This window comes from Odocoileus virginianus, chromosome 26, assembly GCF_023699985.2.
Source record: "Odocoileus virginianus isolate 20LAN1187 ecotype Illinois chromosome 26, Ovbor_1.2, whole genome shotgun sequence".
Lineage (NCBI taxonomy): Eukaryota > Metazoa > Chordata > Mammalia > Artiodactyla > Cervidae > Odocoileus > Odocoileus virginianus.
Genome location: NC_069699.1, coordinates 44083850 through 44225381, shown reverse-complemented (window position 1 = coordinate 44225381; position 141532 = coordinate 44083850). Strand labels below are relative to the sequence as shown.

The window sequence follows — 141532 nt, the reverse complement described above, 5'->3', positions numbered from 1 at the left end:
GACTAGGTGTTTTGTCACCACACTCCCCTCCATGTGTTGGGATGTGTGCCCATGTGCCTGGAGGGTCCTGTGTTGCACACTGGGTATGTCATGGTGACCCACTAACCATGAATACATACAGCCTTCAGTGTTAGTGTCAGCCCCCCAGGCTCATGGGTGTGGGGGTGTGTGTGCACGCACACTTATATGCTCTTCTTCTCTGTGCTGAGCCACTGTGACCAGGCTGACCTGGTCACTGAGAGAGGTGACTGGTCCCTTGGGTTTCCTTGTTCCTGCTGTGGACTGAGCTGGGGTGTGGTGGACAAGCCAATAAAGGGCAGTTGTGCTTGTGTGTATGTGTGCGTGTGTGTGTGTGAGATGTGGAGGTGTTTGGACAGTTGTACTTGACTGTAGGGTGGTATGAGGGATCTGGCGTATGACAGGAGTTTGGCTGGGGGCGAGGCTAAGCGAATGACTGGTGGGAGACTCACACTGTGACTATATGAAATTGTGCGGATGTGTGCTTGGGGAGTCACTGTGATTGTGGGGAACCGAGAGTGCCTGGGCGTGGGTGTCAGTTGCAGAAGGAGGTGCAACAAGGTGTGTTTTGCCTGTGCCCTGAGGTGGCAGTGCTGGGAGGGAAGGTAAGAGCCCTTGTGTGCGTGCATGCACGTGTGTATGTACATGTGGGAGGTCATGAGGTTGTGGATGTGCATGAGACACACTCAAGCCCAGCGCTGACTCCTGGGAAGATGGGGAAAACCCTCCATCTCTCACCTTCCTCCACTCTCTCAAGTTCACAGACACCCCAGGTCACAGTGTTGTGAACAAGACCTTGGGCTTGACCCAAGAAAGATTTAACCTCAAATACCGTGCCTTTTAAGAACAAGAGCCAGGAACTAGGCCTCTCTAAGGCGGTTTCCTTATCTGCAGAGTGGACAAAGTTGTGAGGACCAGAGGTCCTTTAGCCTTGATCCATAGTGAAAGCTCAGCAGATGCTAAGTCTTGTTTGGTGAACGCTCTCCTCCCCTCAAATGTTGTTGTCGTCGTCATCATCATCATTGTTGTTGTTTAGTCACTAAGTCATGTCCGACTCTTGCGACCCCATAAACTGTAGCCCGCCAGTCTCCTCTGTCCATGTGATTTCCCAAGCAAGAATACTGGAGTGGGCTGCCATTTCCTTCTCCAGAAGATCTTCCCCCACCCAGGGATCGAAACTGTGTCTCCTGCATTAGTAGGTCGATTCTTTACAACTGAGCCGCCAGGGAAGCCCCTCCGAACTGTATAGTCCCCATTCTCCTGGGAGCTGGAGCTGCTAAAAGCCAAGGTAGCCCCAACCCAACTTCCTGCCTGTGATGTAGCTCTTGCCCCCTCCCATCCGCTTGGAGGGAAGATGGCTGACAGAGACCCTACCTGCATCCAGCCCTGTTGAGGCCAGCCCAGATGATACCCTCCACCAGTCTCAGCAGCTGCAGTGGTGCTGGTGGAGGTGATTCGGAGCTGTGACCGCAGGGCACTGACACCGTTTAACTGGCACAGCTAATTGGAGTTTAAAATTAGAAATAAAGTGCAGACAAAAAGATAAAGCTCGAGGATGCCTCGGCCCGGAGGGAGTGGTGATGGGGGTCTTCAGTGGGAGGAGGGGCTTGCATCTGGGAAGGAGAATCTTTTGTGGAGACCTGGCCTTGCCTGCAGAGAAAGTGCTTAGGCCTTTCAGCCAGGAGACCTAGGGTATCCTGCTGCCTTTGCTGTTCCTTCCTTCTAGGATCTCTCTGGGCCTCTGTTTTTAAAGCTGTATAATGGGCACAACAGTAATGAGAGAATCATCTGAACTAGAAGGTACAAAACAAAAAATGAAAGTGTCATTGTTCGTTTGGCACTCCAGTGAGTTCAGTACAGCAGCCGGCATACCACATCATTGGAACTTTGCAACCACTTGAGACATCTCCCCACTTCAGAGATGAGACAAACTGAGGCTCAGAGGAATTGCCCCAGGCCACAAAGCAGTGGTCCCTGATTGCACCGTAGGCCTCCAAGCCCACAGGGCAGGCTCTTGAAGACGAGAGGATTGGGGACAGTTTTTTTGCTGTGTCTGTAACCTGGAAATGCTCCAAGGGCTAAGACACAGTCTTCTGACCCCTAGCATGGAGTAGACACATAGCTGGTGCCCTGGAAAAGATGGCCCCAATGCCCCACTTCACAGAAGAGACCGCCAGGCCCAAAGAGGCCAAGGTCTCAGAACCAGATGAGGCTGACCCAGGCCTGTGTCGGCCATGCTGGGGCTGACAGATGGGGAGAGCCTGTTTGGTGGCACCTATCAGCTCAGCTGTTTTCTCTTGTTCTTGCAGGTCTGCCGGGAACTGGCCCAGGTGAGGGCACAGGCCTGCTTCTGGTGGTGGTTGTGTGGCAGTGGTGGCAGCAGCAGCCAGGACTAGAGGCCAAGGGGATCTGGGAGCCTCAGGTAAGACTGGGTCCTTTTAGGCAGGTGGACAGATGGACAGGGATGGCCTTCCGCTTTGGGCTTCTCCCCTTCTGCCCTGGGCCTAGAGTCGGTATGAGGTTGGGGAGGTGGTGCATACAGAGTCCTTAGTCTGGGTGTGGGGTGTGGGGTGTGGGTGCCCAGGGAGGGTAGCAGTTTGCTCTCCCTGTGAAAGCTCCCTGCCTGAAAGTGGTTTCTGGCCCAGGGAAGGCTTTGGCCTTGGAGCTCAGAGACCTGGGGCCCACTAGTGGTTGGGTGCCAAGAGTGGTGACGCTGTGCTGGTCAGAGAGGAGGTGGTGTTTGAGCCAGGAGTGAGAGTGGATATCAGCTTTTCCATGGCCCCTTTCTCTGCCTCAGGCTGTCCTTATCATCACACAGGGAAACTGACGTTTGCCCTGGGCTTTCTAGGGGTTGGACACAAGGTCTCCCAGCTCCTGGGAGACCAAACTCTCTTCCACATCCCCAGTTCCTCCTGTTTCTGTGGCCTTCCTGGAGCCAGAGGAGAGACCTGAAATCCCCAGTTTCAGGGTGCGCTGGGAGGCTGTACGCTTTCAGGTGCCTTATAAAGCTCAAAGTTCCCTCCTTCAGGTCACACTTGCCTCCTTCCACCTGCATGACAGTAAGAAATGAAAGTTACCCTTTGGGTGTCCAGAGTCCACTGAACAGGATCCTGGGGGACACTGGGGGCTGCTGAGGGTGGCAAAGATGTTCTTTCCGCCAAAAGTCCTTCCAGATCAACCCCTCAGTCCCACCCTTCCTGGCTCTCAGGCACCTACAGATCTTGAGGGTGAAGAGATGGTGGGGGCTGGGGTCCCCCTTGGAGGGAGGGCAGGACATCAGGGCCCTGGCTCTTGGAGTGGGAGTGGGGGCTGAACAAGGGCAGGGTCTATGCTGGGTTTTCTGTTTATTCTGTCTCTCCCCAAACTTGGTGGGCAGGGAGTGATGTGTCCTTGGTTGGCTGGGGAACTCTGCTCTGTGAGGTCAGGGGTCCATTCCTTCCCACCACTGAGCCTCATTTCTTAAAAGTCCAATTAATTAACCTTGAAGCCAGCCTACTTTCTGCTCTCAAAGGTCACCTACCTTGCCGGCATAGGCATATAATCACACACAGGGATACAGAAGCTGAGCTGCACTCTGCCCCCATACCCACAAACCCACGAGTGCCTGCACACGCACCACACATGCGCACACACGTACACAGGTGTTCACATGCACTCACTCGCAGGCACGCTCAAACACGCACACAGACGCTCACCCGCTCACCCAGTCATCCGTGCACTCAGACGCCTGCCCACACATACCACACTGTGCCCATTCTGGGTCAGGAAGGGGCGGGGGGTCCTTGGTCAGGGTCACAGCTCAGCCTGCATCTGGCACTGAGGGTGAGGTTTGAGGTGTAACCGTGACCACAGGCACTCCAGGGGACAGCGCCACCCTGGGAGGTGAGCTTTGCCCGGACATTTACCAGCTATCCCACCTGGGCCAGGCCCCCAGGCTGACCGGGCTGGGCATTGAGGGGGAGGGGGAATGAGTGCGGGGGAGGAGCCGTGTCAGCTGTGCCGTTTGTGGCTGCTGCCACAGAGGAGGAAGTGGGCTGTCTGTGGTCGTGGGCCCAAGGTGCTCACAGGCCGGTGGGCGGTTCTGTCAGCTTGTCTGTCCCCTGCAGCGTCCACGCCTGGTACACGCGGAGTTGCTGGGCCCCAGGGACTGGGAGGCAGGCAGGAGACTTCTCCCGGGGCAGTCTGTGCACTTTCCAAGGCCTGGGCCCAAGGAGAAACCGTCTGAGGTGTTTCCGGAGGCCCACTTCCTCTGGGCTGCCCAGGAAGTGGTTTTAAAGTGGGACTGACCAGCTCTCCATCTGCGGCTCGCTCCGCCCCAGCCTGGCCCCCGAGGGGAGCAGTGTCTGGACAGTGGATTAGGTCGACCGATCGGGCTTTCCACGGCCAGGGTTGGCCAGCCCAGGATGGAGACACAAGGAGGGGAGTGGGGATGCTGAGGCCACTGAGTCCCCCACAGCCCCCATGACCCCAGCTCCTCCTTTCCTCCAAGCTGTAAGCTGAGGCTCAGGGCACAAGCTCTGGCAGGAAGGGCACCTTGTGTGTGAGAGATGCTGGCCTGCATCTTTGGGATTAGGCAGCTCTAAGCGGCTGTATGAATGGACCTGGGCAAGTGGCTTTGACTCCCAGTGCCTCAGTGTCCCCCCTCTGACACCTCAGACCACGACAGCATCCACCTTTACTGGGTTGTGCTGGAAACAACAGATGATTTATGCAAAGTAGCCAGCACTGTGCCTGGCACGCTGTTCATGTTTAAGGAGTAGCAGTGGTTTAGTTGCCAAGTCATATCTGAGTCTTTGCAACCCCATGGACAGTAGCCCGCCAGGCTCCTCTGTCCATGGGATTTCCCAGGCAAGAATACTGGAGTGGGTGGTCATTTCCTTCTCCATGAAGAAGTAGAAACTGTAGTTATATAAAGCATGCAGCTCCCGGTTTGTGGTAACTGTTTGAAGAACAGCAAGTGGTACTGATGATGGGATTATTATCGGCTGATGGCCTGGGCACGGGCCCGGTGTCACAGGGCCAAGTAGCTGTGGAGCCTGACTGAGAAGCCAGATCTCGATTCTGCCTCCGGTGGCAACGCTGCAGGGTGGGGAGAGTTCTGTTGTTTCCATCTATTCTGGATCCTCCAAGGAGAAGAACTCCAGGATGGAGCAGCTGTGCCCACTCAACGGCCCAGCCCTCTCCTGCTCTTCTCCCCCTCACTCCCTTTCAAAAGGAGAAAAACAGATCTCCTGACAAATGGATGCAGGGAAGGGAAAGGCAGGCGCAGCTGCCTGCTGCCCCCACAGGCCTCCCCCAGACCCCTCCCCTGCTCTGGCCCCCTGCGGGACATGGGGCTTGGAAAAGCTGAGGCTGTGGTGTGGGAGTGGCTGCTGAACCCTCCTGCCAGCCTGCCTCCACTTGGGACCCTTGTCGGTCTTTGGGCTCGGGAAGGAGGCGGACATGGGGGCTGATGGAGCCTGGAGGGGTGGGGAGAGCTGGAGATCCTCTCATACACATTCATGCACACATCCTCACCAGGTGGCAGCTGGTGGCAGGACCCTGCCTGTCCCAGGGACACGCAAAAGTTCAGCCCTGTGAGGGGGTTACTGAGCTTCAGCTTTTGCTAACCAGGGCCAAGGGGCTAGGGGCCTCAGGTGTTGGGGGTAATGATGACATTGTAGTAGGCAGTGGCCAGAAGCCTAGAGGGTGGGAAGGGGCAAGGGCCTGGGCTGGGTGTGTAAGTAAAGGTCTCCTTAAGGTTTAGGAGCAAGACTTCTGCAGGTGTCGAGAAATCTGATTTCAAATCTTTGCTTGATATTTACACTGGCTGTGTACTGAAGCTAGGGACTAGGCTGCTTGAAGGCTCAGTCATCCCATCTGTGAAATGGGCAGATCTAGGAGTGTGCATCAGAGATCTGAATGATGAGAAAGAGCCAGTGTGTGTTTTGGGAGAGGAGCAGGGAGACGAAACAGTGAGTTTGGAGGCTCCTGAGCAGAAAGGAACGTGGTTGTTTAGGGAACCAAAAGTGGTTTGCTGGGGTTGGGGCTGAGGAGCAGGGTGGGGTATGGCCAGGAGGTCAGGGAGAGGGGTCTGGGAAAAACCGGGGCCTTGAACAAGGGGTGACAAGATCTGCTGTACTATCTTAGGAGATCTCTCTAGTCACTGGGGCAGAGGGACCTTGGGGGTTAGAGCAGAGGCTGGAGGGCAGTGAGCAGGCTGGTGCAGGCCTGGGGAAGGCGATGGTGCTGGGATGGGGTGGTGATGGAGAGAAGAGAGGACTTTGGGACAGATAGGAGGCAAAAGTGAGAGCCTTGCTGTGGGGGGAGGAAGGGGAGGGTGGAAACGACCCCCAGGTGTCTGACCTGAGTGCTGTTGCTGCTAGAAGACCAGGGCACTTGTATGGGGAAGGTGTTTGGATGTATTTGAGAACTTCCAGAGCATGGTGGAGTTGGGGATATTACAGTTCAGGAGGGTCTGGGCTGAAAGTGGAGACTTGAGAGTCGAGATGTAGCACATAAAGCCGGGACTGAGGAGAGGAGAGAGTTCAGCAGGCCTTCGGTTGGGCAAGCCCAAGAGGCCCTGGTTATAGGACTGGGATGCCGGTCCCTCGAAGGTCCCTGCCAAGGTGCCCATGAGGGCAGGCTTGTGGTGGCTGAGCCACTGTTTTCACAACAGCCCCGGAAGCTTTGGATCATGTCTGTGGCTGTGTTGGGTAAACAGGCACCCTGGAGTAGCCAGTCGCCAAGGCCCGAGGCTGGAGCAAACGTCTGCTAGAGGCAGGCTGTTGGGCTGGGATCGGGGTGGGGGAGACAGGAGGAGAATTGCAGGGTCGTTCATTGTCAGAGCTGGAGAAAGCTGAGAGGTGTCCATTGTCAAGACAGGGAGACTGAGGTCCTGAGAGAGAGAGTAGCTGGTCTGTGGTCTGCCAGTGGACTCAGCCAACTTTGCCCAGCCTGGTCTCTTCTCAGAGCAGCAGAGCAGGGCATCATGGGGCTGTGTGGCTCTACAGAGCCCCTTTCTCCTCTGATCCAAGGAAGTTTGGAGGCCCCTGAGACCATAGGACAGCTGGAAAGGGGCGGTGGGGCAGGTGGGGAGGGGACATGGTGTGCGGATGACGGTGCTGACAAGGATGCTGCTGCAGCCCATGCTGAACCATGGGCAGGCCAGGATTACCCCCTTCACAGATAATGCCAGAGCGCCTTGACCAAGGTCACAGGGCACTCAGGGCAGACACGTCCTGAACTAGACTTGCCCAGCCTAACCCAGCCCACACCCAGCCCCTGCTCTCTACTTCCTCTGTTCACTGCCCACCATGGGATGGCACACCACAGTCCTGCCTCCTTCCAGCTTGCTCCCCATCACTAAAGTGGGGAGGCATCCTCGGGGCCCTGCTTGCCTCCTGGTGCTCTGCTGTGCTTAGCCGCTCAGTCATGTCCAACTCTTTAGGACCCCATGGACTGCAGCCCACCAGGCTCCTTTGTCTATGGAATTCTCCAGGCGAGAATACTGGAGTGGGTTGCCATGCCCTTCTCCAGGGGATCTTCCCAACCCAGGGATGGAACTCAGGTCTCCCACATTGCAGGCGGATTCTTTACCATCTGAGCCACCAGGGAAGAGATGGAGGCAAAAGCCTTAGATGGCCATCTCTCCTTCTCCCAAACACAAAGGCTATAGTTGACAACCAGGAAAACCACAGGGACTCTAGGAAAAGGTACACGGAGAGAGGGCTGGGGAGTGGTCTCTGGGGACTGGCAGAGGAGCCATTCCCTCCATTTAGCACTGGCCCTTGTCTCCCTCAAAGCCAGACTCGCAGTTCTGGGGCTGGAAAGAGTCCCCTCTCCGTTCCCCCTGGGGACCACCCTGTTGAGTTCATGGCTTTGGGTGAATTACCCACTGTATCCTTGTCAGTTTCTTCCCAGTGAGTCTGGAGGTCCTGGATGGGGTGCCCGCACAGCTGCTCCACCTACAAAGGAGCACCGGCCCCTCCTTCTGTGCACCACCCCTGTATCTGCCCCTGTGACCCCCACCTGTTCCCAGCCTCCAAGGACCTCCCCTCTTAGAAGGAGGAAGGCTACCCAGGGAGGAGCCTGACCGGCCCACTCCTTCCTCTGTGCACTTTGTACTTCGCCTGGGGCCGGAGGGACTTTCTCCACCTCCCTCAGTGGGGGAAACCCAGCCCGCCTGACGTCCAGCGGCCCTTCCCTCCCCTGTCCCCTGCCACTGGGCCCCAGCGGCTGCAGTAGAAAAAGCTGCGTTGGGACTTTCTGGTGGCAGCCCGTCGTCAGGCACGTGTGGGTCCTTCCCAGCTTGTGAGTTGATCTCTGCCTGCCTGGAGTGTCTCCGTTCCCGTGTGTACCTGTGTGTGCGCAGATCTCTCGGTGCTGGTGAATGAGGGTGTGAACGTCCCGTGTGACCTGTGTGGGCCTGGACGTCTGTCAGCACGTGAGAGCCGCTGCACGGGGGTGTGTTTCTCAGTGTTTGTGCTACTCGGCTGTCACAGGAGTGTGTGAGTGCCTATGGTTACAGCTGTGCTTGTGTGAGGGTGAGGGTGTGTTCAGCTGCAAGCAGGGCTCCCCACATGTAACAGTGTGTTTGCTTTGGTGGGTGTGCCCATGTGTGCACATGTGACGCTATTCCGAGAAAGGCCCAGACATACCCCCACCCCGGCTCTGCACAGAGGCCCCCTTGTTCTCAGTCTGGCTGTGAAGGGGCTCTTGTTCCTCCCTCAGGGGTACCTGGGGCCCTCCCTATGGCTGAACCCAGGGCTTCCCCAATCCTAGGGCCAGTTGAATGATTCAGGCCTGTACCACACAGATCCTACAAGCCATACGTGCCGGCAGGGGTGAGTGTGAGCCGGTAACAGCCAGTGTCCCGAGACCTGCCCCTCTAAGCCTTCCAGACCCTCTGGCTAGGTGGCCCCGTGGCACGCTGGGCGTCTTTCCCGTTGAAGCCCTCCCTGAGACGTCCTCCTACCAGCAGGCCCCTCTGGCCCCCGTTCCAGCCCAGCCCCTCTCCCTGCCTGGGTGGTGATCACGTCCTTCTCTAGAATGTGTGTCTGCATGTCCTCTGTCAGGCTGTGAGTTCCATGAGTCTGGTGCGTCTTGTCTCTGTGGAGCCCACTGGCTGGGTCTAAGGAGAGCTGAGGGTGACCTGGGGCCAGGCTGGGCATTGGAGCCCTAGAGCCAGCGCGCTATCATGTGCAGAATCTTGTGTCCCCAGGCATGGGTTTTCCTGCCGGGGAAAGCCAGGTCTTTCATTGGTTCTGAGGGAACAACAATGGCAAAAGGTTGAGTTGTGCTGCCCCGGCCCCTCCTCTGATTCTTGTCCTCGGGCCAGGTTGGCCAGCAGTGGGAGGGGTTTAGTGTCCCCAGGACAGTCAGATGTGTGGCCGGAGCTGGGAAGGCTGAGCTCCAGGCAGACGCCCAGGTCCTCCGCTGAGTGTGATCCCAGACACCTGCCCAGGGAACCTCCCGGGGCCCGTGAGGTGGAGGAGCTGCTGGCCTCCTCGAAAGCGGGGAAGAAAGGACTGGACTTCAGAGCAATCTGTAAAGATACATAGGAATTCAGGGGGACATTCTGGCTGAGGGAACAGTGTGTGCAAAAACACATGTTCACAGAGCAGCCAGGGCCAGGCTGGGAGGTGGTCCTTCTCCAGGAGGTTCCGAGCTGCGAGAAGAATGGAACAGGGAGGGACCGGGAATGGTGACAGGCAGGAAGGTCACTGGGGAAGAGGAGGACAGTCCACAGTGATTGGGGTCTCAGCTGGGGGATAAGGTGCTAGTCCTGACCCGCGGTAGGGGAGCATGTCTCCTGCTCTGGGACTGAGCAGAGCCCATGACCTGAGACTGTGGCTCGTCCTCCTTCCAGGATGTGGGGGCTGGGGGCACAGGCCCAAGGGGAAGGCCCTTGGAAGAGCTTTGCTAGCCCTTCCCTCCCCCACCTCCTTTTCTTGCTGAGCCCATTTCCTGGGTTGTGAAACCCCTGTGGCCTCTCAAACTTGCTTCCGTCTGGGAAGGCCATCTGGGGAAGCCAGCCTCCCAGCTGAACTGCTGCCTGCCTGCCCTGCCTGCCTGCCTGCCTGCCTGCCCACCCGCCCGCCTGCCTGCCTGCCTGCCCGCCCGCCTGCCTGCCTGCCTGCCCGCCCGGCAGCTTCTGCCACGCCCAGCCCCGTTGATCTGTTGCAACCCTACCAGGGCCAGCCCTGCTCCCTGCTGCCATCACACTGCCTCTCTCATTCCTTCCCTTCCACCACCTGGGCTTCCTGGGTCCTCCTCTCTCTGGTCACCCCTCAGGACTGATGTGGCCTGGACTCTGAGCTCCCCCCCAGGCAGGGCTTGCATCCCCAGAGGTCCTAGGCCGACACTGCCCCACTTTGCTTTGCTGCAGCCACCACCGGCCTTGACTGTCAGCAGGTGGTGCCTTTCATGGGAAGGTGGCAGGGGCCTTCTGGAGCTGGGCAGGTGTGTGAGGGGAGGGAGGGTGGCATGGGAGGGGAGTATTCCTTACTCCTCAGGGGTCTGTTCAAGGGAGCCAGAGCCTAGACTCACCAGAGCCTCATCTGATCCTGCTCACCCTGGCTTTGCTTGACCTCAGCCTGCCTCCTCTTGTTCCCCTGGCTGACTTGGAGAGGGACCCTCCCATTATGTTCTCACACTATCCCCCAAAAGTCTGCCCGAGGCCTCTCTTCTCAGGCTCTGCTTTGCTCCTCGGTCCAGCAGGCATCCCCCTGTGGCCTGTGAGGCAGAACCAAATGCCAGGGAAGGACTAGGGTGGAAGGGAACCAGCCCAATCTAGGGACCAGGGAACCTTTATGGCAGGACCCCATCCTCAGCCCTGTGTACAATGAGGAGATGGACAGGTCAGTTTCTGAAAGCCCATCTCTTGGGAGATATTTTGGCTTGATGGGTTTTATTTTTTACCTCTAACAAAATGGTTACACGTCATTGTTGTAGAAAAATGAGAAAGCTCATCCTTGTTCCTGAGAATGCCCTTCGGGCCATGTTCCCATTCGCCCCCTTTGCTTACTGGAACACACTCACACTCACACAGACACACACACAGGGATGTACAATGTGCACGATCGTCCTCCATGCACCAGTAACTTCGGCTGGCATAGTTACTCTGGTTACCTTGAGGTCAGCCTTGCCCACTGCCCCTGACTGGCTGGGAGCAGATTTCCACTGCCCTGGAGTGGAGTAGGCGGGCTGCCTGCTCTGGCCTGGCCCAGTACCACCTTTCCTTACCTGTGGGCAGCAGTCTAGGGCAGGGTGGGGAGCAGGACCCGCAAACCCTCATCCCCTGAGGCTGGGATCCAGTTAGGTCCCCAGGTTTTGAGAACTGGAGTTTGGGCCACGTGTCTGGGACAGGAGAAGCAGTATCAGTTCAGGAGTCTGTACCCACCTTTTTTGTACAGTAATGGGAGGGTCCCCAAGGTAAGGCCTCGAGGGGGTTGGGTGGTCAAGCGTAGGAGACTTGTCTTCTGGTCCCCTCACCCCCGTATTTACTCTATCCTCACGGATGTGTTTCTCTACACTGCTCCCAGCACATTTATCTATCTCTACTTTTGTCCCCTCTTGCCCTTCATCTCCTCTTCCTGACATGGCAGACCAGGAAGAACATGGGCTGCAACATCAGATAGGCCTGGATTCAGATCCTCCTCCTAGCACTTACTAGCAGTGTGATCTTGGGCAAATCACTTAACCTCTCTGAGCCTGTTTCTTCATCAGTAAATTACCCACCTCTGGGATCTACACAAGGATAAAATGAGTTAATTCCATTAGAAGCTTGATCTGGTGTGCGTTGGCCTCAGAGAAGGATGATTTTTTTTTTAATTCTAATTTATCTTTTTTTAGATCCTTTTTAAAAAATTCTTAATTGGAGAATAATCGCTTTACAGTGCTGTGTTGGTTTCCTCCATACGTTAACATCAATCAGCCGTGCATATATCCCCTCCCTCTTGAATCGTCCCTCCCACCTCCCACCCCATCCTATTCCAGGCCACCCCTCTTGGTTGTCACAGAGCACCAGGTTGAGCTCCCTGTGTTATATACCAGATTCCCACTGGCTATCTACTTTACATGTGGTAATGTGTATGTTTCAATGCTACTTTCTCAATTCGTCCCATTCTCCTTTTCCCACTGTGTCCACAAGTCTGTTCTCTATGTTTGTGTCTCTATTGCTGCTGTACAAATAGGTTCATCAGTACCACTTTTCTAGATTCGGTATATATGCGTTAATATACAATATTTGTTTTTCTCTTTCTGTATTATTTCACTCTGTTAAACAGGCTCTGGGTTCATCCACCTCACTAGATCTGACTCAGATTCATTCCTTCTTATGGCTGAGTAATATTCCATTGTATATATGTATACAACTTCTTTATCCATTCACCTGTCAATGGGCATCTAGGTTGCCTCCACATCCTGACTGTTGTAAGTAGTGCTGCAGTGAACATTGTGGTACATGTGTCTTTTAGAATGGTTTTCTCAGGATACATGCTCATTTGTGGAGTTGGGTCACATGGTAGTTTTATTCCTAGTTTTTAAAGAAATCTCCATATTGTTTTCCATAATGATTTTATCAATTTATATTCCCACCAACAGTATAAGGGGGTTCCCTTTTCTCCACACCCTGCCCAGCATTTGTGGATTTTTTGATGATGGCCGTTCTGACCAGTGTGGGGTGGTACCTCATTGTAGTTTTGATTTGCGTTTCTCTAATAATATATGATATTGAGCATTTTTTCATGTGTTTATTAGCCATCTGTATGAAAGGATGATCTTTTTTTTTCTAAGTGAGGGCACTGATTCACACCCAGACCCCAAGTCCAGTGCTCTCTGCTTCATAGGGCTGCCTCTGTTGTGGGCTAGAGAAGCAGGAGAGTAGAGACAGGTGGTCGGGAAGGGCCTGGCTGGCTTCTGCTGGCTCCAAGGAGCTGGTCCCCATGGAGGCCTGTGTGGAGTCCACCCCCTGCTGCTTCCGGGGGCCTGCAGACTAGGGATGAGGTTGAGCCAGAGGCCTTCCTCTGGGGCCTGTGGACCTGAGCCAATTTGCATGGGGGCTATAAATAGTTGGCTCACCTTGTTTTTTGTGCCATCACTCCACCGCCTGGCCTTCCCACCAGTGTTCAGATGCTTTGCAAGGTAGGTGATGACTCTAGCTCCGCTGTGCAAGGAGCCCCATGTGCCAGGGCCCAAGACCTCTCCTTAGGGTCTCATGGTGATCGATGGAAAGTGATGTCTGCTTACATTGTCTCTCTTCCTCTGGGGATCCACACAGTGCAGTTGAGGTGGAGATGGTGTTGGAACCTGGCTGGGGCCTGTGCTCTAGTTTTAGTCCTAGTTAGTTGGGGCTAGGTGACATCACCCTGGGTTACTGCCAGGTAGCCCCAGGGCAGCCCGTGGTCCTCTTCCTCATGATGCTGCGGTCAGGCTGTGCAGGTTTGGGGCCAGGACAGGGCCCACTGTGGTTGTGGTTTTCCCTCCAGTGGCTTCTAACTGACTGCAAGCACCAGTTGTTCTGAGTGCTGCAGAGATGGAGGGCAGGCTGATAACTGTCTCTGCCGTGGTCCTGTGGACGGCTGGCTCCTGCTAGGGGACCCAGAGCCCATGGGCCACCTGGACTGGGCCCTGAGGGGAGTGGGGTGTGGGTGAGGGAGAGGAGGAGCCAGCCTGCGGGCGCTGAGCCCACTGGCCCCTTCAGGATGAGCAGCTCCATTCTTGGAGACTTGAGTTTTCCTCTCTGAGAGGTAGGGTCAGTTATCAGGACTGTCTTCCCAGGCTACTAGGAGCCTGGAGACCTGGATGTGGTAAGGATGTTAGTGTACTTTGTAAGCTGTGAAGGACGGTGCGCAGAGGAAAGAGGGCTGCTATTAGCAAGAAGGGCTGACAGTGGCAAGAGGCCCCTACCCTGAGTCTTGTGGGGTTGGTGTTGGCTGTACAAGTTCGCATCAATGCAGCAGCCCTCCGGCAAGGCACTGTGCCTCATCTGGGGGATGGGGGTGACCGAGACTCGGGCCAGGTGACTCTCAGAGTGCCACCGCCAGGACTGTTGGGAAGCCTGAGGCTGAGCCATGTCTGCTGAGGGTCAGGCCCTGGAATGTGGTTGCAGACACGAGGCAAGTGTGTGCTGTGTAGAGGTCATGCTGATCCTTCCGGAACCCCAGACCACACAGGGTGACAGGAGGAGCGCAATAGCCTTTTGCTTGGAAATTTGAGACCCTCACCCGGGCTCCGACATGCACTCCCAGCCAGGCCTGTGCAGCTCACCGTCCACTGCAACACTGACTGTGTACCCACCGCCTGCCACCCACTCACACGTCCTCACAGGCACACACATCTCCATGGCTGTGGAGTCACACCCACATATATGGCCGCCCCCCCTTCCCCTAACACCAGCTTGCATACTCATGCGTGCTTGGGGCCCAGGGAGGAGGCGGCAGCAGCCCACAGATGGCTTTCCCTCCCTGCCTGCTGAGTGGTCAGTGCGGCTGGTCTCAGACGTGAGCTCACACACCCACACTCACTCCTTCTGAGGAGGAGCCAGGCCCGGGCAAGGGACATGGTGGAGTCTGCCCTGCCTGGCCCCTCTTCTGTGTTCTGGTGGCTGGCTTCAGAGGACTGGCTGGACCGTTGGGCTGGGCTGCAGGCTGAGGTCAGAGTTTCCTGTGAGCTCATCTGGGCTTGGAACTCCCAGCGGGCCTGGCTGCTGCTCTGTGGCCATGTGGAGGAGCTGGGGGAGACGTCCCGGGGCCAAGGTGGTGTTGCCTATGCAGACAGGCATGTGTGGCGGGGGGATAGGGGTACATGTCTTAGTCTGCCTCTGTGCCATCTTATGTTCAGGGTGGAGCAAGGCTGTGTATATGTGGATATACGCGAGTGAGCATTCCTGCAGCCACGGTGGTGGAACTCCCCTCTATGGACCCTGGACCCTGAGCCAGTGTCTGGACAGGTGTATGAGTGTGCACCTGTGGGCTTGCACAGCTGAGCATCCTCCATGATGACAAACCAAAAGACCCTCAGGGTGACCCTCATGGTCACCTGTCATGACCATTGATTTGAGGAACTGTGAGGAGTGGGGGCATGTGGGGCCAACGTGTGCGGTATAAGAAGCAAATTCAGCATTATGTTTAATATTAAAATAGTTGTATAGTTGGGAAAAATTTAGTGTAAGAGTGCAGGCAACTTTCCAGGTAGGCAAGAGGCGCCTGAACCCAAGGGGCTTGGGTTCAGTAGTGTCAGGCGTGCCGATCTGGGTGGGGCTTTTCACTACCCTGGTCCCAGATGAAATGGGGACTTAATTAGTAGAATCCCAGCTTTAGGTTCTGCTTCATCCTCAGGATTTCAGTTTCCTGTAGGGAAAGTGGGGGTGATCATCTTGACCCTGGTTGTCTATTTGGGTGCTATGCCCCGTCGCTAAGTCGTGTTGGACTCTTTGTGCCTCCATGGTCTGTAGCTCACCAGGCTCCTCTGTCCATGGGATTTCCCAGGCAAGAGTACTGGAGTGGGTTGCCATTTCCTTCTCCGGGGGATCTTTCTGACCCAGGGATCGACTTGTGTTTCCTGTACTGTAGGTAGATTCTTTACCACTGAGCCATCAGGGAAGCCCTGTCTGCCTAGGTAGTTATGAGCAAACTCCAAGCTATGAAGACCGAGCGGGGCTGCAGGGGGCAAGGAGGATGGGGCGCTGCCTTCCCATCTGGGCTGCCACTGAGGTGCTGGAGCCCAGCGTATCCTCGGCACCTGGCCCCCCATAGCAGGTGCCCAGCCGCTGGCTATTAAAGGAGGCACTGAACGACTGACTCCAGATAAATAAGGTGGAAGTCACAGGCTCGCGTGTCTCCAGGGCCCAGGTAGGATTTGGAGAGAAGTGTAAGCAGGGCTTTGAACTAGAGTGAACTGGCAAGGGTGCCCAACCAAGGGGGCGGTGCCAGCCAGACATTGCCCAGTGGGCCTGATGTTACACCTTCCAGTTTCATCAGGGAAGTCACAAATGTCATCTTACGTAAAACTCAGTTTTAATGTTGGCAACTAGGACTAGTGCCTTTTAAGCACCATGTGGAAGCTCTGAGGGGAGTGGGAACCTGACCACCCTCCCCAGGCTGTGCCTGCCGCCTGCCTCAGGTCTTCTGTCTCCGCAGCCCCACTGCAGGTCCCAGCATGGCACCGTTCCTGCGCATCTCCTTCAACTCCTACGAGCTGGGCTCCCTGAAGGCCGCGGATGAGGCAAGCCAGCCCTTCTGTGCTGTGAAGATGAAGGAGGCTCTCAGCACAGGTAGGGCTGGAGGCTGGACCCCACCCATTTTGCAGTCATTGGCAACAGGGAATTGCCAGTGGGGCAGGGAATTCAGAGCCAGGAGGCAACAGCAATGGAAGGAACTGTGTCTTGTTCTCCTAGAACGTTTGAGGGATCCTTCTCTTCCTTGTCCTCATCTCCCTGCCCAGCTCACCTGGCAGTGCAGGGCAGTAGAGACTACCCACTGCCTATAGGCCCTCCTGCACTGGCTACATGGAACCTTCTCTGGGGCCCAGAGCTTCTGGTTCCTCCCCATTGGTTGTTTTGCCAAGAATGGGCTCCTTGCAGGAGCTCCATGTGTCCATCTGTGCCAGGCCCTGTGCTGGGAACAGAGGACACTGTCATGCTCCAAGGCTGACCAGGCTCTGCCCTCATGGGGCTCACAGTGAGGTGGGGGAGCCAGACAGTGAATCTTGTAATAGGGAAATCCAGACGAGGTACCATCCCAGGCTGCAGTCAGGAAGGGCTTCCTGGAAGAAGCAGACATCTCACATCATTCCTGCTTGCTTCTGTCCTTGCCTGGTGAACCCTGGCTCATCCTTTAGATCTCAGCTAAGCTGTCTCTTCCTTTAGGAAGGCTTCCCTGACCCTTAGGCTGAGGCAGGCCACCTGACCATGGGTAGGTCTAGACCCACTGACATTACTCTCTTCAGTCTTTTCACAGCTGTGATTTAATATTCACTTGAGGGGTGAACTGATTCATGTCTCTGCCTAGAACTGGGGCTCTAGGACAGGCACATGACATGTCCAGTATCATGGCTGGTGTGTGGGAGCCCGCAGCAGTATTCACTGAGTGAATGCATAAGTGAAGGCGACACCTAAGAGGGGCTGGAGGAAGAGGGTCACAGGAAAAGGAAATAGCAAGAACAAAGGCCCAGGGTGGAACCTAGTGGGGGCGCCCTCAGGGAACGGCCAGCGTTTCTGTGTTCTGGAATAGATCATGAGTGAGATGGTGAGGCGTGCAGAGCCCAGTCGTGAGGGCTGAGGCATGGCGACCCGGGCCCTCGGGGAGAGAGCAGGCAGATTCCGCAGGATGCAAGGCCACGGGGAGGTCAGGGAGGGAGGGGCGGAGGGGCCCTCGCCCGACCTCGCCTGCCGGCCTACTGCAGAGCGCGGGAAGACGCTGGTGCAGAAGAAACCCACCATGTACCCCGAGTGGAGGTCCACGTTCGACGCCCACGTCTACGAGGGCCGCGTCATCCAGGTTGTGCTAATGCGGGCCGCCGAGGAGCCGCTGTCCGAGGCGACAGTGGGTGTGTCCGTGCTGGCCGAGCGCTGCAAGAAGAACAATGGCAAGGCTGAGTTCTGGGTGAGGAGCGCAGCCACGGGCGCACAACATGGATGGGCAAAGGGAGCAGGGAGGGCCAAGGGCACCCCAGGCTCCACCCACCAACAACCTGGGTTTGAATCCTGGTCCTGGGAGTCATCAGATCCTTAGCTTCTCTGAGTCCGTTTCTAAATCTGTAAAAGGAGAAGCTGCTAAAGAGACCTACCTTGGGGTCGGTTGTTCCAAGGAATGAAAAGCTGAGGGTGAAGGGCTTACTGCAGCACCTGGCCCCCAGGCAGCTCTCAAGAGAGCCCTCCTGGTGTTGTGGCTGACTTTTTCCCTTTTAATTTTGCAAAGGCAGAATGTACAGAGTTAAACATCTCAAGCTGTCCAAAAGGGCAGCTCCTGGCTCCAACACCAGGCCCCAGTCCCCGCTTCCCAGAGGCCCCCATTGTTCCCAGTTCTGTTTGGAATCTTCGCAGATATTCCAGGCCCAGGCAGGCACTGGGGAACACCAGTTACGATCTTCCACAGCAAAGGAGTGGGGAGCAGGATCATAGCCTGCCACTCACCTGCCCAAACCTGGACTTTGCACCCACATGTGGCCGTGTGTCCCTTGTGGCCACAGGATACCCATGCTGGCAGAGCATCCCTACCCCCTGGGGTTACATGTGGTCCTGCAGCCAAGATGCACACCCCCAGGAAAGACCCTGTGACCATGGAGACTCTGCTCAGCCTCCAGTGAGGGGTGAAGGAACTGGCCAGGACAGAGGTTGACCTGGGGCTGCACCCAGTCTTGAATAATCAGGCAGAGACACCTCGTGTGTCTGTCCAGTACCCCAGCGGACACAGTTGGGCTCCAGGCCCCAGGTCTGGGGAAGCTGAGGGCCCTGTCCTGAGGACCAGCCAGTCTGTGTGAGGAGACTGGCCACAGAGAGAGAACCAGCAGCCTGTTTCAGTGCGCGTGTGCCTATGTCTATCTGGGGGGGCGGGGAGGGGTACCTACATTCTAAGATCCTCGTGAAGGGGGTGGCCGGGGTTGAGGGTGGGGAGTTTCCCTTCCCGCTCTGTTCCCAGGGCCAAGTGGCCACGCTGGGTGTGGGCTGGATCCTTTCACTTCCCCAAATGTAATAATACCCCAGGATGAGGGTGGGGGCGGGGCTCAGGGGTGGGGCCCTGCCCACTCTGGGCAGACAGGTGGCCGGCCGGAGGCCAGGACTCCCTGGGCCTTGAGGGACCAACCATGGGGGCGGGTTCTGAGTCTGGCTTGGCCCAGGCCCGCCCTCATTGACTCCCCCACCCTCACCCCTGCAGCTGGACTTGCAACCCCAGGCCAAGGTGTTGATGTCAGTGCAGTATTTCCTGGAAGACGTAGGTAAGACCCTCCCTACCTGGGCTGGGGATGGAGGTTCAGAGGCCAGAATGGAGGTTTAGGGAAGCACCTTCCATCAGCGGTCTGGCTGGGACTGCCCTGGGAGGGACTGAAAGGGTGAGGCCCCTCCCAAGGGCCAGGGTTGACTTCTTTGCTCACCGGCCCCCAGATTGCAAGCAGTCTATGCGGGGTGAAGACGAGGCCAAGTTCCCAACAATGAACCGCCGTGGAGCTATCAAACAGGCCAAAATTCACTATATCAGGAACCACGAGTTCATCGCCACCTTCTTTGGGCAGCCCACGTTCTGCTCCGTGTGCAGAGAGTTTGTTTGGTGAGATTGGTTGTGCCCACCGGGGTGGGGCAGCGGGGAAGGAGGGCCCCCATCCCTGGCCTTTCCCACACTCACCCAGACTGGGCCACTTGCCTTTCAGGGGTCTCAACAAGCAAGGCTACAAGTGCAGGCGTAAGTGTCTCCACCGCCCGGTGTGTATGCGTGCATTCACAGCAAAGTCTGTGTCCCTGTGTTGGGATGGTGTGTCTGCATGAAGCCTGTGTGTGTGTTTGCGTGTGTGGTGTACCAGGCGGGTGGGCGTGTGTGGATGGTAACTGCATCAGTGAGTGCCAGAGCTGGAGTATCTCTTCCCAGCGTTTCCTGTTCAGTGATGTCACATTGGTGGCCTGAAAGAGGCCCCAGTGGAGTACACACACAGAACCTGCCAGCACTGCACATCAGGGCTCTTTCCCCCCCGAGAGGCTATCAAAGCTTTGCCAGTGCATCCCTGGCTACGCATGTGCCCCTCTTTAGACCTGTGTGCATCTGGGTACACACGTAACCAGCACACCATGACGGTGCGTGCACAAGGTGGTGTGGGCCACTGGTGGTGAGCAGAGACTCTGGAGCCAGCCTGCCTGGGTCTGAACCCCAGCTCTGCCACTTCCTTGCTGTCAGACCTTAGGTACAGTTACTTAACCTCTCTGTGCCTCAGTTTCTTCATCTGTGAAATGGGGATAGTAGAGTCATTGTGAAGACCAAATGGGATAAAATACGTAAAGTTGTGTTCTAAGTGTGAGTGGTGCACTGTAAGCATCCTGTGTAAGAAGTCTTGTCCTTCCTACCCTGCTGTGTATGTGTGCCCGAGGGTCTCTGGGTAGGGGTGCATCTGTGTGTGGGGAGGGGGGCAGGCAGGGTTAGAGGGTGAGAGAGCTTAGGAGCTGTGTGCCATCCTGGGCCACAACAAGGACTCCCCTGCCTCCAGTTCGCAGTGCCAGCCCACCCCATCCTTCCCTACTCCCTGCCCACCAAGACTCCTTGAGCCTTCCCTAATCTCTGAGGACTCCCCACCCCAGATCAGCCTGTCCTCCTTGCCTCATCCTTCCCAGGCTCCTCCCACAGGGACTGGCGGGAGGAGAGAAAAATCAAGCTCTGGGGCTGAGGCCTCTGTGGAGTGAGGGTGTGGGTGGTCAGGGAGAACAGTGGCTTTGTGTAGAGGGCAGGACTGGGCCGGCGGGCGCCAGCTCACAGACTCTGCCCCTCCTGGGCCTTCCCGTCCCCCTTCTGGGCCTGTGCCTCCTCAAGAATGTAATGCTGCCATCCACAAGAAATGCATCGACAAGATCATCGGCCGGTGTACAGGCACTGCAGCCAACAGTCGGGACACCATAGTGAGGCTGGGCCCAGGGCAGGGGTCGGGGGGTGGCGGGGATCCGAGCTGTCCCCACCCCTTCCCTGTCGGGTCTCCCTTCCTCCCTGTTTCCCTTCATCCTTCCTTCTCCTGGGTTGACCCCTGGGATCCCTGGATTTCCCATTCCCTATGGGGCCCTCTTGGGAAATCTACCATGTGTGGGGTTGGGTTGGGGAGAGTTAGGGGGCAAGGAAGGGGCTGGAGCTGGCATGTGAGCTTTGACCTGTGACCCTGCATCCCAGTTCCAGAAAGAACGTTTCAACATCGACATGCCGCACCGGTTCAAGGTTTATAACTACATGAGCCCCACCTTCTGTGACCACTGTGGCAGCCTGCTCTGGGGGCTGGTGAAGCAGGGATTAAAGTGTGAAGGTGCATGCGGCGGGGGCGGGGGTGGGAGGGGTGGGAACCATGACCAGCTAAGGTTGCCTTTGCTGCCTCACTTGGGGAATCTCACGTGGGTGAGGCCTCCTGGCCTCTCCCCACTGGCCCAACCGACTACCTTTACTGCTGTGAGACCATCAGAAGGTGGCCCCACCGCTCTAAGCTCCATGTCTTCCTTTATAAAATGGGACTTAGCGTCAAGTTGGCCCCAGTCACTTAGAAGAACGGTGCTGAAGGTGCTCAGTTGGAGGGGCCTGTCTCAGCAGCTTAAAACACGCTCCTCGCTGGCCCTCTCCTGACCTCCAGCTTCACTGTAGCAAGAGGCCTCTGGAGGAAAAGGGACTTCTCTAGTTTGTCCCAGACATTTGTTTTTTATTTTTTAAGTAAGAAAAGATTTGTGGTGATGATTTCAGACACATCTTTTTCTAAAGGCAGGAAACCCAGCAGACCTTGCCCTCCTTTCTCCTCTGTCCCTCCCCGCCCTACTGGCTGCCAGCCTGGGCCAGAGCCCTGATGGTCTGCTTCTCTGCCCACCACAGACTGTGGCATGAACGTGCATCACAAGTGCCAGACGAAAGTAGCCAACCTCTGTGGCATCAACCAGAAGCTCTTGGCCGAGGCCTTGAACCAAGTTAGCCAGGTGGGCAGGCACTGTGGGGAGCTTGGACAGAGGGCCTTGGGGTTGGGGACCAGTCCAGGCTCATGCTCACTCCTGGGGGGTGAACTGCAGTGAGGGGCATTTACACCTAAGACCCCACTTCTGAAAGATCCATTTCAAGGTCTGGTCGTTAGAAAGTGGTGGGCTTGTTCTCCTAAGATATTAGTTATTCAAGCAGTGCTCTGAGGGTGAACCTGGAGGACTGCAAGTTTGGAACTCTTGGAACTAAAGCCTTTATATGTTTATATTTTGTGTGTGTGTGTGGGTATGTGGGTGAAGCTTGAAGGATGTCACAAAACTTTAAAATTGTAGAATCTATCACAAGTGAAGGAAAACAACAACAACAACAAAAAACAAGTCTAGGTTCTATTAAGTGGTTGGGTGGGTAGGATTCAGTTTCCAAAACTTTTGTTTGTAACCAGTGCCTTTCAGACCTCCGAGGCATCTCTGTGCTAGAAGTGTGTGTAAGTGTGTCTCTGTGTGTACTCTCTTGCACATGTGTACATGCACATGCACCACCTAGGTGTCCTGGGCTCTGCCCCTCGCTGTCCCCCATTGGTATTGAGGGTGGAGTTATGGATGGTTGGGGTCCTCCCTCTGGGTTGGGAGTTCTGACCATGCTATGACCTCTGGGTGCCTTCCCCACAACCCCCACCCCCTCCTCCAGAGATCTTTAAAGAAGGAACCAGAGACCCAAGAAACTGTTGGGATCTACCAGAATTTTGAGAAAAAGCCAGGAATCTCTGGAGATGATGTCGCAGGTAAAGCTATGCCCATGCCTTCCAAGAAAACCCCTCCCCTCCCCCGCCAGCATGGGACCCTGTCTCCCCGCACAGTCGAACGCGCCTGTAAAGGAGGCCGCTCCGTTGGGAGGGATCCAGCAGGGCAGGGCCACCCTCTGGGCCTCCAGGCAGAGACCAGAGTCGGAAGCGGCTATGTCTCAGCAGAAACTGGGACCTATGGCAAGATCTGGGAGAGCAGCACCAGGTGCAGCATTGACAACTTCACCTTCATCAAGGTCCTGGGCAAAGGCAGCTTCGGGAAGGTGAGAGCCCCGTGGCCCCGGGGCAGGCAGCCTGAGCCGCCTGAGCCCACAATCCCGGGGACGCCTGCTTCCCACCCTCTCTGTCTGCTTCCCGGTGGGGTGAGGCCATGCACCCTGGACTTGGTTCTGGCCCTCCCCTGCTCAGCACCCCTGTTACATCCATCAGGTGCTGCTCGCAGAGCTGAAGGGCAAAAAGGAATTCTTCGCCATCAAGGCTCTCAAGAAAGACGTGGTCTTGATCGATGACGACGTGGAGTGCACCATGGTGGAGAAGCGGGTGCTGGCGCTCGCCGGGGATCATCCATTTCTCACCCACCTCTTCTGCACCTTCCAGACCAAGGTGCCTGGCCCATCCTCTGTCAGTGCCCCTGGCCCACAGCCCTCCTCAGTTGCTCAGCTCAGGGCCGCATCTCCCATTGAGACTCGCCAGAACAGGGCCCCTTCTTCCTCAGATCACCTAAGGCAGAGCTGAGTTCCCCTGTCCTCAGACGTTTCCCGGCAGGGCCATTCTTCCCCCCGCAGGTCGCCCAGGGCAGAGTTGTTCCCTGCTTCCTGTTAGGGCCTGCCCCTGGTGATCCTGTCAGGGTGCCTGCCTTTGCTTTCTGTCCCTCTGCTCACCATCCTCCCGCCCCCCCACCCCCACCGCAGGACCACCTGTTCTTTGTGATGGAGTTCCTCAATGGGGGTGACCTGATGTACCACATCCAGGACAAAGGCCGCTTCGAGCTCTCCCGTGCCACGTATGCGAGGCCCCATGGGGGGAAGAGCCCTCTGCCCATCTGCCTTCCACTCCTTCTCCTCGCCCCCTGGAGAAGCTAGCCTGGGCTGGAGCTGGGGTTGGAGAGACTTGGGGTGGCCAGGGCCATCCCCCGCCCAGTGTGGGAAGCCAGAGGTGGTGGGTGAGCTGTGGCTGGGGACCCAATCTGGTCATATGCCAGATCCTGTCCCCTCCTTGGGCCTCAGCCAGGTGGGTGATCTTGTTCAATGCAGGACCCAGGTGAGTGGCCCTTAAACCTGCATGCACTGCTAAACTGTGTGTGTGCACATAGGCATATCTGTATAAACGCATACACTCTTAGGACAGAGAATGGTCTCCTTTGGAGCTTTTTCCTTCTTAATTTTTTTTCCTGCCTTGGCTACCAGCCCCTACTTGCCCTACACAAGATGTACTTGATGAGGCCCAGGTTGTCTGTGAAGTTATGTGCAGCATTTCTTGTCCCTGGGGGGACAGAAGAAGACCTAGGGAGAAGCAGGGGCTGCTCACAGAAATCTCAGGACACTGTATGTGTGTGTGTGTGTGTTGTCTCATCCAGGTTTTATGCGGCTGAGATAGTCTGTGGACTACAGTTTCTGCACCAGAAAGGGATCATTTACAGGTGCGGGGATCGGGAGATGGGGGTTGTTTAGGAGGGGAGACCCCAACCCCATCATATCCTCTGAAGTGCTCTGAATGGGGCCCGGTCCAGCTGTGGCCCCATCTCTGCATGGAGTTGGTCTTTTAGTTGGGTATTTGCCTAAACCACCTACTCCATTGCTAGAATTCCTTGTGGCCCCTTAGCTGAGGCTGGCACAGCTCCAGGGACTGGGAACTCCCCAAGCATATTCAGTGCCAGGCAAGGAGCGCAGCACTGACTGGTATGGTGTCTCCCTTGCTATGGAGTCTCCCTCTAAAGCCCCATCCGAGCACTCTGAACTTCCACCCATAGGGACTGGTTTCATAAATTCTCACCCAACAAATGACAGTCCTATCCTGCCGTTCATATATATCTATGCCAAAGGATGAGGCCGGACTCTGCTGTTGTGGGATGATGCCACGGGATGTCATCAAGTGGAAAACCAATCCATGGGACAGTGTGTGCTGAGTACTAGGGTCCAGGCTTTAAAAAGTGGTGTGAGATGCACATTATAACATGCAGTCCATGCCTAGACTCACTCAAGGGAAGTAGGATGGTGTGTGTCGAACACACAGTAGTCAGCTTGCAGGAAGCACTTGTATTTAGCACTTCTTTGCCCTCCTCTTCCTCATTCCCCCATCCCTGTGGGAGAATGCTAGACTAACAGTGGGGACATGGGAGGGAGCTGCCTGGAGGAGGGGAGTGGGCCCTAACGGCTCGTCCTCCTGCCCTTTCCCCTCAGGGACCTCAAGCTGGACAATGTGTTGCTGGACCACACCGGCCACATCAAGATTGCCGACTTCGGCATGTGCAAGGAGAACATGTCCGGGGACAAACAGGCCAGCACCTTCTGCGGCACCCCTGACTACATCGCCCCCGAGGTGAGCGGCACCCTCCCAGCCCCGGCCAACACCTTGCCTTCACAGGGCGGGTGTGACTGGTGATGTCTGAGCCGCAACTGGGAGGCTGAGGAGATCCGGCTGGGGCTTGTATTCCGGGGCCCCCTCAGCTCTGATACTTCGTCTGCTCCAGATCCTGCAGGGCCTGAAATACTCGTTCTCCGTGGACTGGTGGTCCTTCGGAGTCCTTCTGTACGAGATGCTTATTGGTCAATCCCCCTTCCATGGTGATGATGAGGACGAACTCTTCGAGTCCATCCGGGTTGACTCACCGTACTATCCTCGCTGGATCACCAGGGAGTCCAAGGACATCCTGGAGAAGGTGGGAGGCCCTGGGCGGGACTGGCCGGGGTGGGGGCTGGCAGATACCAGGTCTTGGGAGTGCCAGAAGCCCCCTGTCTCAGGGATGGTGGCCTCGCTGATGCTCTGGTCCTCACCCACCCAGGGGAGTCACCCTCCTGCTGCGATCCCAGGACCTCCTGTCTGGGTTCCCTGCGCTGAGTCAGTCTGGCATGGAAGTGACAAGCTTGGGGTCAAGAGATAGACGGACCCTAGGCTAAACTCTGAGTCTGTCTCCTTATCTACAAAAGGAGGCTAGGAGAGAATCTTTCTCACAGACTTCTGGTGGGGGGGAAACATAAATGTGTGATGCTCAGGCCTGTGCCAGGCAGGCGGTAAACACCCAGTAAATGACCACTGCTTTTACTCACAAATCCCACTAGCCGAGAGTCCCAGCAGCCCCCATCCATGCAGACTTGGGAGCAGAGACCAGAGAGGACTCCTCCACCCCAGAGGCTCTGGGGTGTGATGCCGGGCTGGGCCAGACTGGCCCGGGTACCCATGGGCCTGCTTGGGGGTTTTTTGAGGAACCCGTTTCCTGCAGCCCTTGGGTGCTAACCAGGTTCCTTTGCTGGGTTGCAGCTGCTTGAACGGGACATAAACAAGAGGCTGGGAGTGACAGGGAACATCAAAATCCACCCCTTCTTCAAGACCATCAACTGGGTTCTGCTGGAGAAACGTGCAGTGGAGCCACCCTTCAAGCCCAAAGTGGTACGTGATCCCACTCCAGTGGGGGCTGCCACTCCACATTGCCCCCTACTGCCCTCCTGGGTGGGCTCTTCCTGCTTTCCCCTTCCTCCCTTCTGCATCATTTACATGCTCTCCGCCTCTCCCTTCTTCGGATGAATCCGCTTTCCCAACCCTTCTGGCAGGCTGAGTCACAGCCTCTACCCCTCTGTTCTCATGGTCTCTCCTCAGTCAGTCAGTCATTCAACAAACATTTGGCAACAGTGGATCCAGCAGCCTTTACCATACATTCTCTTGTATTTATTTATTTATGGTTACACAGTCTTTGTTGCGTCACACAGGCTTTCTCTAGTTGCAGCAATGGGGGGCTGTTCTTTGTTGTGGTGCGTGGCCTTTTCATAGTGGTGGCTTCTCTCTGAGAAGCACAGGCTCCAGGCACACAGACCTCAGTAGTTGTGTGCACAGGCTTAGTTGCTCTGAGGCACTGTGGAATCTTCCCAGACTAGGGATTGAACCCGTGTCCCCTGCCTTGGCAGGTGGATTTTTATCCACTGCACCACCAGGGAAGTCCAACCATACATTCTTTAACACCCACTGTGTGCACGGGAGTATGCTTTGGTAATCAGTTAAGGCCTCCCTCCCTCCATCTACTCATCCACCCATTCAATCCATTTTGCCATAAATATTGAAAATGCTGAGTGCCTTCTGAGTGCAGAGCACTGAGCTGGGCTGCATGCACAGCCGAGTGGGAGGCCCAGCCCCAGAACTGGAGGACCCCAGCTCCTCAGAGAGATGAGAGCTTGCCTGCCGGTGATCATTTATGATAAAAGACATCAGTATGAGAGATGTCACAAGGCTACACACGATCAGTTGCCATGAGGAGGATCTGGAGGCAGGAGCCAGGATCCAGAGTTTGGAGTAGGTCTGAGAGGAAATGGGATGTGGGCAGGGCTGAGGAGGCCCGGCCAGGCTGGGGCCAGATGCTTTCCAGGGAAAGCAGGGTTGCTGTACATAACAGCCTAGAATCTAGAGAAGCCGCAAGGAGCAAGCAGGAGAGCAGAGGCAGGCTGGGCTTCTCGGAAGTTGGACACCAAGGCCCCTCTCTGATCACAGCTCTCCCCTCCCTTCTTTTTTCTCTCCTTTCCTTCTCCTCGCTTCTTGAGGACACTGTTCCCACCTAGCAGCCTGTGTAACATGCTACAGTGTTTGTGTCTTAAAACCGCAGAGAACTCCCCCAACTCCAGGGCCCTCAAACTCGCCGCCTCCTGCACTGGGCACATTACTACCAGGCAAGGCAGGAATATCCCACAGCCTGCATTTAGTGTCATGCTTTTGATAGAAAGAGGGATGGACTGATTTTAAACAACACCAGGCATATGTGCTAATCAGCAGCAATCCCTCTCGGAGGGAAGAGGTGATGAGCTGGCCAGGGGGTTTCAGCACCAAGAGTGGACAGACCTGCCAGGAAACTGGCCCAAACTGCTCTGCTCTGTCAGTTTTTCAAAGAAGCCAGGAACCTGGATTTTTCTTTTTTTCTTTTTTGGCTGCACCACACAGCACATGGGATCTTACTTTCCCAACCAGGGATTGAACCCATGGTTTTGGGAAGTCCCAAAAACTTGATTTTGATGTCATATTGCCTAATTTAAAAATATTGGCTCAGGAATTTCCTGGCAGTCCAATGGTTAGGACTCTTGAGCTTTCACTGCCTAGGGCCCAGGCTCAATCCCTGGCTAGGGCACTAAGATCCCACAAGCCAAAAAAAAAAAAAAAAAAAAAAATTGTCTCAAATGCTATTAAAACTAATGGCTAGTCAAAATGGTTGTACCTGCAACTCAGTTTGGCCTGAGGGCCACCAGCTTGAGACCTCTTTCTATCACACTTTCACTGTACCCTGAGAAGCTGAGTTGGCAGACTTTTCCTGTGAACAGCCTGATAGAAAATATTGTTGGCTTTGCAGGCCAGATAGTCTCAAAGTGGCCATGGATGTTGCCATAGACACAGCAGCATATCAGTTAATAGGCATGGTTGTGTACTAATAAAACTTTATTTATGGATGCTGAGCCACTGACTTTCATTTAATTTTCACATGTCATGAAATTTTACTCTCCTTTTGTTTTTTTCCCTAAACATTTAAAAATGCAAAATCCAGTCTGAGCTTGTGGGACCTACAGAAACAGGTGGTGGGAGGGGTTTGACCCAGGGCTGTATTGCCTGCTTGGGCAAATGCCCACCTTTCCTCCTCCAGGCCCCCTGCTGGCTTCCCTCAGCCCTTGGGTAACAGCATCCCCCTTCCAGCAGAGAGGCTCCCTTTTCTGTTCTCAATAAGGATGGCTCTGCCTGGCCTAGCCCAGCAGGGATTCTGGCCCCAGGGGTGGGTCCCTGGAACCTCAGGAACCTACGCCCTTTGAGTCCTGCTTACACACCCCTGCCCTCTGCTTGCAGAAGTCACCCGGAGACTACAGCAACTTCGACCAGGAGTTCCTGAATGAGAAGCCGCGCCTCTCCTACAGCGACAAGAACCTCATCGACTCCATGGACCAAACAGCATTTGCTGGCTTCTCCTTCGTGAACCCCAAATTTGAGAGGCTCCTGGAAAACTGAGTTTCCCGAACGTGTGCCCCAAAAACCCATCCCAGCCTGGGAGCCTGGGTCAGCCAGCACTGCCTGCCGGCCCGCAGCGCAGGTGGGGCCCACACTTCATCGGCACCTGCCTGCCCCCCACGATAAGCAACCGTGCAGTTGTCGTGATTTCTGCTGCTGCCCGCCCCCCATGTCCCCCAGAGGGGCCTCAGCTCCTGTCCAGCTGGGCTTTCATGGTACTTCCTCTGTGAATTGTGTGTGAATTTGCTTTTCCTCTGCCCTCAGAGGGAAATTGTAAATCCTGTGTTTCATGACTTGAATGTAGTTATCTATTGAAAATATATATATTATATATATATTATATATATATATATATATGCACATACATATATATATATATAGGCTGTATATATTGCTCAGTAGAGAAGAAATGTGGGGGACTGGTGATATGTTGATCTTTTAAAATATATATATTATATATATATGACACACACCCTCCCGACCTCCTACCCCCTCTCCAGAAGAAAAAGGAGCACAAACAACCACCAGGTGCTTTGATTTGTCTGTCTAAATAAACACCAAGTGGTACCAACCTGGCTGATGGGACACATTTGTCCCAGGAAGCTGGTGGCTGCTGCTCCCACTTCCGGCAGCTGTCTTGGATGCTAAACCTAGCTGTTAACTGCAGATGCAGAACCCCTGGGCTTTCATGCAAATGTGTTTGTATTTATGGGTTTCCTCTGGCTCCAGAGCTGGGGGCCAAAAGCAGAAAACTTTTCTGGGTGGCTGTGGGAGCCCCAGTTGTCTCTTTGGGGTGATGGGACCAGCTGCAGAAAGTCCATCTCAGAAGAATGAGGGGCAAGCGTGGAAGAGCAGGACAGTGCAAGGGCCAGCCAGAAGACATGAGCAAAGGTGGCGAGGCCAGCCTAGACTGGAGAGGAGAAGAGGGGAGAGGAAGGAAATACAGCTCAGACTTCAGGCAGATGTAGATTCAATTCGCAGAGGAGCCAAAAGATGTGTCTTTTCAGATGTCATTTAATCATACAAAATCTCCGTTTCCTCATCTGTACAATGGGCCTGAGTTATTCAGTGTAACTCCTCAAGTTTGTCCCCACCCTTGCCACAGAGGAGTCTGTGTCTGAGTTCTAGAATCTGTTCCCCAGGAGCCCTGGGGACAGGGAGGGGAGCCAGGTAGGTGAAAAAAGGGAGAAAATGCCGAGTGGCTCGGTTGGGGTCGAGAGCCTTGCCCCAGTGTGCCCTCGTGCAGCCAGGAAACGGGGGGTGGCCGCTGCCCCCGAGCCTGCAGGCCTGTGTCCCCACCACCTCAGTGGTCTGCTCTCGGCTTCCTGTTTCTTCCCGTCTGTCTCTCTTGGGGCACAGGCCTTGGGGAGGGCCCGCCCGCCCTCTAGCCCTTCAGGTCCAGCCCCCGCAGCCCTGGTCCCTGGTGGTAGGTGAGGTGCCCCCAGAGCCTGATTGACCCTGGCAGCCAAGCAGCTGGCTTCCAGCAAGTTCATTTTTCTGAGCTGAGGTACAAGTTTCCACAGCTGGAGAGGAGTCGGATGTGGAGGGGGGCTGGTGCTGGCCAGGGGAGGGGGCTGGGGGGTGTCAAACCTTCCCCGGAGAGACCAAGCGTCCCTTCCCCTCTCCCCCCGCCTGGCATCTTCTCAGGAAACGCTTGAATCCCTGCTGTGCGTCCAGAAGTGGGGCTTTGTCCCCTTGGGCTCACAGTCAGGTCGGGGAGACATCAGGTGACAGGGGCTGTGCTGGGGCACGCTGGGGCTATGAGAGCCCAGAGAAGGAGCCTAGGGACCCCTGCTGCCCAGGCCCCAGACAGCCTTGGGTTGGTCCAGAGTGGGTTTAGAACAGAAATAAGTTGGTGTGTGAATTCAGAGCCTCCCACCATCTTTCTGGAGCTCCAAGGTGGGGCCGTGCACCCAGACCTCATTTCCTCCAGCGTGGGCTGGGGGAATAAGTAGTTTTTCAGCCAGAGGCAGTGGAGGGTGGCAGGAAGAATGGGAGTGTGTGTTTAGTCCGCCACCCACACACTGTAACCGCCATGAGTTTCTTCGGTGGGCCTCAGTTCCTCATCTGTAAAATGGCACTATTACTCCCTGCTGCCTCGTGGAGATCCTGGCTCTGAGGGACCCCTTGGAGACTGATGCTGAGTACCCTGTGGTCCTGGGCGAAGCCTAGGAGACAGAAGAGCAAGCTACCGGAGATGCTGCAAAACTGCCTGGAAAGCCGTGCAGCTCCAGACCTGTTCCCAGAGTTGGGTAGGCATCAGGCCTGCCTGGCGGCCCAAGAAATGCCTATAATGGCTGGGCCCAGAGTCACACTTTCACTGGGATCGGGGGCCTGGAAACAGGCAGACAGCCCTCCACTTGTCAAGTAGTTTTGCTGGCAGAGCAGCAAGCTCCAGTCCCACCTCAAATGTGTAGCAGGCCTCACACTCGTGCCGAGCAGACTAACACAGATGCAGGAGGTCCTGGGGGCAGGGGCAGGAGCAGGGCTCTGTCACGTGCCCCTGGTTTCAAACCCTGCAGGTCCCTAGTTGTGTGACCTCAGTATGTGACGGCCTCCTGGAGCTTCAGTCTCTTCTGTAAAGCGGGGATAGAGGCAGACCGTGTTTGGCTGCGCTTCACTTTAGTGCACTCTGTGACATCATGTTCTTTACAAACGTAAGGTCTGCGGCAACCGTGCGTGGAGCAAGTCCATCAGTGCTGTTTCTCCAATGGCAGTCGCTCACTTTGTGTTTCTGTGTCACATTTTGGTGATGTTCTGGATATTTCAGATATTTTTAGATAATTATTATATCTGTTATGGTGATCAGTGATCTCTGATGGTACTATCGTAATTGTTTTGCAGTACCACAAACTGCACCCATATAAGAACTTAACCTGTAATGCTATGTGTGTTCTGACTGCTCCACTGACTGGCTGTTCCTCCATCTCTCTTCCTTTCCTTGGCCTCCCTATTCTCTGAGACACAACGGTATTGTGTTGTGTTGTTGTTGTTGTTTTTTAACATATTTTCTTTTAAAAAAATATTATTTATTTTTGGCTGCGCTGGGTCTTGGTTGCAACACTCAGGATGTTTTTTTGCATTGCACGAGCTCAGTAGCTGTAGCATGCAGGCTTCATTGCCCCAAGGTACGTGGGATCTTAGTTCTCTGACCAGGGATCAAACCCATGTCCTCTGCATCGGATGGCAGATTCTTAACCACTGGACCACCAGGAAAGTCCCAAGACACAACAGTTTTGAAATTAGTCCAATTAACAACCCTTCAGTCACTTCTAAATGTTCAAGTGAAAGGAGAGAGTCACACATTCCTTTAAATCCAAAGCTAGAAGTGATTAAGCTCAGTGAGGAAGGCATGTGGAAAGCTGAGACAGGCTGAAAGTTAGGCCTCTGGCCAGTTAGCCAAGTTGGCAATGGAAAGGAGTTCTTGAAGGAAATTAAAAGTGTTAATCCCGTGACTGTACAAATGATAAAGTGAAACAGTCTTACTGCTGATGTGGAGAAAGTGTCAATGGTCTGGAAAGAACATCGAACTAGCCATAGCATTCCTTTAAGCCAAAGCCTAATCTTTAGTAAAGTGGAGTTGCTCAGTCGTGTCCGACTCTTTGAGAACCCATGAACTGTAACCTACCAGGCTCCTCTGTCCATGGGATTTTCCAGGCAATAGTACTGGAGTGGGCTGCCATTTCCTTCTCCAGGGGATCTTCCTGACCCTGGGATCCAACCTGGGTCTCCCGCATTGTAGATAGATGCTTTACCATCTGAGTCACCAGGGAAGTCCAATCTAGAGTAAGGCCCTGAAAAAAAAGTGAAAGTGTTAGTTGCTTCCCTTGTGACTCAGCTGGTAAAGAATCCTTCTGCAATGCAGGAGGCCTGGGTTTGATCCCTGGGTTGGAAAGATCCATCAGAGAAGGGAAAGGCTACCCACTCCAGGATTCTGGTCTGAAGAATTCCATGGAATGTATAGTCCATGCGGTTGCAAAGAGTCAGACATGACAGCGACTTTCACAGTCAGTCGCTCAGTCATGTCTGATTCTTTGGGACTCCATAGACTGTAGCCTGCCTGGCTCCTCTGCCCATGGGATTCTCCAGTCTCCTGCATTGCAGGCAGATTCTTTACCGTCTGAGCTGCCAGGGGAACCCAGAGTAAGGTCCTGTCTTCAGATCTGTGAAGGCTGAAAGAGGTGAGCAAGCTGCAGAAGAAAAGTTTGAAACTAGCAGAGGTTGGTTTACGAGGTTTCAGGAAAGAACTTTCTCCAAAGAAGTGCAAGGAGAAGTAGCAAGTGCTGCTGTAGAAGCTGCAAGTTATCCAGAAGAGCCAACCAAGATAATTACTGAAAGTGATTACATTGAACAACTGATTTTCATTGTAGATAAAACAGCCTTATCTTGGAAGAAAATCCCATCGAGAACATTCATAGCTAGAGAGAAGTCATTGGCTGGCCTCAAAGCTTCAAAGGACAAGCTGCCTCTCTTGTTAGGGGCTATTGCAGCTGGTGAGATTAAGCCAAAGCCAGTGCTCATTTACATTTACAAAAATCCTAGGGCCCGTAAGAATAATGCTAAATCTACTCTGCCTGTACTTTGTAAATGGAACAATAAAGCTTGGATGATAGCACATCTATTTACAACATGGTTTACTGAACATTTCTAAGCATATTGTTGAAACCTACTGCTCAGAAAAAAAGATTCCTTTCAAAATATTACTGCTTATTGACGATGTACCTAGTCACTCAAGACTTCTGATAGATATGTATGAGATTGATGTTGCTTTCATTCCCACTGAAACAACATCCCACCTATGAACCAAAGAGTAATTTTGACTTTCAAGTCTTATCTTATTAAAAATTACCTTTCAGGGACTTCCCTGGTGGTACAGAGGATAAGAATCCACCTGCCAACGCAGGGGACACAGGTTCAATCCCTGGTCCAGGAAGATTCCACAAGCCATGGAGCAACTAAGCCCATATGCCACAATTACTGAGTCCGTGTGCTCCGACTACTGAAGCCCGTGTACCTGGAGCCGGTGCTCCACAACAAGAGAAGTGACTGCAGTGGGAAGCCTGTACACCTCAATGAAAGAGAAGCCCCTGCACACTGCAACTAAGCAACAAGGACCCAGCACAACCAAAATAAAATTTAAAGGGGAAAAAGAAATGTCTTTCATAAGGCTATAGCTGCCACAGATAGTGATTCCTCTGATGGATCTGAAAATTGAAAACCTGCCAGGAAAGATTTACCATTCTAGATGCCATGTGATCCATGGGAAGAGGTCAGAAAACATCAACATTAACAGGAGTTTGGAAGAATTTGATTCCAACCCTCATGGATGACTTTGAGTGGTTCAGGGTTTCCCTGGAGGAAGTCATTGCAAATGTGGAAATCACAGAAGCCCCAGAAGTAGAGCCTGAACACATACCTGAATTGCTGCAATCTCATGACAGAACTTTAAACAAACAAGGAATTACTTCTTATGGAAAAGCAAAAAAGTGGTTTCTTGGAACAGAATCTACTCCTGGTGAGGATGCTGTGAAGATTGTTGAAAGGATTTAGAATGATATTACATAAACAAAGTTGATAAAGCAGTGGCAGGGCTTGAGAGAACCGACTCCAAGTTTGCAAGAAGTTCTACTGTGAGTAAAATGCTATCAAACAGCACTGTGTACTATAGAAAAACTGCTCATGAACGGAAGAGTCATTTGATACAGCAAACTTCATTGCTGTCTTATTGTAAGAAATTGCCACTAGGGCCACCCTGACAGCATGCTGGCCACCAGTACCATGACGATCTGGACTTCGGAGCACGACTTTGACCACCCGTGGGAAACTGTTACAACAGTTGCAGTTCAAACCCTTTGAACCTGAGTGTGGTTGGAGTTGATGTACTGGACAGACACATAGATCCCTCTGGAAAGTTGCACAGCCATAGACTTCTCAGCACAGAGTGGGGACTGCCTTCCATTGTGAAATCTATTATTGGTGCAACAAGAACCAAAGCATCTGTGCAAGAATATTCTGTAGTGGATCCTGTAGAGAACACAAAGGAATTTAAATCTACAAATATTTCACTTACAAATATGGTTTGAATAGATGGGAGACTTACATACAAACCACATCCTCAAGACTCAGAAAAACTATTTTGACTCACAAAGCCATAATTACTGTGAAAGGAGTCAGTCTCAGCCATTACCTTGAAGGGCTGATGGCAAGTAGGATGTCATCAAATGCTAATAAAGGCCGAGAAGCAATGGAGTGGGTAATGCATAAATTAAATGCTGAAATTGAGGAACTGACAGCTTCAGCAAGAGGAAGCATATGGACACCCATGGCAGTAGCAGCAGCATTTGGGGAGAAATGATAATGGAAGTTGATACACAGCACCCAGTTCCCCAGCTCTACAAGCTGGCAGTATATTGTTACTTAAAAAATACAACTATTTTAGGTAGAAATTTTTTTTAAATAAGTTGAAGAAAAGCTATGTGACTTCATTAAAGCAAAGAGGTGCAGGGTTTCTAAATAAAAGGGATCAGCTGAAAAAAAAAATTGCCACAGCTTCCTCAGTCTTCAAGCTGCCAACACCTTGATCTGTCAGTGACCATCAACATTGAGGCAAGACCCTCCACCAGCAAAAAGATTATGAGTTGCTGAAGGCTCAGATGATGGCTAGCGTTTTTTAGCAATAAAATACTATATAAGTGAGGTATATACGTTTTTAAATTTTTAAATTATTTTGTTATTATTTTACTTTTTGGCCTTGAAACATGGCATGTGGGATCTTACTTCCACAACAAGGGATAGAACCCATGCCCCCTGTAGTGGAAGTGTGGAGTCTTAACCACTGGACCACCACTGTACACTTTTTTCAGACTGAATGTTATTGCATACTTAATAGGCTACAGTATAATCTAAACACAACTTTTATGTGCACTGGGAAGCCAAAAACTTTGTGTGACTCATGCTTTATTTTGGTGTCCTGGAACCAAACTTGTAGTATTGCCAAGTTATGCCTGGTAACTATGATGCTGCTTGTGGACTAGGATGATTCTATAAGTGCATCGCATGGGCTCCAGACACAGTAGATGCTTAGTAAAGAGCAGCCTCTGTGACCCCATCCCCTCAAGGGGATGAAAGTTGCTTAGGACAGCAGCCTGTCAGTTGCACATTGGAACCCCTGGAACTTCTGACCAGACTGCAAGAGGACACCTTGGCAGTTTCCATTAAAACCTAAAATGCACCCACCCCATGACTCAGCTGTCCCCCCTCCCAAGCAGTTACCCAAAGGAGACTCACCTAGAGGCCCTAGGAAACTGATCAGGATCCCCACCACCTCATGGATTAATTGGGGAAAACTGGAAGCAAGCAGCACCCTCAACAGCTAGGGGTGGGTGGGGTGGTGGTTAAATACTTCCCTGATGTGGAAAGTGGTGCAGGACAAAGGGATCGAGACAAGCAAGTTAGAGAACCATAATTTCAGAGTGATTCCAGTCTGTGGTTGCATGTGCCAGCTTATGTGGTCACCCAAAAGTGAAGGATGAATGAATGGGCTGCGCAGATCACAATCCCTTCATGGCAGTGGCTCTCACAGTCAGCATGCAACGCATCCTGATAAGATACATCCTTTATGCCAGATTCTAACCAACAGGTATCAGCCCTGACTGTGCACTGGAACGTGATGCAGAGGCTGCCATGGGTCTAGTTGTAGGTGATCTCTGGAGGGGACCCCACATCAGTATTGCTAAATCGCCCCACAATCTAATGGGCACCAGGACTGAGAGTCACTTGGTTGAGATTCAGGAATCTACATTTTGCCCAGTCATCCTGTTGGAGCAGGGAGATACTGCTGTGAGCCGGCCACACCCTGGAAGGCAAAGTCACCAACCAGTACCATCCAGCCCCTGTGTGAGGAAGGTTCCACTGCTGGACCCTGGCACCCCTGCGGGAGCGCCCACCATAGGCAGAAGATTGGTGGGTCAAAGAGGCACAGGGGAGGGAGCCTGCAGCAGCTGGGGTGGCTATAGTGCCCTCTGGTGGGAGGCAGGCTCTCAGGCCCAGGGAGGACCATTTTGTGCTAGACACATATTCAGTGCTATAGCCCACCTACTATCATTACTCTCTGAGGAAATATTCCAGCAACAAGGTGCTTGAGGACCATTTTGCAGAGAGTCAGAGATGGGGAGATTACACATCTAGATAGCTCCACTGGCATAGAGGGTCTCCGGACTGCCCCAAACCTCAACCCCATTCCCTAGCATCCATCACCCAATTAGAATCCCATTTCCTCCCATTTATTCCTTACTAAGGTGTGAATGACTGATATGAGTTCCCTTGCCCTGGCTCTGGGGACACAGTAAAGAGTAGGTAAAAACAGGGGGTGGCTGCCAGTTCTGCTCTGTGGCATTAGCAGCAGCAGGTGACCAAACCCCAGGAACTCAGCAATCAATGTCTTCCAGGTGGCAGGTGGCATTGGTCCACTGCCCCAGCTGAGGGTTGGGACCTGGCTCAAGAGCAAGACAGCTGTAGCCAGCCACAGCCCATTGGAAACTTGCCATCAATAGTATCGGCAAAACCCCTCTGAGCCATTTCCTGGGTTTAAATCATGATCTGAGAAAAAATTAAGCGAATTAGATGCATTTTGCATCAATGACAAGTTAAAAAGTAACTCACTTCACAAAATGCTTGCATTCTATTAAAAATGGGTCTAGTTAGCTTAACTGTTCTTGAGTACTCTGGAAACAAGGTATGTTTTTTTTAAAGGAAAAAAAAAAAAAAGATTGAAACCCTGGCTCAAGTTTGTAATAGCTGGATAGCAGATGCCCCTGTTTATATTGGACCCATACTCAGACTCAGCCTAGCAAGGGACAGGAAGTGGAGGTGCTGATGACAAACTTTGAGATGGAGACTTGGAGTCAGATCTGGTTCTATGCCTGCCTGCCCCATGCTCCGCTGTTACTTGGCCTCTCTGAACCTCAGTTTCCTCCCCTGTCATTGTGCATAATCATACCTGCTTTATAGGGTTGTTATGAGGCCAAAGCTTGGAAAATTCTTCTTGCAGCCCAGCACCCAGTGAATGCTCAGGAAATCTAAGAATATTGTTCTTAACTCCATGAACGTCTTCCATGTTTCCAAGCATGTCTGCCTCACAACAGTGCTGTAAGTACAAGGCATGGCTGGGCCCAGGCTAGTATTCAGGAATCTTATAGAAAGGTGACACAATTTTCCTGGATGGGAGTGGAGTGAAGAGCCCTGGATTTTGAGTCAGGAGTGGTTTCCAACAGGGTCCATCCCTTCCTCCCTCACCTTGGGCTTTGGGCCATCAGCCAGCTCTACAGTAGGAAAATGAGAGTCTAAAACTGACATGAGTGGCAGGTAGGTTTCATGAGGTTTTAAATTATGACAAAGAAAATTAGAATGTCAAATACCCCCAGTTCTTGGCACAAACTAAAACCAAATGACATGAAAGGTAGTAATTCCCACTGTCACAAAATTCCATTGAAAGCTGCCACAGCAGCAGGAAGAGTGACCGATGCCTGGAGGGCACCCCTTCTCCACCTCCTCTTGTTTCATCTCAGGGCCACATGAAAACCTTCCCCTTGACCCTCATGACCTTCCCCAGCATGTTTCTGAGGCAGAGCTGGAGTCTCCTGGGGGCCCCCACATAGCATCTGAGATGCAGACATACACAGGTTTGGTTGATGTTTCTTGAACAGCTACTAAGGTCAGATCCTGCACCGGAGGCTTCTTTAATACATTTGTGGTCAGGACTCTGAAATGAAGGCTGGACTCATCAGTTCACTCTGTGAGCATTTAGTAAGTGCTGACTGTATATCAGGGATTCTGCAGGATGGTGGAAAACTGTGCAAATGAGGAACAGATTCGTGGTTTCCTGGGGGAGGCAGGTCTGTAAGTAATTACAATACTAGGGAGGGTGGGGGTCAGGGTGACCGCTGGGGCTGTGGGTGTACAGAGGAGGTGCCTGCTCTTCCTGCGAAGGCAGCAGGGACTGGGAAGACCTCCTGGAAGAGGAGACGTTTAATCCTGAGGTCCAAAGAAAGAGTCGGTCTGGTTGTTGGACCAGCAACACTTTTAAAGTCTACTGATATATGGAGAAGGAAATGGCAACCCACTCCAGTATTCATGCCCAGAAAATCCCACGGACCAAGGAGCCTAGGGGGCTACAGTCCATGGGGTCTCAAAGACTCGGACTCGACTGAGCAACTTCAGCTCAGCTGGCTCTAGCATCTCCATCCCAGGTTGGGGAGGCAGGACTAGTGAGTGAAGAAACAAAGTAACACTCCATTTGCTTGTGGGAGTGGAGTAAGCCAGGGAAAGAACCTCCTTCTTCACTCAAAGAAGCCACTTTGAGATGAGAACTACATGCTTTCTAGCTGTGGCAGAGTATCTGGCAAACAAACAGAAAACATAAATAGACTCATGGAGACAGATAATAAACCAGTGGTCTCTGGATGGAAGCAGGTAGAGGGTTGGGCAAAAGAGATGAAGAAGATTAAGAGGAACAAGCTTCCAGCTCTAAAGGAAGTAAGACCTGGGGATATAGTGTACAGTATAGGGAATACAATCAGTAATACTATAATAACTTTGCATGGTGACAGATGGTAACTAGATTTATCATGGTGACCATTTTGTAAGGTATAAAAATATCCAACCACTATTCTATATACCTGAAACTAACATAGTATTTTAAGTCATTTATACTTCAATTAAAAATTTTTTTAAAATGTAAAAAAATAAATAAAATCTGCTAATATGAAGTATTGCAGAGATGTGAAGCTGTGGGTCCCTGTTAGCAAGGAGTGGGAATGAAATTGGCCGCCTTCCTCCAGAAGGCAACTTGACACCTTTGGGGACTGCTGAAGATCCAGCCTTCTTCTAGCTGGAGAAAGTCTTGGTCGCAGTATTGATGGCCACACAGGCAAGATTTTCCCTGGGCACGTTGTAAAGTGCAAAGTTGGAAACAACTGAATGTCCACACAGAAGACTAAATGGAGAAATGGAAGTGAGTTCACGCGGTGGGTGTGGCTCATCTTCCTTCGAAGTGGACAGAGCTGCCAGCTTCAACGCTGATAGAGCCTCAAGCCCACGTTAAGGGGAAATGTGGAAGGACACGTGTGGGGTGATTAAACGGGAAAGCGCAGAGCTGTACAACCTCAGGAAAACAAGCTTTTGTGTGAAGCACCCAGACCCCCAGGGGCCGGGGTGCTGGCTCCTCTGAAATAGGTGGGGGAGGCCTAGACTCCAGAGGCTACCTAAGGGCTGGGCTTTTCTGTCTGTAAGGCTTTACCTCACTAAAAACATCTGAGGCATGTACAAAAAACCCATTAAAGGTTCACAGAGCTTAGTGGAGGATCTGCAGATGCTCCTTTTATTCTCTGTGCTTCACGCTCAAAATGTTTCATAATTTTTTAAAGTTTTTTTTTTTTTTTTTTAAGAGAACAGGTAGGTGTTCTGTTTCTTGACCTGACTGCTGGTTACCCAGCTGTCCCTTTCGCATCACTTTTTTACGCTGTACATTTGCACTTTTCTTTACAGAGGTGATAATTCACAGTTTTTTAAAAGTTAAAAAGAATGAGTAGGTGACAGGCTGGGTTTGGGGAAGCCGTCCAAGGCAGAGGAACTAGCAGGGCAAAGGCCTGGGTGCAGGCAGGGCCCTGGGAGCCCCAGCCCGAGGCTGAGTGGGGTGCCCTGAGCACAGCCCTGCACCCAGCCCTGGGCCGCGGGTGGCCTGTCTCTCTGCACTGGGGGACCGACAGGGCTGATTCCTGCGCGAGGCTGGATAGAAAGTGAGGGCTCCAGCAGGGGCGCAGGCTGGAGTGAGAGGATGGGCTTGATGAAGTGGTTTAAGCCCCTCCTGGCATGGTAGTGGTGGGTGTGAGGTCCCCAGGTGGGGCTTATCTTGATGCTGGTGTTTCTCATTGGAGGCAGTAGCTGAGCTAATGCAAGAACTCGTGGCCAGGGTTTGGCGGCTTGACGGGCTGCAGAAAGAGGGCTGAGGACCCTGGACACAGTAGCAGCGGCCCCCGAGGTTCTGCTGATGGCCACCTGCACCAGCTCGGTAGGCTTTTCTGCGGCTTTGGGAAGGTTTCAGCAGACACAGAACGGGCGAGAGTGATGGGCTAGTTGAGTTTTTCCCAAGGGAAGCCAGAAACAAGCTCACGAGTTGTTTTTAAAACTCTCTGGCGTTCTTTCTGCATCGGCGATAGGAAATCGGGCTCTGTGGGGCTGGTGTTCCCAGTGGGGTGCTGGGCCTGCCCAGCGATGGAGGGGCACAGTCAGTGCAAATGGGGCTGATTTATCTGACAAGCCATCTTCTTAAGAAAGCTCTTAAAGAAAAGGGTAGCACGTTGCCCCTGGTAACTTCCTCATTTCCTCTGCATTCTTCCAGAGGGAACCAGCAGCTGGTTTTGGTGTGTGGACCGTTTCTCTGTACCATAGGCGACCCTGAACATCGCCTAGGCAATTGTTTTGTATGTTTTTTTTTTTTTTAAGTTTTATTAAAGTATAGAGGAGATAGAGAAAGCTTCTGACATAGGCATCAGAAGGGGGCAAAAGAGTACCCTGTTTTGCATGTTTTTAAATGCCATTATAAATAGAGTCCCTGCACAGAGGATCCTTCTGCCCCCCGATTTCCCCTCTAACCCCCCCACCCACGCATACTTTTAAAATTGACCTTTACTAAGCCCTTGTAGTTCAAGTGTATTTCCTTCCTTCTTGTGAGAGCTTTGAGATATAATTAATATACCATACAATCCTTCACTCAAAGTGTACAATTTAATGGTTTTCAGTATGCACATAGTGTTACACAATCATTACCACAGTTGATTTTAGAACACTTTCATCACCCAAAAAAGAAACCCCATACCCTTTAGCCATCAGCCTCCCATTTCCCCCATATCCTCAGCTCTTGGCAACCACTAATCTACTTTCTGACTGTATAGATTTGCCTATTTCAGGATGAGTCATATAAATATAATCATGCAATATGTAGTCTCTTGTGACTGGTTAAGGCATTCCTCTCAGGGTTGTGTGATATTCTATCTTATATAATGACCACACTTCATACAAATAAATGATGTAGAGCCCTGCTTTTATCCTTCCAAGATAGAGTAAAAGGGATTGTGTTTACCTTCTTTCTTGCCTGAGCAGGAAGAAAAAAAAACTAAAAACATAAACAAGATAAGATCAATTCAAGATAAGATCAAAACAAGATAAGATCAGTTCTCAAGATTCTGGACATGAGGCAACAAAGGGCAGTGTTCCCCGAGAGACGTGAAACAGGGGATGTGAGCCCAATGGTTGTAAAGCCCCAGCTTTACTGCCTCAAGACAGTCCTCAGGCTGAGGTTCAAGGAGGGGAACCACGGGAGTGCCCTGTGGGTCCGCAAGCTGGGAAGATGAAACTGGGAGTTCAGGGAAGCCAAGGTGGCTAGAATTCACAATGCAGTCTGTGGGAGATGAGAGAGAAAAGCCTGGAGGTTTGCAGAAAATTCTCCTGGAGTACTCAGCAGTACATGCATGTGAGAAACACCCCAAGGCGGGAAAGGCTCTTCTGAGTGGGTAAGAGGGAGCAATCCTCAGAACTCACGTTGTCAGGAACAGTACCTGTTCCCCAGCAGCCAGACTGGAAATCCTCATGATTCAGGGTCATTGTGTGGAGTACTCAGAAGGTACCTAGAACAAAGCCTATGAATAATTATGGGAATGTAAAAAACATCCAACACCCAACCAGGTAAAACCCCCAATGTCTGGTATCCAATCAAAAGTGACCAGGTATGAAGATAAACAGGAAAAATATCAGTCAATTGAAATGGACCCAGGACCAACACAAATTTTAGAATTTGCAGACAAGGACCCTAAAACAGTTATCAGAACTCTTTCATATTTCAAGAAGTAGAGGATGAAAAGGCAAAGGACAGCGGGTTTTTTAAGCAATGAATAAAAAACTAATAATATATTGATACATGTCATTATACATTTATTCAAACTCATAGAATATATAACAACAAGAGTGAACTTTAATGTAAACATGGACTTTGGGTGATAATGATTTGTCAATATAGGCTCATCAGTTGTGACAGATGTACCACTCTGATCAGGGATGTCAACAGCAGAGGAGGCTATGCATATGTGGGGGCAGGGGATATACAGGAACTCTCCCTTCCACTAAGTTTTGCTGTGAACCTAAAACTGCTTTTAAAAAATAAAGCTTGTGTTCAAAAAAAAAAATAAGCAGAATATATATTTGATATTTGAAAAGATCCCAATGACAGAATGATGTCTGAGATTTTAAAATATGCTGGCTGGGATTCACTGCAGATTAGACATTACAGTTAAAAACCTGAAGACATACAAATAGAAAATATCCAAAGTGAAACCTGGGAGATGGGGGGTGGTGGTGGTGGAATTAATAGCACCAGTAGGTCGTGGTACAATTTCAAGCAATCTAATGTGTATATAAGTAGAATCTCTGAAGTATAAGGAGATGATGGTACAGAAAAAATATTGGAAGAAATAATGGCAGAAAAATTTCTAAACTTGATGAAAACAAGATCCAAGATATTCAGTGAATCCCAAGCACAACAGAATGGATGACCTGGTATAGTAATGAAGTTTTGGTGAACTGTTTTCTAGAATTGCAAATGGAGGCCATTTTAGTTCCAGAGGTCACATGATTTAACACTGCTTTATAAAAATGTCACTATTTCTATAAGGGTGGATCCAAGGCAGGAAAACTGTAAACAATGAAGTATAGGAAATTAGCAATGCATCTGCATGCACCTTTCTCAACCACCTCAATGAAATTTTCTCAGGTTACTTGTACTCTTTTGCTATTCATTTCTATTTATTTATTTTTTAAAAAAATTTGGCCACATCCCATGGCATGTGGGACCTTAGTTCCCCAACTAGGGGTCAAACCCACGCCCCCTACATTGGACCTCCTGTATTAACCACTGGACTGCCAGGGAAGTCCCAGCTACTCATTTCTCATTTACCCACTTTGGTGGACAGCCATTCATGTGACATCTGCCCTGTACACAATACAGCATGCTACTGGCTATGCAGAGAAAAAGATGAGCCAGAAAATTATCCAGGTTTTAAGGATTTCACAATCTAGAATAAATCACCATGAGAGAAGGTAATAAATATAATTGCTTTATAAAAGGAAGAAATACAAAAAAAAAAAAAAAGGAAGAAATACAGAAGAGGCCAGGAGGGATTTCTCCCAACCAGAGATCTAAGAAAGGCTATTTCCTAGGTAACCCTCTAAAGCATGAGAATTTAGAAATATTTACTTAAGAAAGGCTGCGCCTTATCTGTTTACTGGCAACTGCTGATTAAAATATTAAATGCTTAGAATATAAAATATAAAACTTCTCCTCTTGCTTCATGCTCTGACCTTCTGTTACTCTACTATGTCTGAAACAAAACTGGAGGGGTGTGGAAGGGAAGAGAGATGAGGAGAGAATGCACAGATAATGGATGGTAAGGCAACAACGTGGAGGAACATAGTTTTCACCACCACAATATCTTGATTATCTCCAAAGGTGGTGGGTAAGAGGGTGAGTGGACTTGGAAATTATGACTATTATTTGGGCTTGCTTGCAGATTTCTCAGCTGTTATTCACTCAGTTGTGTCTCTTTGCAACGCCATGGACTGCAATATACCAGGCTTCCCTGTCCTTCACCACCCCCTGGAGTTTGCTCAAATTTCACATCCATTGAGTCAGTAATGCCATCTAACCATCTCATCCTCTGTTGTCCCCTTCTCCTCCTGCCTTCAATCTTTCCCAGCATCAGGGTCTTTTCTAATGAGTCCACTCTTCACATCAGGTGACCAAGTATTGGAGCTTGAGCATCAGTCCTTCCAGTGCATATTCAGGGTTGATTTCCTTTAGGATTGACTGTTGTAGAGGGTGTGAACAGAAAGATGACCTTTTGGTTTGGAATCTATGGAAAAGTCTAATTAATATTATATTCCAAGGGAATTATTCCCTGGCAATCCAGTGGTTAGGACTCCATCCTTTCACTAAGATCCCACAAACGATATGGCATGGCCAATAAGAAAAAAAAAAATTGTATTTCAACTACTCTATGCACTTTTTGCTTTCTCTTGGTTTAGTGGATCCTTTTATGAGAATTTCAGCCCATCTTGTCTTTGCTAAGGAAAGTCACATACACGTGATTTTCTGGGCCTAGAACTTGATTTGTGTGGCAATCTCCCATTCTGTTCATCAGCCAAGTTTGGAGAATCAGTGGTCTGGAGGATACAATTTAGGGCCAGTCCAGCTTTGGATTCTCTGTACAAGCCCGGGGCCATGGAAAGCATTCAGTAAAATATTGGTTGGAGAAGGAAACAAGTTCCTCTTCCTGTTAAAGTAAAACTGGAAGTCTTTTCAGGCAGAGTTGAGATCTAAATTAGTAAAGCTAGCATTCAAGGGTGCATTCTTCCCCTACCCACATCCCCTACCGAATCCCCACCCTCCGACGTGTGCCCTCTAGTCACACCAGGCCTGGGCTGTCACCCAAATAGGCTGTGCCATCCTCCTGAGAGGCCCTCGGCCCCGTCCCCGCCCCCACCCCTCCCGCAGTCCGCCCCCGAAGGCTTGGCTTGGCTCCGGTGCCATCTCCTCCCAGAAGTCTTTTCTGATTCCCGCCCCTGGCCCAAAGCTTTCTCTTCCTCCTCTTGGGTCCCCCTTTTCTTCCTATTGTCAAACTGCCTCGTGTTTTCCTCAGCACTAAGCGTTCCAGCACCGACGCAGCCCGGGGTGGGGGCGCGCGTGCGCGGCGGGAGGCAGAAGAGGAAGTGGGAGAGACCTTGGCGGAAGTGACCGAAGCTGGGCTGGGGCTGGAGAGCTGGGGGAGATGGTTTGCAGTGAGGCTGGAGCAGGGCAGCAGGAGGTCATTCACGGGCTCAGCCAGAGGCTGGTCTTCATCCAGTGGGAGTCATGATGGAGGGGATGTGCTTGACCTGTCAGTGCTGTGTCCGGTTCTAGAAGGTATTTCTTGAGTTGCTGTATAGAGAATGAGCTGGGGGCAGGGGCCGAGGTCAGAAGGCATCCTCACTGACTGTGCTCTGTGTAAGAAGAGATGACGGAGGTCTGGAACAGGATGAAGACAGAAGGTGGCATGTTTGAGAGACATAAAAGACATGGGTTAAATCCCTGGGTCGGGAAGATCCACTGGCAGAGGAAATGGCACCCCACTCTAGTATTCTTGCTGGGAGAATCCCATGGACAGAGGAGCCCGGTGGGCTACAGTCCATGCGGTCACAAAGAGTCAGACACGACTGCACATCTGAGCCACAGTAAGCAAAGTCAGTGAGGCCTGGAGTTACTGGGAGAGAATTCTGTCCAGGCCCACGGGCAAGGGTGGCAGGGTAGGAAGGATTGCGGGTGAGTATTTGCCCAAAACCTTCCTGTTTGTCCCAGGATGCATCTTGAAACCTCAGTGCCCTGTGACTACTGAAAGCCACTGCTGCAGCCCAGGGTCTTGGTCCGTGAGTCAGCCCCTCCCTGACCCTGTCGTTGGGGGTGCAGGCTCCACCTCCACTTGGGCCCGTGCTTCCCACGGAGTGATGTGACTTGGACCTCTGAGGTGATGGAGAGACAGGCTAGTTGCTGAGGTCTGTGTTCCCGGGATCAGCTAAAATGGAATTCCTGGTGAGTCTAAACTTCAACCCTCCTCATCCTTGGCCTGGTGAACCTGGACTCATGCAGGTGTAGAGGCCCTGGCTTGTCTCCAAATACCTCTTGTGGGGACAGACCTGCTCATCCAGGGACTTCCCTGGAAGTCCAGTGGCTAAGAATTCACACTCCCAATGCAGGGGGCCAGAGTTCAATCCCTGATCAGGGAACTAGATCCCGCATGCCTCAAGACCTGGTGCAACCAAATAAATTAAATTTATAAAAAGAGAGAGCGAGGGAGCAACAGTATAAAACAATAGCAACTACTTATCCAGTTCTTAACTGGGTGGTGATTTTCTGTCTTTTGGGCATGGAGGAACAGAGGTGCAAACGTCTTGAATTTAAGGTGCTGCATACAGATAGGACGATTTTGTTAAAACTCTGATCGGCTGCCTCCTACCCCCATGAAAATATGTGAAAAAAAAACCCCAGCATGTTAAGATCTGAAAGCAACATAAAAATGGGCCATGTATGACTTATGTACTAATACACTCACCCTTGGTATTTTGAGGACTGAGGCAGAAAGACCTCTTCTGGGGAAAAACATTTGCCAGTGTTGGAAACTCTGTTGCTCTTTTTTTTTTGCAGTGAGACCTGGATAAAAAAATGGGGGCTCTGGGTTTCCACCACCCTTGGCATGAGTGTGTGTTGGGGGGTGGTCAGTGACCTGTGGATGAATTTCTGTTCCCCTCCTTCTGTTTAAATATATTTATATTTATTTATTTATTTTTGGCTGTGGTGGGTCTTCTTGGCTAAGAGGGCTTTCTCTAGCTGTGGTGTCTTCCCTTGTTGCGGAGCATGGACTTTAGGTACACGGGCTTCAGTAGTTGTGGCGCACAGGCCTAGTGGGTCTGAAGCACGTGGGATCTGCTCAGGCCAGGGATTGAACCCGTGTCCCTTGCATTGGCAGGCTGATTCTTAACCACTGGACCACCAGGAAAATCTCATCGTTTGCTTCTGGAAACTTCTCTGCATAGGCCTTAGGCCCCAAGGACCACAGGTGGCTTTGCTGACAGATGACCCAAGACCCTTCTCCAGGGGGCCGAGGGGTAGTAGGGTGCAGATGTCGGGGCTTCTGAACTCAGAGAGATGTAGTTCCAATCCCAGCTCTGCCCTTAACTCACCGTGCTGGGGTAACTGCTGTCTCATTCGAGCCTTAGTTCTACGTCATCTGAAAGATGGGGATGATCCCGTTGCAAGGGCTAAATAGACGTGTACACATAAAGCACTGGCTTGCAGGTGTTAGGCCATGTCACCTTCACTCCCCACTCCTCACCCTTCCTGACTGGCTGCTGTCCCAGCCCTGGGACAAAGCCCTGCCCCACTCCCATTTTCAGCCCCTACCAAGCATCACAATACCAGGGATGACCACCAGGTGGCACCCACCCCTCTAGCTCCCTGTCCCCAGGCTCAGCTTTGCAGACTACCATAGATTTCCTTCCTCTTCTTCTATGGTTTATATTCAATAAAAGGGGCGTCATGGTTACGTCAGGATGCAGAGTGCTGGCTGAGAGCTGTCTTCTTCCCCCACCCCACTGGGCAGGCAGGGAGAGAGGGCTTGTCTGTTCCCGTACTCGTTCTACCCATGTGGGCTTTCTATGGTACCTGGTGCCTGCCTCCCTGATATTCACCCTGACTTTGGCTTCTTCTCGTGTTCACCTCTAGTTGGTGCCAGCAGGCAGACAAGCCCTGGCCCAGGGCTCTTCTCTACCCCTGCTCTTCCTGGCATCCTCTGGAATTGGTATCAAAGCTAGGCACACGGGCCCTGGCCCAGCCAAACCTGGCTGAGTATCCGTGAGCAGCAGCTTGCTCAATGTGGGTGTGACTTGGTTCATACTGTCCAGATTGTTGGGTGGACAAATGGACATGCCTGCAAGACTCTAAGGATTTCCTGGGAACCCCACCAGTGGCTGGGAGCACCCAGCCCTCTTTCCCTGGCATTAGTTTGTCCTAGGTCAGGATAAGATTCTGTACATTTGGCTATAAGTAAAGACGTCCCTGATGGCTCAGCAGGTAAGGAATCTGCCTGCAATGCAGGAGACAAAGCAGACGTGGGTTCAGTCTCTGGGTTGGGAAGATCCCCTGGAGGAGGAAATGGCAACCCACTCCAGTATTCTTGCCTGAAAAACCCCATGGACAGAGTAGCCTAGTGAGCTACAGCCCAAAAAGGTCGCAAAGGGTCGGGCATGACAGAGTGACTAAGCACAACAAAGACTACCCCAGCTGAGCCCAGGGAGCCAGGGGGAAATCCGCGGTGGTCCTGGGAGCTCAGGCCTGCAGCGCTACGTGTGAGCAGAAGCTCCTGGACAGCAGAGCCCCCGGCCCCACAGGCAAGGCATTTTCACAAGTTGAAGGGAGTTCTGCACACTTGGAATTGAGGAGAGCTGGTCTGCGGGGCTGGGTAAGAGCTTCTTTGTTTTTTCTGCCCCCTGCAGTTCTGATGCCAACCTGAGAAGCACCTTCTTCCCCAGGACAAGCTGCTTCTCTGGAGTTGACGGGGCTTGGACTGCAAGGCCAGCCGAGGGTGAGGGTTTCTGCCTCTGGGCTGGAAGGTGGTGCCTGAGAGGCAGCAACAGTGCTGACAGTGGGGGGCAGATGAGGGGCCTCCCCAGGTCGTGGTCCAGAACCAAGCTCCCCACCTCTCTCTACCCTTCTTCCTCCGAACCAGCACTGGCTGCATTCACATCCAAGAAGAAACATTTCAGGAGCCAATTCATTTTTCTCAAAACATATATTTTACGACTCCTCTCAGTACATCTTTTGAGCACCTTGGCCAGGATCTCAGGAATGTGTAGAACTCACTCCCACCCCATACCCCACGCTCTCCCTAGGCCCTGGTCACCAGGCCCCGCACGGCCTGCGCGATGGTGTCCCTGTCAATGCCGAACATCTTCAGCAGCTCCGCCGGTTTCCCACTTCTCGGCACCTGGCTGACCGCCAGGCGGGTGACAGTGACGCCAGGTTCTCCCACAACCGCAGAGGCCACTGCCTCACCTATGCCACCTGGACAGAGGAAAGGAGGTAAGTCAGGGGATGCAGCCTCAGGGAGAGTGGTGGGCGGGTCACCCCTAGCTGCCGCCCAGCCCCAAATCAGTCCTGAGGATGGGGAAGGGCATATACTCCACCCTTCCCCACGCCTGTAACCAGACCAGACTTCACCAATCACAGCACTTTTTTTTTCCAATAAGCCCAAATATGGCCTCTGAATCACTTTCAACACCATTCTCTGGGCATCAACCAATGAGTGTATGCACTTGACTTCAGGGTCTAAGCCTGTCTCTTCCCCAGGGGCCTGCCATGGAGGAGAGGGTAGCATATACTTGTGGAGGATGGCTTTGTGAAGAACTAATGAAAGCTTCCCAGATGTGTGTTAGTCACTTAGTCATGTCCGACTCTTTGCAACCCCAGGGACTGCAGCTCGCCAGGCTCCTCTGTCCATTGAATTCTTCAGGCAAGAACACTGGAGTGGGTTGCCATTCCCTTCTCCAGGTGGCTCAGTGGTGAAGAATCTGCCTACAATGCAGGAGACCCAGGTTTGATACCTGGGTCAAGATGGGAAGATCCCCTGAAGGAGGAAATGGCAACCCACTCCAGTATTCCTGCCTGGAGAACCCCACAAACAGAGGAGTCTGGTGGGCTACAGTCCCTGGGTTCGCAAAGAGTCAGACATGACTGAAAGCAAACACACACACATAAAAATCTGATATTTGTGTTGCTTTCCCAGTTTGATTCTCCACAACAGCCTTAACGTTCAAGAACTTCAGGGACAATAACCACCGTGTATTCTTAGCAAGGCTGGAACCCCCTGCAGCTTTCCTGGATAGGGCATTCAAGGAGCCGCTCCAGCCATTGAGTTCACTGGTCCACAGCCCAAGCCTGAGGTCTAATAATAAACCAAGCGCCAGCTACTCTGGGTTTCCTGGGCTGCAGCTACCCTCCTGGGGCTGGATGTCCAGCCGTGTGCCCCGAGCGCTCTCACCTTCATAGTAGTGGTCCTCCACAGTGAGAATCCTGCCTTTGGTAGCACGGGCACTGTCAAGAATGAGCTTCTTATCCAGGGGCTTGATGGTGAAAGGGTCCAACACGCGAATGTTGATCTTCTCTGTGAGGGGAGGAGAGGGGTGAGCTAAGGCAAAGGAGCTGGGTGCTGTGGGTCTGCCCTTTAGGGCCTTGGGTGGGCAGCCTGGGAGGGAGCCTGTCACATAGCTACGCACCCCTAATAGCTCACCCCCTCCTCTGTTGACCAGTGATGCCATATCCTCCAACACCCACCCCTCCACCTGGGAGCCTCCCTGGCCTGATTTCGGATCAACTGGTCTCCAGGAAGATGAGGAGCACCCCACCCTCCCCTCCTGCCCTGGGCTGCAGGATGTTGGCATTTGGACTGTCAGGAAACTCCATCAAAGATGCTTTTCAAGCTAAAGAGGAAGCCAGAGGGACATTCCAAGAGTCTGCCCTGAGGTAAGGTAAGGCACAGTGATGCTGAATAACATACTTAGAGGCCAGCTAAGTAGATTCAAGTCCTATGGTCAGGCGCCAGAGCTTCTGATCTGGTCACTATGCTGGGCACACAATAAGGGCTCCAAGTCTCGCTTTTATTAATATTCTCATCATTTAATTAGATGAGATTCTTCCTCACCCCCAAGACCTGGTCTGCAGTCAGTGCCCCGTCTAAGACTTTGTGCATCCCACCCTCCTTACCTCTCTTTAGCAGGTCAGCAGCTGCCAAAGCCTCGTGCAGGGTCACCCCAGCACCAACCACAGTCACCTGGTCATCCTTGCTCTTCAGAACCACCTGAGGGCAACATGGGGGCCAGTGAGGCTCAGAGACTGGGGGCCTGGGGTGGGTCCCGACCTCGGGTTCACTCTACCGGGTCTCACTGGGGCATAAACTGCAACTAACCTTGGCTTGTCCGATTTGGAAATCTTCATTGTTGTTGTAGATGATGGCATTTTCTGGGCGGCTGGTCCGGATGAAGCAGATACCCTGGAATGAAACAGAATAATGAAGGATTTCAGGATGGAGGACATCTAATCTCAAGGACCAGAGTCCTCTGCAGCGTGTGCCTCTCCAAATACTCCTCTTAAGTGAGAGCCAGCCCCAAGTCCTAGACAGAAAAGTCTCTATCAGGTAGACTAGCTTCAAGGAAGGGCTGCCCCTACCCAAGCGCTGTGCCTCGGTCCCTGTCCTCAGAGAGAGGAACGAGAAACACGTGGGGGCTGTCTGGTCAACAGCAGGTAGCTCTTGGTCAGGACTCAGTTCATTCTGTTTTGGAGAATCCAACTCAGGGAGGGCAAATAAGCCTCAACTGCCGGAATGGAGGCAGGGAGCTGGATTGGAGTATCCCAGGAGCTGCTGGGATGCTCAAATGGGCAAAGAGTGCAGTGATCAATTAGCAATGTCTGCCATGTAGCAGGAAGGGAAGGGTGTATTTCATTTGTCCTGGTCTAACTCCTCCAAGCTACACCACCAGTGCAAAGTCAGGAGACACCCATTCTGGGGCAGCAAATGAGCAGCTCTGGGCCGGCATGCTTGCCTCCCCTCCTGTCTCTCTAGGGAAGGACTAGCTGCAGCTGAAGAAAAAAGTCACATGACCCACCTTTGTATTGGCTGCTAATTCTACTGCCTTCTCCGTAGCCACCCCATCACTTGGGTAAAAGACAGTTGACATGGGGATAGACCGAAACATGGCCAGATCTTCCAGGGCCATCTGGGAGGGCCCGTCTTCTCCTAGGGTGTGGGAAAGGATATGTCAACGTAAGACCCCATGCATGTCATGGAATCCTGGCCCCACACCCTGCTCCAGAAGTCTGAGGACGTCACAGGTGTAAGCACCCCAGCTCCACTCACCGATGGACACGCCACAGTGGGAGCCGCAGAGGTTGATGTTGCTCTCGGAGATGGCTGCCATGCGAATCTGGTCGAAGGCCCGTGTAAAGAAGGCTGCAAAGGTGCTGCAGAAGGGCACCGTCCTGTCGCGTGTAGCACAGCCCACGGCAATGCTCACCTGGGGACAGAGCGGATGGTGTCAGCCCCGAGGGAGAGGTGGCCAGGAAGCCCAGGACCACCTCCTGGGAGGTGAGGGTTGTGTCATCCTAGTAACTGTTAATTCTCCTCCTCTCATGCAAGTGATCCTGTGCACCTAGGGACTCCAGTCTCTTTCCAGACTCCTTTGAACTGATATTACTGTTTCAAAAGTTCTCTTAAAAAAATCACTGTCCTGGGGAATACTTTTCTAGCAGCCAGCAAAGCCTTTCACAGAGCAAGCTAGTCAGCTTGGGCATGGATGATTCATCCTTCCCAGGCCTGTGCAAGTTCCCCTCCACCATCTCCCTGTCACCCCAAGGCCTCTGCAAAGACAAGCCCTTGCAACCCTAAGCTCCGGAAACTCCAGGCCCCACATCCTGGCCTAGAAGCACTGAGTGCAGGCATCGGTTCCAAATCGGCACCATCTCCCCATCTATGAAATCCACCAGCTGACATGAGCTCTCCTTCCCCAGCACACCTGGGGCCTCCCCAGCCCCCACCCTCCCCCTCCCCACACCTCACCAGTTTAGTCTGGGTCTTCCAGCTGCCAAGGCCAGAAGCCAGAGACAACTTCCAGTTCAGGTATTAAGAGAAAGAATGTTGGGTGCAATAGAGCCAAGTGGCCACCAGGGGGCGGAAGCTCCCAGCTCCTAGGGGCCTGCAGGCCCTGCTGGGCTCCTTTGCAGAGAGGAGCAGATATTTTGAAACACTAGACAAAACATTGTTTCTTATTTAACAACCACAGTTCCTGACATGGAGTTGTGAATACTGCCATGCACATGATAGAGGTCCACCAAACTCTCTCATCTCTGTATACCGCAGGGTGGCAGGGGCCAGAGCCTTGTGCATAAAAGGGTTCAGCAGCCTTTGCTAAAACTTCAGCCTCCTGGGCGTGCCTGCCCTTCCATCCGCAGAGCCCTTTACCCCCAGAGAAAGCCCATCCACCACAATGCCTGGGTGGCATGCAGCACCCCCTGTTTAGCTCCCCTATTTCCACTCACCCAGCCCTTGGGTGTCACATCACCCCTCTCCCACCAGTCACTTGCGGCCACGGGTCCATGCTGGGTCAAGGACCAGCAGGCCGATACAGCTGCTCAACGGAGTGGGAGGACTTCAGCTCTGTCCCCACACCCCACAGACCCCAGCTCTACCTACCATGTTCTGCTCAGCAATGTAACACTCAATGAAACGGTCTGGGTGCTCCTTTTTGAAGAGTTCTGAGAAGGTGGAGTTCTTGGTGTCCCCATCCAGGGCGATGATGCGGTCGCTGGCATGGCCCAGCTTGGCCAGGGCTTGTCCATAGGCCTTGCGGGTAGCTATCTGGGGTGGGGGGAAGAGTGGGTAGGCTGAGCACCTTAGGAGGCATGTGGCCTGGAGCCCTGCTCAGCCCCTGGGCCACAGCTTCCACCAGGGAGGAAAAGGAAAAAATATAGGGACTCCAGAGCTGGCTGTCCCCATGAAAGAACTGCAAGGAGCAACATCTCAGGGTTCCTCCTCAACCTGAACTAATCTCTTTTCTCTCTCCTGGCCTCACTCTCTGGAAAATAAGAGTACCGTTGCCACCTCAGCCTAGCCAGTCCAGAAAATTGGAGGCTCAACTGGGTACCTTGTCCCCAACTTTGTAGCTGGGCGGAGTGGGCATTCGGATGTTGGTGATGTCCACTGAGGGGGCGTCCTCTTGTGGGGGTGTCGCCAGGATCTTCTTCTTGCTCTGGATCTGACCATAGATTTCCTGGATGATCTGATCGGCCATATTTTTGGGGAGGGGCTTCCCATGCCAAGACTCCTTATCTTCTATCCCTACAGGTACAATGTAGGAAGACAGAGGGACAGGTAAGGTTCCCAGGGGACCAGGAAGCTGCTTGGGGGGCCCGGCCCTCCATGTGAGGGCAGACCACCACCACAGAGGACTGTGTTGACCAGCGCTCAACTGCAGGCCCCTACTGAGTGGCGGCCCAGTCCTCGGGGAGCTCCCAGTGGGAGGGGGCACGCGTGGGTGGACGAATGTTGCTGGCATGCTGGCCCAACCCGTTCTCTGCGTCACCTCCCCACCCCAAGCTTGCACAGAGTGGGGTCTGCTGCAGAAATCACACTCTGTTGAAGGAGACGGGAGGGAAGCTGAGGACCAGGGCAGGGTCAGCACTGCCGAAAAGTCACCCCCTGCCATGGTGCCTTGCTGTGTGGCAGGGCCAGTGAGGCTTAGTACCCCTCTCCTCTGAGGTCACCTCAGATGTCACCACAGCCCAGGGAAAGCCAAGGACACAGGCAGCCCCCAGGAGCTGTAGTGGTAACACCTGAAGGGTAAGTGTCAGCAGCACTGAGGCTGTGAGAGTATCCCAGAGGCCTCTCCCAGAGGCTCAGAGGGCTGGTACAGCTCTCCCCAGATTCCAGTGAAATGTCCTCAATTGCCCCCAGTCCACGCAGGCAGGGAGGGACGTGACCCCTGGTGGGTAGGGGGCCAGCTGGGCACAGTGAAGCCAGGCCAGGGTCTGCAGGTAGCTCTCTTAATGCCAGACTCCATAGTCAAGTTCCTGGCCACTTCTAGCCCCATCTTCCCTTCTTTACAATGGGCAGTGGCCATCCTAGCCCCAAACAAGGGTCTGGAACCCATGGCTGGGTGCTATGGAGGGACTTAACGCCTGCAGAGCTCTCAGGCCCGGCTCAGGAACTATCTTCCAGACCCTCCTGGGCGACCCACCTGCAGAGCCTCTGGAATCACTTTTCCACTGCACGAGGGGTACCCTGCTCACCTCTGAGGGGGGTACCCTGCTCTCCTGGGGCTCCCTGCATCAGCCCTTCGGCTCAGGGCAGACAGCTGGAGCTGCCAATGTCTCTCTGCAAATGCCGGCCAGGAAGTGTCCTTTCTCCTGACCCAGAGGCCTCTCAAAGTCCTCCTGCCTATACATGACCCCATAGGCCACCCAACCAGGGTCCTAAATCCCAGCTCAGCCACCCTGCCCACCGAGTCTCCTACATCTCCTTCCCCACACTGGGTACACTCCACTGAGCAGGGCAAGGGGCAGGCTCTCCAGTGGTACCCCCCAAAACCTCCAGCTCTAAAGTCAGCTGCAGGGCCCAGTCCTGGGCAGGGCAGCGGGTGAAAGGCTCACGTACAGACCTGTGATGCCCCGGCCCTTGAAGGTCTTGGCGATGATGGCGGTTGGCTGGTTCTTCACCTGCCCGAAGGCCTTGCACAGTTCCTCCACGCTGTGTCCATCTACGATGATAGCGTTCCAACTGGGAACAGAGAAGGGGTGTGAGGGGCAAAGGGCCCTGACGAGGGTCCTAGGGAAAGGCCTGCCCTCCTTCCACTGCAAAACAGGACCTAGAGGAGCTGGGATGGTTCAAACCTGCCTGTTTCCAATTTGGGTTTAATTTTCTCTTTTCACATTGTTTTACTTCCTCTTGTCTGCCTTTGGACAGACCTTCCTCCTCTCTTCTGAGTAAAGCAAAGCCCAGTGTACTTATTGTCCTTCATTCCTGAGCTATTCATTTCCTACTGGAAGCTGCTCTTGGGACAATGCGCTGAGATTGGAATCTACTATTAGATTTTTGATGAATTTTTATTTAAGCTGACCTCTCCATGGCTGCTAGATGCAGTGTTAGAAACTTGTATAAAACAAGCTATGTTGTCAAACATCCAGAAGGAAACTTTCTCTTTCAGCCAGTCCCTTCTGGAATTCTCTTTGGCAGGTTAATAGTAACAGAAGTGGCAGCTCACACTTACTGAGCATGCACTCTGTAAAGCATGGAGCTGAGCACCTATTAACCCGCTTAAGCCTATTGTTGTCCCCATTTTATAGACAAGTAAACTGAGATACTGCAGGTGGAGCAACCTGCCCAAGGTCACAAAAGCAAACTTGCTTTTGTTAAGTGATGGAGCCAGGACTTAAATCTGGTTTTGTAGTCACAAGGTTATGGACACAGACCCAAGGACAGTGCCAGGATTATACTCTTAAGTCCCCAGGTCCATGTGGTTTTGGGGAGGTCTGTCCCTGAAGCATTCTGTGGCTCTGTTTCTTTCTTCGTCCAGAGAAATCTTTCCTCTCTTCATTTTCTCCCTCTGTAAGGTCACAAAAGAGGTAGCAGCCCTGTATCTATGTGACCGGGTACTGCAACTCCACCCCCGCCTTCCCTGCCATCAGTTCATCTCTGAAGGGTGGCCATGGAAGCCCAGGGCCCTCAGAGCCCAACTGCAGAGCAGCCTGTACCTGGGGCAGGGGAGAGACATCAAGGTGGGGGCCCCTCTGGATGCCACCCACCCAGACAGACCTCCTTGCTTTGTAACAGGTGACTCTGAACTCACAACCATCAGAGGCCCAGGGGAGAGATCTGGAAAGCCTATCTCCCATTTCCCTAGGAGAGGGGCGCGCTCCTTCTCCCCAGGCTGGCTGGTCATAGGTGACCAGTGGACTGATGTACTAAGCGATCCTGGTCTACACTGTGTGTCTCCTGCCTCCTCACCCAAGAGCAAAGTGAGGATGTATGAGATCGTATCACGCGAAGCTCTGAGAGCCATCACACCAATGTGCAAATACAGGAACCCAGAGCTGCGTCTCAGCCCACAAATCCATGCCACTGGCTAAGGCGGCCCCTTTAAGCCCAAATGCCTTGTGAGTCAAACCCTGAAGTGAGTCTGCATCAAAATGCAGCTTAACCTCCGGCTCAGCCCCTGCACCTACAAAGCTGCTGGCATAGAGGTCTCCTTTGCTATGAGGGTCTTCAGGTCACTGCCCTGTACATACCCGAAGGCCTCGCAGCGCTTCTGGTAGACATCCATCTGGTGCTGCAGCGGGGCAGGGTCACTCTGGCCCAGGCGGTTGATGTCAAGAATGGCGACAAGGTTGTCCAGCTTGTAGATGCTGGCGAAGGCCATGGCCTCCCACACGGAGCCCTCTGACAGCTCCCCATCTCCCAGCAGGCAGTAGACCCGGTAGCTGTGGATGGGGGGTGGGTTAGAGGCCGTCGCTGTGCCCCTGGCCTCTCCCTCTGGGACATGCAACAGCTGTGCCAAACCCAAGTCCACACCCAGTGAGGAAAGGGCTGCGATGGAAACTGTCTGCAGCTCCAGAAAGTAGTACTGGCTGCCAAGAAAAGAGCTCCAGACAGCAGTCTGACCAGTGAGATCCAGGCATGAAATAAACAGTGAGGTTCATGGGGGCTAACTACTCACGCTGGGTGGGAGCCACCCACCACAGGGGTGCATCCGCTTCTCTCTACCCCAACTTGAACCAGGACTGCTGGGGGAGCGCTGGGACTCACTGGGTGGGCCAGAGGGACAGAAGACCTGTCTGCTCAGAGGAGGTGGGCTGGAGAGACCACCTGTGATGCACAGCAGGCAGCACCCTAGAGGCAGGCTTCAGGTGAAGATGAGCACTCACAAGGGGACTTAGAGGCCAAGATCACTGTTGGGGGCAGGTGCCTCCTAGGGTGGGCTTCTCCCAAGGTTCTCGGGCTGGGTTTTGCCCAAGACTAGAGCTGGGCTTAGGCTTTCTGCCCCTCCAGGGGCCATCTCCTGCCCTCAACCCAGGTAGCCATGATTTTCCAAAGGCAGTCTGACACAGTATAAAGGGCAATGAAGTTGGGATAAATTACCCAGAAATAAAACCTTCCCTGGGGAGGGTGGAGCCAAGAGTGAAGCTGGAGGCCGGGAGGGCAACTCAGAGACCTTGACCCCACCTCCCACCCCCTAACTGTGCTTAGCACTGAGTAACCCTCTCAAGAAGGTTAAAGTTAAAGTCGCTCAATTGTGTCTGAGTCTCTGCCACCCAGGCAGAGACTTCTCCAGGCCAGAATACTGGAGTGGGTAGCCTTTCCCTTCTCCAGGGGGTCTTCCCAACCCAGGGATCGAACCCAGGTCTCCTGCTTTGCAGGTGCATTCTTTCCCAGCTGAGCTACAAGGGAAGCCCCTTGTGAAGGGAAGCCCCACAAGAATGTTAGTGCAATTATTATTCTCAAAAAAACACATAGCTAAGCAAACAGGCTCAAAGGCTGAGGGACTTGAAACCAGGAAGTGAGGCTGCTGCCTGGATGGCTCGGAGCGGACACAGCCTGCCTGCTGCGGAGCGGGTCGGGCCTCCATGCCTCCCTGTTGCAGGGCCAAGGCAGGAGGAGCTGGAGAAGAGGCGGGGCCAGCCACGGAGCTGTCAGCATGACTCAGCACCACTGCGGCCTCCAGGTCATAGAGAGTTCCTTCATCCTCTCCATGTCATGTCAGCCTGTATCTTCCCTTCCGCGGCCTCCAGTGGGCCAGGCCACTGGCTCCTCCACTAGGGGCAGGTGTCTTGCACAACCACTCCCCAAAATGACCGGTCTGATGGGGCTGAGCAGAGGCCAGTAGGGAACTTGGCTTCTCCAGAACGGGATTCCAGGGAAGCCTCAGCTACCCTCCCAACTCCACACCCACTTCCAAGGAAATCGAACTGGCGCCAAGAGTGGAGTCACAGCACAGGCTCAGATTCAGGTCAGGAGGGCAGCCTGGGGAGACACTGGACTGGAAGGAACAGAAGAGGGTGCCCTGCAGAAGCTGGGGCTGACCCCGAGGCTGTATACTGCCTGAAGCTGTTAGACTTGGGGCGGAAGTTGCAAATACCCAGAGTCCTGAACGACCACGAAGAAACCCTAATGAGAGGGCCAATATCTGTTGCAGGAGTTGGGAAACCATCTCAAATGTCCAACAACAAATGACGTCTAAACGCGTTGTAGCATCCCCATGAAACAGAATGGGCATTAAAATTAGCTCTTGACAGTGTGTGAGGAAATGTTCAGATTTTCCCAAAAAGCATTAGGTAAAAGTGTATAAATATTCGGATGATAAATCTGTAAGTTCTTTCTCACAATAACATGGAGGAAATAGAATGCATTGTTGTTAAGAAGTTTGAAATGGGAGTGGGGGGGTTAAGAATAGGGAAAATGTTCATTTCTTTTTAATGCATTCCTGTGTTTCAGATTAGCACGTATTTTATGACCCCCCCCCAAAAAAATTATTTAAAAGAGAAGTGGGGAAATTCCCTGGTGAGCCTATAGTCAGGACTCCACCGTCTCACTGCCTAGGGCCCCAGGTTTGATGCCTGGTTGGGGAACTAAGATCCCACAAGCTGCAGAGTGCAGTCAAAAAAGAGAGAGGGAGAAATGGAAAAGAGCCAGTTGGATGTGTGCTCCCTGGCTGCTGGCTGGACAGACTGGACTGGACGTTGGATCTGCTCTATCAGGAACTCTGGCAGCCAGCACAGCCTGATAATTCCCTCGACCCCTCAGCCTTAGCCAACCCTGGCTGCCGAGAACCCTGCTAAACCCCTTCTCCCTACACTGGCTTCTCCCATTATGTTAAAGGTCAAGACCCTTCACGAGGAATTATTTCAACCAACTGTAGAGAATAATTAACTCACAAGTCTGGTTCTGTGCCAAATAAAATACTCTTAAACACACATCCCATTCTTTGTGACTTTCTTCACGGTGCATCACGTCTGGGTGTAGCTGAGCCTGGCCCCAGAGCCTAGCCGGGGAAGCTGGGCAGTCAGTTGACACCGGCCTGAGTCTGGAAGGCCTCAGAGCCCCAGTCTACCTCCCGGAGAAAACTGTCTCAGCAGCTTCCCGTGCATACAGTAGGTGCTCACTGAGGTGCAGCATCCAGTCAGGCTCCCTGCAGCCACCTGCCACCTGCAGGCTAGGCTCCCTCGGCCTCTCCTCTGGGAAGCGTCCCACTCGCAGGGCCCCCTCAACCTCCTGTGCTTCCCTTGGGCACCTCAGAGCAGCCTTGGGGACCCTGAAGACGGACTCTGGATGCACACCCTGGGTTCAAAATCCTGCCTCCACCACAAGGCAAACATCTTACCTCTGTTTCCTCATCTGTGTGGAGGGAGAGCTGTATGCATGTCACCACCCAGCCCATAGGGCTTATCAAGGCAAAACCCTAGAAAGTTCTGAGCAGAGTAGAGAGCGCCAAAGGGTAAAGGAATGCAGATGCCACCTTGACAGCCTGTAGCCAACACTCCCCTCCACAGCAGACTCGTCTGCAGGCCACGGTGGAGAGCCTTGGGCTGAAACCTGCCTCAAGAGGCATCTCCCCTAAACTGCCCGGGTCCTGGAGCAGCAAAGCTCTGACCGGGCTGCTCACTCCCTACAGACCAACCTCTCCAGGCTTCATGGCTTCCCTGGCTGACAAGTGGGGCTCAGGAAGGCCCAGAATTCCCCAGAACACACCATCTACTCCTTTCCTGAGGTAAGGCTGAGTGGCTCAGGCCTAGGTTTGTGGCACCTAGTCAGGCATTGTGGGACGGGGCCTCCTAAGACTTGCAGGGTCCAGGAGCTGGGCTCAAGAGGGCAGCAAGGAAACTCATGAGTCAAAGCATTCTGGCCAAGGAGCACGCGCCCTTGGACGCAAAGCTGGCCCTGCTGGCCACTCTCCAGGGACTCTGGGCACGTCCCTTCATTCCTCTGAGCCGATTTCTTCATCTTAAAAGGGGGCTAGCCCTGGTACCAGCCTCACACCACACATGCACAGTTGATGACACAGTTTCCACTAGGTCAGGCAAGGAGGTGCTTGGGGGCGGAGAGTAAAACTGGGTCCCCAGGACCACCCACCAAACCACTGTGGGTGGGGTGGGGGAGTGGGAGCATTACCTGGCTTTGTCGAAGTATTTGCCTGTGTAGGCCATCCCGCAAGCGGCTCCAAGGCCCTGGCCCAGGGAGCCAGTGGCCACGTCGGTGAAAGCTTGTTTCTGTCATGACAGAGGGCTTCAGTTACCACAGGCAGTGTTTCCTAGAAGTGCCTCCCAGGAAGCTGGCCGTGAGGGCCTGGCAGCCACGCCCCACCCAGACCCAGGGGGTGTGATTTCCCACTCTTTCCCTGCAGCAGTAATTGTGAGTGTGGTTCAAATGCCAGCTCAGTCCACAGGGAGCTGTGTGACCTCATGCCATGGACTGAATCTGTTCCCTCACCTGTAAAAGAACCCACCTTGTGAAGTCAGTGGGAGAACTCAGGACAAAACTGAGTATTTAGCCTTAGTGGCTGGCCCTGATGGGATGTGACAGTGTTCATGGTAACCTCTGAAGAACACACTGGGCCCCTTCCCTGGATATCACCAGTATCCTGCTGCCACCCCGAGTGAATCTCATCTCCCAAGCTGTGTCTACATGACCAAGGAGGCCCAGCGGGGAAGGGAAGCTGGTATTTGGTGCTGGGGAAAGGCCCTCCCGGCAGTCAGCCCAGAGCACCCTAGGTTGGGGCTTTAAAGGCCTCAGACTTCAGCATAAGCTTGGGGTAAACAGTGTTCCCCAAGCACCCACTTCTTCCTCTGCCCTCTAACAGCCTCAGTTCCTCAGCAGGTGCCCTGCCTGCTTCCCACAAGCCTTGAGAAACAGGAAGTGGAGGCAGAGGCCTGCAGGGCCCCTGGTGAGGTGCACTTACCGGGACAGGGTGCCCGTCCAAGTCGGAGCTGACCTTCCTCAGGTTCAGCAGCTCTGACTCCGGCAGGAAGCCGGCTTCAGCCCAGACGGCATACAGGATGGGCGCCGCGTGGCCCTGCAGGGGACGGACCGTGGGGAGAGGTCAGGTGAGGAGCTGTTCCCGCCGGGGCCTGGCTGAGCCTGCCGGCCGGGATATCCCTTTCAGAGAAGGAAGCAGCAAGGAGGAGGCCACTCCCTTCATCCTTCTGTAGCCTGAGGTTCCCACAGTCAAGGCTGAGTGGAGCCCAGAACAGGTGCAGGGGGAACACAGCTGTGAGGCTGCGGAGGCCAGAACCGCAGCAGGCAGCCGGTCGCCCTAATCCCTGGGTTCTGGCATGTGAGCCAACTTGGACAGACTTCTAAGCTCTCATGCCTGCCTCGAGAGACCAGAGGCCACAGAGCCAGGCCCGGGTACTGGTGGATTTGGGGGGTTCATGGCATGGCTTGCGGCTGTGGCTCTCACGTGGTGGGTGGGGTGGGGGGGGGTCAGGGCTCCCCATCCCAAACTGTTGCAGGGCACCCCGACTCCTGAGGGAGTGAGTATGGCCTGAGTATTGGCACAGCAGAGACATGTGCAGAAAGTCACAAAGCTGGACCCCAGACCTGGACCCCAGTCCTGCCAGTCCACACCAAAGGTCATTTCCATTCTCTCCTACTAATTCAGTCATTTATTTCTTAATTTACCAGCAGGGTCAGCACAGAGCAAGAGGGGGCGGGGCTGGGTGGGGCAGGTGGAGAAGGAGCCTGGGGTGAGGAAGGGTGGCAAAAGGCTGGGCTTACATCAGGTCTCCTTCTCACAGGGCCCACCCAGGCCCAGGGGAAGGGTGGTGGGCTGGCCTCCTACCTTGGAGAGAACAAAGCGGTCGTTGTGAGGGTTCTGGGGATCCAGGGCCTTGTAGCGCATGGTGTGGAAGAAGAGGACAGCCATGATCTCAGCAGCGCTGCAGCATGACGTTGGGTGGCTGTGGCCCAGGAGAGACATGGACACATGTATCACGGCCCCAGACCCCTGACCTCAGGGCTCACCACACCCGAGCACTGCAGGTGCAGGTGTCAAGGAGTCACGGGCCTGATTTGTCAAGGAGTCACGTGATCTGGGCCCTGGGAGGGCTGCATGGGGTGTCAAGGCCATTGCTGGCAGGCACCCTCAGAGACATGGAGGAAGAGGGGCCCAGGAGACTGTGGTAGCCCCTCTAGGACCAGTGAGCTAAATCCCAGTGGGACTGCCCAGGACTATGCCCACTTGCCAGGGCAGCTTGGCCTCCATGGCCCTCACGGATCCAGGCCCCCCATGGCTACGGTCAGGGGTTAATAGACTGAGACTTGCAGTAGACTCCACCCATAGGGTGGGGTAGTCTGGCAACTGGGGTTTTAGGCTCTCCAAGAGCATCACTGGGCTACTCAGCAGCCTTTTAATGGGCATTCTGAGGGCTGGTATAGCACCAGAAACCATGCTTTCATACAGAATTGAAAAGGCAAAAGCAATCTCTATCTTCTACAAAGGATACAATCCTAAAAAAATAAAAATAAAAATTCCTTCTGCCTGAGACTAGAACTGGGGTGGGGCCGACAGTAGCCAAGAGCCTGTCCTTCCAGGGGCCAAGGGGGCTGCCTTTATTAGGCTCTTGTTCTATTCACTGCACACTTACTTGAATGGCGACTGGGCAGAGGACTTAGCACGAGATAGTACATCTTAGAGATGAGACTTGTTCAGGTTTCTCAGGACCCACTTGGGTGATTTAGCCCCCGCCCCCAGGAGTAGAGACTAGGGTTCCTGGCAGGACATGCTATAATTCCTGAAGCCCTCTGGTCCACAGTCTGATTACAGCGTCAGCCTCAGGGCACGTGTCTCCCAGCCGCCCCCTCCACGCTGCAACATGCCCACTGCCAAACCCAAGGGCACATGCACCATCTGGAGTTCACATGGGCCTCCTTCCTCCCTGCAGCCGGCTCCCCGCACGGGTTAGGGGTGAGTCACTCCCAGAGCAGACACATTAGTAGAGAAACCCGGAACTGTCCATGCTGGTTTAGTAGCCACATCCCCAGCACACAGTTGACTTATACTTAACCACTTCTACGAATTCCTGGGTCATGGGGAAAGACACTAGACCTGAAAGAGGGAGGTGAGGAAATGTGAACGAGAAACCTCTTCCCTGCCTGGCAGGAGCCCAGCTTCCCTTGTCCTTAGCACAGAATTCAGTGGGGCAAGGGGGGATGGACGGACACCCCAGTCAGCACCGGCCAGGCTGACCTCCTGCCTTCCCCTCCCTCCGAGGGCAGCCTCGTCCCCGAGGAACCCTGTTTCAAAAGTCAAGATCCTATGAGGAGAACAGTGGGGGGAGGATGCAGGTGGACAGCAGGCCCAATTGCTCCAAGAGATAGAAGGCAGGCACAGCATGGGGCTCAGCCTCTCCTGCCCACCAGTGGTTTCCAGGAAGGGGCTTCAGGGATAAAGGGCCTGGCAAAAGCACTTTCTGCACATGGCAAAAGCATGCTCGCCTGGGCAAAGTTGACGTGGAAGGAGGGAAGTTATCCATGAAGAGACACCAGAAACTGAAATGTACTTGATTTTAACCAGGCTTCCCTAGTAGCTCAGTTGGTAAAAATCTGCCTGCAATGCAGGAGACCCAGGTTCGACCCCTGGGTCGGGAAGATCCCCTGGAGAAGGAAATGGCAACCCACTCCAGTACTCTTGCCTGGAGAATTTCATGGACAGAGGAGCCTGGCAGGTTACAGTCTATGGTGTCGCAAAGAATCATGCAGCGCATGAGGGTTGACCCTACAATGTTTTACTCCCTTGAAAGCCTGCATGATGGACACACTGCTGGCCCTACCTTCATAACTGCCAAATAAAGACATACAGAGTAAGGGATGCTTAGGGTCCAGGCATCCGCCCACCCCCCCACCCCAGAGCTTTCAGGGAATTCCCCGAGAGGTGTCCCATGGTGGGGATATGGGCCACTCTGGCTGTGTGACTTCAGCTTGTGCTTCAGCCCACTGTGGCTCAGCTTCCTCACTTGTAAATGGGATGCTATGTGGGGACATCCTGGGTCAAGGAACTAAGACAGTGAACTCAGGTGCCCAGGTCACCATCAGCTGGAAGACCAGATGCCACACTGTGGTCTTCAACAGCACCTCCCACTCATCAGCAGGCTGGGACTGAGACCCTCTACTGACCATGGGGCAGGCAGGCAGGAAAAACGCTGAGGATTGAGATGGGACTCTGCTGAACTCCCGGGAGACTTTTAGGCTTAACCTACTAGAGGAGCGCCAGTGTACAGACTCTGTGGCCCGAGGACCCGTGCTTCCCCAGCAACTCCAGCCTGCCCTGGGGGGGCCTACCTCAATTGCTGCTCAGGACACACCTATCAATATAAATGAGCTAGAGATGGGGAGAGGCAGGGACAGGGTGGGCAGCTGCAGGGAACTTTATCTGCTAAGCAACTCTTTGTGATGCATGGGAGTTACAAGGCTGTTCTAAACCCTGTCTACTTATTCCCAATTAGTTCAGTCTATGAAGGTGGTGCTGAGGGAGCTGGGCCTAAGTCTCCCAAAGCCCTCCCCACCCACCCCAGGGGAGGACACACCTTCCAGATGGTCCCTTCTCCCTTCCCCCTTCCCTTCAGCACTCTGTCTGCTGACAGGTTTTCCTGCAGAAAAAGTGCAGAGAAGATCCCTCAGCCCTCGGCCGGGCTCCGCTCCATTATCTCGAGATAATACTGCCAGCTGCCATGAGGGCCCTTCTCCCGGCCCTACACATACCTCAAGGCCTCAAACAATGAACAAACCAGGGAGGCGAGCTCGGCCAGCCTCTCGTGCCTCAAAACAGGAAGAAAAATAATCTGTTATGAAGAAAAAACTAAGTTCCTGAAGGAAAAAGTGAGAAATATGAGTTGAAAACCCAACAGTGAAGATCCAACCTAAAAAGTTAAAAAATGCAGTGAGCTCAAAGACAGTAGAAAGAAAAACAGAAATTTATGAACTACGAAGCAAATGCACGATTTTTAAAAATCGAAGCCAACAGTTAGCTCTTCAGAAAAGAAAAAAAGATAAAAGGTTTAGCTAACTTCTGTTATGGCAGGATCCAGAAAAAGGAAAGGGTGCTATTAGAAGTGGAGGAATGGGCATAAGAACAGATGATAAAATACTGCAAACAACCTGATACAAATAAATTTGGAAACAGGAAAATGTCTAGGAAAAAAGGATTTACCAAAACTGATTCAGGAAGAGATAGAAAACCTAAATAACCTTTTAACTATTAAAAAGACCAAATCAACAGCTGTAAATGCATGTTCCCTAAAGCCCAGTATCTCCACTTCTAGGACCACACTCACAGCGAAACATGCAATGATCAGATCTGAAAGCCACCTCCATGTCTATCAAGAAGGTATTCGATGACAACAAATTTCTGGAATACTATGCAGCAATCTCAATAAAATCTCACAAATACGACACGTGAACAAAGCTCACTGCAGACAGATCTCTACCAGGGAAGGCCATACTGTTTATGAACTCATACTATAAGGAAAATATTAAAATGCAAAACTCAGGGTATAGCTCTTTCTTGGGGGAACCCTCCTTCTTCTATGAGGAAGGAGAGACACCCAGTAGGTTCTAAAGCCCTGTAATATCCTAGTTCTTAGGCCTGGTGGAAGGTATACTTACCAGGTTCATTATTTATAATATGTACATCAGTTACACTCTTTTTTAAGGCATATGTTTAAAAAAAAAAAAAAACAACTCAGGAGAGAATCCTAGGATGCCAAGGCAGAAGCAGACCTTAGAAGCCATCCTTGTTCTTCCTGTTCCAGGAACCATGAGGGGTGGCTCCTGCCTGAGAAGACTGCCTCCTCGCCTCAGATTGAGCCTTTTCACTGTAGTAGCCTCGGGCCTGAAGAGCCTCTGGCACAAACAGTGCACAAATAAATGATGTGCCAAGGCTCTAAGACCCCAGGGATGTGGACTCTCTGAGACTCAGTTTCCTCCGTGTAAAATGGAGATACAGCAGAATCTGAATGAGGTAGTTTCTGTGTGTAAAGAGCCTGGCACAGTGCATAGAAAAATGGCAACTGCTCAGTAAAATCCTAGCTCTAAAAACGTCAGATATGAAATCTAACCTCCTCATCTGAGGATAAGACCACTGAGGTCCACAGAAAGGAAATGCCTTGCCCAAGGTTGCAGTCTACCCTCAGAAGAGCCAGAAAAGCAAAATGCTAAGAATAAGTGAAGAATGAATGGATAAACAAAATGTAGTTTAACCAAACACCTGACCAGCCAGCAATAAAAACAAAGTACATTCACTACGTGCTACAACATAACAAACTTCCAAACATTGTGCTAAGTGAAAAAAGCCAGACCCTCAAAGACCTCATTCTGTAGGACCCCATTTATATGAAATATCCAGATGATGGGAAGTGGTAAATTCACTAAAACTTACTGCATTAATAACTCACTGTCAATACATTAAATCTACTAGAAGCCTCTGAACCGTACACTAAGAATGCCATGATATGAAAATTACACCTCACTAGAGCTGTAAAAGGATGGTGTTTAAAAGGAAGAAGGTGCTCAGAGCCCAGATGAGGAAGTTCTTGAGTGGCCACACTCCCTTACCCAGTTGTGCAGTCCTTAGAGATAACAGCCAGGCCATGGGTGCAACTGACTTCTGAGCAGGAAGGTCAAACAGTGCAGGCTCCGGTCAGTCAGACCCACATGCTGGGGGAGCTACCAGCTCTTGCAAGTCCACCTCATGAAGTGCACTTGACCTCACTGTTCAGGGAAAGAGTAGAGTCTGCAGAAGGACCCAGCATCCAGGGCAGGCAACTGTCATATGCACAGTAAGGGAGTTCCTGATATTGTGGGACTGGAAGCCAAGTCCAGGGAGGGGTCAGGGAGACGGTGGCCCAGGGGCCACAGTGTCATCAGCTCATGGGAAGCCAGGAGAATATCTTGGACCCTAACTAGGTAGGTGCACCAGGTTCTCAGCTTCAGGAAGCACCTCCCACCAGCCCTGCTGAGCTCAGAGGCAGAGAACAGTCACTGTAGGACAGCCAGATGTCCTCACAGGGAGTTGGGAAATGCTGATGACTGCTGGGGTAATCCCAACAGGCTTGTTCTTGCCTCAGTCAGGGCCGAGCTGGGGTGAAGACAGACCAAATGGAGAAGGCCTGGGCAGCAGTTCTCCGCCCAGATAGGCTGGGCCCACAGGGGCCCTCTGAGCACTCCAAGTCCCTCATCACCAGAGCTGGGTGGCAAGGACGCACTTTCAGCCACTTTAAGGTCACAGGGACTCTCTCCAGGACAGGAAACCCACAACAGGTGGTGGCAGGACCCCAGAGCTCACTCATTCTGGTCCCCCAGTCCCACTCTCAAGAAAACCCAGTTTGAAAACCACCTAGCTATGAACTTCTTTACAGATGGGGAAACTGAGGCCTCAGATGGAACAGGGCCTTTTCAACAAAGGCACAGTCATTCGGCACACAGCTACGGTGAGAGTCTTGTCTCTCTGTGCCCGCCAGCTGGGCCTGGCCAGACCTCCTGTTCCTGAGTACCCACCCCAACGCTGTGGGTCAGAGCCCTGGGGACCTCTAAGCACAGCCTGAGCCATCAGATTCAGGTTTGACTCTGATGGAGTCCTCAGATAACACTTAGCACTGTTTGGATACTGTGAGTCTAGCGTGGTTGGTGAGAACTATGAAATCTCTACCAAGAGCCTTAGCAGTCAGGGCCCCTCTGACAAGGCCACGGGAGTGTCATCTTTTTTTTTTTTGGCCGCACCAGGTCTTTTTTTGCAGCATGTGGGATCTAGTTCCCTGATGAGGGATCGATCCCAGGTTTCCTGCATTGGGAGCTCTATGTCTTATCCACTGGACCACCAGGGAAGTCCCTGAGTATCATCTTTTAAAGACTGGGTGACTTGGACCCTTGCCACGGCGACCACAGCGCCTCCGGCACGCGGAGGGAGGGCGAGGTGACCTGGAGCAGCTTGGCTGCTGCACAATGAACCCTCTGTGCAGGCTGTCCCTCAGCTCAACGACACAGAGGCCAGTGTCCTCACTTTCCAGGCCCGGGGAGGTTCACTGTCACTTGCCCAGTGATGGCAGAGGAAGGGGAAAGTTACCAAGAGATCAGGACCCCATGGTCCTCACTGAGCCACTATCAATCCAGCATCTGCAGTGACCATGCAAAGACTTTTGATCAAAGTGTTGTTTGCATCACCGGGGATGTAAGCTCCCCTAGGAAGGAGACAGCCTGGCAGGATGGTCACTTTGACCATGATTGCACAGCGCCAAGGCCTCAAAGCTGCGCCTTCACTTTGCAGAGCTCATGCACTGTCATGAGGGAACTGCCTCAAAACAAACATCTTGGAGGCCTGTTCAAGTCTTCCTTTATTGGTTTTTTGCTTTGTTTTGCACACAGAACTCTTGGCACATGCCTTTCAAAATCTCTTTTGACAGAGGTTACATAGTAATGTTACTTCCTTCTGAAAATTCAGTCTTCTAAGTATTTTTTTTTTTTTTTTTGGTCTTGAGGCATGTTTCTCTAAGTATTTCTTTCCTGAATCTTTTAGGCTTGCTCACAACTCACGGAATCACTGTATCTTTCACTTGACCCATGCAGGAGTCCCACTAGACATCCTCTCCCTTTGGGAGCTCCCTACCCCAAGTTGTAAGTATTTGTTTCATTTCTCTCCAAGTCCCTTCAAACTTCCTGAGATGCCCATCACTGAGCCTGGTCTCCCTCTTTCCAGTTTCTCTCTTCTCTGGCCTGGTGCTTCCCACCTGTCCAAGAAGTCTTCCTGATAACATGAGCCCCTCACTGGAGCTTAGGATTTTATGTTTTATTAAAAACATATCCCAGGAGAGGGTGAGATGTATGGAAAGAGTAACATGGAAACGTACATTACCACATGTAAAATAGATAGCCAATGGGAATTTGCTGTATGGCTCAGGAAACTCAAACAGGGGCTCTGTATCAACCTAGAGGGGTGGGATGGAGAGGCAGGTTCAAAAGGAAGGGGATACATGTATACCTATGGCATCTGGTCCCATCACTTCATGGCAAATAGATGGGGAAACAGTGGAACCAGTGGCTGACTTTATTTTTCTGGGCTCCAAAATCACTGCAGATGGTTATTGCAGCCATGAAATTAAAAGACACTTACTCCTTGAAAGGAAAGTTATGACCAACCTAGATAGCATATTAAAAAGCAGAGACACCTCTCTACGCCAGCCTTTCAAGATGCCGAAGGGAAAGAAGGCCAAGGAGAAGAAGGTGGCCCCGGCCTCGGCCGTGGTGAAGAAGCAGGAGGCCAAGAACCCCCTGTTCGAGAAGAGGCCCAAGAATTTTGGCATTGGACAGGACATCCAACCCAAGAGGGACCTCACCCGCTTTGTCAAATGGCCCCGCTACATCCGGCTGCAGCGGCAAAGGGCTATTCTCTATAAGCGGCTGAAAGTGCCTCCTGCAATTAATCAATTCACCCAGGCCTTGGACCGACAAACAGCTACTCAACTGCTTAAGCTGGCCCACAAGTACAGACCAGAGACAAAGCAGGAGAAGAAGCAGAGGCTGCTGGCCCGTGCTGAGAAGAAAGCCGCCAGCAAAGGCGACGTCCCCACCAAGAGGCCACCTGTCCTTAGAGCAGGGGTCAACACTGTCACCACCCTGGTGGAGAACAAGAAAGCTCAGCTGGTGGTGATCGCTCACGATGTGGATCCCATTGAGCTCGTAGTCTTCCTGCCTGCCCTGTGCCGCAAGATGGGGGTTCCCTACTGCATCATCAAGGGTAAGGCCCGGCTGGGGCGCCTGGTCCACAGGAAGACATGTACCACCGTAGCCTTCACACAAGTCAACTCGGAGGACAAGAGTGCCCTGGCTAAGCTGGTGGAGGCCATCAGAACCAATTACAACGACAGATACGATGAGATCCGCCGTCACTGGGGAGGCAATGTCCTGGGGCCGAAGTCAGTGGCTCGCATCGCCAAGCTGGAAAAGGCTAAGGCCAAAGAACTGGCCACCAAGCTGGGCTGAGTGTACACTATTGAGTTTTCTGTACATAAAAGTAATAAAAAGGCTGCTTCAGCTGGTAAAAAAAAAAAAAAAAAAAGCAGAGACATTATTCTGCCAACAAAGGTCTGTCTAGTCAAGGCTATGGTTTTTCCAGTGGTCATGTATGGATGTAAGAGTTGAACTATAAAGAAAGCTGTGCACCGAAGAACTGATGCTTTTGAACTGTGGTGTTGGAGAAGACTCTTGAGAGTCCCTTGGACTCCAAGGAGATCCAATCAGTACATCCTAAAGGAGATCAGTCCTGGGTGTTCATTGGAAGGACTGATGCTGAAGCTGAAACTCCCAATACTTGGGCCACCTCATGCGAAGAGTTAACTCATTTGAAAAAGACCCTGATGCTGGGAAGGATTGAGGGTGGAAGAAGAAGGGGATGACAGAGGATGAGATGGTTGGATGGCATCACCGACTCAATGGACATGGGTTTGGGTGGACTCCGGGAGCTGGTGATGGACAGGGAGGCCTGGCGTGCTGCAGTTCATGGGGTCGCAGAGAGTTGGACATGACCGAGCGACTTAACTGAACTGAACTGACGGCTGATTCATGTTGAGGTTTGACAGAGAGCAAAATTTTGTAAAGCAATTATCCTTCAATAATATACATACATATATATTTATATTCTGTATGAAATTAGCCAGAAGGTAGAATCTTGTCTTTGTTCTACAGACTTAATCTGGGAAGGTCCCTGGAAACCATCCCCCACCCAGACTTCAAAATCATTTCAGGAACTCATCATGAAATGCTGTCTGGGCAGCCTGGTCCCACGTCCCAAAGGGCTGGAATCCTGGAAACCACCAAGTTGTGTAGGAGCTACTACTGTTCCCATTTTACAGAGGGGGAAACAGGCTCTGAAGTGACTCACTGGCTGACTTTCTTAAGTACCCCAGCGGACGCCTCCAGCTGCACAGTGACCGGCTATCATTACTGTCCCTGCAACTGGCCACCTTCAGAGAAGGCTCCCTGAGCCGGACAGCAGCCTTTCTCCGCCTCTGAGCCACAAGGGCAGGCGGGAAAGAGCGTTGGGGGATGGGCCTGTCTTGGGGAAAGTGTATGTGGAGGCTGGCTCTGCATGTTCACCGCAAGGCCCTGAGACTTGGTTCTTGGTTCTCTTAGCCTTTCAAACCGTCCTTCCTCCATCCCATCCCCTTCTCCTGTCTCCGCCTCAGAGGAGATCTTAGACCTTCAGTTCATAAGGTATGCAACGGCTCTGCATCCACGTGGCCACCTCCCTCCTCACCCTTACTCCCCTGGAGTCGCAGCGCTCTCGCTCCAAACCCAAGGTGGCAGGAATTTGATTCTTAACAGGAATGTGAGGTGGCGACAGGGACGGGTAGCTTGAGGTAGGGACAAGGCCAGGGCCCCAGGCTTCCCAGCAAGATGAGGGGTTAAAACAGGCGCTCTGATCTCAGGCAGAGCCGGTTCAAATTCCAGCTCTCGCTACGCCCGATCTCGGCCAATTGACAAATTCGGAGCCTCGGTTTCCTCACGTGTGGGCGGAACGTTATCAATTACCAAGGGGTAAAGGGTCCAGGGGCCGCGTGTGCCGATCGCAAGCACAGGGCTTGGCTCTCGGCGAGATTGCACTAATGGTGGCACTCTCCCCACGGCGGACGAGGGCTTTCCACAGTGCCGAGCCGCGTCTCTTGCACCTTAGAGCGGAGGGGAAGAAGGGGCCGAGCCGGCCTAAGGCGCGCAGAGAGCCGGGCCCCTGCGGACGGAAGCCGGGCTGAGGACCGGCGCGGCGGAAGGATCCTCCGCTCCAACCTCCCGGGCGCGCGCTCCACCATCCGACCGCGCCCCCCGCCCCCACCCCGGCGCCTCCTCCGTGGTCGCACTGTGCAGCGCGCCCCGGCGCCGCCGCCCAGCGTCCCAACTCACCCCGATCCGGCCGCCGTGGTGGCTTGGATGGAGCTGATACGCAGGCGGTTGGCCGTGTCCTTCAGGGCCTGCAGTTTCTGCTGATCAGGCTTATGGTAGGCCTCCATGGCGCGGCCGGGCGAACGGGCGGGTGGCGAGGCAGAGGACGCAGACGGGGACGCTAAGACGCAGGGATACGGAGCTGCAAGCAGCGGCCGAGGCCGGAGGCCGCTCGCGGGCGCGTTAAGAGTCCCGGGAGCCGCCCGCGGGGCGGGGCGCCGGCATCACCCCAGGTTGCTCCGCCCCATCCCGCCCCCGGACCTGCGCAGGCAGCTCCGCCCCAGCCCTCCAGCGCTGATAGGGAAACTGAGGCCGCGGCGAGCCTGGGCGTATTGCGACACGACCCGACCCGATGCTGTCCACCCGCCTCGCCTCTCGGTTCCTTTTTCCTTCCCCCCGAAATCTGCGGGGCAGCTTCGAGCTGCCAGACTCCTGAGTCAAGCGGCACTGTTCTGCCGGGATTAACCACACACACAAATAATGTGATCATAACTCCTGGTTCTAGGCCCGGTCCAAAATTCTCCTGTTGATTCGAATCCTCCCTGCAGACAGCTCTCCTCCCTCCCCATACCCCTGAGCGAAACTGACAGGGGAGGCTTCACTGGTAATCCCGTTTTAAAAATGAGCAAATTGAAACTGGCAAGGTCAATTAAAGTCACAGGGCTGTTGGGTGCTGGGCTCAGCACGAGCAAACGTGCCCCATCCTCAAGCCCTAGCCCCAGAGACGGAGGCCAGGGTTTGAGCCTCGAGGGGGATGAAGGACTATGAAAATGAGATTACATAACAGTGGTAATGGCTAGCTGTAAAGAACCCGCCTGACAATGCATAAGTCGAAAATGTTGCGGGTTCGATCCCTGGGTCAGGCAAATCCCCTGGAGTAGGAAATGGCAACCCACTCCAGTATTCTTGCCTGGAGAATCCTATGGACAGAGGAGCCTGGCGGGCTGCTGTCCACTGGGTCACAAAGAGTCAGACACAACTGAAGAGACTTAGCAGTAGTAATACCAGCTAGTGTTAACTGAGAAATTCCTAGAGGCAAGCCCTTCGCAAGTTATTAGGACCTGATAACATGGCTGACTTTGAGGGAGATCACTGGGTTTGGTCCCAGCACCTACAGGGTGTAGGAACAGGAGCACTCACCTCTGCTCTTAGCAGGTCCCCTGAGCCCCAGGGGGATGAGGGTCCCCAGAGTGGGAGTAGGGAGGGGACAGTTATCACAGATTCTGTCACTTGCCCCATGAGGTGGTTACCCTTTACTATGTCTTGTACAGGAAGGAGCTCTATTTTACATTACTGAGGAGAGAAAGGGACCCCCTCAAATCAGTGGCCGAGGAGGAGGCTGTGTCAGATCCGTGGGAGGCAAGTGGCCAGGCCTTGCTCACCTGTGCCCTCTTGTCTTTTGCATGGCCCACACTCAGAGCTCTGGGTCGTGAGGGGCAATGGACTGAGTGTGTGTGTCCTGCACCCCATCTCAGTTGCTCCTTGCCTGTTCCTCTGCTGGCCTGGCACCCAGATGTCCAGCCACACCCTAAGCCAAGTGCATCCCATGGGCCTTGGCTCCTGCTGGCCCAAACCACGGAGGCCTGCCCACCCAAGGTTGGCCCCAAAGCTGGCAAGGGCTGCAGGCTAGATCAGAGTGAGATAGCCCCAAGGGTATGCCACGTCAGAGACCAGACATGTACCTCTGCCCTGTCTGATAAGAAAGGACATACCTTTGAAACTTTTGTAAGCTCTGTGCCTTCCTGCAGCAGTTATTCTACATACAAATCCCTGGTCACCACATCTAACCTTCTGAATCAAATCTCTGGAGAAGGATTGATTGCTGTTGTTTAGTCACTAAGTCGAGTCTGACTCTTTATGACTCTATGGACCAGCCCACCAGGTTCCTCTGCCCATGGAATTTCCCAGGCCAGTATACTGGGGTGGGTTGCCATCTCCTTCTCCAGGGGATCTTCCCACCCCAGGGACTGAAACACCACTGAGCCACCAGGGAAGCCCTACGGGGCAGGGCCTAGGACTCTGCATTTCTATGAAGACCCTCAGGCAGTTCTGTTTTGGTGTTCTGCGAACTCTCCAAAGGAAAACACCAGGGAGATCTGAGTCCAGTGCCTTGCTGGTTGCCCCATGGGGCTGAGTGAAGCACTGAAAGATCAGCTATGGTGGGGAGATGTCTGTGCCATGGTGTAAACGAGTAAAGCAAGGTACAGAACAGCCTGTAGAGTGTGATTCTATTTCTGTCAAAAATAAATGAAAGTGTGCACACGCATGCATGTGTTCTCATGCACATGCATGTTCGTAAGTGTGCCTGGGCAAAGCAGAGGCTGCAAGGATGCACTTCAAGTCACAGGGGACTTTGGAGGCATTGGGACCTTATGGTAAAAGCTATAATTTCCACCTGTGGAAACTGGATAATTATCCTGCAGCCATAAATGTGCCAGAAAAACCCACTGGTTAATTTTTCTCTTCATTTCAACAAGGCTATTTGGTTTCTATGAATTTTTCTTTGGTTGAAATTTATTGTTAGTAAACACTTTTATAATCCACCCCCTCCCCCAACCTGCCACCAAAAAAAAAACAACAACCAGCCAGCAAAACCAAATTCTATCTTGAAAAATTACTGTGTCGATTGGGAGATGCACTTTTATGAATGTGCTTTTGCTTATCATTTCTCGTGATTATGTAAAGCTGCTTCTGTGTTTCATAAGCCAGGCCACTGCCCTGATGTTTTTGAGTTGGGAGCAAACCTCCAGGCGGCGGGGGTGCTCACCAGTGGGGGCCCCTCCTGCCCTTGCGCAGCTGTCTGCATGAAAGGCAGGGCAGAGCTATCATGATGAGCTCCTGCACGTCGCCTGAGTGGACACCAATGAGGCGTGAACGGGCCCTGAGCAGCTGTGATCCTGAGTAACAGCACTGGGCATCGCTTTGGCAGTTCGGGTCTATGTCATGCTCCTGGGGCAGGCCTGGGCTGGCGCTGGGGGCCCAAGCCAGCACTGAGCTTGCAGTGGAGCCAACAAGCCAGTCTGGGTCTTCAGGACACTTTCTTTGATTCACATCCAGGACTGAAGGCCTTGGGGGCCTGACGTGATTCCTGTGTGAGTGTGTGTTTGTGAGTCCAGCCTGGTGTTTCCTAACGCCCTGCAGAGGGCCCACTCTCGGACACTGTCTAACAGGAGTGTAGGTTGATGAAGAACTGAGCTTTAATAAATCCATCTCTCCTTTTTTTAAAAAAAATTTATTTATTTATTTGGCTGCTCTGGGTCTTAGTTGTAGCATGTGGATCTAGCTCCCTGACCAGGGATCAAACCTGGGCCCCGTGCACTGGGAACTCAAGAGTCTTAGCCACTGGACCACCAGGGAAGTCCCCATCTCTCCTCTTAGTGCCACAGATTTCCTTCCAGAGGCATTTTTGGTGAAATGCTTCTTTTGATAATGATGCCCCCAGGAATGTGAGCTCTCACACAGTTAACTCACAGAACCTCTGACTTTTCTGATTTGACTTTTGTTATTGTCCTTGTTTTTTAAAACACGTTTCCCCACTACAAAGGTAAAAGGAAAGCATGCTCATTGTAAAAACCTGGAAGGTATAGAAAATTTAAAAGTAAACTAAAATTGCACATAATTCCACTCAAAGAGGACCACTGTTAAAAGTCATTGGTTCATTTATTTATTTTTTTTTGCCACATCGTGCTGCATGCAGGATCTTAGTTCCTCAGCCAGGGATCGAACCCGTGTCTTCTGCAGTGGAAGCTCAGAGTCCTAACCACTGGACCAGGACTTCACTCATTTGACAAATACTGATTTATTACAGTTGTTATGTAGAGAACAGAATAGGGTCAAGGGTTAGGGAGAGGGGCTGGAGAGTAGAATTGGGCATCCCCTCAATAGGTGTTTGCTTTTTTTTTTTTTTATATTGTCAAGATCATATAAAACTTACCATTTTCTTTTACATTCTCCCATTCAGTTCAGTTCAGTTGCTCAGTTCTGTCCGACTCTTTGCGACCCCGTGAATCGCAGCATGCCAGGCCTCCCTGTCCATCACCGACTCCCGGAGTTTACTCAAACTCATGTCCATCGAGTTGGTGATGCCATCCAGCCATCTCATTCTCTGTTGTCCCCTTCTCCTCCTGCCCTCAATCCCTCCCAGCATCAGGGTCTTTTCCAGTGAGTCAACTCTTCACATGAGGTGGCCAAAGTATTGGAGTTTCAGCTTCAGCGTCAGTCCTTCCAATCAACACCCAGGACTGATCTCCTTGCAGTCCAAGGGACTCTCAAGAGTCTTCTCCAACACCACAGTTCAAAAGCATCCATTTTTCGGTGCTCAGCTTTCTGCACAGTCCAACTCTCACATCCATACATGACCACTGGAAAAACCATAGCCTTGACTAGATGGACCTTTGTTGGCAAAGTAATGTCTCTGCTTTTTAATATGCTATCTAGGTTGGTCATAACTTTCCTTCCAAGCAGTAAGCGTCTTTTAATTTCATGGCTGCAATAACCATCTGCAGTGATTTTGGAGCCCCAAAAAAATAAAGTCTGACACTGTTTCCACTGTCTCCCCATCTATTTCCCATGAGGTGATGGGACCAGATGCCATGATCTTAGTTTTCTGAATGTTGAGCTTTAAGCCAACTTTTTCACTCTCCTCTTTCACTTTCATCAAGAGGCTTTTTAGTTCCTCTTCACTTTCTGCCATAAGGATGGTGTCATCTGCATATCTGAGGATATTGATATTTCTCCCGGCAATCTTGATTCCAGCTTGTGCTTCTTCCAGCCCAGCGTTTCTCATGATGTACTCTGCATATAAGTTAAATAAGCATGGTGACAATATACAGCCTTGATGTACTCCTTTTCCTATTCTTCAAAGACATCATATTGATTAGCTGTGTATTGTCACATCATGGAGCTATGTCCTCATTTATGAACCATCCTTTAGTGATGGGTATTTGGAGTGCTTCCAGGTTTTCACCAAGATATATTACCCTGCAGTTAACATGTGGTACCTAAATCCTTGTTGTCCTGGTAGCTTAGCTCTGAACTGGGAGTTCTCAACTAGGAAACTTCTAAGTCAGAGGGTGGCAACCATTCCAAAGCCCTTGATACGTATTTGGCAAAGAGCTCTCCAGCAAGTCTGGTTCTGTGACTCTGGTACTTCTGCCTCTTAGTAGATCCGTCCCAGATTGTGCCTGGGGGAGAGGGTGGAGGGAGGGAATCCAAGACCCCCATGGCCTTGGATGGATCCCTCACCTCTGTAAAATGGGCTCATTCTTAAAATAAACAGAGGTGTATTCTTGTTTTCCCTTTCTTTGACTAGGGGAAGCACATTCAAGGGTGGGAGACTGCCTTCATTTTAACAGTACTGTGAGCTCTCTTTGGTAGTGGTATGTAGGCAGCAGGAGTGATTGGAGACTGTACCCTCCGAGAGTATTCTGAGATGACTTTTGTAGATGGTTTTCTCCAGGATACCTGCAAACTCTGGGACGTGGGCATTGGGCGGGGCGCCCCATGATAGGAAGGCAGTGGTGGGGAAAGGGAACCAGGTATATGTATATCCTTGGGTATACACTGTGGAACAAACTGTTTTCCAAAGTGATTGCACCATTATGTAATTTCACTAGCAATGGATGCCAGTTCTGATTTCTGCAGATTCTTGTCAATCCTTGTTATTGTCTTGTCTTTTTTATTTTAATCAGCCTTATAGGTGCAAAGTGGTATCTCATGGTGGTTTTGTCATTTACTGCTTTTTAAAAAAATTATACAAGTAACAACACATGTCCTTTGCAGAAAATTTGAGAATATAACAAAAATATTGTGATGGTCTGTTTTATGTCATTCAGCTATGCTGTAGTCCCCAATTATTCAATTAAACACTAACCTAAGTGCTGTTGTCAAGACACCTTATAGATGTGATTAAATCCCATAGTCAGTTGATTTTAAGTAAAAGAGATCATTCTAGATAACCTGGGTGGTTATCTAGAATATCTGATTCAGCTGGTTGAAAGGCTGAAAAAGAAAAACTCCTTCAATGGCAGTTCCACCTGAGCCCAAGGGTCTAGCCTGCACTTCCTGACAGGTTGCCCTGCAATTTGTGACTTACCTGATCAGCCACTCTCCACTCTCCCTGCCATGGAGCAATTCAATTCCTTGTACCAAATCTCTTAATATAGACAGTTTCTGCTTCTCGGCTTGAACTCTGATACACAAAGAGGAAAACTTCATCCTCCATAATCCCACCATCCAGGGTCACCGAGGACAACATTTTGGTTATTTCCTTTCAGTCTTTTTTCTCCATGAATATAAATATTTCAAGCAAGGTCATGACCCCTCTGGTTTACATCACTGTGCATCTTAAATTCTTTTCCACAGAGTCCACGTGCTTTTCTCCCCCAGGATTATCACTGGGCAGAGGAAGGTTATCCACTGACCCCCCTTGGTTGGACATTGCTTTGGCATTTGCACTGTAACAAACAATATGTGTGCTTTCAGAATAGCTAGCACTAGCTTCCAGGAGAGAGGACTTTTTTCTTCTGGTTTTCACTGTGTGTCCTTGGCCAATCTCAGGACCAAATTGGGTGGCTGACCCTTTGTATCACCACCAAAGGCCACGGCTTCAGGCACCTGGCATTCCTAACAGGTGAGCACCAGGCTGGAGCCCAGCCAAGCCAGGCCTGCTTTTCTTGCACACAAAAGAAAAGTGCCTAGTCACTGCAGCTTGTGATCTGAGTAGCGGAGCCTGGGCACCTCCCCTGCGCTGGGAGCAAGGAGTCAACCCCCATCAGCTCCTGTCTGGGGGCACTGTGCCAGGCTGGGCTCCGATAGTGCTATTGACAATCGGGGCACTTCCAGGGCAGCTGGCCTGGCCTGCAGCATGGAGTGGGGAGAGATGTCACCTGTGCCTTGTTCTGACTGCTCCTGTTTCCGAGCAAGCTGGGCAACAGGGGTGGCTTTTGTTCCAGTGGATATTACAGATGTTTTTTGTTTTGTTGTGGTGAGATTAAGTGGATTTCCTCCTGGGCAGTTATTGAATAGCTGAAGTGGTAGTTTCTTAGGCGAGGACTCTGGAGAAAGGCATGGAGATGGATCACTTCCCTGTTGAGAGCCACACAGCTCCTCCTGGGAAACAAGAAGCTGTAGGAGTGCTTGGCTGGGAGGAGCAGTCAGCAGTTATAGGAAGTCCCATGCAGAGCTGGCTGCTCCCGACCCAGGGGAGGTGCCAGGGCTCCCTACTCAGATTACAACACAATGGTTTTTTTCTCCCCACCCCACCCTCAGAGTTAGCAATGACATCTAGTCAGCCTTCCTTCTGGTGACTTTGATGAGGCCTCAAATGACGTTTTGATTCACTCATGAATTTACTTATTTGTTGCATTTGCCAAGGCCTGTGTGCAGGTACTGTGCTAGATGTTTGGAGAAGACGATCCTGTATCAGTTCTCAGCTCACAGGTCATTTTAGGTCAGTGGGGGCCATGCGGCTCTGTCCCTCTGATCTACACAAAGTATTGCCTCCTGAGGCTGCAGATCAGGGAAGGCTCTAAGGAGGAGGTGACCACCGACAGCAAATTTGCCCCCAAGCTGTACCTGTGTCACGCTGGCATGGGTGATGGGGATTGAGACAATAAAGTCATTTCAGATCTGGGCCTTGGCTTTCCTCCTTGGCCGGTGTCCTGGCAGGATGCCTCTAATCCACTCTCCCATTTTCTTACCCTCTCTGGCTTAGGGCTGAGAAAGCCCTCTGAGAACTATACCTGTGAGTGAGGAATAACAGAAGGGGACTGGGAGCAAGGCTGCTGTCACTTCCAAATGTGCTCCGAAATTCTCCAGGGACCCGAAACCTTTCTCCATGGTCCACAAACCCAGAGGGAGGTGGTGGGCGTAAGTCCACTTCAACCCTTGCCTCTGCTGCCCTCTAGCTGGCTGAGCTTGGACGGACGATCTTTGGCCACTCACTCAATGGCCAGTTCCCTCATCTGTGTCCCCCAGATGGTCAGGAGGGTGAAAGTCACTCTGTTCCACAGCGCCCTGCATCCCTGCTCTGTGCCACACTGTGGGTACAGAGGGGCTTCCCAGTTGGCAGTTTCCTACGGAGCCACAGTCTAAGGGGACGGGGCAGGGGTGTGTGCGTGTGGTGTCCAGCACTGGGTTTGAGACAGAATAGCTCTTACCCGCAGCCCCGAGGGTCAGATGGGGACCAACAAATAGGGTCTGTGCCTGTATGTATGTGTCTCTCTCCCATCTTCCCTCTTAACTTGCTCTGAGGTTGAGCTACCAGCCATTGCACAGGTCCATCATCTGAGAGTGCTAAAGTCCTTGGGAGGCATTAATAACCTCACCATCTTGGGCTGGAGCACAAACAGCTCCTCAGGAGCCCAGGGAAACAGAGTGGGCAGTGGAGGGGTGGCGGAGCAGGCTCCCAGGTGTGTCGGCCTTGGACAGGCTCGCTATGGGAGAGCTGCTGTCTTTTGTGGGGGAGGGGAAGTGTCGGGGTGAAGGCCAGGGCTCTGATTTATGGGGGCATTTTGAGAATTTGTGTAGTCGTGCCCGAGCATTTACATATTTAATATAGAACATCTGATTATAAATCACTTTAAAACTTCTCCTTTGTAATACAATTACGATATTAATTTAAAAATTATGTAGGCCTAGGTTACCTTATCTGTGAATTCTGGGTCAAAATGGTAAAGGTGAGGGGCTTCCCTGGTGGTCTAGTGGCTGGGAATCTGTGCTCCCAAAGCAAGGGGCCTGGGTTTGATCCCCGGTCAGGGAGCTGGATCCCACATGCTGCAACTAAGACCTGGCACAGTCAAAGAAACAAATAAAGCAAACAAATACTTTTTTAAAATGGTAAAGGTGAAATGATAAAATATTTTTTTTAAATGGGGTGAGGTGCCTGCTGGGGTGCATGCAGCCCATGGTGCAGACCACAAAGTAACTGGTGTTGCTGGCACCATTGCTCGAGCCCCCTTTCCCATAGGGAGGCCTGTCAGGGTAAGGGGTCAAGTGGAAGTCAAGGAAGCCTCTGGGTGCCAGCAGGACAGGAGAGGATGTTAGCCTGAGAGAGGCTGGAGGGCCAATCTCTGGGGGTAGGGACACCTGATATTGTTGTTCAGTCGCAAAGTCATGTCTGAGTCTTTGTGACCCCATGGACTGCAGCATGCCAGGCTTTCCTGTCTTTCACCATCTCCCAGAGCTTGCTCAAACTCATATCCATCCAGTCGGTGGTGCCATCCAACCATCTCATCCTCTGTCGTCCCCTTCTCCTCCTGCCTCAATCTTTCCCAGCATCAGGGTCTTTTCCAGTGAGTTGGCTCTTCCCATCAGGTGGCCAAAGTACTGGAGTTTCAGCTTCAGCATCAGTCCTTCCAATGAATATTCAGGACTGATTTCCTTTAGAATTGACTGCTTTGATCTCCTGGCAGTCCAAGGGACTCTCAAGTCTTCTCCAGCATTGCAGTTCGAAAGCATCAACTCAGATGCCAGATATAGAAACAATAAACGGGGCTTGGGTCGCAAAATGTGTAGGGATCCAGATTTTGAGGTTGCTTCAAAAGCCAGGGCCCCATTGTCAACACTCTGAGAAGCTCCACAGAACATGGCGTGTGGCTTGCTGGGGGTGTCTCTAGAGCTCCGTCTGGCAGGGCTCAAGCAGTGCCAGACTCATCTTTTTGGAGTGGCAGGGACCTCGGTACAAAGATACCAGTTCCTGTGGAGTGTGGCTGCCTTCTCGGCTCCACGTTCTAGAGCTCTTTTCAGATAGACAGGTTGACAGGAGTCTAACCAGAGCCCGTACCCCTTCTTCCCCTTCTCAAGATGACAGGAATCTGGTGTGTTTCGAGCCCTTTCTGGAGGCTGCACTTTGAATGGCCTCCTCCTCCAAGGGATGTGGAGAAGATTAACAAACAATGCACATAATCACACAGCATGCAACAAATGTTGGTTATGATCATGGGACTGTATTTCAAATTTATTCCAACTTAAATCAAAGAAATGTTTGTGAAACATGATGAGACTGTCACGTTGCTTTTGTTATCACCTCCTTCTGAGCCATTCTACCAGTTGGGTATAACATCTCTCTTAGCAGCCATCGTAGAGAATTTATTTGCCTGGTGAACCTGAAGTGATGTGTGTAAGCCCCATCCTCCCGCCAGGTGGGAGGCTTATATCATGAGTTCTATTTGCATTGAGTATGGGAGCAAACTCTAGGAAGTGAGGATCTTGAATTGATCTAAGCCCTTTAGAAACCTGTTGACTTCTTCCCATTACAGATAACAGAGACCCCCAAATGCACCGTCTGAAAGACGGAATGCAGGCTGGGCTCCGGGGTTTGCTTGATTTAGTGCCTGTTTCTTTCTGCTCTGCTCTTCTGCTTTCCAAGAACCCCGCTTCATCCTTAGAGGAAACCCTGTGGCTGGATTTCCAGCTGCTCATCCAGGAGAGACAGGCTGCTTCCTGTAGCTCTGACATAGAAGCCCCAGCAATAGCAATCTAGAATAATTTATCATGGAGGTAATGGAATCAAGAAAGGAATTCTAGACTAGCCCACCAGTCTGCTTGGCTTCAGGTCCCTAACTCAGTGCTGGCTTAATAAGCAGCAGCCTTTAGCACACCCTTGTCACTCTTGGCTTCAACTCCCTTCTCTCTAAAATGGGTTATTGTGAAGATCAAGAAAATAGTTGCAATGTTCATGTGTTGAATGAGCATGCATTAGTGGTGATTGAGTTTGTGTATAAAAGTCATAAAGCAAGGTTTAAGCATATGCTCTGCTCTATGAAAGCAGGCAGGTAAAGCAAACATTTTAGGGAAAATTTCATTTGGAAACACACTGGGTTGGCCAAAATGTTTGTTCACGTTTTTTCTGTAATGTGTTATGGGAAAATGCAGATGAACTTTTTGGCCAACCCAATACTTAATGTGAACAGTTATCAGGGAATTATGTGATTAACACTTTTCCACCCTTTTCCCTATTTCCTATAATAATCACAGTTTATTTTCTTCCCTCCCTCGTTCCTTCCTTATCAACCTAGACACCAGGCACATGAATTGAGTGAATCTGAGAAGTGACTGAGTCCCCTATAAAAGTCCCCTATAAAAGACTATTTCTTGTCCTGATTAGACCTGTACCCTCTATCTGGGGAAACCTTCTAAGAATAAATGCATTTGTTTTGTCCTCTCACCCCACTACCTCTCAGCAGTAGCAGGCTCTAGCACAGTGTGACGACACATCCAAAAGTTCCTATTTCTGTAAGTTCAATAAAAACACAATTAAAATTGAGTAGGTGCTAAAACTTGGTTTTGAACTTTTATTAAAAAAATATATTTGCAAACATATAAAATTTAGGATGAAAAATGCTCATCTGAAAACAGGTAATAACTTAATATTTGCAAACATACACAGATGGTATAAAATCCATACCATTAAAAGTGTTAATGATGCTGCATTGCGCTCATGGAACAAAAATCTTGCCACAGTCCCAGAGCTTCTCAGGCCCACATTCAGGGCAATGAGACTCTGGTACACTGAAAGTCATGAGAGCCACATGGCCAAAGCAGGAATACAGAATAAAAAACCATTGAGAACATATATTTTAAAAACACGTTTCTGAAGGAATCACATAGATAAAAGGGAAACACAACTCTGCATTTCCCCCTTTCAAAGTGAACGGTATTGCATTAGAGCATTTTCAAATGAAGATGTCATATACAAAACCAAGTGAAACATTGCACATGTCTCTCTTGCTGAAAAAAAACAGGCTCCTGGAGGCCCCGGCCCACTCAGGGAAATGTTCTCAAGCACAGCTTTTAAAGAGCTCAGTGTAAGTTGCTTTACTTCTTTCAGATCTTAACATTTTAGACACCTGAAAACACAGGGCGCTACTGGTTCCAGCAGGCCCTTTGAATACAACTGAAGAAAACCAAAGACAGGTAAGAAAGAAACATGTGCTCAGCAGCAAACGTGCAGCAAGAATGCAGGACACACGTCCCTGTGATTCCTCGTTTTCACTCACACGGACTGAGCCCACCCGTGCCTGTGCCGCCTCTCATTCCTCTGTGTTTCATTTTGCCCAGAGTTACAGTATGATGGCTGATTTTGTTTTTTAAGCAGTTAGGCACCTTCAATTTCATGTTGCATTATTAGTAATACAATGGCAGTTATGGCCTCTACTACCAAAATAAGAAAAACGTCAAACTACATTCTTTGGGGAGGAGAGTAATAAAGCTGCATGGTTTAAAAATATCTACCTAGTAGATCTGATGGGGTTTAAGATTTTTTACAAGAACACACAGGTGGAAAAAGAACAATTCTTGACATGCAAAATTGGGTCCTATTCTCAACTAAGCCTGTGCCTCCTCTGGCAGAGAAGTACTCAGGTCAACTTGGGCTCTTAACAAAACCTGGCTCCCAAAAGCCTTCCAAAGTAAGCCGTGGACATTCACATTCACATGCAGAGGGCATGAATGCTTTTCCTGGAGCTGACAGTCACTGGACAACATGGGATTCCAAGTCACACCTTACCGACCTGGGGGAGATGCACAATGAGGAGGAGCTTCTGCCTTAAAGGAACGAGGCTGTTTGGGAAGTGGGAGTCCACCCAAAGATACCACAGTAACTGCAAGAAAAGAAGAGCAGGGCCACCCATTCGGGTGAGGGTGGCTCTACAGACAGACACGGTGACCTAAGTGCAGGGCACCTGGAGTTCTGCAAACCTAGCAAGAAGCGTCTTTGTTTTGGTGTCCATTTTGACTCAACTAAGGTTTAAAACTTAAGATTCCAGTAAAGTTACTGCAGCAATGTAAACATGCAACCTAAACTAGCATGAGGTTCTGGACAGAAGATTGAATGAGGGGTAAGGCAACTGAACTGTGACTTTCGGCCCAGGGTCATCCAACTGACACTGTTCAGGCTTGGCCTGACTTCTCTACTGACTCATTCTGGCCTGAACTTCCTGGTTCTCATGACGGTGAACCTCTGGCCTCTGAATTTTCAAAATGCTTTGAATACATAAACTTGGGAGTTGAAACAGGCTTACCCTTTTCAAGTCTCCATGACTTGGGCACTTAAAAGTTTACTTTCACACTAAGGAAACCTCATCCCAGATTCTCTACTGTCTATCCTACTCATTCCTTGAATTAAAGGGTGAAAATGAACAGATTTGATTACAGACCCTCTTCAGGACAGTCTCTCAACTCTCCTGTAATATTGACCCTACTCAAAGCATCATTTCAACTCAAACGTCTATCATAATGAGAACCCCTCGATTCTTCCGCTCACCAAAGCCCACAGAGACTTACACCTGGGATGCGTGCTAACATGCCAGGGCAACTGTCTTCTGAGAACAGTCGTGGGGACGCCCTGGACACCATCTCCTGGGGTCAGCAACATTTCACATCTTACTGTAACTTTCTCTTTCCTGGGTGATGCGCAAGCAATTCATTTTTGGTTGCTGAATTTACACACTACCTTTGAAAACAAACTATTCCTAATTCCTATGAGAACTTAGAAGGTTCCTTGACTTCTGCACAATTCACAAATAATAGGTAGACACAATAGAAGACACTAAATTGGGAAGCAGAAAAGGTGCCAAGGAAGCACGTTTAGCTTAACAAAAGCCAATCAAGGTATTCTTTATGCTAAAAAACCAAAAACAGAAAACAACCTAAGCGCAAACTAAAACAAGTATGTAATTCACAAGTAATTTTCTAAAATCTCAGCTAAAAGGAAAAAAACCTATGGATTTATGATTGAGTTACCATTAAAGCTTAAATGATTGTTCCCAAGGAACCATCATATCTGTCAGCATTATTCACAGCTAATCCTTAAGCTAGCTGGTTGAGCCAATTGGGTTTTTACCCCATCATTAAATAGTGCTCAGAAAAGTAAGCAGTGCATCTTAATTGGTTAAATACTACAAAATGACCTGTATCATAGAAACGAAGACACTTTCATTCAAAGAATATCTTAAAATTACTATTGCTGAAATAAATCAAATCTACATTAAAATATTACTAATCACCATTACATGCCATAAAAGAATAAATATAAATCATGGCAGATCAATAGCAGCATAACAAAGCATCTTTACATATTTTCAAACTTTGGGCTGCAGAAGTACTCACAGCCGAAGAATACATTGGTAAAGTTCCGAATATCACACTTGGTTTTTAATTCCATATTCTATAATAAAGTAAGGGCAGTGTGAATAAGTTCCCTTTTCTGCATAGCTTTAAAACTATTCTCAGTAGACTTGAGGAATGGAACCAGAATGGCTTTGTCAGATTGGTCCACTGGTCCTTTTGTCAAAGTGTTAAGGGAAACAATTAACAATGACTTCTCACTGTGTTTAGACAGAAAAGGAAAATAAGGCTATGATTCACACACAAGCTTAACATTTTCAAAACCACTGGAGAGTTTAACTTAAAGTCAAGATTTCTGATAGAATTTGGGTCTTACCAGTCCCAGCCTTTACTTCAAAGGTGTGCCATGCCTGCTCCCACCTCATCACAGGGCCGGCAGGGCCCTATTCAAATGTATTCTCACAGTGGGAGCCCTCTGCGTGGCATCACCGGGGACACTTAAAAATAGAACACAATTAATAAACTTCAGAACTTTTAAGGCCCGAAAGGGGCATTCATATAAAATACACTTCACTTGAACAAATCAGTCCTAATTTGCAAGCTTAACCTCTGACCCTTAAAATGCGAAGCTACTTTGCACAGAGCTGACTTCTGCTCTGCTCAGAACTTGACTAACCAGCCCGAGGATCAAGTTTTCAGATGGAAGTGCGGGAGGGGAATGGGGGTATGGGCTGGGCTGACTGCCGCAGGGCTGGTGACCTCTTTTCCCTAAGATCTTGAATACGAAAGTGAGCTGAAAATCAGATTCCTTATTTCACAAACTTGTTTAGAGCTGATGAAAACACCCACACAACTGAACACAATGGTCTTTTTTTTTTTTCCCCAAAACAAAGGTCTGCTGGTGATGCTTCACAGTGAAACCTCCATTATCACTGAGAACGTCACTTGGAAAACATTCTTAAGCAATGAGTCTCTTTCTCATAGGCTCAATTTTAAGAATTCTCAAAACTCAATGTTGCGTCTAGAAGTTTCCATGATGAGGCCTATTTGTTTCTGAGGTCGATATTCTGCCTTCAGAATTACTCTGCTCTAGTCATAGGTTGTGGTTGTCTCTGTTCTTGGTCAGAACCTGTAAGTAGACTTCATGAAGTGTGCTGAGGAAGCTGGAATCATTCTGGAAGAGATGGTCATGTCACGTTTACCTCCTTAGAGCTTACTGTCATGACAACAGCTTAGGAAGAAATTATACACATGCTCTGTATAACTAATTATGCCAAGAATCCCACCACCCAGAGACAATCATGAGGAATATTTTGGAATTCACACAGATCTATTTTTCCACTTCGAGAATTTTTCCACAGGGAGAGAAACACTGGTTCTAGCTGGTCTTGGATTTTCTTTATGAATTGATTTTTTAAGAATTCATACATTATTTTTTTCAGAATGAAAATTTGAAGACTAATATCCTACATACCTTGATTAGATGTATTAATGTATCCTGGAGCTGAGACTTGCTGAGGATAATGGAAGGCTTTCTCTGATTTTCTGTCGTCCCAACAGTGAGAGGAGAAGGGGAGCTGGCTTTCCTCTCAAGGTCTGAGGACCTTGTAACTGTCTGTTGGAAAACACTGGGGGACAGGAGGACTGAGGACGCTGCCGAGGTTGTTGCAGGAACCAGAGGGGGGCCTGCCACCTGCAGGGGAACAATGGTCATTTTGCACCAAAGAGTGTGGAAGCCAGCAGCCAGGCCCAGAGTAGGGGATGCCTGATAACAAGCGTAAGCAGCAGGAGACCAGAATGCAGAGTCCAACGGTTAACTATTTAGAGTTCAGATAAAGATTCAGAAGCAGTGTCTAAGCATTTAATGTCTTGTTAGGAAGCTTGTTAGCAGAAGGATGAAGAGTCCATTTACATGATAAGGATGGCTTAGAGCTGTTTTGAGAAGCCAAGCCCCATCACTACAGAAGGGGAATCGGATAACTAACAGCAGGGTAGGCACAGTAAGAACAGTCCTGAGATGGGCTGAATATGTCAAGTTTTTCCACGAGGGACACAGAAATGCTTGGAGGAGGATGTGAAGGAACTTTCTGAGGTGATGGAAGTGTTGCATAACTTGGTTGGATCACTACCCAAGGGATATACGTGTATTAAAACTCAATTTAAGAAATCTGCATTTTATTATACATAAATTTTAATTCAATAAAAAGAATTATATGAAGCATTAGTTATATAAAGTTATATGAAGCATCAGTTTCTTTAGTTGTGTTCAATGTATTTATTATGCCACCACAGCCATCGAAGATACAATTTTAAAAACATAAAACTAATATTTACCTTCTTCTTTCATTTAGATATACTTCTGGGCTAACAATGGCTAACCAGCAGAATACACAAAACAGTAATAATTTTTTTTTGAAAGTGAAACTTGCTCAGTTGTGTCCGACTATTTTCGACCCTGTGGACTGTATAGTCCATGGAATTCTCCAGGCCAGAATACTGGAGAGGGTAGCCTTTCCCTTCTCCAGGGGATCTTTCCAACCCAGGGATCGAACCCAGGTCTCCTGCATTGTAGGCGGATTCTTTACCAACTGAGCTATGAGGGAAGCCCCCCCCACCCCTTTTTTAAAACTAATTCTCGTATTTTGATATACTCAACAAGAAAACTATATTTTTTCCCTCCTGTCACCCTCTTCATTTACAAAGAACCAAAGCTGTCCATAGTTTTGAGAATGCAGTTTCTGAGTTCTGAGCCATCTGTGGTTATTTTTGGTGCAACACTGGGCTGAGAGATCACCAAGAAGTGGTACGCCAATCACCATGCAGCAGGACAAGCTACAAAGAAGACCTGCTAAGAACAGTCAGAAGGTGGCTTTAGTTTAAAACCTTAGGCTTCAGGAGAGGTGTTAAGGCTCAAAGGCAAATGGAACCTAAAAGTTTAGGAACTGAGAAAGATAAGTGTGCCTGTCAAAGTTGGTAGGGAATGGAGGATGAGGACAACTTCTAAAAGATGAGGCAGGGGAGAAGCAGCAAGGCGCAGAGCACACAGGCATGGGAGGTTTTGTCAACAGGGCAATGGGAAGCCACCGAGCAGGGCAGTGACACTGCCTTCTGTTTACTGGGACATCACAACTCTCCCAGGGCAAAGGGACGGGGCTGACTTGCTCTCAGCAGTCGCCCACTCACAACACAGAGGGAGTGAGTGAGCGCCCTTGCCGAGGCCGACCTTGCCCTCCCATACACGCCCTCAGGGAAGACATCAGTGAGGACGGATGACTTGAGGACTGCAGAGGCCACAGCAATGAGCTCTGCCTGGGAGAGTGGGAAGGGACATTTAAGAGGGGCCTAGGTTTGAAAGCGGCAACATTTCCCTTCACACTCAGCAGAAGAACTTAAGACATACTATGATCTTCAGAAAAGGGGGATCCTTACCGGGATGGCACTGGATAACACCTTAGGCTGGGCAAAAACTTCAGGATCCTGGTTTTGCTGCATAGACTGCAATGTTTAAACAGAAAAATGAACAGATGTAGCAACTTTTCATTTAAGATTTCTTAGTTACTGGGGAAAAATCTAGGTTAGCAGCTCTAAGGAGGAGTTCAAACATGACCTGGTTCCTAGATTCCTAAGGGAAGTGGCTGACCAGAATTTGTGACAATGCAGGATGGGAGACAGCCCCATCTCTAGTTTGGGACAGCCCCCAAACCCCCTCAGTTCCACCCGAGAAAAGGGGTGTGCAAATGTCTCGAAAACGTCTCTATGGAAAAAGCTAAAACCTGTGTCTCTTGTAAGAGTTGGGACAGACCAAGCATATTTTTGCTGTTGAGACTGTGGAGATGCAAGATCCTGGCAGCATGAAACCTGATGAGGCGGCTCACACTCTGGACAGGTGGCATAAACAGTCTTCACACAGAGCCACACACTTCCACAGATAAATGTTACACCTATTCTCTGGGAGACAAAGAACTTCCTGTAGCAGAGCAAATATATTAGGACTCAATACGGTCCCAGGCCCTGAAATTCGATACAGCCACATAAATGAGAAAGAACATGTTTGTAAGCTTCCTCTGCCAGGAGGCAGGCTGGAGAGCAGGGTGCTGTCCCAGAGGCCAAATCTAGAGGGGACGGTATTCACGACTGCTGGTTGTATTTCTAGAACAACAGGAATAGTGGCAGCAGACACATTTCAGGGGTGTTTTATCTGTTAAACAGAACATTCTTGCTGCTCCTTATACTGCAGACAAACGGCAAAAATGACAATTAATCATGTAACCAAGACACTAGGTTTCGTTTTCTGTATAGAATTTTAACAGAATGGAACAAAACACTCCATTAGCTAAGAAATAATGTTATACAGCAGAGCCAGTATAATATTATTTGGTAAAATGTTAAAGAGTTGAGGATTGTAATTATTAAAGGGCATGAGACTAAAACCTTAAAAGGCTCTACCCCCTTTCAGTTCTGTGATCTGGCACAAGTCACTGCAACTGTGACCTGATGTCCTCATTTGTAAACTCTCACCAACCTTAATAAATCACTGAGGGACAAACCTCTTCTTCACCCATACATCCAATCCCCCACCAAGTCCCACTCATCCTCCTTCTTAATAAATCCACATGTTCACACGCCCCAGTACAGGCCCCCACTAGCTCAAGCCTGGGTGACTGCCCTGACCTCCTTTCTGATGGGTCGCCCTCCTTCCATCGTCTCCTTTCCTAGCGTGCCACCCTTGGCTCACGCACTAAAAAGACTCTCCAGGGCCCTTAGAACAAACCTCTAACTCCTTGACACTATTTACAAAGTTTTACTCATCACCAATACCTGCTTCCTCATGTTTCTTTACACATAGATCTAGTCACACCACAGTTCAAGTTCAACAAATGCCCTCTCGTGTCCAGGCTTCTGCACCTGCTATTTTCCTTGCCTTCATCCACTCTTCCCAACTCTAGGTCTGGCTAATTTCTACTGAGTCTTCAGATCTCAGCTGATGGCCAGTTTCCCGAGGAAGCTATCTTTGACTTCAGACCTCCAAATGTGGGATGCTCTTATGGCAGCCCTAATGCACCTGGCACAAAACGGGCACTCGGTGAGAGTGTTGAGGGAGCAGGGGATGGAACGAAGTTTGGGATGATCTGGATCAGGGAGCAGGGGATGGAACGAAGTTTGGGATGATCTGGATCCACGGTCTTGAGTCAAATAAGGAGTCCTAGACGTATCGGGCAAAAATACACAAAAAAAACGCTAAAATGCACACCCAAGAAGGAAAATACAGTTTCTCAGCTTTTATCAGCTGAAATTATTTTGGGAAGTGGAACTCAGTGATACCACCAGTTACTGATGGTCTGGTTGATCACTGCAGGGCTTCTCACCTCTCCTATCCTCTAGCCCCTGGCACACTCAACAGTTGTGTCTTTAAACAACTCTGTCCCCTGTCAATCAAAATTCAGTTTCATCCCACTAGGTTACAGCCGCCCAACCTCCCGCCAGTACCTGAAGGGGAGCAAGCACCGCGTTGCTCAGGGAGGCTGAGGCTCTCGCCGCTGTCCCTTTAGGGGAAGGCTCAATGAAGCTCTCAGGCGTGGCCAGCTGGCCGGCTGCTGGACAAAAGCTGGGTGCCGCAGCACCTTTCCCAAGTGACTGTGTCTGCATTTGGTCATGCTGCGGGGTCAACCTGAGTTTCTGGAGAAGATCAACGCTTGGGAGAGATGGACTGGTTGTGTTTGTCACACTCAGCGGGGCCCTGAAAGGGCTCTGGCTGGCAGTCAGGCTGGCGTGGCTCAGCTCAGGGACAGGCTGACTCAGGAGTGGAGACCTCTGCCTAGGTGTGGTCTTCACTGTTTGCATCATGGTGGTGTTTCGGGGTAGGCTGGGGGGAGCCTGTCCAGTAGAGGCTTCTGCTGGTAGACTGGGACTGAGCACAGAGTGCAATGGGATGGCGTAGCTGGGGGCCTGCTTTTCAGTGGCTTGAGTGATGGAAGCAGGAGTTATTAGCACCGGGGTGGTGACTTCGGGCTGGACAGCAGCATGGACAGCCAGGTTTTCTGACTGAGCGGCCCCTCCAGGCTCAAAGGAAAATGGTAGGAATGAGTTGGGCTCTTTCTGGGAGGCATCTCCTGGCAGCTTCTCCACTTCTTCTGAATCCAGACCCACAACTGTTGGCTGTTCCTTTGACAAAGAGGTTCCAAATAATTCTTCCACTGTCAGATGTTTGTGTCCAGATGGAGCAGACTGAGAAACAAATCAAACCACCCAATGAGAGAAAACTCTTGCAAATCAGCATAACTAAATTTCTTTTCCATCAACCAAATCAGTTTGCAGAAGCAAGGTTAGGTAGAGTCTGAAAATAGGAAATGGAACAAGCTAACGATGTCCTCAGAATTAAGGCCAAGAATGCACCTGGTATCCCCAAGGTGGTGAAGAGATATCTACATTTGTAATAAAAATCAAATTTTTAATCGCTTCTCGGCCTTTTGGCTAAGATCAAGTGTAAAAATAAAATTTTAGGGATTCAGATGATAGTTTAGAATTCACCTTTTTTGCTTTGCAAACAGATGTAAGGTAAAGGGGCAACTACTTTGCTCAAAGTTAATTTGCCCCATGCCAGTCACACATGGTAGGGAAATTACATTCAAGAGGATGTGGGGACCAAATGATGATCAAGCAATCCTACCTTTATGTTCATATTTTTTTAATAAAAGGCAGGCATTGTACCTTAAATACCAGAAAATAAATGTAACTACTAAAAAAATTAAAGTATAGGTGATACAATATTTTTATAGACTGTACTTCATTTAAAGTTACTATAAAATATTGGCTATATTCCCTGTGCTGTACAATTTATTGTTGTGTCCTATTTATTTAATACACAATAAGTCTGTGCCATTTAATCCCCTACCCCTACACTGCCCCTCCCAATTTAACCATTTTTTAAACAGCAACCTTCCAATTCCCAAATCACAGTGCTGAAGGAAAAGGAAAGCACTTAAGCCTGAACACGTTAAATGTACTTACATTTTAGTGATCTGGTTTACTGATGCCACTGCAATGACTCAGAGGGGTTATACTCATAGCTCCCACTTGTCAGCTTTCCTGCACCTTCCCTTCAAGCAGTACTGCTGAATTCATTTAACCTTTATTTGCTAAGTATGCAGAGGGTGCCAGGCCCTGCTCTGACCTGGGCCCAAAGGACTCTTTCGTTTATTTTATTTTTTGGCTGCACTGTATGGCTTGCAGGATCTTAGTTCCCCAATCACGGATTGAACCAGTACTCTCTGCAGTGGAAGTGCAGAGTACTAACCACTGGACCCTCAGGGAAATCCTAATTACATAGCTCTTAAACTCCAATACTTTGGCCACCTCACGCGAAGAGTTGACTCACTGGAAAAGACCCTAAGGCTGGGAAGGACTGGGGGCAAGAGGACAAGGGGATGACAGAGGATGAGACGGCTGGATGGCATCACCGACTCGACGGACATGGGTTTGGGTAGACTCCGGGAGTTGGTAATGGACAGGGAGGCCTGACATGCTGCGATTCATGGGGTCACAAAGAATCGGACACGACTGAGCAACTGAACTGAATTGAACTAACCACCATATTCTTTTACATATACATATGTGTGTGTGTGTATATACACACACAAACCAACATTTAGATATACCTACTTTAGAAAACACATATCATATTGGAATGATCTTGTAGAAACTTAAGAGTCTTTTCCAGTGAAGAATATTATTTTATAAGAAAAGGAACAATCAAAAACCTGACATGGAGAAACCTCACAATGAAATACACCTTAGGCTTTGAAAATGATCCAGGTAGCAATTTTTATCTATGAAACAAAAATGAACTTTTAAAAAACTAAAATTACCCACATTTACATGTGAAATGTTTCTATACTTGACCTTAAGAACAGGTATTTCTGGTAATTTAAAATTACTTCATATTAAAAAATGAAGTCATATGGCAGTATGCAAAAGCAGCAGCAAGTTTCCAATTTCTCCATGCTGCCTCCCTGCAACATCTGCCAGGCCAGAGACGGATTATGAGACTTTACGGAATATGGTGTGTGGTAAAGCATTAGGTTTCAGAGGTACCCCATATAAGGCAGAAGAAATGAGGTTACAAGACAGTAAGAATTATCACAGACAGAATCCTCATTGTACAGGAGGCCCTGTACTACACACTTTGCATGCATTACTCTATTAATCAGTGAGGGCAGCACTATTATTATTGCCATTTATGGATGATGCCCAAGTACAATAGAACCAGATGCCAACCTAGTTCTAACAACACAATCCATATTCTTAACCATTATGTCCACGGTGCAGATGACAGGTTATCTAATCAACTGAATGGTGTTATGATCCTTTGGGAAGGAGAGGGGCAAGTAAGACCTGAATAACTAAGAGCTGGTGACTGGTCAGATTGTACCAACTTTTGGAAACATGTAACTGGCTGAATTAGTCGCCAGAGGCTGAGCGGGCAGAGCGTGTGTCTTTATACAAACTCCCCAAAGCTTGAGAGTCTCTGAGCTTGTTTGGACAGGACCCTTTCCATGTTCCTCTGCCTCTGACAAGAAAAGCTGGCTGCATTCCTCTAGCTGTTGGGCTTACTTATTCATGGATTCATTTTCCATCATCCACAGAAAAGGTGAAATTTTATTCTTTACTCATGTCTGAATATACTTACAGTCTGGACTCTGAGTTCAGTAATGCCTCACTTAAATCAAATTTTAATCTGACCATTCCCTTGTGAAATGGAATTCAGTGAGTGACAGTATGTATGGGACTGAAAAAAAATTTTTTTTAAGAAACTATATCAGGTTTTCCATTGTTCCTTTCTCACCCCACAGCTCTTGCTGTTTACAGAATTTCATGTTTCTGTTTGAATTTACTGTGCCCATGTCAGATTTCCTACTCATTAGTGCCCTGGGCACACTAGAAGGTGTGATTATTCTTAATCACAGGAACAAAAAAAAAAAAAAACAATACAAAACAAACTAGGGAAATTGTACCAAGGAAATTTTAGTAAGTGAATAATGAAACTGAAATAAAATGTAATACTATTAATATTAAGGCTTGACAGCATTATTTGCTCCTCAGCACTAGATGGCAGTGTTACTAAACCAATGTACTATTCTGTGTACAGGGCCAGTTATGGATCTCAGCTAATTTTAGACAATCATGTGGCTTGACAATATCCAGATCTCAGTATTTTACAAAATGCTGTCACTTTGGCCTATAAAATGGAGTCTTTTTGGGTTCATTCTTTCATTTGGGTTTCACAGTAAATCTGTGAGTCAGGTACTGCCAGAATCCTTAATCCCATGACTCAGAAACTGAAAGGAAAGTGACTAGCCCACTGGACATTCATGGCTGATAAGCCAGACCAGAAAGAGTCTGCTCCTCCACTTGCTGCTTCTCCTAACACATATTTTTTAAAAATTAAATTTTACATAACACTTTCTTTTAATATATGTTTGACCTTCAGGATCTTAAATACAAATACAGTAAAAATGGAGCAAAGAAATGTAGTATACAAAATCTGGTTTAAATAATTTACCACCTGCATCCCTAGGAACATTATAGATACACTGATGATAAGAATGTAAAATGGTATAGCCTCTTGGAAAACAGTATGGTAGGACAATTTCTAAACTAAAACATGCAGTTATGAAATTACCCAACATTTGTACTCTTGGGCATCTAACCCAGAGTAAAGGAAATTTAGGGCTTCCCTGGTGTCTCAGCAGTAAAGAATCTGCCTTCCAATGCAGGAGACACAGGTTCAATCCCTGGGCTGGGAAGATACCCTGGAGAAGGAAATGGAAACCCACTCCAGCATTCTTACCTGGGAAATCACATGGACAGGGGAGCTGGCGGGCTATAGGCCATAGGGTTGGAAAGAGTCAAACACGATTTAGTAATGGAAAGGACAAAGGAACAACAAAGGAAGTGTGTGTACAATGTTCATGGAAATGTCATTCACATTAGCCCCAGACTGATAACAACACAGCCACCCTTTAACACAGCCATAGGGTGAATGGCTAAAAATGTTAATGAGATTTGGAACTATAATATAAGTAACAATTTCAATGAATCTCTTCAATGAGTTATGCTGAGTGAAGAAACATAATCCCAAAAGGTTATATATTGTATGATTCCATTTATAGAAAATTCTTGAAATGACAGCATTATAGAGCTGGAGACATATCAGTCACTGCCGGGGTTAGGGATGCCAGAGGAAGGCCAGGAGGGTGTGACATGTAAATCAGTGTGATAACAAATGGGCAACACAAAGGATTCTTGCGGTGATGAAGTCCTCTATCTTGACTGTGGTGGTAGATACACAAAGCTCTACATGAGATAAAACTGCTTGGAACTAAACAAACACGTGAGGCCTCCCAGGTGCTGCTAGTGGTAAAGAACCCGCCTGCCAATGCAGGAGACAAAAGATTCATGGGTTCGATCACCGGGTGGCGAGGGTCCCGTGGAAAATCCCAAGGACAGAGGAGCCTGGAGGGCTACAGTCCATAGGGCTGCACAGAGTTGGATACCACTGAAGCAACTTAGCATGCACGCAAACACACACGTGCACATACCCACAGAAACAAATATGAATAAAACAACTGAGGAAATGTGAACAAGATGGGTATACTGGGTTAATATTCTGGCTGTGATATTGTACTGTATTTTTCAAGCTGTTATCAATGGAGTAAATAGGCAAAAAGGACATGGATCTTTCTGTATTATTTCTTATAACTGCGTAGGAATCTGTAATTATCTTAAAATAAAAAGCTTAAAAAACTATGGCTTTTACTCTTTCTGTATTATTTCTTATAACTGTATATGAATCTGTAATTATCTTCAAATAAAAAGCTTAAAAAACTATGGCTTTTACTTGATATCTGTTCACTTATCAAGTCATCAGTTTTAAAGAGAATTACTTCATAAAAATATAAATAAAAAAATAAAAACAAAGAGAATGATTTTATTCAACAAATATTTACAGTGCTGGGTGCTGAGGATACAGTAGCAAACAAGGCAGGCAAAACTGCTTGTCCCCTGTGATACTTGGATTTTGGTGGGTAGGAGATAATCAAAAAATTTTTTTAAAAACCACAAACCCTGATAGCTGGAAGAAAATAAAGCACAGCAGAACAGGGGTAGGGAAGGATTGTTATTTAAAATAGGGTGGTGTGAAAGGCCCTCACCTATACGGAAGATACTAGAATGGGAGCAAGGTACCTTCAGGCTGTGGGGACTATAACTGCAAAGGCCTGTCCTGAGGCAGAGGCAGGTCTGACACATCTGTGAAAAGGTAGAAGGGCCTACGAGGCTGGGAACAAGGCAGAAAGATGGAAGATGAGGCCGGGGTGGGGGGGCCAGATCAGGTAGCGCCATAGATGTTATTGCCGTGACCCTGGCTTTTGTTTGAATGAGATGAGACACCACTGGAGGAAAGCCACGGTCTAACTTAGGTTAAACCACGATTTACTTTGGCCCCTGGGTCAAGGAGAGGAGAGGGAGTGGCTAGGGCAAAAGCTGGGAAACCAGATACGAGGCTACTGCAAAACCCAGATGAAAGACAGTTACGTGGACCAGGGAAAACGACGTGAGAGGATGACATCACGCTACTGCGTATGCAACACACTCTGACAGATGATCAACGGATCAAACTTGTACTGCATCCAAGCCCTTACAAAATGCTGACTCCGTTAGGTTACTTTGGACAAAGCTAGGGCTTGAGCTGTACAAACCTTATCTTGCAACCCAGATGGTGTCTCTTCCAGCGTCTCAGTGCTTCCCAGATTAGAGATCTGAGTACTTGGCTGCAGCCCAGGGCTGGAGATATTTGAGTCGCCCATCTGATTCTTAAATTAAAAGGAAAAGTACATCACGTGAAAAAACTTGCTATTGTTTGGTTTGCAAAGCAGCATTCAAGGTTACTGTTAACAGAAATATTATTTTAAAAGTCAAGGATAACCCCCCCTACAAATGCCAAATGTTTGCTTTGGACCTGCATGTAAATATGTAAATTAACTGGACAATAAACTTTCTAGAAAGCTGAGCACATGATTTTAGACAATAGTGTTTGTAACAACTGCTATTTTTATAACCCCTTTAAGGACAAGCAAACAGCATTACTTTATTATGTATTCTTTTCCATTTTTTGTTTAAAGTTAATATATGGTAAAATTAACTTTTGAAATGTATCACCAGGCTTCCCTGGTGGCTCATATTGTAAAGAATCTGCCTGTAACGCAGGAGACCCTGGTTCGATCCCTGGGTTGGGAAGATCCCCTGGGGAAGGAAATGGCAATCCACTCTAGTATTCTTGCCTGGAGAATTCCATGGACAGAGGAGCCTGGAGGGCTACCATTTCTTTCACTTTCAAAATTAACTTCTGAAATATAGTTTTGTGTACCCATTACCACAATCAGGGTATCCGATCACCTCCCCAAACTCCCTTGTGTTATCCCAATGCAGTCATGCCCTCCTTCCACTCCTGCCAACCAGAGACTGTTCTCTGGCATTTAGAGATTGTCATCTAAATGGAATGCTGGTTTCCTTAACTTAGCATAATGCCTTTGAGATTCATCCAAGTTGTTGTACAGATGAATCTGGCAATCTCCCAAGCCTCTACCTAGAGATAAAGGGTCTATTTGGAACCATCTGAAGCAGAGGAGAGCTCATCCAAACACTAAGAAGTGAACTCATGGGCTGCTGCTAAGACTAACACCATATGATTAGATGACAGGCGAGTGTAGACAAGCAACAATACTCCTATTTAAGGAAGTGCCACCTATTTATGGATGGCTTAAAAAGTAGAAAGAACACATTATGAAGGAAATATCAAAGATTTAACTAAAACCACACCCCCCAAAAAAAGATTAATTAAATCCCCAAAGGTTTAATCTTAATCCAACTCCAGAAATTTTATTTACTCCATACCATACCGAAGAATTTTCTTTACAACAGTAATTATTGTGCTCTCCATTATTTTCTACCTTTGCAATGTGCATTAACCAGAAATGATGTCAGATTTTTACACTGCTCATGTGACCTAGAGTTCCTTTGCAGCTCTGCGCACAGAAGCAAGGCTTCAGTTCTTTCTTTCCTCTGGAGATGACTTGCTTCCCAGCCTGAGCAGGAGGGCGGGCCATCTCCTGGGGTGTCTGCTCTAGTCTGCTGCACTTATACTTTCTGTCCTATGTGGCACCTTGATCTCGTCATCACTGGGAATGGCTGACAGAGCTCTCAACTTATTATCCATCACCACAACACAGAAAGGTCTTTTTTATAAACACAAGAAGGCATCTATGTAGACAACCCATATCTCATTAAGGGTATGGAAGGGAATTTATGGTAATACACAGTAACTTAAAAGCTCAGAAATGGTTCTGAAATTTACCTCATCCAGTTTCCTAAGAATCAATGAATTCATTATAGAGATGACTGCCTTTCCTGTATTAATTTTCATAGATCCATGAATTCTTTGTAATTCTCTACGACAGACATTGAGGAATCTGGTAGAACTTGAAATGTCTCATGGGTTCTAATGTACCTTTCTTTACCCAGGAAGTGGGACCTTTTATTTTCCAAAATCCTTTCCTCCCACAGTAAGTTTTTAGGAATAGAAAAAGAACACTGAATTTTCAGAGGTAAGAAAATCCCCTTCCTTATCTATAAGACATGTTTTCTTTCTGAACTACTTATTCCTGCCGGCCCTGGAGGTCTCCTCCCTGCTCTGGTTCTCCTGTTTGGCACACAGATCCTCACCCTCTCGTATTCATCCTTGGCTCTGCTTAGCATCTCCAGGATGTCGATGGGCCTGTGGTCACTGCAGCCATTGGCCTGGCTGGGACTCTGCTTATCCCGAGCTGCTTGCTGGGACCGCCGTGTCTCTTCTTCTACCACGCTAGAGGAAGAGAACCAAGTTTTAGAAAGACCTTTTTTGACACAATATGACCCAAGATTTTGGCGTCCATCTTCCAAGGATACTGGAAGACTGCCTCATGGTAACAATGCCTTCCTCAGAACACAGAGCCTCAGCTACTTCATCCCAGTAAGACATGACTGACTACTTTCACTATCTCACTCACAATGGTACCAACCAATATAGTTCACCATTAGAAGGCCAAAAATACAGAATTCCTTTCCAGATTTGGTAGAAGTAGATAACTTTAAAATCTACTAAGTTACTCCTTATTTTTTTCTCTCTCTTTCCTACAAGTATCTCAGGATCAGTCAAACTAACTGGTAAAGTAAATCTGAAAATGGACAATGCCACCAAGACAAAGGAAGGCTGTACAGGTGAACAACTCCTATGGAGAGTATATGTTAATAATGGTGTAGCAAGGAGAAAGATTAGCATCTTGACAATGATGGTCTTGGTCAATCTTCAAAAATCAACTACAACTCTACAAGCAAACAAAAGATTTTCCTTGTTGTCTCCTTAAAAATCACTAAGTGGGTAACCAAGGTCAGGGTGATTGTGGCAATGCTCTTTATCTTGACTAGTGCTACTTAAACTAATTTTGCAGTTGAAAATATATATTTAAAAAAGCATGAAAAGTCAAGGTCTAAATCAAGGGTTGCAGCCTGCAAGTCTATCTGAGGGGTTTCATTTCTTAGGAACATCCTCTCTCCCTGCCACATCTTAAAGTCTGAAGCAAAATGTGAGAAACTAAAAGTTGGGTGGTGGGCACATGAATGTTTTATTGTTTCTTATATTTTTCTTCAAGCTTGAAATTAATGTAATAAATTTTAATAAGACAACGAATCTTTTTTTCTTTTAAACATCCATTCAGGTTTCAAGTCCAACTGTAATGAACAGGCCTACTTGCCGTGGGATAGTATAGGCACAGTCACAACTTGATAACTGAATTAATTTGAGAACTTTCAGACAGTGATGACAGGCAATAAAGCAGTAAAAGGTGGTTTTTTTTTTTTTTTTATGGACTAAGAGGCGTAGAACAGGGTACCCAATGTCAGTTTACTGCTTTAAAACAGCCTGCCTAGGAACTCCGATTACTGTGTGTGGGATGGTTGTTTTATTTGAAAACATCGGATTAAACAATATTAAACACAGATTTTTTTTTTTTTTAAACAGCAACATTATTCTGAGTTTTTAACAAGCTACAATGTATTATGATCCTCCAAGGATGGGTTTAAAGCTTTCCCCAAACTGGGGAGTCCCTGGTGGTCCAGTAGTTAGAACCCCACACTTTCACTGCCCAGGGCCTGGGGTTCAATCACTGGTGGAGGAACTAAGATCCCACAAGCCAAGTGATGCAGCCAAAAACCAAAAAATACTTATTATTTAATACTCAGTTATAGGCCACACCAACCATCAAGGATTGGTCACACAGCCCGTTTCTACCCACTACTTGCTACACTGTCTAGCTAGCCCATGCTCGTATTTACCTCTCTCTGACCTGGACTGGATTTGTGATCTTCATTCAAAAAAAAAAAACACCATTTCTAATAATCACCATTGTTCATCCACCCAACAGGCTACCTTATAAAGCTCTCCACTGCTGAAAGCAGAAACTGGTTGGTGGCATGGAAGGGACACCCAGCTTTGGACTCTTAAGGCCTCTTCCAATTCACACTCTGGGAGGAACAACCCTGCCCCTCTCCCTTCCTCTCAAACCCCCAAGTATGCCCCAAGAGTCTTTGTAAGATCAGGAATAAGGCTCACTTCTATGAGTTCTCCAAATTTTACAGTCTATGTATAGGCAAACATTCAGGTTAGGTTTTGTTAAAAACACTCCCTGGCAGACTGAATTTCTTCTTTAGGAGAGGCAACATTTTCCAAGTTAAGTTAATTTTCAATTTTGCTACTGATCAAAGAGAATTTCCAGATTTATTTATAGAACAGGTCTAGAAGTTTATCTGTTCTCCTATATATCTTCTCAGTTCTTATTAACAACCTTTTGGAATAAATCAATGTTTTACTTTAAGAATTTTTGTTATATTGCAGCTGTCGAAACAGTGGTAGGAAGAACTAGATTTAACAGAATGGGCAGTGGCAGGTACTTTTATTTAGATGCACAATATATCCGGAAGAATTTTACCTGTATCTCTGGCTAACAGAGATGACATTCTGAAATATGTAGCAAAAAGAGGCTGTATGCAGGCAAAGTCAGAGCAAAGAAGGGCAAAGATAACCTTTTTATCTTTGGTGACCAGAACGCCATTTATCACAAAGTTAATGTGAACATATTTGGTATTCTCTTCAGCCATAAATAGTCCAGACACTTGAAAACTCACTATCAACAGTTTCATGCAGGCATTTGCTAGTCACTTTCAATACCATTGCTTCTAGTAAAATAAGCTGAAAGCTTAAGCAAATGTCCCTCTTTTGGGCATCTCTAGTGAAGGAAACCTGAATGCCCCTCTTTTCCTTTCCTGCTTCCTGTTTCTACTTCCTCACCCTACTTTTATGTTCACTCAGTATTTTCAGATAAGCCTTCCATCTTCTGCTTTATCTATGATCTGAAGTCTTGCCTTATGGTAACGCCTATTGATAGAGAATACAGTTCAAAATGGTTTCATGCAAATAACTGTTATAACTAAAACAGCCAGGGTCTCTCACTTTAGGCCCAAAAGCTCTCAATCCACAGGAGAAAGTCTATGTATTAACATACTTCAAAATATAGATATTTAAGAGAAATACTGTCAATTTCAGGATAACCAAAAATCAACAAATCTCTGTCTTCTACATTATCAAAAACTGCCTCTGCTGTTCCTTTCAAAACTCAGATAGTGGTCATTAAATAATTGGCTTTGTAAAAAAGTAGCTTTTATCTTTTTTTTTTTTTAAGAGCAAAGTTCTAAAAAGAAAAGTCTGGTTGTGGAAAGCCAATGCATTTTCAAATGAATGACAGAAGTTCACGTGGAAGAATATCCTTAGGGTCACACCTACAGCAAACAAATCGGGAAGCAAATAAAAACCCAGTTGAGACATGTTAGTAGTCCTGGACTAAAATGTGGCCTTTGCCATGTGCACTTCTTTTAAAATGCAAATATACCTGGAAATGGGGTGTGGGGCCTAATTATTTATAGTTTAATAGGATTTAGTTTAATATTAGACAAAAGAAAAAGAAAAAAAAAAAAAACTGTTTTCTCCCAAACATGTAGGTAAAAATTTTGCAGAAGAACAAAGGGAATTTTCATTTGACGGAGGGGGAAGAGAGGCCAGCATTTCTGAGGAAATGCAGGCAAAAACTGAAAAGAAAACTTAAATCCACCAGAATTCGCTGCCCACCGAAGCATTCTGTCCAGGGCGTGGTAGCACTTCAGGCCCCTCTAACATCTAAGTGTCTTGGATTCCCGGAAACCAGAATGGCAGTACCAGCAATAAAGAGGGATGGCTTCTGTGGGCCAGTCTGAGAAAGGACAACGACCATCCCTCAGAACATCAATTCAATGAAAATTAGTTTCCAAGTTCCAAGACTCTGATTTATAAAAGCTCTCCTGGGACATAACCCATTAGAGGACTGGGGATTCTAAACCTGGAATCTGTATCAAAAATAAGTTCTCTTAAAGGAAGTGGCCCGGAGAAGGCAATGGCACCCCACTCCAGTGCTCTTGCCTAGAAAATCCCATGGACAGAGGACCCTGGTAGGCTGCAGTCCATGGGGTCGCAAAGAGTCGGACACGACTGAGCGACTTCACTTCCACTTTTCACTTTCATGCATTGGAGAAGGAAATGGCAACCCACTCCAGTGTTCTTGTCTGTAGAATCCCAGGGACGGGGGAGCCTGGTGGGCTGCCGTCTATGGGGTCGCACAGAGTCAGACACGACTGAAGCGACTTAGCAGCAGCAGCAGCAAAGGAAGTACCCATGGATGCATGCGGGAGTTCTCTATCAGTTACTGAACACAGCTCCACCTGCTACAGTGGAAGTCTGGAGAACCGAAATCAGATGCACTGCATGTGGTGGTGAGGCTGTGCTCTGGACACAGAGAATACCTCTGGAGCGAGGCAGCTGGACGGTTCTAACCACATGTTTAACAGCAAGGCTCTGGTTAAATTAGGATCTGTCTGCAGAACAGAATACAAAGCAGACATAAATACTAGAGAAGACTATCTAATGTGCTGGGAAAATGCTGTGGACGTGAAAAGTCGGATGTACAGCATAATCTTACTTTCGGAAGTGTAAAGAAAAAAAGTGTTGCCTGCCATTCCAGTTCAAAAAGGATTAAGCCTATGGGCCACTGCAGTTACCCACAGAGTGCGTCATGAGAGGAACTCAGGATGGAGAAAAACAGGAAACATTCTGGATATACTGGCCCATAGATAATTAAGATGCATATCCAAGGAATCATTTCACTGACCCCAGATTACTGCATCTTCCCACATATAGGAAAGGACTAAAATCTTCATCATGACATGTCTTTTTTTTATTACTAGGAGTAATCTTTCAATACTTGACTATACGTTTTTCTCAGCAAAAAAGTTCACCTATCCTCATTTTATTGGCATTCCCTTCTCTAGTTCCCTTGTCTTTGCTTTTATATTTTTCCAGAAGTATTTTAAAATTCTTGTTACTATTGCTGAGGATCATATTTTAAATTCTTTTTTTCTGATATGACTACACTAAATACCTTTTTTTTGTTTGATTAATTTGGTAATAAAGCAGTCTTTAGATGATTCCAATTATGTAAATATTTTTCCTAGATATTCTCCTCTAGGAGGCAGTATCTCTTAAATAATTAGATGAGGCTACCTCCCAGGCTATAGGCCTTAATATAGTCACTTAATAAAAATTAGCTCATAACTTTTTTTGTTTTGCATTTTTCTTTCAGTGAACATAAAAGAGAATAAAAAACAATCACACATCAACTCAAGGTACACGTAAAAAAGGCTGGTGGTAGTAAGATTATTGATAATTTGAGATTTCTTTAAGCTTTTCTGCCTTTTTCAAAACTTTGACAATAAAAGGAAATCAGGGGAAAATATATGAGTTAGTGGACTCCGGTAACAAAGAGAAGGGGGAAACATTATTTTTTCATCTCCCATATATCACTAATTAAATCTATGGTGTAACAGAAATACTTACTCGGCCATGAGTTTGGCTATGCGGTGACAGTCATTCTTGTCATAAAACCAGATACTGTATATTGACACTTGAAAAACAAAAAAAAAGATAAGGAGAAATGAGGTTTCAGTACTTGAGTATATGGCAGTAATATATTATTGCCATAAAATGTCACAGAATTTACCATCAGACCCTCAAACTGTTAACAGTTCCTCTAAAGAAAAGAAAAAGCCTCCCCACAAAATGTTTAATAATAAATTAATAAAGTTGGGCCAGGTAAAGTATACAGATAGTTGGTTTTAGACATCATTATCAGATCTCATTGAGCTTAAGATGACACTAAACTATAAGATGCATTATTATTTTATGTATTAGCAAGGGAATAAATGCTGCCAATTAAACTAGGAGTTTCCAGGTGGTACATTAGTAAAGACTCTGCCTGCCAATGCAGGAGACATAAGAGACTAGTGTTCGATCCCTGGGTCAGGAAGATTCACTGCCTGGAATAGGAAATGGCAACCCACTCCAGTACTTTTGCCTGGAAAATTCCATAGGGTCACAAAGAGTCGGACACGACTCTGTGACTAAGACACACAAGACAAACTAAGAAACAACAATGACTGTGTGGAAAGGGAACAGTGTCTACCATTCCAGTAAATAAGGAATGTTGTCCTTCCCTGCTGGCAAGCCATCAGCCACCGAAGCGCCCCCACGGTGAGTGCTAAGGGAAATTCAGGATGGAGACAAGCAGGAAACCATGTGCCCTGGATACTGGCCCTAGATAGCTGTATATCTAAGATGCCTACCTACGGAATAATTTCAATGAGCCCAGTTTCTTGCATCTTCCTGTACAGAAAAAAGCACAAAAATCACTAACCTGAATTATCTGGTTTTTTGTGATTAGCAGTAATATTTCGATGTTTGACTACATGTTTTCAGCAAAAACTCCTATATACCCTGGCTCCTCCCTCATCTCTTCATAGCATTTTTCGGCGTTATCTGAGAGGCCATCCCCTAGGCCTTAGTTCTCAGAAAAGTCTCTGAATAAAACTTAACCTGCAACTTTTAGGTTTTATTTTTTCTTCACTTGGTAACTAACTGCAAAATGCCTTCCAAATTGACAGTCAAATGTGAAGAGAAAAATTAATGAAAACCACATTAAACCACATTCCAAAACCAAACACCAGAACCTTTGAGTCTCTTGAAATTTAAAAATATAAAATTAATACCATGTTATGGTAAAACAAAACTAAAAACAAACACCCATCCCAGAACCTTCTATGATCAACTCTACTCACACATGAAATGGAAGTGCCCAGGCTGAGCTACATATCACACTTCTTTTCCAATCTTTTATTCCCAATATGGTGATCACGACTAAGAAAGCTCCCCAAAACAGTGGTGATTAATAAACAACAAGGTCCTACTGTATAGCACTATATGCAATATCCTGGAATAAGCCAGGATATATTTTAAAAAAAGGATATATTAAAAAAATATAGAAAAGAATGCATATACGTGTATAACTGACTCACTTTGCCAAAAAGCAGAAATTAATACAACACTGTAAATCAACTATACTTCAATAAAAACATACAGAAAAACCTGGTGGATGGATAGATGGAACTTTATTATAAAGAATATAAAACTGCTATAAATACTTCTCGAATATATTTTTACTTTTAGCTTTTTATACAATTTTAAAGGTTATTTCCATTTATAGCTACTATGCAATTTTGGCTAGACTGCCTGTGTTTTACATATAAATACTTCTTGCATGAGGAAGATCCTTATTGCCAAATTCAGACTTAAATTGAAGAAAGTAGGGAAAACCACTAGAGCATTCAGGTGTGACCTAAATCAAATCCCTTACGATTATACAGTGGAAGTGAGAAATAGATTTAAGGGACTAGATCTGATAGACAGACTGCCTGCTGAACCATGGACAGAGGTTCGTGACATTGTACAGGAGACAGGGATCAAGACCACCCCCAAGAAAAAGAAATGCAAAAAAGCAAAATGGCTGTCTGAAGAGGCCTTACAAATAGCTGTGAAAAGATGAGAAGCAAAAAGCAAAGGAGAAAAGGAAAGATATACCCATTTGAATGCAGAGTTCCAAAGAATAGCAAGGAGAGATAAGAAAGCCTTCCTCAGTGATCAATGCAAAGAAATAAAAGGAAAACAATAGAATGGGAAAGACTAGAGATCTCTTCAAGGAAATCAGAGACCCAAGGGAACATTTCATGCCAAGATGGGCTCAATGAAGGCCAGAAATGGTATGAACCTAACAGAAGCAGAAGATATTAAGAAGAGGTGGCAAGAATTCACAGAAGACCTGTACAAAAAAGATCTTCATGACCCAGATAATCACTACAGTGTAATTACTCACCTAGAGCCAGACATCCTGGAATGTGAAGTCAAGTGGGCCTTAGGAAGCATCACTACAAACAAAGCTAGTGGAGGTGATGGAGTTCCAGTTGAGCTATTTCAAATCCTAAAAGATGATGCAGTGAAAGTGCTGCATTCAACATTTCAGCAAATTTGGAAAACTCAGTAGTGGCCACAGGACTGGAAAAGGTCAGTTTTCATTCCAAGCCCAAAGAAAGGCAATGCCAGAGAATGCTCAAACTATCACACAATTGCACTCATCTCACACACTAGTAAAGTAATACTCAAAATTCTCCAAGCCAGGCTTCAGCAATATGTGAACTGTGAACTTCCAGATGTTCAAGCTGGTTTTAGAAAAGGCAGAGGAACCAGAGATCAAGTTGCCAACATCTGCTGGATCATCAAAAAAGCAAGAGAGTTCCAGAAAAACACCTATTTGTGCTTTAATGACTATGCCAAAGCCTTTGACTATGTGGATCATTACAAACTGGAAAATTCTGAAACAGATGGGAATACCAGACACCTGACCTGCCTCTTGAGAAATCTGTATGCAGGTTAGGAAGCAACAATTAGAACTGGACATGGAACAAGACTGGTTCCAAACAGGAAAAGGAGTACATCAAGGCTATATATTGTCACCCTGCTTATTTAACTTATATGCAGAGTACATCATGTAAAATGCTGGGCTGGATGAAGCACAAGCTGGAATCAAGATTGCCAGGAGAAATATCAATAACCTCAGATGTGCAGATGACACCACCTTAAGGCATAAAGTGAAAAAGAACTAAAGAGCCTCTTGATGAAAGTGAAAGAGGAGAGTGAAAAAGCTGGCTTAAAGCTCAACATTCAGAAAACTAAGATCATGGCATTAGTTTCCCCATCACTTCATGGCAGATAGATGGGGAACAGTGGAAACAGTGGCAGACTTTATCTTCTTGGGCTCCAAAATCACTGCAGACGGTGACTGCAGCCATGACATTAAAAGACGCATGCTTACTCCTTGGAAGGAAAGTTACGACCAACCTAGACAGCATATTAAAAAGCAGAGACATTACTCTGTCAACAAAATTCCGTCTAGTCAAGGCTATGGTTTCTCCAGTAGTCATGTATGGATGTGAGAGTTGGGACTATAAAGAAAGCTGAGAGCAGGAGAATTGATGCTTTTGAACTGTGGTGTTGGAAAAGACTCTTGAGAGTCCCTTGGACTGCAAGCAGATCCAACCAGTTCATCCTAAAGGAGATCAGTCCTGAGTGTTCATTAGAAGGACTGATATCGGAGCTGAAACTCCATACTTCAGCCACCTGATGCAAAGGGCTGACTCATTGGAAAAGACCCTGACGCTGGGAAAGATTGAAGGAAGGAGGAGAAGGGGACGACAGAAGATGAGATGGCTGGACAGCACCACCAACTCAATGGACATGAGTTTGAGTAAACTCCGGGAGTTGGTGACGGACAGGGAGGCCTGGCGTGCCTGGAGCCCATGGGGTCCATGGGGCCCTGGAGTCCATGGGCTCACAAAGAGTGGGACACGAGTGAGTGACTGAACTGAACTGAAACTACAAACACTGAAAGCCTAAGTCAAAGTGAACACATGGACAGGCACGGCTCACCGCTACCAGGTGTACCCGCACTGACACAGGCTCCATTCCATTTCATATGACTCTGGCACAAGAAGGGTAGGTATGTTTTTATTTTTTTAAATTAAACTTTCAGTTTTGAAACAATTGTAACTTCATACATATTATAAAAAATAAACAAAGATGCTGTGTGCCCTTTATTTCTTCCAACAGTAACATTTTGTAAAACTATAACATAATGTTACAGCCAGACTGTTGACATGGATACAATCAAGATACAGAACATTTCTATTGCCACAGAGATCCCTGTTGCCCTTTTATGACCACACCCATCTCCCTTGGTACCCCTCCCCATCTCTGACCCCTGGCAAACACCCTGATCTATTTCTATACTATAATGTTGCCGTTTCGAGAAATGTATTACAAATGGAATCGCAGAGGATCCAACTTCTTGAGATTGACTTTTCTGACTCAATGTCACTCTCTGGATATTCATCTAAAGTTGTCACTTGCATCAACAGTTTGCTATTTTTTGCTGAGTAGTATTTCTTGGTCTGGATGTACGTTTATTTAACCATTTATCCACTGAAGGTCATCTGCAGTGTTTCCACTTTGGGGCTATTACGCATAAGGCTGCTATGTTTGTGCATAGGTTTTTGTGAACCTAAGCTTTCATTTTTCGGGGTTAAATGCCCAAAAGTATAGTTACTGAGTCACAGTAGTTGCACGTTTAAAAAAAAACTGTTACACTGTTTTCCAGATTTTATACTCCTGCCAACAGTGTCCCTCTGTGTCCTTGCCAGCATTTGCTGTTCTATTTTTAATTTTACGCACTCTGATAGGTGTGTAGTGGTATCTCATGGCGGTTTTAATTTACATTTCCCTAATGGCTAATAATACAGAATATCTTTTCATGTGCTTGTCATCTATATATCCTCTTTAATAAAATGTCTATTCATATCTTTTGCCCCAATGCATTGTCTTCTAAACTGTTGAGAATTCTTCATATATTTAAGAAACCAATTCTTTGTCAGATGTGGTTTGAAAATATTTTCTCTTTTGTCAATAGCTTTTTTTCCCCATCCTCTTCATAAGACCCTTCTAGAGCAAAAGTTTTAATTTTGACAAAGTCCAATTTATGAGTTATGCCTTCTGTGGATTTCAAGTCTTAAAACTCTTTGCTGACCCCTAGTAAATTGGATTGGGGCTCTGAAAAGACTCCATTTATGGCAATTACACACAATCATCTTTCTCTAATGTGCCTCTTCTGGCTAAAGGAACACACAAAACACAAGAGATCAAATACAAAAGACACCAATTTTTCTCTAATGGACACAAGGATGATATGCAATACATCAGGCTCAGAGAGGAACACACAACATTTTGAGGGGGTTAAGCAGAGACATTAAAGTTTTCATAGAGGGATTTGTAAACCAAACTCTTAGGAAAGAATTCCATATTAATAATCAAAATAAGTCCACCAGATCTGTCGACTTACTCTGACAAATATTTACCTAAAGTCCCACTCTCTTTCCTTTGAAGAAATACACTATAGAAATAATATGCACATTTTCCACATTTGTGCATTATCAAATACACTGCTAAAAAAGAGTCAAACACTTTCAAAGGCATGCTGCAGAAGAAACAGAGATAAGGAAGCCATAATGATAGCTTAATGGGTAAAGGATAAGAGTAACACTCAATTCTGCCAAAAGCAGACATGCAGAGGTGCAGACACGCATCCAAGAATCAGCCCTGTCTGCCAACATATCAGATGCTCAGTGCATGCAACTGGCAAGGAGGCCCAGGGGGCTGCCACTGAGCCTGTCACCGTCACTGTGAGCAAAGACAGACAAGTTCACCACACAGCTAAAACCATGGAAGACCTTGTCTCCACACCAAAGCTAAGTACTCTTCCCTCAAGGGAACTTACACTCTAAGGCCCAACATATTCTGCCAACCATCTGCTTGCTAAAACATCCTGATATAATTTTTCTTGATTAATTATGCCACAGAGGATTTAGACAATTGGCAATACAGTATAATTTTGCTATGGTAAATAATAATGGCATCACGTTTTGTAAGTGGCTTTTCTGAAGATGAAAGCCAATTATTCAGTTACTGGACACCTACCACATATCATGGCTGTTAATCACTGTCCCAATTAGACACGCTGTCACTGAAGAGTTAGGGGGTGTGACAGGACATTTAAATACTTTAACATTGTACTTCCATAAAAAATATCAAAATACAGAAAAGCATATTCAAAATTAACTGTTTCCCTTGCTTCTCAAATGACAGCCCTCATCTTCTGAACGTATGAAAAGTGCAACTGACAAAGATCAAAGTTGTTGGATTATTTAATGCTCAGAAATTTTCAAAGGCTGAAGGGCATCTGTTTCCCTGGAGAGTCCTGTTTGAAGATTCAGCAGCCAATTATGATCTGATGTCATACCTCATTCTGCTTCTCCTCAGGAGTGGTGTATGACACACACGAGGTCAAGAAAATCCAAATAAATTTGGAGCCCTTATAAAATCCCTTGAGACTTCTAGCAATCTGATAAAATGTCAGTAAAACAGAGCTGGGGACCACCTTCATGCACGTGTTGTCTTTTTGATTCATTTATTAGTTAGATCTGACCTACTTTCTAAAGGGATCTGAGGAGGCTGGAGATTTTCTCAGTATGCTGCCAAGCTGAAAAGGGGTTTGATAAAGCTGTTGGCAATGGTGTCGTGACTTACAGCATTTCTGAAGATGGCACCAACAAAGATCCGCTAGACCAGGAAAACAAACACAACAAAATGTACTTTGAACATAACCAGAAAAATTTACTCTGGAATGAGGAAGACTCTTCTGATTACAAAAGGACTGTAAGAACAGAATAGATGACATATACATAAGCACGCCCTGACAAGTGAAAAAACAAATGCTTTGACAGATCATTTCCTTTAAGACAAGAATAAGGCTGGTGGCTTCATAGCAATATCAAAAGGCTGGGAAAGAGACAGAAGAGAAAGTCTCTGGGGTGGAGGTCAGAATACACACACACAGGTGAAAAGTTACAGAGCCAAAGACTGCTGGACCTGGGATCACAACACTACAGTGTGGTAGGTGGCAAACAGGCAGGTGAGGAAATGCTGTGAATCTGTAAGTAAGGCTGCTAAGTATAACTGGGTTGTAGCAGCAGCTTAACTTTTTGAGGCTAAAGAGTAGACATACTTAAACACCACTGAACACTAACATGGCAGAAAAAGAGCCCACTTTCTAAAATTTAAATTATGTCTACTTAGTAAACATTGATTAAAAGACTTCTTCCAGGAAATTAAAAATGCTATTCTGCAAGCTCTTTATTTTTAAATTTGGTACCCTTCTCTAAATCAAGTCCGAAAATATTTACCAGCAACACTGCTTCCACAGTTCGTTCTAACTGTAATTTCAGTATAGGATTCAGACATATGAAATGACCACTAAACTTTTTGGGGGACTAGGAAAATAAACCCAAGAATATCACAAGTGATGATTCCTATTTATAAACTTTTTACTCTGTAATGATGGGTAACCCTGAATAAAACAGTGAATCATACTAGGATTTCACCTCTGCTTTTAGGATTTATCGTCACATTGCCGCATAGCACTTGCCATGAATAGAGCATACATGGTCAACTTTTAACATCTTTACAAATAAAATAATAATAAATTATAAAAATTGCTTTCACCCGAAAACACTACTGGGGGGAGGGGGAACCCAGTAATTGGGCATAATGAAAAGAACCTGCTTTGAAAATTCTCAACTGTTCATGGACTCAAGTTAACAAGAAGGTACCCGATGGAGGCTCTACTAGAACACTAAGTAGTGACCTATAACAGCTAGGAAGCATTCAAGATTTTTGATATGTCTGACCTAACAGCGTCACCAGATCAACCTTGGAGTCTAAGTTACTGTTTTCATGGTGTTTTACCTCTTCAGTCTACGTTATGTGACAACAGCAAGGCTCTTCCTTTATCTTGGTTCAGAAGGCCAGACGAATGCAGCGCCAAAGATTTCTTCCTCTTACGCTGATTGCAGAATCATACCAGCCACAGCAGCTGCTGCTGATGCGGGAAGACTGCCTGCCTCTTTTCAGGCTACGTAAGAAGCAGTGTGTACTGGATTCAAAGATCACAGAGTATGGACTGTGGAACTTTAGAAACTGTTCATAAAGTCTTCTTTTAGCCTGGTGGTAGAACTCACATTTTTTGAGTTGCCAAACTGTAAAACTACTCTTGCAAGGAAATTTCCTGTATTATGCTTTAAGTTTGAAGATTTGCACCAAATGCCAACAGCCACCTAGCATCTCTACTGCTCGTGCCCTTGAACTGAGAAAGGACACAGAGCAAGAAAAACACACGTACACACTACAGTATTTCTTCTAATAAAACTTACCATTTGGCAGCTACATTTTCAACGCTATGGAAATGAATCTCCCAGCTTTTTCTAGTGATCTAATTTTAATTAAAAATGCTCTATATCAAGAGACTGATGCTCGATATAAAGGAAAAGTGACAAGTGAAGCGGAAACGAAGGGGTACTTCGCACAGATTTTTGGAGGTAAGTTCTTTCAAAATATTAAACAGTAGTAAGATTTTTATTTTCAATTGTTCTGGTGTGGTGACCTGCTGTCACTGTTAAGCTGGTTACAGGGTGTCTATGCCTTAAGGTACCCTCTCTTCTCACATCAAACTTAATTCTATCCTTAGACAAGTGTGTGATGGTGGATTTAGCCAAAAGAGAAGTGATTATTTTACTCTGTGTGCATGTTAGACTTGACATCTCACAATTAAGTCACAAGTACATATACATATATGTACAACAAATTCCAGGTTACCATGTTAACCCTGAGAGATACCCACAGAAAAGAAAATGAAAGTACCCCTGACACTGACCTTGGGGGAAAGCACCTTCTAAGACAAACATACTTAGGTTTTATTGCTTGTAGCCAGTGCTCACCAAATGCTTGAAGGAATAGTGGATAGTATGAAGCACGATTTCCTTTCTATGGAGATAAGTGTTTCTATGGTTAAGATCAGAAATGTGAAGATCGTATAGTTACTTTTTCAGAGGCCCACTGCTATATGGACAACTACTTCAGTACCACTTACTGAACTGGAGAAAACATTCTTCTCAGCATTCTTTTTAGAGGAGATGGAAAGGAATTTAAAACTACTGACCCAATTATTTCATTGAATCCATTTATTCCTAAGTTTTGTTACATTGTTTTTTTCCCAGGAAACTGTCTATATAATCCAAATTTTAAACTTCTATGCAAAAAGTTCTTTACAGTGGTTTCTTATTTTATTCTCTATCCCTAGTTGCTATATATATATATATATATACACATAGTATATATCATTCCTAATACTGCCATTTATGTCTCTCCTCTTTTTGCTGTTGGATCAATCAGGTCATAGAGGTGAGCTTTTGTTTTGTTGATCTGATCTATTGCAATTCCTACCTATGTATGATAATTTTAATAAAAATTCTATACATACTTGAAAAAAATGCAAATTTTTGAACTGCTAGAAGCAGGGTTTTTTCCTTTGTTCATTAGACCAAGTCTAACTGTGTTGTTTAAATATCCCATAACCTTACTAAATTATCTGCCTTATCTGTCAATTACTGAGGTGGTCTGTTTATATTCCCCACTATAATTATGGATTTTAAACATTTGATATGTAATGCCGACAAATACAAGCTACATATCAATTTAGAACTGTTTTTTCTTGTAGGCGATTTACTTCTTTTGTCATTATGGGATAACTTTTATTCCTGATGTTTCCTACCTCAGATTCTATGACATGTGATTAACACAGCTACATCAGTCTTGTTTGGCTAATAGTTACCTGACATGTATCATCCTATCCTTTTACTTTCACCTTTTCCTGGCTTTGGAGTTTTAAGCTTTTTGAAAACAGCATTATTGGCAAATTCTGTGTCTTTATCCAACCTCAGAATCTCTTTTAACTGGCAAATATAGTTCACTTAACATTTGTTTTAATTACTGGTTTATTTATTTCTGCCATTTTATTAGAACTGTGCTATTTCCCATAGTTTCTATTTACTTTTTTCCTATCTCAATTTGTACTGGTTTAAAATTAAGACATCCTATTTCTGTTCTGCAGTGATTACCCTGAATCTTTTGATCAAAACATAGCTTGACTTACAAGTCTATTGGTCATCAATTTATTTACCTTCACCTCAGTCTTCATAATTTTTTGGTTTGGAAAATTTTTATCTTACATTATTGCTGTCTGGTATTTTTGCTTTACCTTTTTAGTACCTCTACTCAAGCTAGGCATTTTATTTTTTTATACAGTCAAGGCTTATTTTGTTTTACTGTTGCTTAAACCTACTTACTTCTGTATTCAATTTCCTTCTTTCTGAACTATAGCCTTTAGAGCTGCACTGGTAAAAATAAATTAACTAAAATAAATTAAGAACTTATAGTTAAAAACAGAGTTGTACTAGGCACATTTCACGGGTTCAATAGCTACCACACAGTACTGCTTTGGAAGCACATATGATAAAGGTCTGCTGGAGTTAACTTCTGTTTCTGTTGAAAAATTTCTTAGTTTGCTCTCTTGAATTACTAAATTGATGGTTAATTGTTTTTTCCTCAGTACTCTGAAAATAAAATTCCTTTGTCTTCTAAACTCAGTAGCTGCAATTAAATATGCTGTCAGTCTAACTGATGCTCTTCCTAAATAATAAATCTCAAGCAGCTTTGGCTGCTTACGTCTTTGCCTTTGATCCAGGTCTGTATTTATTTTGCCATGTGTCCAAGTCTGTATTTATTTCTATTTATTCTGCTTGGGGCCTTATTTTACTGCCTAAATCCAAGACTTATGTCTTTCATGGATTCTGGAAAATTCTCAGTTATAATCTCAAATATTCCCTCTAAAAAAAAAAAATTCCCCCTCTACATATTTTATCATTCTGAAATTCTTCTCTGTCATACGTTAGACTTTCTAAGACTTTCCAACCCTTTGTTCTGTTAAATTTTTCATTTTTCCCCTTTCTGGACTGCATCCTGGATAATTTCCTCAGATGTCTCTTCCAGGTACCCAATTCTCTTTTCAGTCTTTATAAATTAACTGTTATATCAGGTAGAGAGTTTACTTCAACAACTAAAATTTTAATTTCTAGAAAGTTTTACTTAGCTATTTTTCAAATATACCTGTCACTTTATTTTATAATCTACATCTGATATTCCTATCCATTAAACTCTAACTGATCATATCATTAACCAAATGATAAAATTTGATGATAATGATAAAATTTAATGATATAATTAAAATTTCTGGGAAGGGCTGGCTGTTTGTTTTACCATATGCTTTACTGACTATGAATTATGTCTTTGCATATATTGTAATTTTTGGACCATGAGGCTTACCAGTAAGATCCTGGGGCAATCTTGATTAAGAATATTCTCTCGAAAAAAGTTCTGCATTTGCTTTTGCCAAGTGTTCTAGAGTATTCAACAAGTGAGAATCAATTTTATGTTAATTTTTTGGCCTGGGTAAGAAATTACACCAAATGAGTATTATAACTTGAACCTCAAATCTGAGATATGAGAGAGGGCTCTGGCTACAATTTTTAGGGGAGAAATCTTCCCTCTAGTTCATAGCACAGATTGAGGTAGATAAGCCTGCCTGTCACCTCCCTAGGTTGATGGGCTGATAACTTACTAACATACAACTCATTAAGGGACCTGGATAATAAAGTCTTTAAGATCTTTCAGTGATAAGACCACTTGGTTTAAGTCCAAGATAGAGACACAGTCTATAATATTTTAATTTGTAAGTGCCTGACAAATTACATATATGATGCTTTCTTAAGATAAGCAGGTCAGATCAGTGGTTTAAGTGATTTATCCAAAGTTACAGTTGGGAAAATGGCAAAGCCTAGAATAGAATTCTTTTCTGCAAACTAAATTCCACGGCAAAGAGTGTTACCATGGCAAACCCACCCTCAGGGATATCTTCTGCAGCCCTTGCATCTAGAAATCATTTGTAAATTTTAAAAAGAAATGATTAATTGAGAGGCATACAAATCTACAGCTGCCCAAGTACGTTTCTGTATGGATCTATGCTTCAGAACTCTGGTGTCCAATATGGTAGCCACTAGTCTCATATGGCTATTTAAATGCAAATTGATTAAATAAACTTTAAAAAATCTGTTTTTTCTTGGCTGTACCACATTTTAAGTGTTTCACAGTCACATTGGCTGACTGGTGACTGCTATATGGGACAGTATCAATACAGAGGATTTCCATCATCACAGAGTTCTACAGGACAGTACTGCTCTAGAGAGTGGACTGATGAAATAAGTTATTTTACTGTTGTAGCAAAGAAGAAAGAACATTGGTTTTGAAGCTCAAGAGACCTAGATTTGACTTCTGCCTGTTACTTATAAACTTTGTTGACTCTTGAGCAAGTTTCTTAACTTCTCTGGGACTCTTGTTTCCTCATCTGTAAGTGGGGAATCAGAAATAAGGTGCTGGGAATATCATTTTTGCTTAGTAACCACAGAATCTGCAGTAGCCTCAGCCCTTATTGGGGTCTTATGGCTGGCAAAAGGTAAAAAAATAAACTGCTTCCAAAAGATGCAAGAGAATCACCGAAGCTAAACTTCTAGCAGGTGCAAGCATTTGCTGTGGAAGATTTTACCTCTCTCTTGGGATGGTGGGGTGGGATGTTAAAGAAAAACTAGGGAATTCCCTGGCAGTCCAGTGGCTAGGACTCTGTGCTCTCACGTCTGTGGGTCTGAATTCCATCCTTGATTGGAGAACTAAGATCCTACAAGCCACTCAGAGCATGCCCCCCTCCCCCCACCAAAAAAAGTTAGAACTGGAAAAAGTTAGAGCTCAATATTCTATCACCTCTAAAAACTGATTTAAGAGGAAGAGGCTGGATCTGAGGGTGTAGCTGGAATAAAATAGGTCAGGTGTCTTGGTGGTATTTCCCATGAGAAAATGACAGAAGAAAAGCTACACAATCATGTATAATTACCTGTATACACATCAGACACTAATTAACTTTTTATTTAAAGAACAAATCCCTAAACAATTCAGTAGCTTGCTGCCCTGACAAGACTACTTGATACTTTTAAGACTAGGGAGACAAAACAGACTCAGCAGAGGCTTTAACAGTCTCAAAATCACTTTATGCTGCCCTGTCACTTCTCCCCAGTACAGAAAGGCCTCTAAATACTTTCCCCAAGCTCTTCTTCTAGACTATTTCTAATATATCCACAGTATTGTTCTTGACTTTTTCAGGCTTGTCTCTGGCTTAAAAACAAACTGATGTGCTCCTGAATATCTTATTAGCAATACCAGAAACTGTTAGGCCCTTAAGAAATAATTCAGTGCCTCAATTAACTGAGAAGCAGAATGATCTGGGTTAAGTGAGTCTTATGTTTAACTAAAGAAACCTTTGTTTCAACCTCTTGTTGAAAATCTTTCTACAATAAAAAGCATTAGTGCACTGTGCCCCTCAAGAATATTCTGATTAACGTAAGAAACACTCCTGATGATTTAAGGTCTTATCATTACAGCAAATCAGTCTATGACACTATAGTGTGGTAAAACTTACAGTACTGATCTCAAGTAACACATGAGAAATTTGCTAGATTTTCACAAAATAAAACATTAGCCTTTTTTCTTTATAATTTGCCTTCATTTCTTCCACACACGGACAATCGAAATATTTCCAGATATTTTAGGCTCCAATTGGTTAAATTTGGGTTAATCAACAAAACACTAGAAATCAACTACACTCTGATAAAATTAATTTTAAAACATTTTGGTTAATCATGGTTCACTTTTCTTTGTGTTATCTTGCACTTCAACTTCATAGGTACCTTTACTTGTCCAATACAATTTATTTCAGGCTTATGCTAAATGGTAATTAAGTCCATGGGCCTCTGATAATTTCCCCTACTGACTACTTTACTAATTAAATGTATATTAGAGGCAATAGCTAGATTAAGTTTTCAGGTAATAAAAAAGCAGAATTAAACCAATTTTCCTTAAATAAAAAATTGGATCTGTGCTGCTTTGCAGAATTTCCCCTTTAACAGAATGGTCAGCATAAAGAAAACAGCTTTTGAAATAATTCTTACTGTTAATAGTTTAAACAAATCCATCCATTCAAACTAAGAGAGATAATTATCTGGACAAATCATTTACTGAAAAGTCAAGAGATAGATTTTATTTTGCTTAAAAGTGAGCTAAGGAGAAGAATTTGAGGCTTTTAATTTCAACAAAGACTTGTTACTTCTCAGTCAGGGAATGAAAAGATGCATACTTTCTAGTAGTTTTTTTTTTAAACATTTTATATGGAAGACATTCCCCCAATCCTAGTTACCTCGCACTCAAGTGAAATTCAAACTTTTACGTTTTAAGTTGGAAGCACAGCCTCTCCAGCAGTCTCCTCAGATGAAGGCTGCAGCAGTCCCCATACCAGCATCACCAGTGCTGATATTCCTATCAGCAGTGCCAGACAAATTGTCTGTCTGCTGTTCCCAAACACTCATACCTCCAATCCCCATGTTGAAATACAAGAACCAGGTGTACTTTTTAGTATATACTTCTTAAAAAGGCCACTCTGGCTTTGCTGACTACACCCAACCATTTTTCGTGTCTATAAAATGCCTGAAAGGACCCTGCACTAGGAAGCAGCAAAAATGGTTACAATCCTCTCTCCAACTAAGCAGCCGCCACTCACCTCTGAGTCTCAGCTGACTTAACTGCCTGTCTACCCTAAAAGTTATTTTACTATTGACATTAAAGTACAATAGCTCCTGGCCCAGCACTTGTACCCAACACTCAACTAAATAAATAGACTGAAAAATACCACAATCAGGGCAAAGACACTCCTTTCTTTGTGCACAGAAATAGCAGTATCTGCCTTTAAGTTCTTTTGCTCAGTGGCATGGGCAGCCAATAACACATATTACAACAAAAACAAAGGCTGAAATTTATTTTCATAGAACAAATAGTAGGAGTATAACGTAATACAATTATATAGAATAATATAGTTAACTACTACTAAAATAATAAGTCACTGTATACAAAAGAGTGTTTCAATTTTAGAAGCTCAATTCAAAAGCTCTGATCTTAGCAAGAGACTCACTTACAACCACAAGAGTATAGACCAGAGTTTTTATTGTATCCTGAATTTCCAAGAATACTGTGCTGACAGAAACTAAAGTCCCTTAATTAAGCAGCAAACACATGAACTATAATTAACAGATAGATACTCACAACTTGCATTTCTATACAGAAGAAATGGTTCATGGAGTTGAAATTCCAAATCTTTATTCACTGGTTCAACTAGATTGTGCATATTCAGTCGATTCACAATGGTGAAACCATGGTAAGGTGAAGCTGACCTTAGATTTAATAGAAGAAAAAAAAAAAAAACAGTAGTCATTAAATTTGCTGAAATATTATCTACTCTTTTGTTCCATTTTAAAGAATGAATGGAATATTGCATTATATAATATTATTAGCACTTAAAATCATAAACAAAAAATTTAAGTCAGGCCATACCCCCACTCCCCCCAGGAGCTTTCAAGGACTGTCCCTCAGAATAAAGGCCAAGGTCCTAACTAAGGCCATCCACCCAAGGCCTTAAGTGACATGTGCCCCCTTGACTTCAACTCCTGTGCCTCTTCCCTGTTCTTCCTGCTCCAGCCACACTGGACTCCTTACCATTCTTCCTATAGGTATGTTTCTACCTAAAGACCTCTGTCTGGGCTACTCGCCCAAAATCTAGCTATCTCATTTCCCGCAAGCCTCCGTTCAAACGTCCCATTTTCAGTGAGGCCTACCACACAACTACCCTTTCCAATGCTCCCAAGCTCAATACCTCTAACCCTTCTCTCTCTGTTTCCATACCACTTTTTTTTGTATTTATCATCCTTCTCCACTAAACTGTACCATGCAAATAGGATTTTTATTTTTTTCAGATAAGTACCAAGAGAGACATATAGTAGATACTTAGTGAATATAATCTTAATAAAAATATCATTTATTTTAAATATAGTACAGGACTGGTTACAATAATTATTGCCCACCATCACAATGATTTTGCTTATATCAAATGGGAGAACTATGGAAAGACTTGAGCTAGTAAGAAAATGTTTTGAATCCTACAAGAAGAAATATCTTTGGTTCCCATGTCAGGGTGATTCAGCACACAATCCTTTAGGAACTTCTCACTTGTATACGACACATTTCTCTGTGTACATGGGAGAGGTTTTAGAATTCTATTCTACAGATTAGGAAACAAGCTTAGGATCATTCAGGCCTGCACCCAAAGTCACACAAATAAAAACCAGGACTCAGCTTTTAGGTTTTCTGATTCCAAATCCAGGATTCTTCTATGCTAAGGTCTCTCCAAAGGGACATTCTGACATCTGGTATATATTTATCCATTTCATCCATAACATGTTCTCAGATTTCCCAAAGAGTCTCTCTGGCCTCCTTTTATTGGAATCAATACAAGTAGAAGCTTCCATAAATTTCATTGAATCAAGTCAGTTACTAAACTAAATTTCATTTTCTGTAATTGGTGAATCCATACTGTTACAATAAGGCCAGGAAAGTGCTTCCCAAGTACCGAGGTTCTAATAACAGTTGAAGAGCTTCTAGAGATTTATACTGGTAATGAATACTACCAAGTAAAGGGTAAAGGTCTTTTTTTTTTTTTTTTAAAGGAGAAAGATGAGTAACAGGGAACAAAATGTCAAAAAGAAAGAGTAACATTAAAGCACTTAAAAGGAAGAAAAAAATCAGTGTTTTTTAGACAAGATCTCAAAGGTGCACAACACAATTTAGAAGAATATTTGACAAATTCTTGTTGCAATCCATAAATAATTTACCACATACACACACGAAAAAAACCAGGTATCAGTAATCCCACTGAGTTTCCTAAGCTTTAGAAACCAAGAGAAGGCATCTACCCCAATCAGAGCAAGAGTTAAGAGGGATCCAGGAAAACAAGAAACTACAATGACTAACATACCCTGTCAATTGCCTTTAGGCCAAGAAAGTTGCCAAACAAAACCAAACCTTCAATTCACAAACCAATCATGTTTAAGACAATTAATGCTCAGAAAAGTTGAAAGTTAAAAATGTGCAGTTATGAGTAATCCAGACTTTCTAAAGGACTCTCAAACTAAAAATACATATTACTAGTCACTGTACACAACTCAAAACTTTTGGGTAGTTGGAATGGGTAAAGAACCAGTCTTAGAAGATAACCTTTTTGTTCAGTAATCACAGAATAGTTAGTCCCTGTATTATATTTTTTTCAGTTACATACCTCTGTTTTCCTAATATGGGGGGAAGGAGAAAGGCATATGTTTTAGATTCATTCATTACTACAAAATGTTTTTTATTTTGCTAGGTTCCTAAATAAGTTCTGTTTGATTCTGAATCACAGGAACTGTCAAAGAAGGGACATTACTTGGTTAAGATTTCACAGCAAGGGATGGATGAATACTTGGAAGGGTTAAGCAGGAAGGTTCCAAAGACAAATTACAATAGGCCTGAATCACTCTATATGACATTGTTCACCATCAAATTAAAAAAAAATAGTTTTTTTAAAGCTTACCTTCGATATACAAATAAGGTCCCTTCTATATCGGTCTTCTCCTGTAACAGATGAGTCAATTAGTTTTTTTCCCCATAATCTAACCCCAAGTTGTCCCAATGGAGAAGTGCTTCATGTTTAAGATCAACTTATTTATTTTAAAATTAATTACTCTAAAATTAATTAATTAATTTTAAAATTAATTACTCTCTACAAACTACTGTTACCAGTTTTTTTTGTATCCTTTCTAGTCTACTGATGCATGTTAACTGATATGCAATGTTATCCAGCAACATGCCTGCATCTATAGTAACTTTCCTTTTCTTTTTTAAAATTTAAAGAAGGAGAAAATCTAGACTTAGCTTTCATTTTTTAAAACTAAAATGTTTCAGCCAAATAATTTTAAAGCCAAAGTCTGTACACAGTCATTACTTCACCTTTAAAGTTTATCAAAGTTAGTAGGAGGAAAAAAAAGAAATTTTATCTTACAGGACACTGTTTCATCACTTGGGAGATTTTGGCATATTTTCATGAGCAGAAAAATTTTGTGGTTAGTTAAGAACTACTGTCAAACACAATTAGTTTGTTATTCTTAGACCTTTGTTGAAGAATCATGAATACTGAAACTATACTTAGTATAATTTTTATAGCTCTTACAAATAATTTAAAACTTTTTTTAGCTTAAAGTAAACATTTTGATTAAGAAAGTACAATTCATCATCTTTCATTTGCTGTGACAAAAGTGTATTTAGGTTTTAAACAGTTACAATGTTTTAAAAAAAAGAAAAAAAAATTAGTCTACAGTTCACAGTCCAGATAGGATCTAGTTTAATGCAATCAGCAAACTATTAGCAAACTTAAATGTTAGTCATATAGAATTGAATTTGGTGGGATGAAAAAAAGAACTTTAAAAGATATTTACCATCTTTATTTCTAACTTAAACATCATTATGGAATTTTTCCTTACATATTTCTTGCCTTTCAAACTTTATTAATATAAGAAATTGGTAATCAATTGCTTCACAATGAAAGAAAATTTAACCAAATAAACAATTATGTAAAGTTACAAATCACTGCCATGATATAAATGAATAATGGTAGCTTAGTTTTCAGTTCAGGTTATTTCAGTTTGTATTTTATATTTAAAGAAGAATGGCACAATTAAAATTCCAAAATATTGGAAGTCTGTGACAAACTAGAAATAATAGCTTGTCAGTAATAAGCCCATGCCCCAAATATTCACCATTTGTCTGCAATCCACATTGCAAAATTTTTTATGTACAGCAAGAAAAGAAAAATGGTCCAAAACAATTTAAACTAAAGCAATATCTAATAAGTCACACTTAAAAAAAAATCTATAATTTTGTTCTGTGTGGCTTGCCATACCTCCTTCTATTCCAGGAGGTGGAGGAAAGCAGATACAAAGTGAAGGAAAGCAGATACAAAGTATAGAAAGATGACTTTGAAAACTCTCCACATCTGATTTAACTGTTTATTAATGCGAAATGATTTTTCACAAAATTAATGATTAAATGTAACCCATGTATCTGCATTATGTTGTAAAGGATATATTATGATAATAATCTTTCCGTTTGTTAGTACAAGGACTTCAATCCTTATTGAAACGTGAACGTGAATCATTTATTAATTCAATCCAACAAACATTTACAGATTACTTTTTAAATAAAGCCTATATAGCTAAATGAGTTAGTCAAGGAGATTCATATTTTTAAGGGAAATGATGTTACGTTTATTTATTTATATTTTATTTAGCTACTTGCGTGGCTTGTTAGATCTTAGTTTCCTGACCAAGGATCGAACTTGCCCCCTGCAGTAGAAGCGGGGAGTCCTAACCACTGGACCGCAAGGGAAGTCTCAAAATTCTGTCATGTAAACAACCGAAGCTTCAAACCAGCTAACAAATCAGTAAACTAACCGAATGTAACTTTTTGCAACCTATCTCGTGCAAAAAAATGCAGAAAGTACTTAGTTTGATGGGAGCATTCGGAGGTGACATCACCAGTAGCAAAAATGAAACAAACACGGGGTCTCTTATCCAAAGGTTTCAATGTAACGAAATTAACATGCAAGCCCTTTTCCTAAGTGTCTTGAAATCTTTTCCAAACTCTGGAAACAGTGTAGTTTGATAAATGCGGGACTTATCCCCACCCTCTCGCCTTTCCAAGAACTGAAACTAATTGGATTTCAAGCTTTAAATCCTAATAACCTCTGCGAAGGGGGTTCTGATTTATCTATCTGTTGGGGGGAGAGGAGTGTTTACTTTATAGATTATGTATATATAATTTATCTAACAACTCTCAAAGCTTCAGACAATCTTAGAGGTATCTTTCTGACTCCATCGATCTCGTATCCTCCAACACACCTGCTTCTAAAGAAGGCAGGTCGCCCACATCCTTGAACTGGACCCCTGGGGACTGATCCTTCTTCAACCCTCCCCCCATCAGCTTTCCCCCCGGATGTCTGGACCTACTTCCCTCTCTCCTCTCACCCAATCCCCAGCGGCGCCGACACTTCTCAGGCGCCGGCCAGGCTCTCCTCCAGTCTCTGGCCTCTCCTCCGCCACTCTGGCCTCCCGCATCGCCCCCTACCCAGGTCAGTCGGCGCGGCCCCTTTAAGAGGCGGCGGCCGGGAGAGCGACTTCAGCGGCCTGGCTGCACTCACCCACTGGTTGGCCTTGGGGCAGAAGGTGTACAGTGCGACCTGGCCCGTGAGGTCTGCGATGCTGGTGATGTAGGGGTCGTGTTGCTTCAGGGCCGCTAGGCTCATCTCTTGCCCAGCTCGACTCAGCGACTCCATCTTGAATTCCGGAGCCGAGCCCCTCTGGCGGGGGCGGAGTCGAGGACAGGAAGGTGCCATGGATGCAAAGTTCCCCCAGCTGCGTCAGCACCCTCAATTTCCGCCTCTCCACCGGGCCTCGCGGCGAGGCGGTACTGCAGCTATTATGCTCCGCTAAACCCACGCCCGGGGCTCCGGGTTCCGGTGTCGTCAGGTCCCAGTGGGCTGAAGGTTCGAGGTGGTGTCCGCCGCCGCGTGGCGGAGCAGAAAGGCCGGTGCGCAGGTTCTTTCCCGCGGACTGAAAGGTACCGGCGCTCGGATCAAGGCCGCTCTGGAGCTTTCTCACCGTTCCTGCCGGATTAGTTTCCCGCGGCCGCAGACTGGAAACCTAGCTGCGTCAAGGCAGGGCTTCACGGGCGGTTTAGAAAACAGAAAAGCGGGGCGAAATGGCGGGGAGGGGTGGGGAACCCCGGGAAGTACCCCAGATCTCAGATCTATTCGTGTTTTTATAAAGGGAGTTTTTGAAAAAGCCAAACTAGCCCGTCTGTAACTACACAGAAATGTCTTTTATTGTCAACTTATTTCCTACCTCTGAATCCCAGGAAAATCTTTATCCAGTTTTGGAAAGAACACGTGAAAACTTGCCCGTGCATCGTTTAAAGCTTCAAAACTGTAACTCATCCTTTTAGCAAACATCTGCTTAATATTTGAAGGCATTTTTAAAGAGCCAGTTACTAGTTAAGGAGTAAAAGCGTGGAAGATAAAAGGAAGCTCTACCCCTCCCCCGCCCCTCCCCCGACTTGTTAAAGAAAAAACGTTTTCTTATACTTAAAAGATAACCGGAAAAAAAAAAAAAGATAACCGAGAGGTGTCTGTGGCTGTTCAGTGGTTCACTCCACCCTTCCAGTGCACGGGGTGTAGGTTGAATTTTTTTTTGACTAAGAAAACGTGTAATAGTTGTATTGTTTATGATTTTTACATCCCGAGGTCATTATCAGAAAGATACTTCATGTTTTACATTCTTGGCAGAATCACGTTACATGTACAAATGCAGACAAGGAAACATATTCATTTACTGTTTCTTTAGCAAGTATTTTTGTTAGTTGCTCAGCCCTGTCCTACTCTTGGCAATCCCATGGACTGTAGCCCACCAGACTGTAGCCACCTCTGTCCATGGCATTCTCCAGGCAAGAATACTGGAGTGGATTGCCATTCCCTTCTCCATCAGTCCAGTTCAGTCGCGTCCGACTCTGCGACCCTGTGAACCGCAGCAGGCCAGGCCTCCATGTCCATCATCAACTCCTGGAGTTTACCCAAACGCTTGTCCATTGAGTCCGTGATGCCATCCAACCGACTCATCCTTTGTCATCCCCTTCTCCTCCTGCCCTCAATCTTTTCCAGCATCAGGGCCTCTTCAAATGAGTCAGATCTTCACATCAGGTGGCCAAAGTGTTGGAGTTTCAGCTTCAACATCAGTCCTTGCAGTGAACACTCAGGACTGATCTCCCCCAGGATAGACTGGTTGGATCTCCTTGCAGTCCAGGGGACTCTCAAGAGTCTTCTCCAACACCACAGTTCAAAAGCATCAGTCCTTTGGCGCTCAGCTTTCTTTATAGTCCAACTCTCATATCCATACATGACCACTGGAAAAACCATAACCTTGACTAGACAGACCTTTGTTGACAAAGTAGTGTCTCTGCTTTTTAATATGCTGTCTAGTTTGGTCATAACTTTCCTTCCAAGGAGTAAGTGTCTTAATTTCATGGCTGCAGTCACTGTCTGCAGTGATTTTGGAGCCCCCCAAAATAAAGTCAGCCACTGTTTCCACTGTTTCCCCATCTATTTGCCATGAAGTGATAGGACTGGATGCTGTGATCTTAGTTTTCTGAATGTTGAGCTTTAAGCCAACTTTTTCACTTGCCTCTCACTTTCATCAAGAGGCTCTTTAGTTCTTCACTTTCTGCCACAAGGGTGGTGTCATCTGCATATCTGAGGTTATTGATATTTCTCCGGGCAATCTTGATTCCAGCTTGTACTTCCTCCAGCCCAGCGTTTCTCATGATGTACTCTGCATATAAGGTAAATAAGTAGGGTAACAACGTATAGCCTTGACGTACTCCTTTTCCTGTTTGGAACCAGTCTGTTGTTACATGTCCAGTTCTAATTGTTGCTTCCTGACCTGTATACAGATTTCTCAAGAGGCAGGTCAGGTTGCCCTTCTCCATAGCAAATATTTATTGAATGCCTACTTTGAATGGGTAGCTGCTTGGGATGCGAAGAACTGACTCATTGGAAAAAACCCTGATCCTGGGAAAGATTGAAGGCAGTAGGAGAAGGGGATGAGATGAGAGGATGAGATGGTTGGATGGCATCACCGACTCCATGAACATGAGTTTGAGTAAGTGCCAGGGGGTTGGTGATGGTCAGGGAAGCCTGGGGTGCTGCAGTCCATGGGGTTGCAAAGAGTCAGACACGACTCAGCGGCTGAACTGAAAGCCCCTTGGGAAGCGTCAAAGTCTAAGACAATTTTTTTCTGGTTCTGGGAGAAACTGAAAGAAGTAGGGGCAATGCTAGAGAGCTATCACTTGACACCCAGGGGATGGAGCCAGTAACTTCATCTGTCAGGAGAGTATTGGAAGGCTTGATGGAGGAGATGATGTTTGAATTATTAGTGTTTCAGGAATAAGTATGAGTTCATCAGGAAGGACAGGCAAGGACTCCCTTTCATATCACAGTCTAAATGGTAGTGATGTGTTCATCCTCATTTGATGGTTGCTTCATTGAAACTAGGTGGAGAAATCACTGGCTAGTTGTTCCACACTAGTTCAGGGGGATCTGGTATTAGAATGCAGGGACTAGGCCGCTCCAGGGTTCTTTTCTCCATGCTATGCCTGCCTTTCTTTGTATCGGAGAGAGAGTCCTACATCCCCCGCTCCCTTCTTTCTTTCTTTTCCTTAACTTTTTATTTTATATTGGAGTATAGTTGATTAACAGTGTTGTGTTAGGGGACTTCCCTGGTGGTTCAGTGGTTAGAAATCCACCTTCAATGCAGGGGATGCAGGTTTGACTCCTTGTCCCAGAAATAAGATCCCACATGCCTCCAGGCAACTAAGCCTGCACACTGCAACTAGAGAAAGCCCACACGCTGCAACAGAGACCCAGAGAAGCCAACATTTTAAATTTAAGTTAAAAAAAAAACATAAAAAATCAACAAAAACCCATGTTCTGTTAGTTTCACGTGTACAACAAAGTGATTCAGTTATACACATGCATGTATCCTTTTTCTTTTCAAAATATTTATGGATTTTGGTTGTGCTGCGTCTTCGATGCTGCAAGCGGGCTTTCTCTAGTTGCGGTGAGTGGGCGCTACTCTCCAGTTGCGGTGCTCGGGCTTCTCAGTGGTGGCTTCCCTTGTCGCGGAGCACAGGCTCTTGTGCAGGCTTCAGCAATTGCCGCATGTTGGCTCGGTAGTTGGGGCACACGGGCTTAGTTGTTACGTGGCACGTGAGATATTCCACAATCAGGGACTCAACCCGTGTCTTCTGAATTTGCAGGCGAATTCTTTACCGCTGAGACACCAGGGAAGCCCCTTTATTCTTTTTCAAATTCTTTTCCCATTTAGGTTGTAACAGAATATTGAGCACAGTTCTCTGTACTATGCAGTAGGTCCTTGTTGGTTATCCGTTTTAAATATGGCAGTGTGTACCTGTCAATCCCAAACTCCCTAACTATCCCTCCCCATCCATCTACTGTCAAGGGAGCATTTAAATAATCGGTACCCTAATTTTTAATTGTAATTTTGGAATAAGTAACACATTCCCTTGGTACAAAATTCAATGGCACACCTGAAACAATTTAGGTTTTTTAACCCTTATGTTTTAACTTAAATGCAGTGGACATATTAGTTTCAGGTTTACAACATAATGAGCTGATACTTGTATATATTGTCAAGTAATCACAATAAGTCCAGTTAACATCCATCACCACTCATAGTTACACATTTTCTCTTGATAACAACTTTCAAGATCCACTCTCTTAGCTACTTTCAAATATGTAATACAAAATCATAGTAGTCACCATGCTATACATTACATTCTTGTTCCTCGTTGATGAGTTTTCTTTTTACATAGATTTCCTGAAATAATCTAAGACATTTCCTTTTTTAATTATTAACTGTTTATTTTTCATTGAAGAGGACTAGACTAGTAAAGAACACCCAGTTATTTCAGGGAGTTTTCATATTCAGAATAGAAAATTGCTTCAAAATGCATTCATGTTTGCATGGCCCCAATTAATGTTTTTTTTTCAATTATATTAATGTTGACTTTGATGCCCTATATAGCTCTTAAGATATATTAAAGAGAATGTGAGTATTTTGGAATTGAAAATCTTTCTCACTTACTTTGAGGCCTGACTGCCTTACATTTGTGAATCAAATATGAAGACCTTTCCTGTGTGTTTCACACAATAGGCTTTGAGAGGTCAGAGATTACATCTTAGTCTATTAAGTCTCTAGTACCTAACACAGCCCCTGGCAAAGAGTAGACTTTGAATAAAAACAGTGAATGCTGTCTTAAAACCCAACTCCCTTATGGTCATGGAAGAGAATAGTGGGAGGGATGGGGAGGTGGAAAGGAGTCTTACTCTGCACTGGGAAACCTTTGGTTAGTTTTGCGATGTGTTCCATGAATGGAACACATTTTATATTTATTTATTTGACTGTGCCGTATCTTTGTGGCATGTGGGATCTAGCTTCCAGACCAGGGATCAAACCAGGGCCATCTGCATTGGGAGCTCAGAGTCTTAGGCACTGGACCACCAGGGGAGTTGCAACAATTTTTTACAATAAAACTAATTTTAAATATGAAAACCTAAAACCCATGTCTGTCCCACTCAGTGTTTTTGTGGTAAAATATATAAATAAAACTCGGCATTTAAATCATGGGCTCTAGGTCCAAGATGGCAGAGATGTTGATTTCCACTAGACCTTGAGCCTCAGTATACCCATGACAGGTTCCACAACAGGCCAAGGCCAACAGAAAAGGCCAATAAGTGGGCCATGGCCCAATTCCTGGAAATCTCCACCTCTTTCCCAAAACAGTTGGAGTAATCCTCCCACTCATTGGCCTATGAAATTACCCAGCCTATGGAAACTAACCACACCTTGTTTCAGGGCCTCTCACCTTCTGGGATGGCCCAAACTCTGTCTATGGGGTGTATATCTCCCTGAATAAACCTTCTTTAATTTTTAAAAATAAAATAGGACTTCCCTGGTGGTGCAGTGGATAAGCATCTGGCTGCCAAGGCAGGGGACACAGGTTCGATCCCTGGTCTGGGAAGATTCCACATGCCGTGGAGCAACTAAGCCTGTGCCCCACGACTGCTGAGCTCAGGCCCTACAGCCTGAGAGCTGCGAGTACTGAGTCCACAGCCCGCATCTACTGAAACCCACAAGCCCAGAGCCCATGCTCTGCAACAAAAAAGCCACTGCGGGGAGAAGCCTATGCACCACAACTAGAGAGTGGCCCCCACTCTGCAGCTAGAGAAAGCCCGCTAGCAGAAAGGAAGACCCATGCAACCAAAATAAATAAATAAAAATAAGAATCAAATATAAACCATGGGGTCTAAGATAAAGAGCACTAAAGTATAAGTCATAAGATCAGTGTTTTAGTTCCAAATCTGCTAGTCATGTAGCTTTGTTAGTCCCAGGCTTCCCATTTCTCCAGTGTCAGATCCCAGGTCCTTGCCATGACCTAGGAGGAGGCATTGCTGGACCTGCTCTCCTGCTTTCTTTCTATCTCCATCTCCTGTGAATTGCTCTTTCAGTTTTTCCATCCCAGTTCATTGACCTGAAGGTGCTAAATGAGTCCTGCCTCAGGACCTTTGCACTTGTTGTTCTCACTTTCTGGAGCGTTCTTCTTGCTGATATCCCTGTGATAGCTCGTTTCCTAGCTTTCTTCATAGCATTTATCTGTGAGTTGTAATTATTTTGTTCACTTATGTTTCGTCTGTCTCATCAGCGTAGTGAAGCAGGAAACATGTCTGCCTTATTTATTACCACATTTTGACACAGAGGCCAGACCTCACAAATGTTTGTTAAGAGTGTTAAGATGATTTCTGTCACATAGAGCTGAGAGAAGTGATGGTTGTTTCATCTCTACATCCAACAAAACATTTCTTTGTCATAAGTGCTAAACAGATCATCATGCCTGATTTATTTGTACTGATACATTTTGATTCTTGGGCTCTATGCTTAATTGCTTTTAGTATAGCCTGGGACAAGCATTCAGCATCTTTTCACTCTTGCAACTTTCTCCTTGTCCATTTTCTCTCCATCTCTAAGTCTCCCTCTTTTCCTCTCTTTCTCCCCTTCTCCTCAAATTTAAAAAAAAAGAATTCTCAACAAACACATGAAAAGATGCTCAACATCACTCATTATCAGAGAAATGCAAATCAAAACCACAATGAGGTACCATTATACGCCAGTCAGGATGGCTGCTATCCAAAAGTCTATAAGCAATAAATGCTGGAGAGGGTGTGGAGAAAAGGGAACCCTCTTACACTGTTGGTGGGAATGCAAACTAGTACAGCCACTATGGAAAACAGTGTGGAGATTTCTTAAAAAGCTGGAAATAGAACTGCCATATGACCCAGCAATCCCACTTCTGGGCATACACACCGAGGAAACCAGATCTGAAAGAGACGCGTGCACCCCAATGTTCATCGCAGCACTGTTTATAATAGCCAGGACATGGAAGCAACCCAGATGCCCATCAGCAGATGAATGGATGAGGAAGCTGTGGTACATATACACCATCGAATATTACTCAGCCATTAAAAAGAATTCATTTGAATCAGTTCTAATGAGATGGATGAAACTGGAGCCCATTATACAGAGCAAAGTAAGCCAGAAAGATAAAGACCATTACAGTATACTAACACATATATATGGACTTTAGAAAGATGGTAACGATAACCCTATATGCAAAACAGAAAAAGAGACTCAGATGTATAGAACAGACTTGTGGACTCTGGAAGAAGGCGAGGGTGGGATGTTTCAAGAGAACAGCATTGAAACATGTATATTATCTAGGGTGAAACATAACCAGCCCAAGTTGGGTACATGAGACAAGTGCTCGGGCCTGGTGCACTGGGAAGACCCAGAGGGATCGGGTGGAGAGGGAGGTGGGAGGGGGGACCGGGATGGGGAATACATGTAAATCCATGGCTAATTCATTTCAATGTATAACAAAAACTACTGTAATGATGTAAAGTAATTAGCCTCCAACTAATAAAAATAAATGGGAAAAAAAAAAAGAATTCTCAAAATATATGCTTATTATTGTTTTGCCTTTTTAGGGAGAGAAACCAAGCTAACTCATTTACTCAAGATCATATAATGATTCATTTGCTGAGCTGGAATTAGTGTCTTCTAGACTTTGGCCACCTGATGTGAAGAGCTGACTCGTTAGAAAAGACCCTGATCCTGGGAAAGATTGAAGGCAGGATGAGAAGGGGATGACAGAGGATGAGGTGGTTGGATGGCATCACCAACTTGATGGACACGAGTTTGAGAAAGCTCTGGGAGTTGGTGATGGACAGGGAAGCCTGGTGTGCAGCAGTCCGTGGGGTCACAAAGAGTCAGACATGACTGAGCGACTGAACCAAAATGAGCCTTGGTTTCCAGGTTGATCATGCATCATGCTGCTCTTCTGCCAGGCACACTTTTTTTAAAAATATAAATTAGTGAGGTTTACTAATGAAGGAAAATACTATCTATGAGATAATGACATGTAATAAAACAGTATCAAGCAAACAAAAAGATAGCACAACTGAACTATTATTACATCAAAAATGGGTTAATCTAACAAAAACATGGTAAATTAAGACATTAGACACATCAGCCTGGAGCCACACTTTTAAATTATACTGTCTACACATGAATGAAACTTGCATTTCTTGTGTTGCTATTTCACTACTGAGATTTATTTTACATGATTGATATCCAAAACATTTTGGACTTACTATTAAGTATAACACTAATTAAATTACCCTTGCCAGATGATTAGGATGGTAGTTCTTTCCTTCAGCTTCTCTAGAAAGGTCTCAGAACTCTGTATTTTAAAATGTTACCCTATAGAAGTATTTTAAGTGGTATACTCAGGTGGCCTGGTGGTAAAGAATCTGCCTGCCAATACAGGAGACACGGGTTCAATCCCTGGGTTGGGAATATTACCTGGAGAAGGGAATAGCAACCCGCTCCAGTATTCTTGCCTGGAGAATCCCGTGGACAGAGGACCGTAGAGGCACAGTCCATGGGGTCACAAAGGGTCAGAGATGACTGAGCACACACGCAGAGATGCTTTCTATAATTACACTTCTGATATGTTGCACTAGTTTAGTCTATCAGTTTTGGAGCAGAAATAATAATACTTTGAACAAGGAAGAAAGAAATAGCTGTCCCATATGGAGTAATGTAGGGAGAATAAAATAACATGGGATTAGAACAACATTTGTTAATAGTTCATCCCTCTATTGCCAGCAGAGATTGCGCTTAACATGGTGTTCTTGACAATGTTCTTTGGTAGGAAGGCCTATGTTGTTTACTGTTACTTTACCAAATGTTATGTTTCAAATTACCAATAGCATAGGAATGTCATAAACAATGGCAGTATATTCAACTGCTGCACTGCTTATCCTTGGATCAAAGTGCTTCTTAGGTAGACTGTGGAAGGAAAATAAAAATGGAGTCGGTGTTGCTACGGGAGCTCTCTGAAACAGAACAGGCAGGACGCTGAGGAAGTGTGACTGACGCATGTCTCAGCCTGTATGGAATCTGAACTTCTGACCAGTTAGTGTCCTAATGCAAGCATCCAGAACATCTGCCAGAAACTCAAGATACTTATCACCTCTTACCCTAAAATAACGCATTCTTCCTTAAGGACAGAGATTTCCAGAGTCAGTCACAGTTCTTGCCAGGCAACTGTAACAACTTGGTGACTTTTGTCTTCAGAAGTGACTGATTTTTTCTCTTCCAAGGAACACAGTTTTGGTTTTACCCAAGTCTGCGTCTCCAGAATTCTAAGATCTCGAATAAATTATTTTTTTATTTGCCACCTTTTTTTTTTTCTCTTTGGGATCGCCAGCACACACGCACAGCCCTCAAGACTGGCATGTGGGTACAGATCATTGGTGCTCATTTGCACATGAAGGGGCCAGAGGCACAAGATGAGTTGACCTGTCTCTGGCAGAGATTGTTCACCAACAACCCCTGTATCCCTTTCCGTTGATGGAGGCCCAGCCTGGCTTCACTTCCCAAGCTCCTCTGGGTTCCCTTTATCTCCATGACCAAACTCAGGCCTGAAGAGCATTAGCCGAAGCGCTGTGTGCCTGCCGCAGGCCACGGCTTCCAGGAGTACCTCGCCCTTCCCGCTGTTTTACACCTTCTGCTGACTGGGTGCTGTCATGGGGAGGTCAGGAGGAACATCAGCAACCCTGGATGAAAAGGGCCAAACTCACCGCCACATAGAGGAGAGCTGGCTGCCAGCCAGGGTGCCCTCGAGAGACCACTACAGGGAATGAGAAAGAAGCTCTGTTTGGTTTGAGGGATTATGTTATTTGAGGACTTTTAGTTACCCCAGTCCAACCTATCCCAACTATATTACGGCTCCAGGTTGTTTAGAAAGTCACAAGTCACAAATGACAGTTCAATCTTCTGAAATAAAATGAAGCATATGACTGACCAGAATATGGCTTAGCGCTTTGAAAATAAGTCCGAATTATAAAAGAATTCCAGTCAAAGCTCTGCATTTACAATCGATGATAAGCAACAAATTTGTAGAGTCACAAAGTGGCTAAAGTCCAAAAATAATGTTCCTTATGTCATAAGTAAACTGAATTTGTAATTGCATCATGAAAAACCCTTGAAGACAAATGGTAGACTGACTTTGTGGCAGTTTCTATGGAAACTCTTAGATTTCTGTTTTGTCTTTTTCAACTGACATACTAAAAGGAAATGATTTCTTATTTTCTCTTTATGATCTGATTTTGGTTTTTCAGAAATTTTTATTTAAAATTAGACCACAGTTGATTTATAATACTCTGTCAGTTTCAGGATTACAACAAAGTAATTCAGTTATACATATATTCTTTTTAAAGTGATTTTTCCATTTAGATTATTACCTAATAAAGTAGATTAATAAAGTAGTTCCCTATGGTAAACAATAGGTCTTTGTTACTTATCTATTTCAAAAGTAGTAGTGTGAATATGTCAATTCCAATTTAAAAAGTTTTTCCTTCTACAGATCACAGACTTTCTCTTGGTATCTTTAAGTTTGTTTTGAAGTTTCTGAATCTATTTCTGTTTAGTAAATTATGTCATTGTATCCATTTGTAGATTTCTCATATAAGTGAACAATGCGATGTTTGACTTCCTGTGTCTGACTCACTTCACTTTGTACGATCTTCTCTAGGTCCGCTAGTGTTGCTGCAACGGCACATTTCACTCATTTCTGGGCTGAGGAATATGCCATTGTATATATGTACAACAATTTCTGTATCCATACATCTGCCTACGAACATCACACATGCCTCAGAGGCTGGGCTGTTGTATACAGTGCTGCGGTGAAAAAAAGAGTGCTGCAGTGAACATCAGCGAGCATGTGTATGTTCAAGTATGATTTTTATGCAGATATTTGCCTAGAAATAAAGTTGTCTGGTTGCTCTACTTTTTGGTTTTTGAGAAACTTCCAACATGTTATCCATACTGACTGTAGTAATTTGCATTTTCCTCAAATGCAAAGGAGATTCGCTTTTCTCCAGATTCTCTCTAGGATCTATCATTTGTAGCCTTTTTGACGCTGGCCATTGGGACTGGTGCGAAATGATTCCTGGGAGTACTGGTGGTTTCCATTTCACTAATAGGGCCAGGATGAGCAGTTTTTTTCTTTCCTTTGTAAACAGTGGGTAAAAAGTACCTGTTGACTGGCTTCTTGAAAGCGGGCCCTCTTTTGAATTCTGTTGTGATTAACTACCCCAGAATATGTCCATTTTCCCCTTTAATATTTAAAGATTAATTAATTTTCATTTATGGTTCTGGGTCTTCCTTGATGCACTAGGGCTTTCTCTAGTTGCTGAGAGTGGGGTACTCTTCCTGGTGGGGTTCTCATTGCAGTCGCCTCTTTAATTGTGGAGTATGGGCTCTAGGCTCGAAGGCTTCAGTAGTTGCAGGACAGGGGCTCAGTAGTTGTGATCACTGTCTCTAGGTTGCTGGATCAGTAGTTGTGGCTCAAGGAATTACTGGCCCCCAGGCATGTAGGACCCTCCTGGGGAAGAGGTTGAACCCCAATCTCCTGCATTGGCAGGCAGATTCTAAGTACTGTTCTCCCAGTAAAGCCCATCCCAGGGCAATTCTCAGTTCAGTCACTCAGTCATGTCCGACTCTTTGTGACCCCATGGACTGCAGCACACGAGGCTTTCCTGTCCATCACCAACTCCTGTAACTTGCTCAAACTCATGTCCATTGAGTCGGTGATGCCATACAACCATCTCATCCTCTGTCGTTCCCCTTCTCTTCCTGCCTTCAGTCTTTCCCAACATCAGGGTCTTTTCTAAGGAGTCAGTTCTTTTCATCAGGTGGCCAAAGTATTGGAGCTTCAGCTTCAGCATCAGTCCTTCAATGAATATTCAGGACTGATTTCCTTTAGGATTGACTGGTTTGATCTCCTTGCAATACAAGGGACTCTCAGGAGTCTTCTCCAACACCACAGTTCAAAAGCATCAATTCTTTGGCGCTCAGCTTTATTTATGGTCCAACTCTCACATGCATACATGACTACTGGAAAAACCATAGCTTTGACTAGATGGACCTTTGTCGGCAAAGTTTTGTCTCAGCATTTTAATATGCTGTCTAGGTTTGTCATAGCTTTTCTTCCAAGGAGCAAGCGACTTTTAATTTTATGGCTGCAGAGTCACCATCTGCGGTGATTTTGGAGCCCCAAAATAAAGTTTCTCACTGTTTTTACTGTTTTCCCCATCTATCTGCCGTGAAGTGATGGGACCAAATGCCATGATCTTAGTTTTTTGAAGGTCGAGTTTTAAGCCAGCTTTTTCACTCTCCTCTTTCACTTTTATCAAGAGGCTATTTAGTTCTTTGCTTTCTGCCATAAGGATGATGTCATCTGCATATCTGAGGTTATTGATATTTCTCCCGGCAATCTTGATTCCAGCTTGTGCTTCATCTAGCCCAGCATTTCATATGATGTACTCTGCATATAAGTTAAATAAGCAGGGTGACAATATACATCCTTGACGTACTCCTTTCCCGATTTGGAACCAAGGCATTTCTAGAGGGTAGATTTTGTTTGCTGTCCTGCAGGTCAGGTGAGGATGAAGTGCCCCAGGCAGGGGTTTCAAGTTGTAGTTAGAGGATGTGTCCACAAGGCGGCAGCACATCTCCAACCGCACCTCAGATCCCCTAGACCCGCTGTGCTCAGGGTAAGACGTGTTCCAGGGGTTGTAAATCGGGGTGGAATGTGGTCTAAGAGACAGGAAAGTGTGCCTCTCATTACTACTTCCCCGTTACTCTTCACCCGCAAGTGTAATCTGAACTCCAGTCAAACCTCCACGCAGAGAGCGTTGTCTCAGGTAGGTGGGGCGACTCTAAGGAAAAGTCCGGCAAGTGGGAAGCACAACCCCAGGAGACCTGAACACCAGGGAACTTTTTGAGGCTCTTTAAGCTCAGGGAGTCCACCGCCGTTCCCTTGTGAATGGAGTTTGACTTAGCTGTAAGTAAGCCCGCGTGGACATGGAGCTGTGGGTGCCTTCCAGGGGCAAGAGACACTCCTGGTCCTAGGGGGTTCCCCACTGCTGATGTACCCCCTTAGCTCCATCAGCCAGCCCCAGGAGAGTCCTGCCTTGGGATCCAGCCCGATCAGTCTGCCCTGATGTGAAAATGGCTGAGATTCAAAGGGCTGAAAAGAGTATAGTAGGCATTTCTTTCTGGTTACTGTTATTATTCATTCTATTTCCATTTTGTATGGGAGTATAGTTGATTTACAGTGCTGTGTCTGTTTTTGGTGTACAGACGTGAATCTGTTGAACTGACACATCATTTGTTCCTTCTCAAATTCTTTGCCCACATAGGTTATTTCAGTGTTATTTCAAATTCAGTGTGATCTGTAGGAGTACTCTGGTGGCTCAGGGTCAAGAATCCACCTGCAAGGCAGGAGATGTGGGTTAGATACCTAGGTGGGAAGATCCCCTCTTGAGGGAAATGGCAACCTACTCCAGTATTTTAGCCTGGGAAATCCCACGGCCAGTGGAGTCTGGGGGGCTATCGTCCATGGAGCTGCAAAAAGAGTCCTCGGGACTTGGTGATGAAACAACAACCACCACCTCACCACTAACATTCGGTCTTGGTTAAATAGCTGTTTTGTAGATACATGTATACCTATATGCTTATGTATATGTATCTGTATATATACTTCAGTTTAGTTGCTCAGTCGTGTCCGACTGTCTGTGACCCCATGAACTGCAGCATGCTGGGCCTCCCTGTCCATCACCAACTCCCGGAGTTTACTCAAACTCATGTCCATCGAGCTGGTGATGCCATCCAGCCATCTCATCCTCTGTCGTCCCCTTCTCCTCCTGCCCCCAATCCCTCCCAGCATCAGGGTCTTTTCCAGTGAGTCAACTCTTCGCATGGGGTGGCCAAAGTATTGGAGTTTCAGCTTCAGCATCAGTCCTTCCAGTGAACACCCAGGACTTATCTCCTTCAGGATGGACTGGTTGGATCTCCTTGCAGTCCAGGGGACTCTCAAGAGTCTTCTCCAACACCACAACAGTTCAAAAGCATCAATACTTAGACATAAATATAATATACATATACCTGTACATATTAGATTGTATTTAGCAGCCTCCTTCTTTAAATCCTGACACCGCCTTCCCCTTTGGTACGGAGTAGTGTTTAGTATTCTTGCCTGGAAAATATCAGGGGAACGTGGAGGGCTACAGTCCCTGGGGTCCCAAAGAGTCAGACATGACTGAAGCGACGTAGCAGGGGACAGCAGATCACAGTGTGCGATTCTGTTTGGGTGTGGTACCTTGATTCATTGGATTCCATTTTACATTTGCCACGGGAGTGCAGTCAGAAAACATTTTCCCCTTGTCTGTCTGACTTCACGTCTTCGGACCGTCTGTAGGTCCATCCGTGTTTCTGCGTGTCCCATGAGATCTTTTTTAAAGCCCGAGCACCATTTTTACTATGTTCTGGTACCACATCTGCTTTCTCCATTCATGTTTGGATGGACTTTTGGTTCCTTCCTCACCTCTGCCCTTTTGAAGGGTGCTGTAGTGAACATCAAAATGCTCGAGGCTTTTAGAATGACCGTCTCCTGCCGAGGCTAGTGCAGGAGTGGGGCTGCTCAATCATCTGGTCCCTCAAGTCCGGTGCTTAAGAAACCTCCACGGTGTTCTCCATCCCGGTGTGGTAGTTTGCAATCCCCCCAGATGTGTTGAAAGTCCTTTTTCCTCCGAGTTCTCTCCAGGATTTCTGGTGTGTAGCCGTCTTGGCCGGCGCCACTGGCAGTGGTGTGCAGTGATTCCTGGGTGTGTGTGTGGATGGCATTGCTGTTGTATAGCCACGTGAGGCAGTTTTTCCAGGATACGTTGCTTTGCATACAGGGTGGGGAAAAAATGTACCGATTGAGCCTGGCTCGTGGAGGGGCGGCCCTGTTTTGAATCTATGCCAGGGCTCTTCTTTTAGTAAAGATTTTTAGTTTATTTATTTATTTTTCCTCATAGTTGTCCCGGGTCTTCATTGCTGCACTCCGGCCTTCTCTAGATGCTCAGAGCCAGGCTACGGTCCTTTTGGGCTTGACCTTTTCCTGCGGAGGGGCTTTTTTTGTTGCGGAGTCCCGGCTCTCGGCTGGCGGGTTTCAGCTGCTGGGGAACGAGGCATCAGTAGTTGATGTCAAGGGCTTCTTGCCTCGAGGCGTGTGGGATCCTCCTGGAGAAGGGATCGAACCCGTGTCTCCTACTTTGGCAGGCAGATTTTAAGGTGGATCACCGGGAAAAGGTCACCCCAGGGTGTTTCTGAAGGGTGGATTTTTTTTCTGTAGCTCCGCGAGATTGACAGGTTTGAAGGGCCCTTTAGCTGGGTATTCAAGTTGTAATTACAGAATTTGTCCACAAGGCGACAGCACCGCTCCATTCCCGAGCCCAGGCAAGGCACGT

General features: G+C 47.5%; 3 protein-coding genes, 3 long non-coding RNA genes and 3 pseudogenes across 10 annotated transcripts; 6 read left to right on the top strand and 3 right to left on the bottom strand.

Annotated features, from left to right (window-relative positions):
* Nucleotides 1–15114: 15114 nt before the first annotated feature.
* On the bottom strand, nucleotides 15115–18686 carry LOC139031265 (uncharacterized). Of its 3 annotated transcripts, none has more exons than XR_011483740.1 (4): nucleotides 18568–18686; nucleotides 17692–17755; nucleotides 17438–17569; nucleotides 15115–15350 (listed from the first exon to the last, which is right to left on the bottom strand). It is a non-coding gene; the product is annotated as an uncharacterized lncRNA (long non-coding RNA). The 3 variants fall into 3 exon arrangements; XR_011483739.1 differs by lacking the exon at nucleotides 15115–15350 and adding an exon at nucleotides 15995–16764; XR_011483738.1 differs by lacking the exon at nucleotides 15115–15350 and adding an exon at nucleotides 15995–16243 and having other exon boundaries at nucleotides 18568–18683.
* PRKCD (protein kinase C delta) lies at nucleotides 16159–29197 on the top strand. Of its 2 annotated transcripts, none has more exons than XM_070455929.1 (17): nucleotides 16159–16273; nucleotides 17404–17603; nucleotides 18876–18936; nucleotides 19103–19265; nucleotides 19366–19397; nucleotides 20511–20596; nucleotides 20859–20988; nucleotides 21540–21640; nucleotides 22326–22419; nucleotides 22606–22703; nucleotides 22870–23043; nucleotides 23352–23443; nucleotides 24017–24079; nucleotides 24840–24978; nucleotides 25130–25318; nucleotides 25918–26046; nucleotides 28468–29197. In XM_070455929.1, the coding sequence occupies exons 1-17, from the start codon at nucleotides 16159–16161 to the stop codon at nucleotides 28624–28626; spliced, it is 2025 nt and encodes a 674-aa protein (XP_070312030.1). In that variant the 3' UTR covers nucleotides 28627–29197. The 2 variants fall into 2 exon arrangements, with proteins under 2 accessions (XP_070312030.1, XP_070312029.1); XM_070455928.1 differs by having other exon boundaries at nucleotides 22603–22703.
* An 89-nt stretch (nucleotides 29198–29286) lies between these two features.
* On the top strand, nucleotides 29287–35326 carry LOC139031264 (PRELI domain containing protein 3B pseudogene; annotated as a pseudogene).
* A 10154-nt stretch (nucleotides 35327–45480) lies between these two features.
* LOC139031263 (uncharacterized) lies at nucleotides 45481–52463 on the top strand. Of its 2 annotated transcripts, none has more exons than XR_011483737.1 (2): nucleotides 45481–45634; nucleotides 46067–52463. It is a non-coding gene; the product is annotated as an uncharacterized lncRNA (long non-coding RNA). The 2 variants fall into 2 exon arrangements; XR_011483736.1 differs by having other exon boundaries at nucleotides 45481–45942.
* Nucleotides 49034–72990, bottom strand: TKT (transketolase). Its single transcript, XM_020885965.2, has 14 exons — nucleotides 72744–72990; nucleotides 62641–62758; nucleotides 61759–61872; nucleotides 60972–61069; nucleotides 57095–57286; nucleotides 55468–55586; nucleotides 53956–54149; nucleotides 53505–53669; nucleotides 52173–52329; nucleotides 51922–52052; nucleotides 51225–51308; nucleotides 51023–51116; nucleotides 50301–50423; nucleotides 49034–49324 (listed from the first exon to the last, which is right to left on the bottom strand). The coding sequence occupies exons 1-14, from the start codon at nucleotides 72848–72850 to the stop codon at nucleotides 49149–49151; spliced, it is 1872 nt and encodes a 623-aa protein (XP_020741624.1). The 5' UTR covers nucleotides 72851–72990; the 3' UTR covers nucleotides 49034–49148.
* Nucleotides 70023–70910, top strand: LOC139031262 (large ribosomal subunit protein eL8 pseudogene; annotated as a pseudogene).
* An 11059-nt stretch (nucleotides 72991–84049) lies between the features above and the next one.
* DCP1A (decapping mRNA 1A) lies at nucleotides 84050–126411 on the bottom strand. Its single transcript, XM_070455926.1, has 10 exons — nucleotides 126185–126411; nucleotides 123524–123564; nucleotides 121168–121295; nucleotides 105919–105985; nucleotides 100629–100767; nucleotides 98606–98719; nucleotides 92337–93074; nucleotides 90279–90344; nucleotides 88324–88542; nucleotides 84050–88023 (listed from the first exon to the last, which is right to left on the bottom strand). The coding sequence occupies exons 1-10, from the start codon at nucleotides 126377–126379 to the stop codon at nucleotides 87943–87945; spliced, it is 1788 nt and encodes a 595-aa protein (XP_070312027.1). The 5' UTR covers nucleotides 126380–126411; the 3' UTR covers nucleotides 84050–87942.
* LOC139031330 (U2 spliceosomal RNA) lies at nucleotides 93301–93451 on the top strand (annotated as a pseudogene).
* Nucleotides 126412–126440: 29 nt separating the features above from the next.
* On the top strand, nucleotides 126441–127161 carry LOC139031261 (uncharacterized). The gene is made up of 2 exons (XR_011483735.1): nucleotides 126441–126603; nucleotides 126901–127161. It is a non-coding gene; the product is annotated as an uncharacterized lncRNA (long non-coding RNA).
* The last annotated feature ends 14371 nt before the right edge of the window (nucleotides 127162–141532 follow it).

What these genes read in the sequence shown, in the direction of transcription:
- DCP1A (XM_070455926.1), bottom strand. Translation starts at nt 126,379, where the DNA reads ATGGCACCTTCCTGTCCTCGACTCCGCCCCCGCCAGAGGGGCTCGGCT. An exon ending in ACCTTATTTGTATATCGAAG is followed by an intron (nt 121,296 to 123,523) that starts GTAAGCTTTAAA and finishes ATTAAATCTAAG; the next exon opens with GTCAGCTTCACCTTACCATG. An exon ending in TCTGTATAGAAATGCAAGTT is followed by an intron (nt 105,986 to 121,167) that starts GTGAGTATCTAT and finishes TTGTTTTTCAAG; the next exon opens with TGTCAATATACAGTATCTGG.
- TKT (XM_020885965.2), bottom strand. Translation starts at nt 72,850, where the DNA reads ATGGAGGCCTACCATAAGCCTGATCAGCAGAAACTGCAGGCCCTGAAG. An exon ending in AAGCGCTGCGAGGCCTTCGG is followed by an intron (nt 55,587 to 57,094) that starts GTATGTACAGGG and finishes CTCTGTTCCCAG; the next exon opens with TTGGAACGCTATCATCGTAG. An exon ending in GGAGGACCACTACTATGAAG is followed by an intron (nt 49,325 to 50,300) that starts GTGAGAGCGCTC and finishes TCCTCTGTCCAG; the next exon opens with GTGGCATAGGTGAGGCAGTG.
- PRKCD (XM_070455928.1), top strand. Translation starts at nt 16,159, where the DNA reads ATGGCACCGTTCCTGCGCATCTCCTTCAACTCCTACGAGCTGGGCTCC. An exon ending in CCAACAGTCGGGACACCATA is followed by an intron (nt 20,597 to 20,858) that starts GTGAGGCTGGGC and finishes CCTGCATCCCAG; the next exon opens with TTCCAGAAAGAACGTTTCAA. An exon ending in CCTTGAACCAAGTTAGCCAG is followed by an intron (nt 21,641 to 22,325) that starts GTGGGCAGGCAC and finishes CCCCTCCTCCAG; the next exon opens with AGATCTTTAAAGAAGGAACC.